This window comes from Salvia splendens, chromosome 1, assembly GCF_004379255.2.
Source record: "Salvia splendens isolate huo1 chromosome 1, SspV2, whole genome shotgun sequence".
Classification (NCBI taxonomy): domain Eukaryota; kingdom Viridiplantae; phylum Streptophyta; class Magnoliopsida; order Lamiales; family Lamiaceae; genus Salvia; species Salvia splendens.
The window spans coordinates 9,529,074-9,659,074 of record NC_056032.1 but is presented as its reverse complement, the minus strand read 5'-3'; the positions used below and the strand labels follow the sequence as shown (position 1 = coordinate 9,659,074).

At 36.3% G+C, this 130,001-nt stretch overlaps 14 protein-coding genes and 2 long non-coding RNA genes across 19 annotated transcripts; 13 read left to right on the top strand and 3 right to left on the bottom strand.

Moving 5' to 3' along the window:
* The first annotated feature begins 9,301 nt into the window (after positions 1 to 9,301).
* LOC121805370 lies at positions 9,302 to 10,048 on the top strand. The gene is made up of 3 exons (XR_006051462.1): positions 9,302 to 9,349; positions 9,426 to 9,569; positions 10,000 to 10,048. It is a non-coding gene; the product is annotated as an uncharacterized LOC121805370 (long non-coding RNA).
* A 1,277-nt stretch (positions 10,049 to 11,325) lies between these two features.
* On the bottom strand, positions 11,326 to 14,185 carry LOC121779738 (protein FAR1-RELATED SEQUENCE 5-like). Its single transcript, XM_042177500.1, has 4 exons — positions 14,161 to 14,185; positions 12,974 to 13,718; positions 11,833 to 12,854; positions 11,326 to 11,738 (listed from the first exon to the last, which is right to left on the bottom strand). The coding sequence occupies exons 1-4, from the start codon at positions 14,183 to 14,185 to the stop codon at positions 11,326 to 11,328; spliced, it is 2,205 nt and encodes a 734-aa protein (XP_042033434.1).
* A 12,212-nt stretch (positions 14,186 to 26,397) lies between these two features.
* On the bottom strand, positions 26,398 to 28,583 carry LOC121795548 (zinc finger protein WIP3-like). The gene is made up of 2 exons (XM_042194091.1): positions 27,939 to 28,583; positions 26,398 to 27,209 (listed from the first exon to the last, which is right to left on the bottom strand). The coding sequence occupies exons 1-2, from the start codon at positions 28,485 to 28,487 to the stop codon at positions 26,796 to 26,798; spliced, it is 963 nt and encodes a 320-aa protein (XP_042050025.1). The 5' UTR covers positions 28,488 to 28,583; the 3' UTR covers positions 26,398 to 26,795.
* A 10,743-nt stretch (positions 28,584 to 39,326) lies between these two features.
* Positions 39,327 to 42,339, top strand: LOC121795535. 2 transcript variants are annotated; one of them, XM_042194087.1, is made up of 5 exons: positions 39,327 to 39,606; positions 40,161 to 40,428; positions 41,048 to 41,259; positions 41,424 to 41,691; positions 41,870 to 42,339. In XM_042194087.1, exons 2-5 carry the CDS (start codon positions 40,177 to 40,179, stop codon positions 42,158 to 42,160), a joined length of 1,023 nt encoding a protein of 340 aa, XP_042050021.1. In that variant the 5' UTR covers positions 39,327 to 39,606; positions 40,161 to 40,176; the 3' UTR covers positions 42,161 to 42,339. The 2 variants fall into 2 exon arrangements, with proteins under 2 accessions (XP_042050021.1, XP_042050015.1); XM_042194081.1 differs by having other exon boundaries at positions 39,331 to 39,606; positions 40,175 to 40,428.
* A 5,996-nt stretch (positions 42,340 to 48,335) lies between these two features.
* On the top strand, positions 48,336 to 48,773 carry LOC121778988 (50S ribosomal protein L30-like). Its single transcript, XM_042176536.1, has 2 exons — positions 48,336 to 48,527; positions 48,639 to 48,773. Exons 1-2 carry the CDS (start codon positions 48,336 to 48,338, stop codon positions 48,771 to 48,773), a joined length of 327 nt encoding a protein of 108 aa, XP_042032470.1.
* Positions 48,774 to 48,806: 33 nt separating this feature from the next.
* LOC121795528 lies at positions 48,807 to 49,971 on the top strand. Its single transcript, XR_006049500.1, has 2 exons — positions 48,807 to 48,916; positions 49,629 to 49,971. It is a non-coding gene; the product is annotated as an uncharacterized LOC121795528 (long non-coding RNA).
* Positions 49,972 to 61,381: 11,410 nt separating this feature from the next.
* LOC121795513 (60S ribosomal protein L10a) lies at positions 61,382 to 63,525 on the top strand. Its single transcript, XM_042194056.1, has 6 exons — positions 61,382 to 61,490; positions 61,621 to 61,656; positions 62,101 to 62,320; positions 62,727 to 62,892; positions 62,999 to 63,204; positions 63,307 to 63,525. The coding sequence occupies exons 2-6, from the start codon at positions 61,652 to 61,654 to the stop codon at positions 63,358 to 63,360; spliced, it is 651 nt and encodes a 216-aa protein (XP_042049990.1). The 5' UTR covers positions 61,382 to 61,490; positions 61,621 to 61,651; the 3' UTR covers positions 63,361 to 63,525.
* A 9,614-nt stretch (positions 63,526 to 73,139) lies between these two features.
* LOC121741421 (glucan endo-1,3-beta-glucosidase 14-like) lies at positions 73,140 to 75,398 on the top strand. 2 transcript variants are annotated; one of them, XR_006037865.1, is made up of 4 exons: positions 73,140 to 73,298; positions 73,386 to 74,416; positions 74,496 to 74,620; positions 75,133 to 75,398. XR_006037865.1 is itself a non-coding variant. In XM_042134162.1 (3 exons), the coding sequence occupies exons 1-3, from the start codon at positions 73,259 to 73,261 to the stop codon at positions 74,553 to 74,555; spliced, it is 1,131 nt and encodes a 376-aa protein (XP_041990096.1). In that variant the 5' UTR covers positions 73,140 to 73,258; the 3' UTR covers positions 74,556 to 74,651. The 2 variants fall into 2 exon arrangements, 1 of the variants encoding a protein (XP_041990096.1); XM_042134162.1 differs by lacking the exon at positions 75,133 to 75,398 and having other exon boundaries at positions 74,496 to 74,651.
* A 2,936-nt stretch (positions 75,399 to 78,334) lies between these two features.
* LOC121741431 (uncharacterized protein At2g27730, mitochondrial-like) lies at positions 78,335 to 80,645 on the top strand. Its single transcript, XM_042134175.1, has 4 exons — positions 78,335 to 78,479; positions 79,581 to 79,699; positions 80,031 to 80,069; positions 80,266 to 80,645. Exons 2-4 carry the CDS (start codon positions 79,598 to 79,600, stop codon positions 80,470 to 80,472), a joined length of 348 nt encoding a protein of 115 aa, XP_041990109.1. The 5' UTR covers positions 78,335 to 78,479; positions 79,581 to 79,597; the 3' UTR covers positions 80,473 to 80,645.
* A 5,959-nt stretch (positions 80,646 to 86,604) lies between these two features.
* LOC121795486 (rho GTPase-activating protein 1-like) lies at positions 86,605 to 90,604 on the top strand. The gene is made up of 5 exons (XM_042194029.1): positions 86,605 to 87,167; positions 87,669 to 87,789; positions 87,884 to 87,949; positions 88,892 to 89,098; positions 89,654 to 90,604. Exons 1-5 carry the CDS (start codon positions 86,887 to 86,889, stop codon positions 89,813 to 89,815), a joined length of 837 nt encoding a protein of 278 aa, XP_042049963.1. The 5' UTR covers positions 86,605 to 86,886; the 3' UTR covers positions 89,816 to 90,604.
* A 447-nt stretch (positions 90,605 to 91,051) lies between these two features.
* Positions 91,052 to 91,797, bottom strand: LOC121795503. Its single transcript, XM_042194046.1, has one exon. It carries the CDS (start codon positions 91,707 to 91,709, stop codon positions 91,152 to 91,154), a length of 558 nt encoding a protein of 185 aa, XP_042049980.1. The 5' UTR covers positions 91,710 to 91,797; the 3' UTR covers positions 91,052 to 91,151.
* A 754-nt stretch (positions 91,798 to 92,551) lies between these two features.
* Positions 92,552 to 93,577, top strand: LOC121795492. The gene has a single exon (XM_042194038.1). The coding sequence runs from the start codon at positions 92,749 to 92,751 to the stop codon at positions 93,466 to 93,468; it is 720 nt and encodes a 239-aa protein (XP_042049972.1). The 5' UTR covers positions 92,552 to 92,748; the 3' UTR covers positions 93,469 to 93,577.
* A 13,199-nt stretch (positions 93,578 to 106,776) lies between these two features.
* LOC121741413 (mitochondrial fission protein ELM1-like) lies at positions 106,777 to 113,088 on the top strand. The gene is made up of 10 exons (XM_042134149.1): positions 106,777 to 107,194; positions 108,288 to 108,526; positions 109,680 to 109,776; positions 110,374 to 110,523; positions 110,613 to 110,739; positions 111,605 to 111,717; positions 111,831 to 111,894; positions 111,980 to 112,073; positions 112,154 to 112,262; positions 112,696 to 113,088. The coding sequence occupies exons 1-10, from the start codon at positions 107,003 to 107,005 to the stop codon at positions 112,795 to 112,797; spliced, it is 1,287 nt and encodes a 428-aa protein (XP_041990083.1). The 5' UTR covers positions 106,777 to 107,002; the 3' UTR covers positions 112,798 to 113,088.
* Positions 113,089 to 113,605: 517 nt separating this feature from the next.
* On the top strand, positions 113,606 to 115,035 carry LOC121804231 (casparian strip membrane protein 3-like). Its single transcript, XM_042203750.1, has 3 exons — positions 113,606 to 113,871; positions 114,524 to 114,647; positions 114,741 to 115,035. Exons 1-3 carry the CDS (start codon positions 113,618 to 113,620, stop codon positions 114,957 to 114,959), a joined length of 597 nt encoding a protein of 198 aa, XP_042059684.1. The 5' UTR covers positions 113,606 to 113,617; the 3' UTR covers positions 114,960 to 115,035.
* A 2,902-nt stretch (positions 115,036 to 117,937) lies between these two features.
* Positions 117,938 to 119,119, top strand: LOC121795477 (F-box protein At2g27310-like). Its single transcript, XM_042194017.1, has one exon. It carries the CDS (start codon positions 117,970 to 117,972, stop codon positions 118,954 to 118,956), a length of 987 nt encoding a protein of 328 aa, XP_042049951.1. The 5' UTR covers positions 117,938 to 117,969; the 3' UTR covers positions 118,957 to 119,119.
* A 3,400-nt stretch (positions 119,120 to 122,519) lies between these two features.
* Positions 122,520 to 129,393, top strand: LOC121741385 (methyl-CpG-binding domain-containing protein 5-like). 2 transcript variants are annotated; one of them, XM_042134116.1, is made up of 3 exons: positions 122,520 to 122,896; positions 128,643 to 128,746; positions 128,853 to 129,393. In XM_042134116.1, the coding sequence occupies exons 1-3, from the start codon at positions 122,597 to 122,599 to the stop codon at positions 129,010 to 129,012; spliced, it is 564 nt and encodes a 187-aa protein (XP_041990050.1). In that variant the 5' UTR covers positions 122,520 to 122,596; the 3' UTR covers positions 129,013 to 129,393. The 2 variants fall into 2 exon arrangements, with proteins under 2 accessions (XP_041990050.1, XP_041990057.1); XM_042134123.1 differs by having other exon boundaries at positions 122,524 to 122,896; positions 128,633 to 128,746.
* Positions 129,394 to 130,001: the final 608 nt, after the last annotated feature.

Sequence of the window (130,001 nt, the reverse complement as noted above, 5' to 3'; positions counted from 1 at the left end):
AAGAATTATTGAGAAATATGATTAGTATATAGAAAATATTTATTTGTATAATAATTATTGTTAGGTTTATACAATTTGTATAAGAATTATTCTTTCAATGTGTATAATATTATTTATTAGTTAACATATACATAAATTTATAAACATAAGCAAATCATTAATGATAAAGAACTAATGAATAATAGTTTAAGTAATAATATTTGTTCTTAAATTATAATAATAGAAGATAGAGTATTAATATAGACGAAGAATGATGGACGATCTATTATAAACTTACAAATAATGACTTATATCCCACATTGAAAGAAAGAGTAACACATCCAAGAATGTGTAACTATAAAAGAGAATAATCCAATATAAGTCATTATTTATAAGTATATGATAGATCGTCCATCATTCTTCGTCTATATTAATACTATATCTTCTATTATTATAAATTAATAACAAATATTATTACATAAACTATTATTCATTAGTTATTTATCATTAATGATTTGCTTATGTTTATAAATTTATGTATATGTTGACTAATAAATAATATTATACACATTAAAAGAATAATTCTTATACAAATTGTATAAACCTAACAATAATTATTATACAAATAAATATTTTATATATACAAATCATATTTCTCAATAATTCTTTATTTTTATCAATCAAGAATATATTTGAATAATAATTTTGTTTATATATATCATACAAAACATGAAGAAAAGTAGAAGACAAATGAAAGTTTTGTATCCCACATTGGAAAAAGATGAATGAATGCTCTAAACATATAGTTATAAAAGAAAATACTTCAACATATTTTGTCCCATATCGAAAGTGAAACATAAAATATTCAAGGATGTCTCTATAAAAGAGAAACAACCTAGAATGATTTTGTCCCACATCGAAAGTGAAACATAAAACATTCAAGGATGTCTCTATAAAAGAGAAACAACCAAGAATGATTTTGTCCCACATCGAAATTGAAACATAAAACATTCATCGCAATGAAAGCACCAATTTGATAGGATAAACCCCCTATAGGGTTGATCGGCGATCGATAAATGTCTATCGCGGGCAAGTGCCCGTCGAGCAAGACGGGTCTCTCACTTTGGAGAAGAGAATGAACGATAATATTGATATTCTTGATTGATTTCTCAAATGATTACAATAACTCCTATTTATAATGCTAATAACTAACTTACTTAACAAGAAAACAAAGATATGGAAAAGATACGCAAATAAACAAAGATGTGGAAAATATACGCAAATATCTAATTTAACTAACTAAATAATGCTCGTATCAACTAAGGATGTCTCTATAAAAGAGAAACAACCAAGAATGGTTTCATAAATTCGCAAGCCCATCAAATATATATGGGCTATTATGAATTTCTTGTATTCATTTTTTTATAAAAATTATTTTTAAATATAAAAATCAATTTGTATAAATAAATTTTTTTAAAAAAATCGGTTGAACCGCCGGTTCAAACCGGCGAACCGCCGGTTTTGAACCGTCGGTTCATGGTTCAAGAAATCCCCGACCCTGAACCGGCCCGCCTGAATCGCAAAACCGCCTGCCGGTTCTGATTCATGAACCGGCGGGCCCGAACCGGCTGTTAACCGCCGGGCCGGTTCGGTTTGTGCATGTCTACATATAATACAACAAAACTATAACCAAATTTTATATCAAAACTACGTTCAAACTTAGAGCCTTTAGATTAAGATTATCAACCGCGTGGATTATGCCATGTGCCTAATCTATCAAAATTTATTTTATGCGATAAGGGTAAATCAAGGAACCATCATTTTTTAGTTATGGAGTAATCAACAATGATGTAGATGCATTTGTATAATGATGTCGTTGCAATGTATATAATGAACTTGATGCATTAAAATAATGTTGTAGATTTATGAAATCTTAAATCTCTCATATCACTTTCAATTACAGTTGATAATCTTTAGATATTTTAAAATTAATTAAATTTTATATAACTTTCCCGAATTAAATTATTTTTTCACATATTTACTTATTATATAAGATTATGTTATGAGGATTCTATCAAAATCTCTATAATATTCTCTATATTACTTTATACATACTCTTTTCACTTTAACTATTTATTATTATTTTTTCAAAACTAATGTACAAAAGAAGCGTTTCGCTTATTGTGAGACGGAGGGAGTAATATTTAAGTGTGTTTTTGAATTTGCAATATTGAAAATAACAATTGTCATATTTCAACAATTTCATAAATGAATTACACTAGTATAATGACCTAAATGCAATATTATATGATAGCATAAGGGCTAAGGCTACTGTATACAATGCGGACGAATGAGGGGCTCTATCGACGATATAACGCAAAGAAAACGGTAATTTTTTTTATCGATAATACATTGATTTTTTAACTATGACCATAATCACTTTAACTCATTATAAACATTAATTTTACTTATAACAATTTATTATTATTAATTTTAATAAAATGGATCATGCATTTATTCGAATCGCGTTGGAAACTAACTTTGGTATTTTCTACTGAATTTTAAGAACTCAATTTAAGAGTCGGTGCATTATATTTAAGTTAGTGTAGAAAATTGTCAGAATTCAGTGTAGCATATGAAAAGCGTTATTTAAGTCAATTTTATACGAATTTTCTTGCCAAGCATCATTGAAACTCAATCATCTTCTATTGTGAGAGCATCCATAATAGCAATACTCCAGCCATAGTCTAGCCACAAACTCCTCCTGTCACATCATCAGCTCTAAAAATCCTCCTGCCACATCATCAAGACAAGTAAATAGCCTAGCCACATCACTCAAAATTATAAAACAAATAATTAACAATCACACAACATACGGAATTAAATTTACGACACATATACGGAAAAATTTAATAATACTATTAAAATTTTAAAAAGGACATTAATTAAAAAAAGTACAATAAAATCAAAAAAAGTACATTAATTAAAAAAAGTACATTAATTTAAAAAATTCACTCCTCGTCTTCGTCGTCGTCGTCGCCACCGTCGTCGCCGCCTCCGCCACCGTCGCCACCGTAGCCGCCGCCTCCACCCAAATCGTCACGCATGCTCACGAGCAATGCGTGAAGAAAACTCTTCTTCTCGGGGTCCGTCGCCGCCCGCCATTCGCCTAACATCTTGACCATCTGAGCGCGTGTTTGTTGACGCACGAAGAATTTGAGATCCTCTGTGGACTGGCCAAGGGGGGATGCCGACTGGACCTCCTGGGAACCCCCGGCGACCCCCCTCGCCTCCCGTTGCACCCGCTTTTGCCCAGCCGGGCGAGGTCAGCGAGCGAACGAACGAGGGGTGGGGATCACCTAGGCCGTCTCGGGGAGGTCGTGGGAACCACCGCTGCTGCCGCTGTAATCACCAGTGTAGTTCAGTCCGTGCTTCTTAGGCCAGCCAGCGTCGACACCTGCTCGAAACTTCTCGGATTAGTTCAGCACCACAAAGCAGTTCCAGTAGGTGAAATCCGTATACAACCCGGGCTGGGGGAAGGCTTTCTCCGCTATCCTCCTGCAGTCATCCTCCGTTTGGCCACTGCTCTGCATGCGGAGGGCGTTGGTGTACAAGCCCGAAAATCGGGAGACCGCAGCCCTGATTCGGTCCCACGCCTTCCGGCAATCCTCCCCGGTGTGTGGCCTCCCCCTCCGAGGAAAATGTCTCGTAGGCTGCTGCTATTTTAGCCCACAAGTTGACGATCCTCTGATTGTTAGAAGTGAGGGGATCATCAAACACTCACCCACGCCTTGGACAGCGCGACGTTCTCCGCATCCGTCCACCTCCTCGTACCGAGCAGTCGTCCTCACCCGGCTGTGACGACTCGCCGACCCTCTTCCCCTTGCCCTTCTTCTTTGGGGCGCGACGACCCCGCACTGCTTCCCCCGTTTGAACGGGAGTATCCGGAACTCCGAGAATATCAAACCCCAACTCCTCTAAGGAAAAAGTCTCAAATTGCGTGAACTCCGTTGGGGTCGATGTGTGCGAAGAAGCTGTCGAAAAATCAAAACTGGGGCGATAGACGTTTTCCTCCCCCGGCGTCCCCTGTGTCGCCGGTACCCCTCCTGTCGGGGGCTGCATTGCCGCCCCCCCCATCATCTGCATCCCGGGCACCCCCCCCCCCCCCGGCATCATCTGCATCCCGGGCACTCACCCCGGCATCATCTGCATACCGGGTTGCATCCCCGGTACCCCCTGCCACGCCGGCATACTCCCCCCAGCTGCCATCCCGGGCATATTCCCCCCGACTGCCATCCCGGGCATCATCCCCTGCCACGGATACATGTTGTAGTACCATGGCATCGAACCCCATCCACCTCCCACGGGTACCGGGGGAGTTTGAGACCCGCTCGTCACTGGAGTACCTTCGTTGTTGTTCTTCATTTTGCGTTGTTGCTCTTGTACAGAAATTAAGATAGAGAGAAAACTCGTTAAAACAAGTGGTGCGAATGAAAATGACGTGCAAAGCGTGTATATATAGTGTTTCAAAAATTAATTAAAAAAATCCGCTGGGCGATGCGCTCGGCGATCCGGACCCTGCAATGGCGCCGAGCGGATCACCCAGCGCATCGCCGCTTGTATATCGCCTAGCGCTAGGCGATTTTTTTTTTCGGAAAACCACTAGGCGGTTGCAATGGTTCGCCGAGCGCACCGCTTAGCGTCAGGGCTCGGCTAGGCGGTGCGCTAGGCGCTATTGTGGATGCTATGATGGACGGCTCAAATACGTAACACATTTCAATCACAGTAAATATGCTAGCTGCCCAACAACGTTAAAAGAGTTGTAAAACGTTTTACGAGAATCTTTATTCCATTTAAGGAATGCATATTCATTAGCTAATTAGGCAAAGCACTGTTTAGGTAGGTATAATTTTCAATATCCACTCCTAAACCCACCAAAATTTTATGCCGAACATAGATTTGTAGCAGATATATTATACCGGAAAATAGATTTGGTTTAGTAAATACCTAGTATCTCTGTCCAAAAAAAATTATACTAATTTTATTATTTTGGGTGTCCACTAAAATTAGAAAAAAAATTAGATATGAAAAGTTTTAAGCAAATATTGAACACATCATTCTAAATGTAGACCTCACAATCAACTAATACTATTTCCATCACATTTTTCCTCCCTCTCACTTATTTTACTAATTACATATTAAAACTCGTGTTATTTACAACTTTATCTAACTTTTTATGGACGGATGTACGGTATGTCAAAGTAGACTTCCATAAACAAATTAAATCCATTTTTGTTTAATACTCCCACAAAATATTGTTAAATTAATCTATCAGTATATAAAATGTGAGTTCCGAGGAAGCGATTTAGGCAATAAAGTGAGGAATGTGACAAAATAACTAAAATACCATAACAATATATATATATATATATATATATATAGGGGTGTGATAAACTACAAACTCCCTAAGATGCAAACTCAGCAAACTCTAATCCTACACAATTATAAGATATAATCTACGGTTACTATTGATTGTAAATCTAATGTCAACATTACCTATATAATTGTTCACCAAGGGTAATTTAGAGATCTAAATAAGCTGCCCAAATAATAAGGATTGTAGTTGTGATTATAATCCCGTAGGTCACGCCACATCACCATTCACTCCTAATTGCCGAACCCGTAGCTCTCGTCGGTTTTCTCGCCCCCTTTCCTCTACCCGTAGCTCTCGTCGGTTTTCAATTCTCGATTGCCGAACTTCAAGGATCCCAGCCCACCTGAATTCGTCGTCAGCGTTGACGCGGCAACAGCTCCGGTGACATGAGTTCTACAAGGCGAGCGGGTCAAGCGGCAGGAGAGTCTTCCGGGGGTAAGGTTTCCGGTTGAAAATTAGGGTTTTGAGCCGGTGACATTCTGAGCCTTTGGGCTTTTTGCGTAGATTGTGTCAGGCCCTAGATTTTCGCTTTATTTTTTTCCTGGATTGCGAGGTTCAACATGAGGCATGTAGTGAAGCGATTTAAATTCGAGTCCATGTTGTCTGATTTTTTGTTTGTCACTCTGGTATTGACATTTTGTGTAGTATAAGAGCATCTGTGTCGGCTGGCTAATCTTTTTTGGCTTGGTGGCTGAAGGTGGAGGCTAGATTTCCGGCTGGTGACATTGTCGACTGTTTTTTCGATTTGGGTATTTGCTGTTGACATTGTTCTCCGTCATTGTGTTTATCAAACTGGTGGATAGGTTTTAATGTTTGAGTGACATATTGTATATTTTGGTTGTCTTCATCAGCTGACCGTTGCTTTTATAGGGGTTTTTATGTAATGACCATGGTCATACTATGCAAGTCTGGGTATTGATGTGCGTTCTTGCTTTGTGTTTAAAGGGGTTCATTTTTCTATATGTTCATTTACGTCACTGACTGGCGGTTGTTATTCTATCAGCGAAACGTCTACGAAAAGGGAAATCTGTAGACGATGGGGAGTCGAATGGGAAGAGGACAAGGCTGACAGCAAAGCCTTCAACAACTGCCGTCGGCTTCCCTGTACCAGTCAAGAGACCTCAACTGAGGATCAAGAGGACCACTCGTTTTTTCCAGCGCATCCTGAAGTCGTTGAACGAAAGGCAGAAGACTGCTGTTAGGCAGCTAGGCTTCGGTGGACTACTCGACTATGATGTGGCATCTGTGCCTGGAACATTAGCGTATTGGCTATTAGAGCATTTTGACCACCGACGGTGCAGTCTTATGCTTCCTAATGGTGTTGAGGTAGCTGTTGACACGAAGGACGTTGAGCTAATCTTTGGTTTCCCAAATGGTGGGATTACAATTGATCGATGCGACAGAAATACCGGCATGAAATACCTGGAAACCGTTCCACTTGATGAGGAGGCTGATGCGAATGCTATGCAGACCAAGGTCCTAGAGACGAAGGTGTTACAAGAAACTGGGGGAGGCGCTCTTTTCAAGAAAATATTCCTGTTACTGCTGGAAACGGCTCTCATTGAGACCTCCCCTTGTGGCTATGTGAGACCCCGGATTGTTGACATTCTCGGAGATCTACAGAAGGTAAAGAAGCACAATTGGTGTAAATATTTGCTAGACAATCTGTTGAGGACGCACGAGCTATGGAAGAATAACAGATCGAAGGTTTTCAGCGGGCCAGTTGTTTTCCTAGTGGTATGACGTTCGTCTATTCAATCTATGACGTTGAATTGTTGAAATTATGTTGACATGTTTTTGTGTGTGAATAATTATCTGTTGTTGACATTTGGGGTTGAGGACTAGATTCCCTTTTTTTTAATCTGATTTTAGGGGTTAGTGATAACAGTTTTGATGAAATGGTTTTGTTATTTTCTGTAGTCCTTCTACGTCGATCGAGTAGTGCATCGCAGGAGGTGTGTGGCCCGTGCCATTCCTAGAATAAAGGGGTGGACAGCCGAACTATTGAAAGAGAGAGAGGAAGATGAAATGAAAGAAGCTGATTTTGGGCTTGGACGAGTGACGTTACGGCTGGATGAGAATGAAATGGGTTGTACAGAAATGACTACAGAAGTGCAAAGACCAGCTGATGAAGATGTTGCTGATGCGCAAGAAACTGAAGACTTTATTGAACCGCCACCCACTAACCATGGTGAACCGTGGTCCACTGAAGATGTTGTCGAAGAGATATATACGTCGGATGAAGTGGTGTATATGAGGGGTGTTTGGGGGGCAACCAAGCACATAGGCGATGGTTTGAAGATGCTTGCCAAGGAGTTGAATAAAGCTCCGCCGGAAATCAGGAAGAGGGACAGCTTTAGAATAACCTGTGACACTCTCCGGAGGGCTTTTAGGTTGGACGATAAGGACTTTGACCCTGTGGAGTCAATGACGCAGTCACAGACCGCGAATTATAGTGCAGCTGAAGACTGGTCAGAGTCCTTGAAATCTCTGTTGGACGCGGCTGATAAAATGGATATTCTAGAAAACAAGGACGATTACCCCAGCTTCAGCCTTGGATTCGATACCAGCCAGGTTATCTATATATCATACTTAGATGGTTGTTATACAAACACTTCCAAGATAACATGTATGTTGATATACTTAATCAAAGTGTGATGTTGTGAACATTGTAGGATGATGACGCTAGACAACCTGAAACAGACCCTCAACCTGAGGCAGACAGTGCAGCTCGTTATGAAGAGGTTTGATGCCCACCGTCCATATTTTTTTTTGTTGTTGTCTTTTAATTTGAATGCTTACTGAATCATCTTATCTTACGCTCCATGAAGGGAGATGCGTCGGAGTACGAGCTTAGGGAACCAGCTGACCTTTTTTTCAGTGGGGATGATATGGTATCCCAGGAAGGGGATAGAGATAACACTGCTGATTTTGGAGGTTGCGGACTGGATTTGGTTGATGCCGGTGACATTGGAAGAGAGTTTGCAGACAAAGAGCCTGTGGCTAGTGTGCAAGTTGGAACGTTTGTGAATGAGGAGAATGCAATCGAAGTGGCTAGTGCTAATGCGCGTGATGTTGCGTCGGAGGTAAGCAATTTAATATCATCAAACTTGTTGGCTCTAATGAGGGGTATTTACATTTGCCAGCAAATAGTGTCGTTGTATAATTCCATGTTTTCAATGATCCAGCACGACGCCGTAGACGTAGCTGTTTGCTCTGCCGTGGAAGCAGTCCTGGAGTTAGGTGATGCCGCTTTCGAAACACAAGTAGATACGGTGGGTGCTGAAGCATCTATATTACCTGTACGTCGAGATGCAGAGATGAATCGTGCACAGAGCACGTATGCTGAAATTCAACCTGCTCCAGCAAGGAGACTCAGACTCCCTACCAGGAGAAGAGAGGGTGCAGACTCAAAGCGTATCAGCCCAACATGGACTCAAGAAGAGAGGGATTGTTACCAGTTCCTTCTTGCGATGCCCTACATGTGGACGTAAGAAAAAATTGTTATGCACTTTTGTTGTTTTAATCAAAGTGACCGACGTGAATAACCTCTGGTAGAAATGTAGGGATCATGTGATTTACGCTGACGAGGTTGTGGAAGTTACTAAAAAGAAGTTTAGCTCGTTGAAGCCACATGAGGCTGTACACGCTGAAGTTATCGATGTTTGGGCTTCTTATCTGAATGGCGTGGGGGTGCATAAACCAACACAGAAGCCCAGAAGATTGTTTGTCACTACGGCTGCGACAGTGAGTGCACTGTTAATGTGATGTAATTTTTTGATTTTGTCTACTGACAATACGTAACGATTGCAGACATACAATGTGGTTGAACGGAGCTCTAGTTGGGAAAAATCAGATGCCGAATTAACATTCTGCGATGAAATAGAAGGGCAATTCAACGGTGCTGGAACTTTTGACATTACACGTTATGATTTGGTACTTGTTCTCTTGATTAGCCTGAAGCAAACACAGTGAAAAATGAAAAACTCACAAATTGTATTGTCGTATGCAGATTTTTTTCCCTATATATTCACAGAGACATTACTATTTGGTGTGCTTCTCATTGAAGACTGGGGTTGCGGATGTTCTAGACCATGTTGTGCCCGAGAACGGTACTCCAGATCGGGCCAAATATGGGATTGACCTGGACCTGCTTGTAAGTTTACTATGACATTTAATTACATAGCACTGTTGAAGTACCGACTCTTGGATCCATAGCATGACCTTTTTTGTTGAAATGTCATCACGCAATGTCAACCATCGAATTGGCAGATTGTCATCGCAAACTATATCAGATAAACACATTGCATCTTCTGTTTAGACATTTGTTTACATGTGTTGACATTGCATCTCCTAACATCTGCTTAACATCTGTTTACATGTGTTGACATTGATATGAATCCATCGCCTGCTGCAATGTGTTGACATATGTTTACACATTTGCTTACATCTGTTTCCGTTTGAATCTTTGTTTTGTCATTGGCTATTAACATTTGGATTGCATTGACATTTAAAAGTTTACACAATTCTTCAATGTGCCAAAGCTGACACAAATTATCTAACTTAACCCCTGCACTGTTTTACAGAGGGATTGTCTTGCTTTTTATCTCAAGTCAAAGGGATTCAACAAACTGGCTGAGCTCATAATCAAGGAGCGTAGCATCCACTTGCTGGAATTGCCATGGAAAACAACTCAAGCCACTAATGATTCGGGGGTTTTCCTGATGCGCCACATGGAGACGTACTTGGGAAACCCGGCCAATTTAATGACAATGGGTCTTCAAGGAGTTAGTGTGAGGCTTCTGCAAGTTTTGAGGGGGAGATATTGCAAGGACATGCTCCTTGCACCGTTCAACGATTGCAGACACAGTTTCTCGTCTTACATTAGTCATTACATCAACGTGACTCCCAACTTCCGGACAGATTATGCGAGGCAAGTTAATGGAATGTTGAACATGGCGCCACTCAACGAGCAATCCAACCAGCCAGCAAGGAAGAAAAGCAAGGCAACTTGAGTAGATTTGGAATTCCCTTGTTGCTGTTTTAATGATACTTGCTGTTTTGGCCTGTGGATGTTTTTTTTGTTTAGTTTAGCATTAAGAATAGCTTTCAGATAAGGAAACATGTACTCCAACGGTTTTGAGGTTTTGTTGGTATTGCATCTTTTTTGTGTCTTGTTGCTTCGTATCTTTTTCAGCAGGTTTCATGTCGCATCGTGTTACTGCCTATATGAAGCCAATTCATTGAGGGATGTTGTATTTGGAATGATTTTTGTCAGTGTAAAGATGTGCAAATTGAAGCCGAGTTAACTATGGGGTGTTGACATCTGGAATGAATTGTGTCATTAGGATATACGAACCTCGTACCACACTTGTCAAAATATTATAAATCGGAAAGTAAAGCATCCAGGTTGAAATAAATCATCAAAAAATGAAAAGACGTCGTGATAGATCATCCAACATCCAGGTTTTCAGAAAACAAAAGGAAACTGCTAAACTGAGCTAAGTCAACTAGAGCCCTCTCAATTGGAAAGCAATGAAATCTATTTAGTTTTGAATCTATTTGGCTTTTGAAAAATGAATTCATTAGGACACAAACACTCACACATTACTCAATGATGGTAATGACATTGACTGTTGAAATTGAATTCATCAGAAAACAAAAGAAAACTGATAAACTTAACTTAGTCAACTAACATTTGATACAACACCCACGATTAGAAGGAAGTGCGGTGACTATGTGATACTTAAACCTTGAGACCGAATAATTAGAACTAAAACCAAACAACGTACGCTCTCTTGAACTGACTTTCAATGCTGAAAACATGGCTTAAATTTAATTGCAATATTGTTATCAAAGATTAGGATTTAAAATAAAACCAGGTATCACATGAACAGCAAATCGACATTTTGCTACATATTTGACTTTCCTTTCTCCCTGCCACAATTCCTTGCATCGTGATGCCCCATTTCTCGACACTTTGCACATCGCCTCTTAGGTTTGTTCTGTAATATGATAGCCTTCTCTAAGGATGATTGAATTCTTTTTCCAGAAGTGCTGCCGGATCCCTTTGTACTCACTATATTAGGAGGGTGCACGGTAACAACATTCGGGCGAGCTAGCCCATACAGGTTCTCAATACTCTGTGCTTTACCCATTGAAGCCACGGAAGGTACTGTATCACCAAAGAGTCTATGACTTAATTCTTCCATTCCGTCGAATAATGCAAAAATGTCATCTGCATTGCTCTGCGCTCGTTGAAATAAATGAAAGTATAACGAATGTAGTTTCGTTGCTACAACACGTTTTGCATCGACTTGTGAATCTGCGTAAATCCAGCATCAGTATAGTGACACCATGTTGACATTACATATGAACGAAGCAATTGGGGAAAAATAAAAATGGCGTTGAAAACGAACCTGCAAATTTCGACAACTCCTCCCTCGGATCATTGTGCACTGATTCCAACAAAGGCGTCTTCAACCACCTTGTACCAATATATGCGGATGGTATTTCTTTCACGTCATGATTTTTGAACAACCAAAAAATGTGTGAACATAATATTCCACGACGCAAAAACAACTTGCAATCGCATTGGTACGATTCGGGGCTAACTTCATGACGGACGACACCTCTGTTTCTATGGCTGTCCATTATCGTGTATATCTCAGTGTTGTCCTCCAACTGAAAGTGAGACATTCTGCAACGATGATGAGCCTCGACGATCTCAGCTTGAACTTGAACAAAGATGCGATCTGTATACATAGCAGCTGTGTGTTTCTTGAATAAAAGCTCTGTTGACAGGATGGGGACTTTTGAAGCATCGGAGAAATCGAGCCTCTCAGTTATGTTACGCTGAGCATCCAACGCGCTATTGTAGTGCATCACAAAGTCAGCGAGATTAAAATGCGGGTTTGTGTACCTTTTGAAAAAACTGTTCTCGGACTCAGAGAATGAAGTTGTCTTCAACAACGACCCCATTGGGAAATCCCTAAAATAAGCCGGAATCCAATACTCTCGATGTGCGAACATGGTAGTGAACCAAGCTTCATTTTGTAAACCATATTGGTCCACAATAGTCAGCCAAGTTTCTTCAAATTCCTCTGGCTCCAACAATTCAGACCATATACAAGAGTCCAAATCCTTCTTCAACTCTTCGTTGGCAAGTATTCTTTTGGGAACCTTTTCAGGAAGCTTCATCATTATGTGCCACATGCACCAACGATGCCTGGTACTAGTTAGAACCCGTTCTATAGCAAGTTTCATGCCCCAATCCTGGTCGGTAATTATCAACTTAGGTGCGAACCCCATACAATCGACAAACTCACTTAGCAACCAACAAAATGAGTCAGCTCCCTCATTTGACACGAATCCGGCACCAAACGTAACAGGGCATCCGTGGTTGTCTTTTCCAGTGAATGGCCCAAACACCATGCAATACCTATTCAACAAGCATATCAATAAACGATCATTACCAAAGTGTGAAGAAGAACAATATATGTAGCCTTAATTGTGAGCCTAATAAAAAGATTAAATAAAATGCTAGACACGAGTTGTTACTTGTTTGTTGAGTAGGTAGTGTCAAATGACACGATGTCACCGAACATCTTGTAGTTCTTTCTCGACACAGCGTCACACCAAAAAAGGCTACTTAACTTTCCGTCAGTACCTTGTTGGAATTTGTAATGGAAACCATCACATGTGTTCTTCTTCGCCTCCATTTGATTTAAAATCATTTGGACGTCCGCGCCTTTCATCTCTTGCAATATGTCGCGCTTGCAATTCCGTATGTCAGTAACGGTGCAACCCACCGCATCGTACCCACCCAAGAACTCCTTCAATAAATTGAAAGTCCTTGTAGGTCCAATGTTGGCCTTTGCGCAGTCCTGCATGAATTTATAATGGATATCCCCAAGGTTGCGGTTGGATTTCATGTATCGGACGTGCTTTTTATCAACCATCTCGTGATTGTGTAGGTCTACGAAGTTGCTGACAACATAGCAAGGACTGCCAGGATTGGTCGAATACTTCAAAGTAAGTTTGGCATTGCAATTACACCTGCTAGAACGGCGTCTACGTTTGGTAGAACTCGCCTCTTCGTCGACATCCAACTTTGCACCTTGCCGGCTGCATACAATAGTCTGCCAGGTTTTTATGTCGTTCGAGTATTTGTGTCCGAATCTACGAGTATCAAAACGGCATTCGTTGGCGTATGCTTCATAAAATGAAATTCCTTCGTCCAAAGTTTCAAACACCTGTACAATGTAAGGCTGCATGTCGGACCTGCAACCTGGGATAAGTGCAGCTATAAACAAAAGAAATAAGTGTCAAAATGTCATCACGGCATGTCACTGCCCGAATTGGCAGATTGCTGGTTATTTATGTATCAGAGCATCATAATAAGCATAAAAAAGTAGACAAAATTGAACTATTTTCCACCAAAAAAACGTAACAGATTCAGTACAGCTTCAAATAAGGAGCGAGTATTGACCAAATTCTACATTTCAACAACATCTTGATCAACCATTTCGAAATATAACCTACTAGTTCAAGCACAAGAACTTCTACACTAGTTCATCAACCATTTCGAAATATAACCTACTACTCTACCTCGTCGATCAACGAACATAAAAACATCGAGCCTACTACTCAACCTAATTCATCAACGAACACAAAAACATCAACCATAACCGTAATTGGTTTCAACGTCATGAAACGCCTCTAGTTCAAATTATCATGAAAATTACCTTGAGCCTCGTCAAACAACTCCATTGCAAACCACACGTGGCCTTTGAGCTTACGCCGGACAAATATACTTCGTATAAGATCGCGGAAGAAGCTTTGTTAGATCAATTACAGTGGGATAAAGTTATGGCTGAATGAGAAAGAAACCTCGTATGCATTAAATCTTTGTTAAAAATGAAGCTAATGGAAGTTTTGGATGAATGGCGATAAATTAGGGGAACATTATTGACCACGTCGGTTATTAGGATCTACATAATTATGTTGACCAAGTTATGGAATAGTTGGAGAGAAATGTGGGTTTTTTGTAACAGCCGAATGATTCACATTCCATATACACCCTTAGTGACTTGATTTATGTTAATCGTTGACATTAACATAAGTATTTTATCATGAACCGTAGATTATATCTTATAATGGTGTAGGATTAGAGTTTGCATAGTTTGCATCTTAGGGAGTTTGCATTTGATCACACCTCTATATATATATATATATATATATATATATATATATATATATATATATATATATGTAGGGATGTGTTAAGGTCCTTCGCAGCTTTTCAGTCCAAGCTTTTTTTTAATCACAACCCTTGAATCCTTGAATTGGATGGTTGTGATGATCTGCATTATTACACCATAATGGTGTATTATTAGTCGGTGTGCATTATTCAACTGAAAATCTGCATTATTACACTATAATGGTGCATTATTAGTCGGTGTGCATTATTCAACTAAAAATCTGCATTATTAAATGGCACGTGGCATCAATCTAACCGTCAGATGACAAAATCGTGGGGCTGAGATTAAAAAGAACAATAGAACAAAAGATACAAAAAGGAAATGAATACATCCATATATATATATATATATATATATATATATATATATATATATATATATAGAGAGAGTTGTATTCAAATCCTTTTCCCATAATTTCTCATTTCTCTTTCTAAATCTCATGCGTTGATTTATGGTAATCCTATGGCCTAACTTATTTGTTGAAATCATTAAATTTAATCCATATTAAATACGTAAAGGGCAATAGAGAGAATCAACAATATGGTTGTTAAGGAAATATCCATGATTTACTCCCTCAAAAATCTTTGCGGTTTTTTTTCCAATCTCACGCTCCAGAATTCTCTCTCTCCCTACTCCTTCTCTTCACGCTTTACTCCCTCAAAAATCTTTACCGGCGTTGCTGTGGTCGACGCATGCTCAGTATTATAAACGTCTGCTGTCGGCGTTGTGGCAGTCATCGTTCTCTCGATAATGGAAGAAGGTAATTTTTCTCTTTCCATTCTTGTTTACGTATCGGAGATGTTAAATTCAATCAACATCAGTTACAGTATTCGTTCGTTGTAGAGCAGAAAATTCGTGTTTTGTGTCGTCGTGTCTCACTATGTTTATTTTGAAACATGATTTCCATGTTTTGATAAGGTGGGGTTTAGGTTTTCTTCGTTCCCCTAGGGTTGCCCCAATTATGGGGGCTAGGATTGTAGTATATTGTGTGAAACACAAACTCTACGAAGGAACGCGAGTATGATGAAGGTCTTAGTTTTCGTCGTGTCTAGGTTAGTAGTTTAAATCGCTTCGAATAATGCACCAAAATATGAATATGTAATGGATGTTATTGCCTATATCATGCATGATATGTAAACGGCAATGATTAGGTTTAATGAGCATGTCGCCGTAGCTCACTATGTTTATATGGAAACAAGATTTCCAGGTTTTGATATGGTGGGGTTTAGGTTTTCTTCATTCCCCTAGGGTTGCCCAATTCTGGGGCTAGGGTTGTAGTATATTGGGTGAAACATAGTCTGTACAAAGGACCGCGAGTATGCCACGCGTGATGTACGTATTATATTATGTAATGGTTGTTTTAGGATCTATAATGCATGATGTACCTAATGTACATATTATACTAAATAATGGTTGTTTTAGGTTCAGTAATGGTCGAGACATGAGTTGTAATGTATATGTTTGCTGAGCCGTTTTTATTTTCATTTTTCTACAGTGGTGGTTGTACCTGATTGTTCTCCTGAGTTGAAGCATGTCGTCGGTCAGAAATTCTAATCCCTAGAGATGGACGATGTTACAACCTCGTAATATTTTGTATGCAATAGGGAAGGCAAGAAGAAGTCGAACGAGGATGACCAATTGAATGCACGAGTTTCACTCATTCATCTAAGGTTCAGATATTATCTCGGCTAGGAAGTAGTTTTTACTGATACACATAATGTACATATATTATTCTGTAATGACTTTTTTTCAGTAATGGACGATTTATGATCTGTAATGTAAATGTTTGCTGAGCACGTTTCATGTATTCCCCAAGGGTTTAGCAATCCTTGGGGCTAAGTTGTAGTTTGTATTAAGTTACAAAACCGCCGCCAAAGTCCACGTGTTTCATTCATTCATCTAGGGTTTATATATCATCTCGGGTAGGGAAGTACTCCCTCCGTTCCATAGTAATGGAGGCGTTTCTTTTTGGCACGGAGATTAAGAAAAATTGTGTTAGGTAAGTTAAGTAAATGGAGAATAAAGTGAAAAACGAAAAAGGTAGAGAGATGAAGATAGATAAAAGTAAGAGAGAGGAAAGTAGGTGTGGAAAAATATGTTGACTTTACTATAAAGGGAAATGACTCTATTATTATGGAACGTACCAAAATTGCAAAATGACTCTATTACTATGGAACGGAGGGAGTAATTTTTAGTGATACCCATAATGTACATATATTACTCTATAATGGTTTTTTTAGTTTCTGTAATGGACCATTTATGATATATAATGTAAATGTTGGATGAGATGTTTTTTGGTGATTTATACAGTGGTGATTGTACCCATGTACACAAGCAGTCAATTAATGCATAATACTTGGTAAATAATGTATAATACTTGATAAATAGTGTACAAAAGCAATGAAATCATGCACAAGAAATATGACTTTCACCCATTCACCTATGTACACAGCGGTCAAATAATGCATAATGTGTGATACATAATGTATACTACTAGTTTAATAATGTACAGATTCGTCTTCATCCATCTGCTTTCTCAGTATTTATCTGCGATTTTTTTCACTTCATTGTTCCTGAATCTCAGCTGCTTCGCTGCTGTCCAACATACAACATCAGAACATTATTTAATTGGGAAGCTATCAATATTGTGTCACATTTTCATTAAATAATGCATCATTCACCCATTGACACAAGGAGTCAATTAATGCATAATACTTGGTAAATAATGTATAATACTTGATAAATAGTGTACAGAAGCAATGGAATAATGCACAAAGAAATATGACTTTCACCCATTCAACTATGTACACAGCAGTCAAATAATGCATAATATTCGACACATAATGTATACTACTAGTTTAATAATGTACAGATTCAATCAAATAATGCACTAAGGAATATTATACAAGCAGATTCGGGAGTTCTGGTTTTCACCCATTCACTCATGTACACAACAATCACATAATGCCTTATACTTGATAAATAATGTACAACACTTGATACCTAGTGTACAGAAGCAATCAAATAATGCACAAAGGAATATGACTTTCACCATTCACCTATGTACACAAGCAGTCCCATAATGCCTAATAAATGGTAAATAATGTAAACTACTAGCTAAATAATATATAGATTCAATCAAATAATGCACATAGGTATATTGCATTCAACATTTCACCCACATCACTCAGCAAGCATTCAAATAATGCCAAATACTTGACAAATAATGTAAACTACTACATAAATAATGAAAGAAACATGATATATAATGCATAGAAATAGTAACATAATGTTCAGATTCAATCAAGTAATGAACATACAAATTCTGTATTCATCTTTCACCAATGCACTATCAGCAGTCACATGATGCTATAAAACAGAATATATAATGCATAGATATAGCTACGTAATATACAGATTCAACCAAGTAATGAACATACAAATACTGCATTCACTCTTTGACCAATGTACAACTGCAGTCACATGATGCATAAAATAAATTATATAATGCATATATACAGCTACGTAATGTACAGATCCAATCAATTAATGAACATACAAATACTACATTCACCCATTGAATATACAGTTGCAATCACCCGGTAATTCGACATGCTACTCAAATAGAATGCTCACCTTCAAATTGCGATTGTTGTGAAGTCGAAGGACGTCCTGTTTTCGTCATTATTAATCTGGGAAACGAACAGAAAAATCAGACCCCTACTAGATTTCATCCATAAAATGGGTCAACAAACATTTGTAACCCACAAAATAATTACAAAACCAATTAGCGAGCCAACCCTAACCACAAAGAAGTAAGATTTTTAAAAGATCCTTTTTTTGGGAGAAACAGACGTGGATGAATGTTGGACAGGGAAACAGATGACGAACGACGTTCGGTGGAGATTGTCCGTGGCGGCTAGGGTTTTGAAAGTGGCTGGAAGTAGAGGAGACGAATTGCGTTGATGTATTGAGGGGAGAGAGATTTGGCGTGAGAAATGAGCAGAGAAGATGGAAGGTCGTGGCTAAATCACGCTTGAATTTCGGACCTGCCGTTTTTGGGCGGTTTTAACAATGTACATTTACCAATTTGCCCACATAATGCACGAAATGGCCCTAATAATGCACAGACGGAATCATAAGTAGGCTTCTAATCCAGATCGTCCAACCATCAAATCTAACGGTTCCAATTAAAAAGGAACTTAAATCTAAGGGGGGAAAAGGAGATTAACACTACCCTATATATATATATATATATATATATATATATATATATATATATATATATAGGGTCCCCTTATATGCATAACACCTCCTTAGTGTAGAACTAGAGACTAAATTTTGATCATTAGATTTAGATTTTGATGGCTAAGATTAAAGCTACTACATCTTAATTCTGTCATTCATCCAGTCAATAAATTAGTTCATCCAAGGGACAGTATAGTCATTTTGTATATGAGTCAAACCTTGTGAAAGTTATTATGCGTAATTCATGAGAGTATGAATTAGGGTAAAACAAAAAAAACCCCACTTTCTTCTCCCACAATGCGGCGATGTACTCTAATCATCTTCAAGAATCGATTCTTCCGACTTCCTTCTCAACCCTAGCTATCTGTCGATTCTCACCATGGTGGGCACAAGGCGGGCCAAGTTGAACGGTATTTATTGTGTTCTACGACTTTAACAATCTACGAATTTAACGATATTAATCTTTTAAATTTTAGTTGTAGATAAGCGGGATGTTGTTTTCTTGAACTGCATCTGTGCTGGTGAGTTCAGTGCATATGTTAATTTAGACCATCGAAATTTTTTTAGAAAGCACGTTTTTTCCAATTAGTCCACTGCATATGTTAATTTAGTTCAGCTTCTATGCATTTTCATTCACGTTTTTCTTCAACTTGGTTCCCCATTATTCAATTGGAAAAACTATACCGGGACGTCCTCCTAAAACTAGAACGAGGTCTGCCCCGAAGCGGATCGAACCAGACCTTTTGGCTGAGCTAACCACAATCCTGGACAAATTGAAATGTATTTTGATTGCTGAATAAATTGAAGTGATTTCGGGACAAGATGAATAAATTATTTCGTTGGCTGAAGTTATTATGTATATTGGATTTTTCATTGTAGATTCAGTTGAACCTAAATCATCATAGTATGAACTATGTGTATTATGTAATGAAGTAAGGTTTTATGATGTCATGAAGTGGGTGTTGGTTCAAATTTTTACAGCTACATTTATAAAATTTATATTTTTGTGTGTTTAGCAATTTTTTTTTGAAACTTTGAGTGTGTAAATTTGCTTCATCATAAATTTCTAATGTGATTACATTGATGTACAAGCTGTAGTGATTTCAGGACAAGATGAATGAATTATTACGTTGGATGAAGTTATGTATATTGGTTTTGACAAAGTAGATTCAATTTAACATAAAATCTTTTCTTATTGCAATGAACTTATTAATTGCTATGATGAACAAAGTTATATATAGATGATGCAATTTGGTATGCTTTATCTAGACATTTTGTATTTGTCGTCGGTACTGTTTTTATCTGGGTGTATAATTTTTTTCCATCTTAAGTTTGAAATGTATTTTAATTGCTGAATAAATTGAAGTGATTTCGGGGCAAGATGAATAAATTATTTCATTGGCTGAAGTTATTATGTATATTGGATTTTTCATCAAGAACACAGATTTACATCATTGGAGCACGAGTTTGTTTCATATATTATAGTAATTTTTAAAGGACTAAAAATTGTATAAAAATAAAAAAGGACATATTTTATCATTGAAGTACAACTGCAACAATAAACACATTCATAGCAATTTAAATTTATTTTTATGATAACTATATTATGGAGTGACACCTTTTAGCTCATTATTTAAAATATTAGGTTCACCAAGAACATGCAGAAACTTCATCACATATTGGAAAAAATTCATAATATAATGTCGATACAGTACACATCAAACAAATACGAAAAAATGAAGTACAACAATTTTTATAAAATTCCTCGTTCAATGTCAATCCAGAGAATGAAATTTTAATATAACAGACATACTGGATTGCATAAATACTTCATTGTGTATCTAAAATCGTTCATCACAATTACAATTAAGTTCAACTACGTAAAAAAATAAATCAATTCAACGAGGAAATCACATCGAGACGTAATGGCATAACTGATCTTGAATTACCTTTTTTTTATGCTTCTCCTTTATCTTGTCGCAATTCATAACAATCATTTTGGAAATCTCAAATTTCCGGACCACACGAATTTTTTTAGGGTTTAAGCTCTACCACTTCGTTCACATCATACACACAGAAATTTATAAAACAAACAAAATCATTGAATTAATTTAATACATTAATGAATTTACTAACCGGGATCGTCTGATTCTTCGGAGGAAAAATCAAATATTGGCAGAAGCATGTCCATTTGTAAGACTCTGATTAATCTAGGCAGAAGCATGTCCATTCGATGCTTCATATGGAAAATCAGTTGTCTAAGAAGGAGTGCTCGATGCGTCGATTGACGTACTTTGGGAGATCAAGGTATAAAGTTATGAAGATTAAAACACGATATTGGATCTGGTGTTGGAATGGAATTGGAGATTTAATTGAGAATAAGAGATTGCACTTTCATTGTATAAAAATATTTACCATATTTACGTGGCTTTCATTATGGAAGATCAAATAACTACCAAAGTAGGAATTACAAAATAATCCCCCAGCAATGATTTTTGAATTATTTAATAGAAATATGTAATATTTGATATTATTTGCTTGAATTAATTATGACCACAAGATTATAAACAAGGGTGGGCAAGGTTTAGTCTCTAGTTCGGTCATATATATATATGTATATATATAAAAGAGAATTGATGCGTCGTTTTCTAGCTTTCTTTTATAGCCCATATTAATTAACCTTTAAATCCGTTTATTCAATAGCCGTTTTAGTGGCATACATTATCAATTTTATATACATAATGTTTAGTAGATTTTTGGATTATATTTTATTTGAATAAATATTTATAGTCTTGGTGTAGAAATTGATATGCTTTTATGACTTTCTTTCTAACAAAATCTATGGCGAAATCGCTTTTGAAATTTATTTTACCATTTTAACCGTTATTGTTTTATTTAAATTTGGAGAAGTTAAAAGATTTTTAATCTTATCATAATTGGGGCAATTGAAAGGTTTAAGAATAAGATCCTAATTCTTTTTCTTGGACTATAAATATAAGGCATGTGGTAGTTTTAAATCTACTCACTCACCGTGTTATTTTTATTGCTTTTGTTACTGAATTTCAAATAAAATTTATTCTTTAGTTTCATCTTTCAATAAATCTTTATTCTACGGTTTTATAAGCGTGATTGAATAGATTTGATTAACTCACATTATTTATGTAATTGCAAAGTAGTACACTACATGAATTGTGGTGTAGGAGGCAATTATTTACACATAAAATTAAAACCATTTGTGTAAGTATGAGATTTGTAGTTTATTTCGATAATTTATATTAAGTTGTCAATATTTCCTTCGTTTCAATTATAATATAAAAATTAAAATAATACTATGTCTTATGACTCATGAGATAATGAAATTTGACGTTAAATCGTTGGTTGATCGAGAATAAGGAGGAAATCTGATTGAGGCGTAAACTGTGGCGGAAGTAGATTGCAAAAGAAAGGAATAGATGAGTGAAAGAAGAAAATGTGACATTGTGTTTATTTGTGATTAAGGTTTCTTTTTATTTATTTAGTTTGTAGTAACTACTTATAGGCCTGGGCGTAAATATTTAAAGTGTTGGGCTTGACCTTGGATTAGACTGAATTATATGAATGTGTCAGAAAATTTTTATCCAATATTTTTTTCTTTTCATTCTTTAAATTCTTCTATTTAAACTTTTTGTTGGATTTCTCTTTTATTTATTTATTACTCCCTTTGTCCCATGCTACTATTTGCTATTTATTCCATTTTTTTAGGCAAGAATTTTATTATCTTTCTTTTTTTATTCTTTCTTTCTCTTTCTTACTCTATTATTTTTATTTAATATTTAAACATTCATTTTATAAATCATGTGCTACAAAGAAATGTATGAAGTAGTTTAGATATGATAAAGTACTCTTTATCCCTGTTTATGTTAATTAAACAAATGGGTTCGGAAATATACTACTTTCGTGGACCCCAATTAAATGGTGCTATAAGAGTTATTAATGGTACAAAGTTAGTGATAGCATATTACACGACTGCAATAATAATTTTTTTGCCCATTAAAATATGAGGCCAAGGGATAAACGCATAAATTATAACCGATGGGGTCTATTTTATATAAAAAAAATTATTTAAACTACAATCATGTAGGAGTACAATTTAGCTCGTTAATAGGAGCTATTAAATAAAAAATTTACATAAAATCGATATAAATTACTCACAAAATTTACAAAAGGAAAAACTAAAAAAACATGTGTATTAGAGGCTTAAGAGCATTTTTTTAATTTTATGAATTTAATTATGTAATTTTTAATTTTTAGGATTTAAATTATGAAATTTTTTATTTTTAGGATTTTAATTATGTAATTTTTAATTTTTTTAGCAATTAGTAATGGTATTTTAGGTATTTTTAATGTATTTTAATATTGTGGAAATGTTTTTATTTAAATTGAATAATAGAATGGTGGAACCCTTGAGCATGTCCTTGCAGAAGAGCATGGATGTGGGTCTTGTGCTCTTGCCAAAGAGCAGGGAGTAAGAAATGAATAAAAGTTGGTCCGGGCCCACATCAATTCTCTTTGGTAAGAGCACGGATGTGAGGTGTCCGTGGCCTTCCGACGACGTCCGTCGTGACGTCAGCCATTGCGGTGCCACGACGGACGTTCCGATTTTTTGTTTTGTTTTTATTTTTTTAACTATGTATTTTTTTAAAAAAAAATTTATGTATGTTTTTTACTATTTAAATAAAATCGATGCATTTTCCCGTGTTCGTGTCGAAATTTTAATTCCGTAAATTGCATATTTGTGAATTTTTATTATTGTGGATGTCCACTGGGATGTCCGCTATTGTGCAGTGGGATGTCCTTATGACGTGACAGTGCAGTAGAATGTCCTTATGACATGGCACGAGGTGTTTTTTGGTGTCCGCCTGGACATCCGTCCCCATTGCGGATGCTCTAAGCCCCTCCACCTTCCTATGTATGTCCGCCGAGAAGAACCAAGGATAGAGAAATTGAGATTGTGGACTATTGTAATTACCTCAAATGTTACTATGATGGTAAAATATACTCCATCTATCTATAAAAAAGCCTACGAAAGATTGAACTAAAAAGAATGACAAAAGGTTGATAAGGTAACACAGGAGGAAAAGTGCATAACTGTCCATGAAAAATAGGCCTATAAATGAACGACATTAATTTTAATGATAAATTGATAAAGTAAGATAAAATGAGAAAAAAATAGATAAAGTATGAGAGAAGAGAAAAAAAGTGCATAAAACATAAGAGAAAATTTTTTCATTTTTGGAATGAGACTATTTTTCATGGACATCTAAAAATAGAAAAATGAGACTATCTTCGTAAACTGAAAGAGTATTTTAAATTTCTTATGCATATTATATTAAAATTTAAAATAAATAATACTACTGCACCACTCTATTGTTTTCATGCTATATATAGACGTATATTATCATATTTATACACAAAACAAAATACATTTCTCTTATTTAATTTCTTACACCGTATTTAGATTTGTGTAAAGTAAAGGCCAAAACTGGTTCTGAACATATGTCCATTTTACGATTTTGGTCCTACACATTATTTTTTGAATTTTTGGATCCCAAACAACTCGGATCACAATCGGTCGAAAGTTAACTATTCCGTCAAATTTTAACAGTCAACGTTTTTAATCCCGAGTTTGACCAAATTAAGCCCATATAACACAACAAAATTTAGCGACGAAACAAATCCGTCGGGAGAAACTGAGCAGAATCTTGAACAGAGCAATCGTGAACATATCCGACGACTGCTTCTCCTCCAATTTCGACACCAGGTCCGCGCTATCGCTGACGAACACGGTGCGGCCGTTGTGGTTGAGGGAATTCCACAATAGGGTTTCGTGGCTGAGCCCAAAGACGAGGAGGTTGCAGGGGCCGGTGCAGCGGCGGAGCACGGTGACAACGGTGTCCAGCTCGTCGCCAGACATGCAGCCGGTGGAGGAGGCGTTGAGGGCGGCGTAGTGGAGGAGCTCGTCGAAGACGGAGTTGGGGAGGCTGGATTTGGAATTCTCGGCTGCGGCGGAGGTCCTGGACGCGGCGTCCCTGGTGGTGAAGAAGGTGAAGGTGAAGGTGAAGAAGAAGAAGAGGACGAAGACGAAGAGTCACGCGCGGTGGGAAGGCCCCGTGGTGGAGAACGATGAACTTGGCGCCGGTTTTCATGTGGATGAAGGCAAGGTGTTTGATGAAATGCGCCGCAGCCGGAATCTTCCAATCTCCCAATTAGTGACGGATTTGTTCTGTCGCTAAATTTTGTTGTGTTACTTAACCTCTTAATTTGGTCAAAATCAGGATTAAAAACGTTGACCGTTAAAATTTGACGGAATAGTTAACTTTGGACCGATTGTGATCCGAGTTGAAATGTTTGGGGATCTAAAAATTCAAAAGAAAATGTCTAACCAAAATCGTAAAATGAGTATATGTTCAGGACCAGTTTTGGCCTTTAATCATTTGTGTATGTTCAATTCTGTATTTTGTATTGTTCTTGTAATTTTTGTTCTAAGTCATTGTATTTTGATTTTTTATAAGTTAGTTATTTTATAAACGTTGCTACTGAGAAGTAGGTTTTGCATTGTTTGTCTCATTAACAGCGCTTCACCAAAACTTTCACTTATTGTTTTTCAAAGTCGTGCAGATTTAGTTCACACTTAACTATCGTGTTGGAAATGAGTGTTTGTGGGAATAAACTGAAAGGTCGTTAATTCATTTCTCAAATAAAGCAGAAGCAGCTGATCGCCTGTGATTTAGGGAGTCATCCAATTTGGACTCTTTATCTTTTTCATAACTACTCCAACTTACCTTAATTTACTCACAAAATTGAAAAAGGGGATAAAACAGCCATGATAAGTTGGTCATGATTTCAACTGAACCATCATTAACTTTTCTAGGTGCTTAAATTCTTGACTAATTTCATCTAAATTATGGCTGTCACATTATAATTGAAAATGTCAAATTGCTGACTCATATATACACTGCACTATTGCGAGTTGCATTGAACTGAGAAATACGCAGATAAATAATAATTACTTCTACCACTACTTAAGACCACAACGGATGAAGGGATATTCCAGTTTTCGTTTATGTTTTTCTTTTTTTGGGTTGTATTTTAGCCTCAAAATTTTATACTACTATTTATTAAGCACTATAAACTAGAAAATAGAGAATACACTGTAGCTTTATCTAATTCAAGACCTCTATAATTATGAAGAAAATTCAATCTTAAATTTTGATTTGAAAATTTTCCACCAGAGGTTTAATTTTGAGGTATTTGATACTATACGCCAAAAGCTGTTTATTCTCTGTAATAGTTCAGACATGTAAAAATGATCATCGGACATGGTAATGTCTTATGACACACTTTGATTTGATATATTGAAAATTACACTCTGGTATTGTCGAATTATATTACTCATCAACCCTGTATTAACTCATTTAATTGATTACATATGTCTAGCAACGCAACAATAGATGCCATTGATTATCCAAACACACAAATTAGTACTACATGCAAATAAGTTTTGCACCTACAACAAGTGCAAAACATGAACTGAAAAAAAGGAAAGATAACAACATCAACAGAGTTTGAAGCTGGCAAATTTCCTCCCACAATTTCCAAGGAAAAAAATTCATCAGCTTCACAACTTGTAGAAGACCACCTTATTCTAAACACGACCCGAACATGGAACAACGCAGCGAGTGCTCAGCAGCAAACCGCTCCCTTCATTTCGCCTCCTGCAACTAAATGCGGGCGAGAGAAATTTTTGCTGCCGAGCACTCCAGCAAACACCATACCAAAAAAAAACACTAAAACACGATAACGACACGACACAACACACAAGGGGGCGAGGTCTAGGCCGTGTCGTCATCAGAGCAGGCGAAGCCGTCGAGTGAAGGGTGGGGCGCGTGGCCCTTGCCGAATGACCTGATGTGGTCTTTGAGTGACCTCTTGTGCTTGAAGTCGGAGCCGCAGGTGCAATACCAGAGCTTGCCGCAGTTCTTCTCGTGCGTACGCCAGTCGCCCTTCACAGCGAACGACTTGCCGCACGACTTCCGGCACGCGAAGGGCTTCGCGCCGTGCTTCCGCTTGTAGTGCGTCTGCAGCGTGCGGAAGTCTTTGAGCGGCTTCGCGCGCGGGTGGTTCACGTTGTTCTTGCATCCCGCCGCGCAGCAGTAGCAAGGCAGCCGCAGCATTGCCGCCGGCTGCGTGCCCCGCAGGGACTCCGGCCCCTTTCGGAACTCCGAACCGTGGCCCCACATGTGCATCTGTGCATTGGCAAAGTTAAACACTATGAGATGTGAGATTTCATGTAGATGTTGGAACTTGTTTACAAAGATTCAAAGAGTTTGTGTATTTGTTTTTGCTATTTGTTAAAGCATTCGATTGCACCTAGTGTTTTGTTTATCACAACAATATAATCCCCATAAATGAGTTTAGCTAAAATGATGTGTACACTAATATCAATGTACATAGACATCACTTTATAACTTAATTGCCTCGATTGAATGCATATGGTCCAGGTGGACAAAATAATGATTCGAATACCCAAATGGAGTAGTAACAAACTACATTATACCAATAATTCTTGTAATCTAGTAAAGAAATTATTACCCAAGTACTTCAAATGCAACCTATATATATACTACTCTTAAGAATGCAAACTAACAAAGTATAAATTCAGGTAAAGGATCAAATGCGTAGTAGAGTATACATCTTTGGAAATGAAAATGAAATACTACTTATAGTTTTGATGTTTCACAAGAATCTATGATACTTGTAACATCATGTTCTATGTGATTTTCTGCGTACACGAGTATAAATTAACTTGATTAGTCGTAGCTTAAAGAAACTTTGCATACTTACATTTGAACCCAACAAAATACTACTTATTAAAGATTCGATATAATTATTTTACCTAGCTATCATGAATCAAGATTCCTTTAGCAACATAGTATTATATTGTTAGTGAACTTGAGATTTAATGGGCTAATTACCTGCATGTTATTATATCTATTGAAGGTCTTGCTGCAGATGTTGCAAGAAAACTGCATGGGCCCAACAAGAATCTGTGCTGGAGTTGGGATCCAAAATCTCCTCTCACAATTCAAGCTTCCATTAGATGACTTGTTCATCTTCTTCTTCACCGAATATTCTTCGTCGTCTTCGCTGAAACCATAGCGCTTTCTTTTGTCTCCTTCAATTCCTCCTACTTCAGGCAACCCTATGTGAAGAGCCACCGTTACATTCTCATTCAATCTCCCTCTCTTTTCTCGGTCCAAGCCCTCATCTTCCTCTTCCTTCACCTCCTTCTCCGTCAATCTGCTAAGAAGAGGCAAACATTGGATCGTCTCGTACATGTAGTTTTCTCTCTCTTGATCGTGCTTGTGAGCTGTTTGCTGCTGCTGTTGGTAGAAGAGAGGGAATTGGAAGAAACTCATGGCGTTTTTGGAGTGATTTTGTGTTGAAGAAGATGGAGGGGGAAATGACTTGAGCCATTCAATGGAATTTCGAGTATCTAAGCACAACTTTATATTCTTCAACATTTTGTGCTCATCATAGTAGAAGAGAATTTTATTTCAATTCTTTTCCGAAGATGGGATTATTGTAGTTGGACTTTGTGTGGGAAAGCTTGAACCGAGTATTGAATTTTCTGAATCTTGCTTTCTATCGTCTTTTTGATAACCTGTTTTTTTCATTTTCTTTTTCTTCCTTTCGTGTGTTTTACATTCCTTGACTCTTTATCTCCACACACAAGTTTGAATTCTTCATTTTATGTAGGAGTATTAATTAATTTTATTCAACATATTTATATAATCCATAATTTAATATGATGTGCATCGCTAATACACATGTATGATCTAATTTAAACAATAGCAAAATTAGTAGTACTACATTATTTTAAGTCACTTGCATAAAAGTTCTTATCATGTACTAGCTCACATAAATAATTTTTCTCTCTTAATCACCCAGGGTTTGGAGTTGCAATTAATTAAAAAGAAATAATTAAGAAGATTGAAAAAAGTGCTGAAGATATGAACAAAGAATATTCTTTTTTTTTATAATTTACTTTTTTGGTAACAAAATTAAAAATTGTGATTGTACACGTTTATACAAATAATTAAAGAATTAGAACTGCAGTTTCAACTCCCATGCCCAAGAATTTACCGAGAGAGAGAGAGAGTAGTGGTGGGGTTAATTAGGAATAGGAACGTATGCCAACTTTAAACTTTTTACTTTTTCTTCACTATTTTATTAACTCCCGTTTTTCACGTCCGTTAACCATATTCACGGACTAAATACTAAATATTGTAATCAATAATCGAATAGCAAAATTTACAAATTCATTTCTCAAATAATCGATGGAACATTAAAATCAGTTAAATCGAGCTTCATAGAAGATGCGGATATTATTGACTAATATATGTACCTAAATTTTGGATATATGTATTATGTATATTTAAGAAAATAATTTACGAAAAAGACGAGTTGTTGGATTTGTTTGTTGGGGTAGCTATTGTGGAATTTTACCCACTATTGCAACACAAACTGCATTTGACATTTGGGTTCCTCTATAGTCAGTCAATCGCATTTAGAGGATAAATAAGCTACAATCATACATAAAGAAAATGGTTCGAGATAATTGAGACCAAATTGTTGAATTTTGAGAGATTAAATGTTGGAATCTAAGCCTGGTCAACATAGTTTGACCAAGTCGTATGAGTGAAAAATGTTTTTATTTGGTAAAATTAAATAATATAGAATCAATGAGCGTGTAAAGCCTACACGTGTGGTTGTTGGGCTAGGGTGCTTACATTTGGTTCGATCCTAAATTAATATTTTCGGAATGTGAAAATGGACCATTAAAAGGACCAATTCCGTGTTTTTGATTTCAGTCGTGCACATAGAGACGTTCAAGGGATGTCGAACAATGACGTGAGACATCATGTCCAAATACATCACGCTTTGTACAAGTTCAGCCCGCGTTTGAAAGATGGTTAGGGCACCCGCAACGCGTGCCGCCGGCGTTCCGCGTGCCGTTCCGCCGGAACGGTTTCGCCGCGGAACGCGTTGCGGCGCACCGTTCCGCTCCCATTCCGTTCCCATTCCGTTCCGCGTGCCGACGGCACGGAACGCGACACGGCTTGTGCCGCAACGCGCTCGGGCGACGTGGCGCTCCCCGCTTCGTGCGTGCTTCCCACTCGCCGGCCCTCGAGTGGAACACGTCAGCGATGACGCAATAATTAATTTTTTTTAAATATATTTTTATAAAATTTTTTTTTAAACGGTCATATTACCGTTTTTTTAACTTTTTTTTTAATTTTTTTAATTTTTATTTTTATTTTCTTATTCTATAAATACATCTAATTTTTTACATTTCACACACAACTACACATCTACTCTTCCTAAACCAACATCAATTCCTCTCCAATTTTCTATTTCAATCTTCTTCACAAAATGTCCGGCGACGGGAATTACGGTGGTGGCGGCTCCGGTGGGTGGGATCTCAACGCGTTCGGCGATTGGGAGACCATGTACAACACACTAGGTGGTTCCGGGTCGTCGACGCCGGGCACCCAGGGGTCGGCGACGCCGGGTGGGTACCAACCACCCACTTTCGATGTGGATGCCTACGCTCGACCACCCGGCTCGCGGCTTTCTCAGGGTTTGTCCCAGATTCGGGAGGATATCCCCGTTGAACCCACCCAGGGAGGAAGCCGAGGCGGTGGAAGCTCTAGGGCTGCGTCTGAGGCACCCGAGGAGGAGGAGGAGGAGGAGGAGGAACTGGAGGATCTGGGCCAGCATCCGTACAACAACGAAGAAACTAAGGCGGTGTACACCAGACTAAGCCGAAAGGGGCCCGGAAGCGCAAATATACAATGCTCCGTGCTCACTTTGGCCGAGTCGATGCACAGGTCAAAAAATTTTGCTGCATCTACTCGGCCGAAGCGGCGAACTACCAAAGCGGAGCTTCGGGCGCCGACATTCTGAGGGCGGCTTTGCGCGTCTTCTACCAGGACACCGGTCTACAATTCAAATATGTTGATATTTGGCAGCTCGTCAAGGACGAGGAAAGGTGGGCCGGCGGTGTCCGCTCGAGCTCGGGCTCAACCTCAAAGCGCACGAAGCACACGGCGAGCGGCCACTACTCGTCTGGTGACACCGGTGAGGCCAGCGAGGGTACACCGCAGGTGTTTGGTGGTACGGGGGATCCAACGCCCGACGAATACGGGGGATCCAGCCGTGGGCGCCGTCGGCCGCAAGGGACGAAGGCGGCGAAGACGGCTAGAGCGAGGAAGGGCCGAGGCGAATCAAGCCAGTCGGCCTCAGGATCGGGCTCGCGGGGAGGCTCGGACACACTTATGGTGGCGTACATGACCGCCACAATGGCGGACACTTCCCGCTTCTCGTACGCCCAATTCACGGCCTGGTGGAACGGAATTGTGTATATGGCAGCACAACTTGGCCTTCCGACTCCCCCTCAACCTCGACCGCCTCCGGAGGATGATTCGCCGGCGGAGTAGTTTTTTTATTTTCCCACGTTTAATTGTGTGTTTTTTATTTTGTGTTTTTTATGTTTTTAGGATTTTAATTGTGTGCTTTTTTTATTTTTTTTAAGTTTAAGTTGAATTTTTTTTAATGTTGTGTGTTTTTTAATAAAGTGTGTTTGTTTTTTATTAAAGTGTGTTTATTTAAATTGAATTGGGTTGGAAATAAAAAAAATGAAATTGAATGAATAGTAATTTAAGGAACGGTTAAGGAACGGTTAAGGAACGAAGGGTTGCAGGTTCCGTTCCTTAGTTAAGGAATGGAGTAAAAAAGTACAGTGGGGCCCTCAAATAGTGGTTTAAGGAACGGTATAGGAACGGTATAGGAACAGCGTTGTGGATGGCCTTATAGCGCTCTACCATCTCTCACCAATCGTGAAGGCAGACTTAACTCACTCTATTAGATTGAACTAAAACTCTAATCTATTGGACTGAAGACAAGCATTTTGTCAAAGTTAACTAAACTGCGATTCATAATCTTAAATTTTTTGTGACGCAATGCAAAAGAATAAGGTCCTATAACTATCAATGGTGGCTTGTACCTCTGGGACCCCGCGTCAAAATTATCAATAAATGTCCGCAATTTCTGACAACATAAATCATCATAATACATGTGACTATCTATAAAGTGAACAAAAATTGAGAGCTAACCAAAGACATAAATAGACAGTTGAAAATCTTGCGAGCTTTTTAAGGAATCTCCTTTTCGCTTCGGAATTCTAACACAGATTATTATTATTATTATTATTATTATTATTATTATTATTATTATTATTATTATTATTATTATTATTATTATTGGTTTCAGTATATATATTCCCGCTCTTCCACATAATAAGAATTGCAATGATCTGTATAAAAATAATCATAGCTACCTAGATTACGATATAGTGTAGAACTACTAATTAAGGTTTAATCTTCCACTAATCACCTATGTGAGGCCGTAACCAATATGATTGCCAAAGGCTAATTAATCGATGCAATTATAGTGAAGTCTATTACGGCTCTAATAAAACTAACCGACAAGATATGAAGATATGAATAACCGGATTTTCAGGATATTAAGAACAGTCACTCTTTTTCTTTTTCTTTTTCCTCTGAGCTTTTCAACCTTTTCTTGTTGGGTATTATTTGAAGTGTGCATGATTCTCTGCTTTGGCCTCCTTTCCCATTGTTTCCACGCCAATATATATAACTTTTTTTGGCCTTCTCTTTCTTCCTTTTTCAACGTTTCATACTTGAATTTTGGAGATACATGTATGTATCGTTAGCAATGGGAGCACAAATTAATTAACTTGATAATGTCGTATGATATGTAACAAGATGTTAACATGAGATGCAGTGGCAATGGCAGAAAAATAGTAGAGTACGTCATAAATTTTTTCATCTTTGTAGCATTTTTCTATGCCCCTCCCCTCCCTTCGAAGTTCGAACTATATTCTTGCTTCGTAGATAGTTTATACAGTAGCAATTTTTTACGTTAATAGTCATAATCAAATATAAAGTATATATAGATATGTATTTACGATTTATATAGAGAGTCATAGACCTAATAAGCAAAATAATAAAGCAATATGGAACCCTAATGATAGTTCAAAAACTAGCTTTTTGGAACTAATTATGACTCAAAACTACACTCCCACTAAATATATTTGTGGTTAACTTTTAATTGAAGTTGTCCCTAACTATTTCTATTTAATCTCCATAATTGTTGTTTGTGTACGTAATAAAGCATAAATAGAATTAAGTAGTAGTAATGAACTTTGCAATCATTATAGTAATAGGCTAATTAATATAAATCATTTTTTAGTTTAAGAACAGTGATAGCATATTGACAACAATAATTGATTATGCTTATTCAATTTTGATTTAATTAATAGTACGTAATTTTTGTTATCACCATATATTCGGCGCATGCTACAAATCGACACATTTTACATTTAATCATTACCATATATATCTGCTTAGATCCGTCGCATGATATTTAATCTGCAAGTATCTTTAATTTTCATTTTGCAAAATAAATATAAATAGATTGAATTAATTAACCACAACTGAATCTTCTGTTTGCATATATATGCCCCCTTAGCTCAGTTGGACTCACATAAAACCAAGTGTCTTAATTGAGAAAACCACAAATCATTTCCATGCTAGAATTGTAGCTAGCTTTGAAATTATATGATAAAATTTATAGTCTAGAAAGAGCTTAGCTCAACTGGCCTGAACCGTAAATATTCCAGAACCAAAAGATTATCCGACCGAAATCATTTGGAATTGATTTGACTCGACTAATAATATCCCTAAAACTTAAAAGTGCTCCCCTAAAATTTGATAAAATTAATGAAAATTTCTTATTAGAGAAGAAAAGGGAATAGACCTAATTTATACATTATCAATTTATCATCATCACTATCAAATAGTAATAATTATCATGAAAATCCTGGACCGTGAACCGCCGGTTCCGGTGCATGCCTAACCCCACACCTATATTGTCCTTAATTTTTTAACACACACACAATAGAAGACATTGATTTTGGCATTCCCTTGAGATTTTATACCAGGGATACTAGTTATTTAAGTCACGGAATTTAGTCAAATTCTAGTCTGTCCCATAAACTTTGAAATTAAAATATTAAATTATGAAGTTTCAATTTTTCTCAATTGTTTCATCCTTGCACAGATCGACATCTTTTTGTGATGTTAAAAATGACAATATTTCAATAAAATAAGAAGAGAAATGTGAAAATAAGGAATATAAAAGAAAAAAAAATATTTATTTTAATGAAACGCGTTGTGTTGAATATCATTAAAAGACGACATTTTGTGCATAAATGGTACAATTGAGAAAAACTGAAACTTCGTGATTTAATATTCCAATTTCAAGGTTCGTAGGACAGACTAGAATTTGACCAAACTTCATGATCGAAATGACTATTAACCCTTTATACTATATCTTATTGTATTATTTTTTTCTCATTTCATGTAAATGACATTAATTTTATTAAAATTTTTATGAGAATAAAATGAATTACATAATTAAATCTTAAAATCACATAATTAAAAACCTAAAATTTGTACTCGAAAAGAAAACTAAAATTATTAAAAATCAAAATAAAATTTATTAATATTTTGGTAGCCAGGTATATACTATTGATAAGAAAAATAAAACTATTCAAAATAAGATGATTGATGCGAAATTGTACCGAAATTCTCTGGGTAGGTATGTGTATAGCTATCATGGAGATTTACCAGAATAAGGGATTAATAACTTTTTAGATCAAAGTTTTATTTTTTTATTTACCTGGTCGCAGTTTTTATGTTGACAAATAGGTAGCAATGTATGGGTTGTGATTTGGTTTCCAAATATAAACATGGTGTATTCTAATCTAATTGATGTGGAAATTAAATATAATTCCAAGCAGATTTTTGTTTGCAACATGACTATACCCTGCCTAAATTTCGAACACAAGTTTATTAGTATAATAGTAGTATATTTTTTTAACGCCTACTTTAATTAGTTTATAAAGTGATATCTAACGCTCAAGTAATCCTAGTCAATACGAATATTCGATTCCCAATTCTGAACTCTAATTATTTAAAAATGAAAAATAAAAATCTAGTAGAACTAGTAGAAAGACGTTTATATATGTGGACAGTCTTAATCAGGTAACAATTACTAGAGTCTAAGTGAAATATATTGTAATCATAAGCGCTTTCAGAAGCCGTCGTCTTGCCGTAATTTTGGATACTAGAAGTAGCATTTTTTAAAGTCGTAGTGTTAGAATTACGTTAGTCGTTTTCCCTTCAATTTAAATAATTCTGATTAAGTCATTGTTACGCAAGTTATGACGTATTTATTCGGCTTAAACTTACACCGGGGAATCAATAATTAAATGCTGGGATGAATTTAATCTGGATTTATGGTAAAAAAAAATGCAATATTAAATTTCAATAATCAATCACAATAGTATTTGTATTAAATTAGTTACTAAATTATAGTTTGTTTTAAATGAATATTAAAATTTATAATCTATACTAGTATTATTTTGGATGTAATTTATTGTTTTACTAATATTTTTATCATAAATCTCCTTCTATTTTCTATTCCCAACCAACCAATTTTCGGGTTCTCTTTTTACATTTTGTTCCGCTTCATATGTTTGGGCCTTGGGGCAGGATGAATAACCCATTTTTTTTGTTTCCCACAATGATTTATTTTTGGGATCTTATAAAAGATTACCAATCTAATTTCTCATTCCATATAATCTCAAAATCAAACAATTGATAAAAAGAAAGTGAAAACAAAATAAGGGTTGAAGAGTGGCGCAGAATCTTTGACAAGGTTTTACCATTTCTTTTGGCATAGAATGAAACAAAAAAGAAAAGCTTTAATCATTTTTCTCACTGGTCAAATAATGAAATAAATTTAAACAAATTAAAAACAGTAAAGTGACAATTTAATTGTCATTTATAAATAATTCAAAATAAATTAAACTCGTAAATTATACTTGTTAAGTATAAAATTTTAATATTCATTTTATACTCCTATAAATTAATAATTAATAACCAATTAGATAAAATAATCATTTATAAAATTAATAGTGACTTCATATACTAACCGTTTTAGCGTTAGGCTCACACTGATGGATCCGTATGCATTGAAATTCGTGTGTATTCAAATGTTAAGCTCAAAACTAGATATTCAATTCGATATTTTCGATTTAATATTTTATGTTTTATCACACTATGGGGCGTTCGGATGCAGGGTACGTATATTCTTATGAAATTATAATTATTTTTAATTAATATAAAATTTGAAAATGATAAATCCGAATAAAACTCAACGAAAGCGTAGTTGTAAAACACTAAAGCGTAGTTGTAAAACACTAATTGATTACTAATTAACTATTCATTAATTAATAATTGCGCTCAGCTGCATCAGGGCATCATAGTTTTTTTTTTCCGAATGACGAGATTGATTAAAGAAAAACCAATTAATGTAAGTATTATGTTAGGATGGAATAAACAATTGATACTAATCTGGAATCATTGACCCACCAGACAGATCTGGGTTCTCTAAATATATTGGGCAATTAGATATTGGTTGGGCCTGACAATGATAGTCACTGGACTTAAAATCAGATCAAATTTAAATATTTGGTACTCTCTTCTTTTTTTTATTGGTCCCAAGATAATTGAATCATTTTTTAATAAAACTTTATTTCATTTGTTACTTTACTCTCTCTAACTTTATTTTCTCTCTTATTTTTACTCTTTCCATTTTAAATAATAACAAATCAATTTATTAATTCTCGTGCCCAAAAAAAATACCATAACTACCTTGGAACGGAGGGAGTATAAGATAACGAAATATCCTAAGAAAACAAATGTAAATGAACTAATAACACGATGAGAATTCTATGGCATAAATCACCAACGCATGAGAAATAATTGAATAAGTATGGGTTGATAAATGTTGTGTTTGATTTGCAAGATTATGTCTTATTAGTTATGTGATAATTAGTTATAGTCAACTCTTTCCTACTAAATAATCTCATAACTTAATCTTAAATTATATCTTGCTATCATTTTAATTTTATACAGTAAATCAAACCCCACCTAAAATGTTCAATATATTAAGGACATTGATCTAATTATTCGTTATTCAATTTTTATGTTAACATGCAACCAATATATTTATGATGACAAATTTTGTTACTAATTTCTTATCGAGCTCAATGTTAGTTGATAAATGTAAATCACCAACATACGAGAAATTTCCACAACAATAGTTACGCCTAAGAACATCCGCAATGGCGCCCGTCGGGGCAGAATTCCCACCGGCGTGCGGGAATTCCGTCGCTGACGTCCGCCATTATGCATGCCCGCAACGGATACGGAATTCCCCCGAGGACGTCGCATGTCCGCAGCGTTAAGCGAAATTCCGCTTTATTTCTTTTTTTTTGTAATGTATATATATACTGCTCGTTGAACTTCATTTCATTCGCACCACTTGTTTTAACAAGTTTCTCTCTCTCTAAATTTCTTTTATATAATAGTAATGGCTCGTAGTGGTAGTGGTAGTGGTAGTGGCCATCCTGAAGACATAATGGCTCCGATTTGGGCACGTGTGCGGGAGGCCGCGGCGAGGGAGGAACAAGCGGCCTCGGCGCCGGCGGTGCCTCGACCCATCCATCGTCACACTATAGTACCCCGCGACCACCTCGCTGCCCACTGTCGGTTGTACAAGGACTACTTTGCGCCGGAGCCACGGTTTGGGGAGACCCTATTCCGGCGACGGTTTAGGATGCAGGGGCCGCTGTTTATGAGTATCGTTGGCGCTTTGGAGCGTCGATACTGGTATTTCAGGGTGCGGGAGGATGCAGCTAGTAAACCCGGCCACGCGCCGATTCAGAAGTGCACTGCCGCAATCAGGCAGTTGGTGTACGGAGGTGCGGCGGACATGTTCGACGAGTTCCTCCACATCGGCGAGTCGACAACCCGCGATTGCCTGAAGTATTTTTGTCAGGGCGTTAGGGAGATATTCGGGGATAGGTATCTTCGGAAGCCTACCCCCGAAGATTGTCAGGCTCTGCTGGATATGCACGGGTCTCAGCACGGCTTCCCGGGGATGCTGGGCAGCATAGATTGTATGCACTGGGAATGGAAGAACTGCCCCGCTGCCTAGAAAGGGATGTACACTACCGGTTTCAAGGCCAAGAATCCCACGATGATCCTTGAAGCGGTAGCTGACTACCGGTTGTGGATTTGGCATGCCTATTTTGGAGTAGCCGGAGCGAACAACGACATCAACGTCCTCCAGTCGTCGCCCCTTTTCAACGACCAGTGCATGGGCGTCGGTTCGGTCGTCAACTTCGTCGCCTACGGCAACCAGCACAACGTGGGCTATTATTTGGCGGATGGGATCTACCCGATGTGGCCCGTCTTTGTGAAGACGATCAGATGCCCAACGGATGCAAAGAAGGTATACTTTGCGCAACGTCAGGAGGCAGCGCGCAAGGATGTGGAGCGAGCATTTAGTGTGCTACAGGCTCGATGGGTGGCAGTGAAGGGTCCATCACGGCTGTGGTATGTTGACAGCATCGCCGACATCATATACGCATGTATTATCATGTACAACATGATCGTCGAAGATGAAGGTCCAGCACTGACCGATTGGGCCAATGATGATGCTGATACTGCGGGTCCAAGCCACGGCGTGACCACTAGCAACGTACGCATGGGGATACCCCATGAAGACGTCGATCGAGTCCGTGCATTTGCCGACATGCGCCAAAAACAAGCCCACGTTCGACTCCAGAACGATATTATTGAAGAAGTGTGGCAGCGTAGGGGTCGTCGTACATGTAGTTTTTAATTATTGAAATGTATTTTTTTTAATTTGGTGAAATGTACTTTTCTTTTTTAATGAAATTTTTTCCCTATTTGTGTTGAAATTTTAATTACGTAAATTGTTTACTTCCGGAAATTGTTTAATTTGTGAATTTGTGAATTTTTTATTGTGGGAATTCCGTCGGGAATACCACGGGGAATTCCACCATTGTGCAGTGGGAATTCCGTATGACGTGGCAGTGCAGTGGGAAGTCCTTATGATGTGGCAGGAGGTGTTTTTAGGAATTTCGCGGGAAATTCCGCCGGGAGTTTACTAAAAATAGGTGTTGAATTTTAAAAAAAATTAAAAAGATCCAACAACAAATTCATTGAAGAAAGCTCGGTTTGCAGAAATTCTATCAACAAAGTTTTCATTGAAGACCATGTTTCCACCGACTCCAAACGCAGCTTTTATTGAATATATGTGACCAAACGTTTTAAATCTGTTTCATGAAGTTATGTTTAATTTTGGAGTAAAAACAGAGTGGACAAGTGAAAATTCAGTATGCTGGAAAAGGATAGCACTGTCATTTTCAAACATCCCCAATGCCCTCTCTCTCTTGAGTCTTGACTGTTTTGCTGAAAACCAAGCGCAAATCATTATAATAAAGGCTGCATAATTGAAGGCATGACAACCAGGAAAATATCTGCTGCATCGGCTAGGGCTCACACCAGAAAGTCTTGAGAATATTGGAAGAAACAATTCCAGATTCACTTCAACTTGGTATCGCCCTAATTTTCTACTTTGTTCATTAAATTTTAACTCGTAACTCATACTCCTACACATTGTTTCTTAATTGATGCTTTCATTTCCTGTTTCTTTTCAATTTGGGTTGCTTTCCATCAAGGTTATTGATATTGGTTGTCTGAGCTTTCGAATCGGTGTAGAGCGTCGTCTTGCTGTGATGGTATTCTAATAATTTTACAGAATATTATGTTTGCTTCCTTGATTTCCTAAATTAGGATTTAACATCAGATGAACATGGAAAGAGTGGTTTAGTAAAGTTACCTAGTCGTTAATTACTATGATCAAGGCATCATCTGAGTTATCACTTAGCTGGTAAATCAAGGTTCTTGTTTCACAGTCATTAATAAGTTGAGCAGTTAATAAATGATTTGATTGCTCAAAGATACATACACTTGAGAAGCAACAGATTATGATCTCAAAATGCCAAAGTTAACCATGGCATTGGCATAGTTACTCTCTTCTTGTTGGAGCTAGTGAGTCACCTTTTGATATGTAATTGAGTGGATTATGCCTGAATAACATGGTCCTAGATATGTTTTGACAGATATGATTGCTCAGATAGCAGTTGGAGTAGTGGTGGGTTGCATAGGATATGCTTATTTTGCAATACAGCCTCAGCCTCCTAAAATATGTGGCACCCCCGGTGGTCCTCCGGTGACTTCTCCAAGGGTGAAACTTGACGATGGGAGGTATTTGGCATACAAGGAGAGCGGCGTTGCCAAGGAAGAAGCCAAGCACAAGATAATAATTTCCCACGGCTTTGATGATTCTAAAGATTTCAATATAAATCTGTCTGATGTAAGCAAACTCTGTTGATTCTCAAGTTATTCAGGTTTTACTGGAATTGCAATATTGAAACTTTAGCTCCTTTTGTGCATATCATAATTATGAAACATGAGCTTGAGATGAAATGACTGTTCAGTATTGCAACTTTAAGCATACATAATATCCCTAGTATGACGATATTGTGAAATCCATTGGTTTTAATCTAACCAAGTCCAGTGTCATTAGAAGCGCTGACGGAAATTTAGATATAGAGCTTTGGTCACATGCTTTCGACTTCGAGGCAAGCAAGAATATTTTTGAACTTCTTACTGTTTCTAAAATTATGTTGACATATGCCATGTAATCTAATTTCACATAGTTCCTATGCTTTAGCAGGGGAAAATGATGAGACATAAGATTAGCTGAAGAACAATGAACTGGCTATTGATCCTAAGGAGTGTTTGTGTTTTTATAATTCTTTAGGAAGTTGAAAATAAACACTCAAGTCTCAAGATAAATAACCACTTTGATTGTTCATATTAAGAACACGACACAAGGAAATTTGAAGTGTCATTATTTATGCATTTCATATGTATTCATTTTTCAGTACAATTTATTAATTACCAACTTACTTCAATTTCCCAATTTCTAGGAATTATTGAAGGAGTTAGGTATTTACATCCTGTCATTCGACCGTGCTGGTTATGGTGACAGTACTCCTAACCCTGCAAGGTCAGTGAAAAGTGAAGCATTTGATATCCAAGAGTTGGCTGACAAGTTGGGTCTTGGGCCCAAGTTTTATGTTGTTGGCGTGTCGATGGGAGCTTATCCAACTTATGGCTGCCTTAAGTACATCCCACACAGGTAAACTAATACAGCAATATGATTATCCACAACCTATCTAGCTCATTGCATGTTCAAACATTGATCCTGTGGGCTGTGATGTAGCTAAGTCGCATTATACATCTTTATATTATTGAAGGTTGTGATGTAGCTAAGTCGCATTATACATCTTTATATTATTGAAGGTTATCAGGAGTTGCACTTGTAGTTCCCTTTGTTCATTACTGGTGGAAGGGTGTTCCTGCTAAACTATTAAAAGAAGCCTTGGGGATGCTGCCTGTTCCAGACCAGTGGACATTTCGAGTAGCACATTACGCCCCTTGGCTTTTCAACTGGTGGATGACCCAAAAATGGTTCACAAATTTAAGCATCATGCAAGGGATTCTTGATGTTTTCAGCCAATCCGACCTCGAAATCATCAAGCAGCTTTCTGCAACTCCTAAGGAGGGTCAGGTAAATTTTCCACTCTGAAGCTAAGCACACAAAACATTGCCGTACGTGTACTATGTTGATATCTCATACTTTGTTTCATGTGGACCATAATCATAACCTTTTATGAACAACACTTGCACATATGAAGATATCCAACAACTAGTGTGAGAACTTAATAAGGATTGGTATCAATTTTCAGGAGAAAGTGAGGCAGCAAGGTGTTCATGAATGTTTACACCGCGACTTAATGGTGGGTTTCAGAAACTGGGAATTCGGTCCAATGGATATCAGTGATCCTTTCCCTAACAAGGATGGGTCAGTTCATCTTTGGCAAGGATATGAAGATAAGTACATTCCATACAAGTTGAATCGGTATTTATCAGAACAACTTCCATGGATTAAATATCATGAGGTTCCTGATACTGGCCATCTTTTGCTATACAATGCCACACTCTGTGAAGCCGTTTTTAGGGCCCTTGTGTCATCATAATAATTGACATCCGAAAATGGAGCTCTCCTTTTCATTTTGTTTATCTAGTTTTCTGTGATTTTGAGCGGCTGGCAACATATACAGTATATTATGATGGCATGTATGTTTAAATATTATATACTTTTCCATCAACAAATAATACTCCATACCAGTGTACAAATCTTCTTGATTCTAGCCTCCTTGATATTGTTTTCTTTTTATTTACTAACATAATGTTTTATTGGGTAATCATGATAAACAATTTCATGTTAAAATTTGAAACTCAATCTCCTACCTTGGCGTCGAAAATTTTAGGGATTGTAAATACTATAAAATTGGCGCATTATACTGAACCCCGGTAAAATGTAAATTTTACAAGTATAAGTTGCATGGTTATATTTATTAAAAATCTATAATCGTAATTATAAAATAAGATATCTAATTATATAACAAATAGTTTTAGGGGTTATGTAACTAATTTAATTGTGAGATGAATATAATGCAGTTTTGTTTGTATAGTATACGAAAGTACCAAGTATAACATAAGTTATATGATACATACAAAAAGAATAACTGCGTTGATTGATTGTTAAAGAATATATCAATTTGGGATGCTAATTAAACTTTTTTGTGTGATATATATAAAATTTAAATTTTTTGTATTAATTTAAAATATTGGTAAAACATTTATGTATGGTGTAATCAGTGGCGGATCCAGGATTTTTCATTCGGGGGTACGATAAATAATTATAGTACTTCGAAGCCTCGAACTTTAACCGATCTTTTTATTTTCTTTAATTTTTTTCCTCGGGATTTTATTTTATTATTAAAAATATCACAAAGATGTGTATTAGAAGAGAATTAGAAAGATAGAAAATAATTATATGTTAAACCGTAATGAATGGAATTAAAATACATTAAAATATTTTCAAAAAGCTAATATGATGAAATTATAAAATCTTCCTTTAACGATTGAAAAACAGAAAGAATAAATATATGTGTGTGTTATGTAGGTTTCAAATGCATTAAAATATTTTTAAAAAAGCTAAAACGACGAAGGTATAAAAAATGCTTTAAAAAATTGAAATAATAGAATAATAAATATATATGTGAATTGTGTAGGTTTCAAATGCATTAGGATATTAAATAAAAGAAGAATGAAAAATATAAAAATGCATAAGATATAATAAAACAAAAAGAACAAAGATGTGTGCATTAGATGGCCTACTTTGAAATCCATATTAGAATATTTAAAAGGATAGATTTGAATAAAAACAGCACATAGGCAGTTTTGTTTGTATAGTATACGAAAGTACCAAGTATAACATAAGTTATATGATACATACAAAAAGAATAACTGCGTTGATTGATTGTTAAGGAATATATCAATTTGGGATCCTAATTAAACTTTTTTGTGTGATATATATAAAATTTAAATTTTTTGTATTAATTTAAAATATTGGTAAAACATTTATGTATGGTGTAATCAGTGGTGGATCCAGGATTTTTCATTCGGGGGTACGATAAATAATTATAGCACTTCGAAGCCTCGAACTTTAACCGATCTTTTTATTTTCTTTAATTTTTTTCCTCGGATTTTATTTTTATTATTAAAAATATCACAAAGATGTGTATTAGAAGAGAATTAGAAAGATAGAAACTAATTATATGTTAAACCGTAATGAATGGAATTAAAATACATTAAAATATTTTCAAAAAGCTAATATGATGAAATTATAAAATCTTCCTTTAACGATTGAAAAACAGAAAGAATAAATATATGTGTGTGTTATGTAGGTTTCAAATGCATTAAAATATTTTTAAAAAAGCTAAAACGACGAAGGTATAAAAATTGCTTTAAAAATTTGAAATAATAGAATAATAAATATATATGTGAATTGTGTAGGTTTCAAATGCATTAGGATATTAAATAAAAGAAGAATGAAAAATATAAAAATGCATAAGATATAATAAAACAAAAAGAACAAAGATGTGTGCATTAGATGGCCTACTTTGAAATCCATATTAGAATATTTAAAAGGATAGATTTGAATAAAAACAGCACATAGGCAGTTTTGTTTGTATAGTATACGAAAGTACCAAGTATAACATAAGTTATATGATACATACAAAAAGAATAACTGCGTTGATTGATTGTTAAGGAATATATCAATTTGGGATCCTAATTAAACTTTTTTGTGTGATATATATAAAATTTAAATTTTTTGTATTAATTTAAAATATTGGTAAAACATTTATGTATGGTGTAATCAGTGGTGGATCCAGGATTTTTCATTTGGGGGTACGATAAATAATTATAGCACTTCGATGCCTCGAACTTTAACCGATCTTTTTATTTTCTTTAATTTTTTTCCTCGGATTTTATTTTTATTATTAAAAATATCACAAAGACGTGTATTAGAAGAGAATTAGAAAGATAGAAACTAATTATATGTTAAACCGTAATGAATGGAATTAAAATACATTAAAATATTTTCAAAAAGCTAATATGATGAAATTATAAAATCTTCCTTTAACGATTGAAAAACAGAAAGAATAAATATATGTGTGTGTTATGTAGGTTTCAAATGCATTAAAATATTTTTAAAAAAGCTAAAACGACGAAGGTATAAAAAATGCTTTAAAAAATTGAAATAATAGAATAATAAATATATATGTGAATTGTGTAGGTTTCAAATGCATTAGGATATTAAATAAAAGAAGAATGAAAAATATAAAAATGCATAAGATATAATAAAACAAAAAGAACAAAGATGTGTGCATTAGATGGCCTATTTTGAAATCCATATTAGAATATTTAAAAGGATAGATTTGAATAAAAACAGCACATAGGCAGTTTTGTTTGTATAGTATACGAAAGTACCAAGTATAACATAAGTTATATGATACATACAAAAAGAATAACTGCGTTGATTGATTGTTAAGGAATATATCAATTTGGGATCCTAATTAAACTTTTTTGTGTGATATATATAAAATTTAAATTTTTTGTATTAATTTAAAATATTGGTAAAACATTTATGTATGGTGTAATCAGTGGTGGATCCAGGATTTTTCATTCGGGGGTACGATAAATAATTATAGCACTTCGAAGCCTCGAACTTTAACCGATCTTTTTATTTTCTTTAATTTTTTTCCTCGGATTTTATTTTTATTATTAAAAATATCACAAAGATGTGTATTAGAAGAGAATTAGAAAGATAGAAACTAATTATATGTTAAACCGTAATGAATGGAATTAAAATACATTAAAATATTTTCAAAAAGCTAATATGATGAAATTATAAAATCTTCCTTTAACGATTGAAAAACAGAAAGAATAAATATATGTGTGTGTTATGTAGGTTTCAAATGCATTAAAATATTTTTAAAAAAGCTAAAACGACGAAGGTATAAAAATTGCTTTAAAAATTTGAAATAATAGAATAATAAATATATATGTGAATTGTGTAGGTTTCAAATGCATTAGGATATTAAATAAAAGAAGAATGAAAAATATAAAAATGCATAAGATATAATAAAACAAAAAGAACAAAGATGTGTGCATTAGATGGCCTATTTTGAAATCCATATTAGAATATTTAAAAGGATAGATTTGAATAAAAACAGCACATAGGCAGTTTTGTTTGTATAGTATACGAAAGTACCAAGTATAACATAAGTTATATGATACATACAAAAAGAATAACTGCGTTGATTGATTGTTAAGGAATATATCAATTTGGGATCCTAATTAAACTTTTTTGTGTGATATATATAAAATTTAAATTTTTTGTATTAATTTAAAATATTGGTAAAACATTTATGTATGGTGTAATCAGTGGTGGATCCAGGATTTTTCATTTGGGGGTACGATAAATAATTATAGCACTTCGATGCCTCGAACTTTAACCGATCTTTTTATTTTCTTTAATTTTTTTCCTCGGATTTTATTTTTATTATTAAAAATATCACAAAGACGTGTATTAGAAGAGAATTAGAAAGATAGAAACTAATTATATGTTAAACCGTAATGAATGGAATTAAAATACATTAAAATATTTTCAAAAAGCTAATATGATGAAATTATAAAATCTTCCTTTAACGATTGAAAAACAGAAAGAATAAATATATGCGTGTGTTATGTAGGTTTCAAATGCATTAAAATATTTTTAAAAAAGCTAAAACGACGAAGGTATAAAAAATTCTTTAAAAAATTGAAATAATAGAATAATAAATATATATGTGAATTGTGTAGGTTTCAAATGCATTAGGATATTAAATAAAAGAAGAATGAAAAATATAAAAATGCATAAGATATAATAAAACAAAAAGAACAAAGATGTGTGCATTAGATGGCCTATTTTGAAATCCATATTAGAATATTTAAAAGGATAGATTTGAATAAAAACAGCACATAGGCAGTTTTGTTTGTATAGTATACGAAAGTACCAAGTATAACATAAGTTATATGATACATACAAAAAGAATAACTGCGTTGATTGATTGTTAAGGAATATATCAATTTGGGATCCTAATTAAACTTTTTTGTGTGATATATATAAAATTTAAATTTTTTGTATTAATTTAAAATATTGGTAAAACATTTATGTATGGTGTAATCAGTGGTGGATACAGGATTTTTCATTTGGGGGTACGATAAATAATTATAGCACTTCGATGCCTCGAACTTTAACCGATCTTTTTATTTTCTTTAATTTTTTTCCTCGGATTTTATTTTTATTATTAAAAATATCACAAAGACGTGTATTAGAAGAGAATTAGAAAGATAGAAACTAATTATATGTTAAACCGTAATGAATGGAATTAAAATACATTAAAATATTTTCAAAAAGCTAATATGATGAAATTATAAAATCTTCCTTTAACGATTGAAAAACAGAAAGAATAAATATATGTGTGTGTTATGTAGGTTTCAAATGCATTAAAATATTTTTAAAAAAGCTAAAACGACGAAGGTATAAAAAATTCTTTAAAAAATTGAAATAATAGAATAATAAATATATATGTGAATTGTGTAGGTTTCAAATGCATTAGGATATTAAATAAAAGAAGAATGAAAAATATAAAAATGCATAAGATATAATAAAACAAAAAGAATAAAGATGTCAAAAAGAATAAAGATGTGTGCATTAGATGGCCTATTTTGAAATCCATATTAGAATATTTAAAAGGATAGATTTGAAAAAAAACAGCCCATAGGCGACAGCGTTGACACGTCTCGAACTCGGGCCTCTTGGCGGGGAAGGGGTGTTAATTACCGCTGCACAAGGAAGGAGAATTGTTAAAATGTATATCTAAATGCATTATAAATATAAATTTGGGGTACCATGGTACCCCTTGTTCAGTTGTGGCTCCGCCACTGGGTGTAATTATCCACAATTATATAGTCAAAATTTTGTATATTACTATTGATCAAACTATTTTAAATATAAATAAATGAAAAATAAAATAAGTGAAAAGAAGAAATTAGCAAAACAACCCAATATCCCTTACCCCATTAGCAAAATTGAGTAAGAGAGGAATAGTTCACGGCTGCAATCGCCGACGCGCCGGTCGCCACCTCCGTCGCCTGAAGCCCTACCCACCCAGCCTTCATCACCGCCGTCGGCCTCCCCTTATTGTCTCCGCGTTAGTTTGTTTTTCTTCACTTGTTCGTCTCAAATAAATTAAGAAGACTTAAATTTCATTTTTTTTTGTTTTATTGGAAGAGGGGCTTGAATTAGAAATTGATATTAGGGCTCAAATTACTGAATAAGGGAGAACTCGATTTTTTTTGCCTCAGTTTACTTAATTGCTTTATTCAGTTGTTGATTAGTTTATCTGCTGATTATTTTTATGCGAATTGATGGGAGTATTTCCGGACTTGAAGAAAACTCTCTGCTTGTATTTGTTGTAGTTCTTTGCGTCGAAGCTAAGGATTCTTTACCTTCCAAACGCGAATCGAGCTCGGGCTCGAGCTAAATGAATTATTGTCAACTCGAGCTCGAGCTTGAGGGCAACTTTCACGAGCTGATCTCTAGCCTGCTTGTATTTGGCTCGGCCTGTTTTCGTGTAAAGTCCTGTGTTATGCGTAGCATTAGTGCAACCCTCGTCTAAGTTCTCTTCCCCCTTTTCTCTGCAGGTCTCCTGCTTCTCATTCATCGTCAGTATTGATCAATAAGATTGAAGAAAAATGAGCGCATACAATGCATTTAAAGCAAATGTTCCAGTTGCGTGGAGTCGTAATCTGTACATAACACTGGTGAGGGGAATTCCAGGCACGAGGAAGCTCCATCGCCGCACCTTAGAGGCCTTGCGCCTCACCAAATGCAACCGCACCGTTATGCGCTGGAATACCCCCACTGTCCGTGGAATGATCCAACAGGTACTCTCCCTCTCTATTTGTTTGGCCTATGCTAGTTGGTTGGATTAATTCTCTCTTTTTTTCAATGATGATGCTTGCATAATTTATTTATATACATAATTTTGTATACAGGTGAAAAGGTTGGTTGTGGTGGAGACTGAGGAAATGTACAACGCGCGGAAGCAGAAAAACGCTAATCACCAAGCTCTGCGCCCACCCTTGGTCGTAAATCATCAGCCTGCCTCATCTATTGATTCTTCTGCATAATTTCTGAGATTATTCTCTGGTTAGCTCCTTTTTCTGTGGCTTTATTCAATTAGACCACTTTGATAATGCATTTCTATGTTGCTGCAATCATCAGCCTGCCTCATCTATTGATTCTTCTGCATAATTTCTGAGATTATTCTCTGGTTAGCTCCTTTTTCTGTGGCTTTATTCAATTAGACCACTTTGATAATGCATTTCTATGTTGCTGCATAATTTTGTGGTGAATTTTGCAGCACTGTTGTATTGTCTCTTATTTTTAACAAACTTATCATTTTAGGATCAGTAATATGTCTGGAATCTGAATCATGGTAATAATATCTGTAGGATTTGGCTTGAGCTTCTAAGTTAGTCCACTTTTTGCTTGAGGTTCTGTTGTAAAAAAATGTTGGTAGATGCCCTGATAGTTTAGTAGTAGTTGGACCTTAAAGTTATAAATTTTATTAACTACAATCACATGAATTATAATTTTGAATAAGCATAAGGCATTCAGTCACTTTGAAGCAATTCATTATCCCAAAAAGTAGTCATTAGGGTTGAAATACATGCTTATTTTCTCAAGGCAAATAAAGAAAGTTGTCTCACTTTCACTTATGCTGGGTTTGATATGAAACTAATCTCTACTGTTGCTAGCTTTGGTGATGGTGCACCTCGTCTCACCCTCACCCTCACCCTAGAAAGATTATTGGTTTTGACTGTTTTGGAGGAGGAGAAGTTGAATAATTGATATTCCCTTTGTTAGGTTTAACAAGTGATGCCATCTATATGTCCGTGTTCCATAGTTATTGCATCATGTATTGTTGAGTGTTGAACCGGTGCCTTGTATTCTTATTTCATACTGTATTTCTTTTCCTATAGCGTATAGGTTGTCACAGAATAAGTTATCTCTATGAATGAGGACCAGTGGCGCCTCAAAATCAATGGTTAAGCACTGAACTGGGAGGACATGCAAAAAATTGTACTCTTTCTACTTCTGAAGCTTTTATGTTTGTGGATTGGGGGCCTGATGCAGATACATAGATTCTGATCAAGGCTCATCTACTGCTGGTTGCGAGCTTTTTACTTCTGAAGCTTTTATTGTTAAAAACATCATATACTCGCATATTGATTTAGATGATTTTTCCTTTAGATGAAGAAGATATTTTGACAGTTGCAGTTATGCACTTTTGATTACTTTCATGTTAGATTCCAGTTTCGTTCTTTTTTGCTTGCCGCTTCTGCTTTTGTTTGGTGATCGAGTGTTGGTTTTCATTATAATTATTTTAAAAGTGAATTTCATTGACTGTGTAGATGCTACTGGTAAGCTATCACACTTGTGATGGTTTGAGAATAGAATTGATTAGGTGTCATGATGTAGCACACTGTTAGTTTGGTGGATGTTCAGAGGTCTGTTGAGATACTATTAGTTTGATTACTCGGAACATAAACTACAAACTCCTGAAATCGAAGAACCAGTTCAAATTCTGAACGGGAATTTTCTATTGGATTTGAGGGCAAAATCTTTCGCGTATACGGTATTTATCTACACAGTTTTTTTTTCTTATTTTTCAAATTCTATACATATATACCTCCATACGACCTTAATGTATACTCCCTCCGTCCGCGAAAGGAGTCCAATTCCTACCCGACACGGGTTTTAAGAAATGTTAAGAAAAGTGGGTGGAAGAAAGTTAGTGGAATATGGGTTCCACTTGTACATATAAATTTTAAATGATATGTGAGTAGAGTAAGTTATTGGAATGTGTGGTCTCTTTACCATTTATAGTAATTATGAACCGGGACTCCTATTCGCGGGGACTCCTATTCGCGGACGAACTAAAATGGAAAAACGAGACTCCTATTCGCGGAAAGAGGGAGCACCCCATTTTTAAATTAGTGCACGAAATGAGAATTTAGTGAAATTTCAGTAAATTATTTGCATAGAAAATTGTTAAGAGCATCCACAACCGTGCTCTTGCCAGCGGCACGGTTGTGGGCCCGACCCCACTTTTTCTGCCTGCTCTCTGGCAAGAGCACAACACCCACAGCTGTGCTCTTCCGCAAGGACGAGCACAATTAATTTAAAATTCAATTACACAAAAACATTTCCATAATATTAAAATTCATTAAAAAACCACAATAAATATTACAAATTACAAATAAAATAAAAAAGACATAATTAAATCCTAAAATTTAAAAATTACATAATTAAACTCCTAAAAATAAAAAATTACATGATTATTGGCTAATATTACCCGAGGAAGACTACGCATCCGGCGGCACCAACCCCAATTGTTTTTTGAGACCCAATATCATGTCCTCGTGCGTTTGAAGTTGCGTGGGGGTCATAGTTGACCTATCGGCTATATTGAGTTGGGCCAAAAGGGCCCACAACGAGTTGTTCGGGGGTGGAGGTGGAACATAGGGTGCGGGTTCGGGGGTGGGGGCCGATGGAGTGGCGGAGCGCCGGCGGTCGGCCGCCGCCTTCTTCCTTCCTTGCGGTCGGCGTTGGGAACCGCTTGGTCCGGCGTCGGGGCTACCCAAGTTAGCTCCGGCTAGTTGGCTAGCCACTTCTTCGGAGCCGGAGTCGGATAGGGATACCGACCTTGACCGTTTGGAGGAGCCGCTAGAGGAGGATGTTACGCCTCCCATATACCTCGGGTGGAACCGCGTTTCCTGCCAAACGTTGAGGTACTTGAACGACTTACCGTTCAAGGATTGGTAGGTGCTCAGCGCGGCAGTGATGATGTCGACCTCGCTCCGGCCGCTCCCGGCATTCCGCGACGCTTGGAGGAAATAGCCATTGAACTTGCCAATTTCTTCGTTGGCTCGGCCGATGCAGTTGCGCACCATACTCTCGTTGCGCTCGATCGTTCCCGGCGGCCGGTTTGCATTGTACCGGCGAGAGACGCGCCCCCAAAAGTGATCGCCGGATTGGTTCGTGCCAACCGCCACATCTTCGGAGATTTCGAAGTACGCCTTGAACAATTTATCCATCTCCGCCGGAGTGTACGGTGTGCGGACACCGGCGCGAGTAGGAGGAGTCGGAGTTTGGGAAGGGGCGGTCGACCTAGGCTCCGGTGTCCACCCGTATCGCCCTTCGGAGGCACCTTGGTCGTCGATTGGGTATGGCCGGTAGCCACCCGGAACGGCCGAATCTTGGGTGAGAGGAGGGGCCGAATATTCCGTTTCCGGACTAGGAAACGGTTGTCCCCCGAACCATTGGGGGTTCCAACCGTGAGAGGGCGGGTTGTCATCGCCTTGGCCGGACATTGTTAGGGTATGAGAGAATGAAGATGAAAATGGATATGGGAGAATGAAGATGAGAATGGATATTGGAGAATGAAGATGAGAATTGTGTAGTTTGATGTGAATTTTTTGGTGTGAAAGTGAGGGTATTTATAGATGAAAGTGTGTATTTTTGGGGGGGAAAAAATATAAAAAAGTGTAAAAAACGGTTATAATTTTTTTGGGAAGTGATTTTTTTTTATTTTTTATCGGTTTTTTTAATTAAAAACCGATATTAAATAAAAAATAAATAAATTTGAAGGCAACGGCTATGCCGTTGCCCAATCCCGTGCCGCCACGTCAGCTGCTCGCTGGCGCGAGCGCAGCGGCGGCGGTGCTTCGCCTTGCCAGCGGCGCGGACGGCGGTGGCGACCGTCGCCACCGTTGCGGATGCTCTAATGTGGTCAACTGGTCATGTCTCTTGTGGGACGGATTCATAATGATTACTGTTCTACAACTGCAATTATGTCCAAATCTCCACTGCAATTATGTCGAACATGTTTCTAACATAAATAAGCAATAGTGTAACATCAACAAACGTACACACATATTGCATGTTACACGATGTTAAAATGTTAGAAATTTGGGCTTTCACGTGACTAATTTAATGTGTATGGCTATCTCTCAGTTGTCCAATTAAAGTGATCCAATAAAGATTAAGTTTGTGTTAAAAGTGTATTTATTTGTTATGAAAATAAGTGTAGATATCATATGTGATTTTCTATTTGATGAGGGACCGAATAGAAAATAAAGGGACTTATATTATGTATAAATATAAGTTAGGGTTATGGTCCCCAGACGTCAGAAGAACATTCGATATCTCTGTATTCTCTCGGCAGACTATTGCGAAAAATGTCTCTGGTCGTTTGGAAGATCCATAGCCGCTGCAAAGCAATTCCACCGTTCAACTCTAGATGGATCAAGGTACGCTTCCGCTCTACAGTTTATGCTCCTTCTTCGTTGTTTTTGGTTAATCATCATAGAGAGCTTTATATAATTGTTCACTCAATTATTTCAACAAGTGGTATTAGAGTCACTCTATAAATGATTCTCTAAGAATTGGGAAAAGGAGAATTAGAGTTTTAATTTTTACTAGTTTTGTAAATCCATAAAAATTAGGGTTTATATTTTATGGATTTTATTTGGGTATTTTAGTATGTTTACATACTGCCGCAGTATTTACGAATTTCACGCATAGTGAATATCAATTCAAAGTTTATTTCATGTGATCACGCATATCGAGAGTGTATTAACTCAATTCTTTCTTTTGGTGTATTGCCTGATTGTTTATGGTATTTTAAGAGAAATTTCGAAATAAGAGATTAAATTCGCTGACCTTTCGTAATTTGGGATCGAGGCATGCGTATTCTTCTGAATAAGGGATTTATGATATTTTATCTTATTTATATTCTTTTTAAATATTATTTCCCTCTAACCATTTATCAATTACCTAAATTATCCCCTTCAAATTTTTAATGGAGAACCTACAAAATTTGTCATCCTTGCTTGAGCTATCCGATCCATTGACCTTTGTGGACTAAAATGCATTAAGAAGCTCAGCCTTCAAAGCAATCGCTTAGAGTAACCACAATAGGGGAGTCGCGGCTCGTGGCTCGCGTGTGGCTAGGCTGCGGCTCCCTATAACGAGCGCCACCAAAGGCCGCGGCGGGGGGGGGGGGGGGTGCCCAGGGGATAGCCACGCCGGCGGCTGGGCCGCGGTGCTTGGGCACGAGCCGCGGCTCCCCTATTTTTAGATTTTATTTTCAATTTTTTTTAATAAATACCTCATTCCACCCTTTTTTACCTCACACACATTTTACACCATTCTCTACAATTTTTATAAAATTTTCGAAAAATGCATTTTTTTATAATTATTATAGTCCGATAATTTTTATTCTACTTAAATTAAAATATACTACAAAAATGAAAAAAAATAATTCATTTGGTGGCTTGAGCTTGTCCACTATAGTGTGAACAAGTATTTTTGGTGGCTCGGCCAAGTTTTGTGGCTTGGCTCAGTGCCAGGGGCTCTACTATTGTGGATAACATCCATGGCGGGACTTAGGTAGCTACATGGAGTTAATAATGCTACATTTTATAGAAACTCCTTAAATTCAACTTCTTTAAGGAAGGGTTTCCGCATTACTAGAGATTAATTCACATGTCCTGATTTGCAGGAATGTACTGCACTGGAAGAATTGTACCTGAGCCATAATGGTATTACAAAAATGGAAGGCTTATCAACTCTAATCAACCTCCGGATCTTGGACGTGGCATCAAATAAGCTCACAGAAATAACTGACATTGCCAATTTGACAAGGTGTGGAAATCAATCCATTATATTCCAACACTTTGTTACTTTCTGATGTTTGGTTACCACCAGGTTGGAAGAAGCGTAAAAATTTGAAGGGGGTAATTTAGGCAATTAATAAATGGTTAGAGGGAAATAATATTAAAAAAGAACATAAATAAAATAAAATATTAGAAATCCCTTATTTTGAAGAATACGCTTGCCTCGATACCAAATTACAAAAGGTCAGTGAATTGAATCTCTAATTACGAAAAGTCTGTGAATTTAATTATTTATTCCGAAATTTCTCGGTATTGTAATTATGCGCATATATGAGAATTGATTTTCGGTTGATGATTGATTTGCGAAAGTTTTAATTACTTTGGCTTTGGTAAGGTAATTTTATTCCAAAATTGTATGCACGCATTTATGGAATTCACGGTTGGCTCGATTTGAATTTGAGCCCAGTCATATATGCATGTTTTGTACATAGTTTCAATTCCTGGATGATAATTATCGTAAAGGAGTTGATCGAATTGATTATTCAATTCAAGGTTATGATTGTGCACGTATTTCAATACAGTTTTGGTAATTTAATTTGAAAAGTTTATTGTGAATTATCTGGATTTATGAATATAAATGTATTGATTGAGAATTGAGGTTTGGGAACTGTGCATAGCTAGACAAATTTGGATCTGAATTGGGAATACAGTTTCGCATGTGTTCGTTTATGCATTGATAATGTTTCGGATTAGAATGTCGCAAACTGTATTCTTTGGCGATTAAGGTTTTCTCTATTGCATGTTTTGGTGAATCTATAAATCTATGGTTTATGTTTTGTAGATTTAACTGGTTGTTATTTTGGTGTTGCTTTTGGCGGTATATGTTTCATTGATTTCGTTCTTGGGAAACATCAAAATTTAGATTTTGTCGATTTTAGTGAAAATCGGATTTGGTAAAATTATATAGAATCCCATTAGAAGTCAGCAATTTGCTGGGGAGTTATTGGACTGGCCGCCAGGATTTAGTAACTCGCTGAGTTCGCGAGGTACGCGAGCCCAGTGACTCATTGGCTAGCCACTGTATTCCAGAAAGTTATCAACGACTCGCTTGCGAGCGTTTGTATTCGGTTTTAAAATTACAAATTCAAATTTTTTGATGCATCTCATGTTCCTTTATTGATGTGTGTGTATTTTAATGCGAATATTAGTCGGCCCATAGGAAGATTAATATTTGGCACGAGATATACACATACCTTTGGTGATAAATACGTGACAATTATTCAGTTTTTGTGTAAGTAATGTATGATGCCCACGGGTGGACACTACTTAACATGATCTTATTGTCAGTGTTTTATCATTGTAAAGAGGCTACACTTACAAATTCATATTACTATCAAAGGACTTATTGTGAATGTTGTGCTCAGTACCTTGATATGTTTTACTAATGTTCATAATAGATTAGTCGAAATAACAGTAACCTCTCTTGTCTTAGACTTCTTTACTGTGAATATTACGAAGATTAATCGGCCCATAGGAAGATTAATATTTGGTAAGTGTGTGTGCTCGGTAAGTGTGTGTGCATTTTAATGCGGATATTAGTCGGCCCACAGGAAGATTAATATTTGGCACGAGATACACACATACCTGTGGTGATAAATACATGATGATTATCCAGTTTTCGTGTGAGTAAATGTGATGCCCACAGGTGGACATTGCTTGACATGATCTTATTGTCAGTGTTTGATTACTGCAAAAGGTTACCACTTACAAGTTCATATTACTGTCCACAGACTTGATTTGAATGTTGTACCGGTACCTCGAGATGTTACCATTTTGTTGAATTTTATGATGTGAGCATGGAAATTAATTTGGTTTTGTTCTCTATTCAATTATGATGTCTGCTTCTGCAGTTTCTTCCAACATGAACAAATGGGTCAAATTTTAAGGATTGCAAAGATTATATTTTGATTGCTCTGGGTTGCATGGATCTGGATTACGCGCTAAGGATTGAGCAACCTACTTCTCCTACGGACGATAGTACTTCTTATCAAAGGAGAAACTATAAGAAGTGAGAATACTCGAATCACGTAAGTCTACTGATCATTAGGTGTAGCATCCCAAAAGCCTTTCGAGGCACTGCATCTAAGTATATCACTAAGGCTAGTGAATATCTTGCCAAAAATTAAGGAACGTTTTGCGAAAAACATTAAGGCTGAGACAAACGTGCTTGATCTCTATAAAATATTAGAGCAAGGGCAACATAAGGGAGCACATTATGAAAATGTCTCACGTTGCTTCACTTAAGCTTGAATTCTAAAGACTTGCTTGTGCATTTGGTGTTGCACATCTGGTCAGTATCTCAAGAAATAAAGTAAAGGGCATTAAGAAAAAGTCTATTGAGAATGCTATTATGGATAAGAGTTCATTACAAAAGAAACAACATAATGATAATGATAGTTGTTTCTTTTGTGGTAAATGGATATAAAAAGAAGAATTGTAATAAATATCACACATGGCGTACAAAGGAAGTTACAATTCTTGTTTTGGTCTGTTATGGAGTTAATTTGGCTTTAATCTCTAATTATATTTTGGTGGGTAGATTCTGATACTACTACTCACATAAGGTTATAAGACCGTCTGAACTGCCGAAAGTCAATTGATGGTGAAAGATACGTCTAAGTGTGATATGACGAATCGGTGGAAGTATAGGTTATTGGTCATTATAGATTGTTATTAAAGACTAGAATTTTTCGGTTTTGAATGATACTTTATTGTAATGTCTTTTAGACAAAATTTGGTTTCTGTTTCTGCTTTGGACAAATTTGGTTTCTCTTGTTCATTCAGAAATAGTAAAGTTCTTCCTTCAAATAATTATAGTATTGTGGGCACTGTTTCCTTAAGTGCATATAACAATATTTGTATGCTCAATTATGTTACTTCATATTCAGAAGCTTTACATGTTAAATGAAAAGGGACTAAGCAAATTAAATAATGAAAATTTGGTTAATTTATGACACAAGTGTTTTGGTTATATCTCAAAATAAAGGATTGTGAGACTTGTGTCACATATTGTATTGAATACACTTATCTTTTCAGAACTTGATTTTTGTGTTTAATGTATCGAAGGAAAGCAGACTAAACTTAAGAAATTAGGTGCCAATAGAGCTATACATTTTAGAATTGATATATACGGACATTTGTAGTTCATTCACTTCGGTTTCTTGGAATGATCAACAATATTTTATATCATTCATACACGAATATTCTTGTTTTGGGCATCTACATTTAATCTATTAAAAGCCAGGGGCTTCAGACAAGTTCAAAATATTCAGGGCTGATGTTGAGCTCCAACTCAACAAAGGCATTAAAAGTCAAATCTGGTGGTGGTGACGAATTCTACGAGAGAAATGACTGCTCAGGTGAACAATGTCAAAGACCTTTTGCCCTCTATTCGGAAGAGTGATCGTTAGAACTCTAAAAGATATGTGAAGGAGTATGATTTATCATTCTTCCTTGTCACATTCGCTTTGGAGAGAGGAATTAAAGACTGTAGCATATATTCTCACTTTGGTTATCCAGAAAAATTTAGGGATTTTTAAATTTTATGATCTCACAAAAGGAACTGAGTTTTGGGGCGAGAAATATAGTATTCCTTGAGGATGTTGAGTTTGGGGAAAAAATTTAATAAGTGACATTATTTTTGAGGAGGTGTCTGTATTGGCACCTATCACTGCTTCTGACAATGTTTAGGTATCAATTACTATCATTGAAGAAGAAGCAGATTGAGAACCTCATTTAAAGTCAATCTCAACAACCTCAATTAAGACTCTCGTCAATGGTACCACAAATTTTATGAAGCAATTCTTTCACTTGGATTCAGAAAGAATGCTATTGATGGTTGGGTGTATCACAAGTTCAGTGGGAGCAAATGCATCTTCTTGGTATTATATGTCAATGACATATTGATTGTGATTAGGGGTGGGTCGATACGAGATATCGTATCGAAAACGTTGTATCGTATATCGTATCGAAATATCGATATGAAAGAATTTTATATCGTTATCGTATCGAAAGTTTCGATATATCGAAATTCGATATATCGAACTTTCGATATGGATAATATCAATATTGTTATCGTATCGAAAATTCCGATATATCGAAAATATCGATATATATCGTATATTCGATATATTCGATATAAGGAAATTCATATCGTTATCGTATCGAAAACTTACGATACAGTATCGTTTCGTATCGAAAATTACGATATATCGAAAATCAGATAATTTTTCGATATTTTTCAATACGATACGAGCAATATATCATTTTTCCGATTTTTTTCCCCAACCCTAATTGTGATTAATGATAAGGATATGTTTCACTAACACCAAGAATTTTCTCTCGAATAAATTTGAGATGAAAGGTCTTGGGGAACCCTCTTTTGTATTTGGAATCAAAAGAAATAATTTTCGATTGTCATAGAAGGGATATAGTGAAAAGGTTCCCAAAGTATTTGAGATGCATAATTGCAAGTAAAGAAATACCCTTATGACCAAGGGAGACAAGCATAGTCTCATTCAGTGCCCTAAGATAAATCTCGAGATTTAGAAGAAGGTTCCATATTCTTCGGCAAATGGGAGCCTAATGTGTGCTCAAGTATGTATTAGACCCAATTTGGTTTTAATTGTTTATATGTTTGGGAAGATATCTCAATAACTCGATATGGATCATTAGGAAGCAACAAAAACGAGTTATGAGATATTTATAGAGAACTAAGCATTACATGCTCGCATTCAGAAAATCAGATCATTTGGGGAAATCTTTAGGCATTTTGATTTTTGATTTTGTTAGATGCCAATACAGTAAATGATCCATTTTAAGTTACGTATGTCTGTTGGTTGTGGAGCCATTTCGTGGAGAAGTGCTGAGCAAACACTTGTAGCTACTTCTGGCATGACAACAGAATTCGTAACTTGTTTTAGGGCATCTAGTAATTGAATATGACTGCAAAAATTTTGTCACGAAGCTGCATATTGTTAAAGTATTGAAAGACCACATAAGTTATGTTGTGACAATAACTTTGCGGTATTATATTCTAAAACAACAGGAGTTTCCTGGTTGTTAAATAAAGAGTTCGGAATGGACAAATACATATAGAGCATAAGGGAACGGATTTGATGATGACAAATCCGCTCATTAAGGGACTATCACCCAAGGTCTTTCATGGGCATGTAGCCCAAATGGGTGTTATGTTGTTTAAGGGTACTTCTGTTCAGTGGGAGTAGTTTTGGTTATTGCTATGTATTGTGTTTTGAACATGAAGTTATAAACTCATGTTATTCTCTGCAGAAATAAAGTATTGTGTGTTGTCCATTACTTTTGTAATTTGGTTTTGGTTTTGGTTTGATCTCACTAAGGATTTGGGAGGACCAGTTGGAAATGGGTATGTATGATCACCTTGCATGAAATTTCCATGCTATACTCCATAATTGATATGTTGTTGATTATGTTTGCATATGTGATTACTGATGGGTTTAATCATGAAAAAATATGGTGACTGTCTCTTTAGTCATATGCCGATATGGTTGACAATAAGATTGTTCGGAAATACACTATGTGATAGCATATTTGAGTGCTCATTCGGTTTGTACACATTTATCTGGTGTCATGTGTTGCCCAAGTGGGAGATTGTTAGAAATTTGGGCTTCCACATGACTAATTTAATGTGTATGACTATCTTTCAGTTATCCAATTAAAGTGATCCAATAAAGATTAAGTTTGGGTTAAAAATGTATTTATTTGTTATGGAAATAAGTGTAGATACCACATGAGATTTTCTATTTTATGAGGGTCCAAATAGAAAATAAATGGACTTATATTATGTATAAATATAAGTTAGGGTTATGGTCCCCAGACGTTAGAAGAACATTCGATATCTCTGTATTCTCTCGGCAGACTATTGCGAAGAATGTCTCTGGTCGTTTGGAAGATCCATAGCCGCTGCAAAGCAATTCCACCGTTCAACTCTAGATGGATCAAGGTACGCTTCCGCTCTACAATTTATGCTCATTCTCCGTTGTTCTTGGTTAATCATCATAGAGAGCTTTATGTAATTGCACTCAATTATTCCAATATAAAAAACCAAAAGTAAAAACGTATGCATGATGATAAATGTTCAACATATAGAGAGTCTAGCCATTAGATATTCAAATCAAGGGCCTAGATCATCAGTACCGGAATGTCAATACGATTAACAAAAAACTTCAATAAGGGTATTACGGTCAATTTACAACAAATTAGGTGTAACTAACTTTTAAAAAATATCTCATAACTTTAAAATGCATATAACTTTCTCGATTTAAATTATTTTTTGCACAAAATATATCAAATTAAAGATAATTTCATAAGGATTCTAACGAGATCTCACTTGCATATGTTCCGATGTCAAAATTTGAAAAAAAATTCAAAATTTTTCAATTTTTTCGTATAACAACAAATGTCAACATAGTATATAAAATATGTCAATATAATACATGTACAATGTCGTTCTTAAAGCAATGTGTTGACATTCTCAAAACATTGTGTTGATATTTTCAAAACACTATATTGACATTTTTTCATCCAAAACCCTAATTTGATAATTTTTTTTATCTTTTTTTATTTAATTAATATAAATAAAAATTACACGTTGCAAATTTTAGACCACTAGATTTCTAAAATCATATGGTCTTAAATTAGTTATAATTAGCAATTAAATGATGAGTTAACAATTGATCACTCCTCATTATGTGCATTATTAAAGATACTAACTACATTATATATACACAAAATGTAACATTATTGGTATTTATAATGTACATTAATGACGTTTTACATGTAAGATTGGTTTTGACGGTAACACACCCGTATCCTTTCCCAAAAGTAAACACATTTGTTTTCCAAAGTAGATTTAATATTAGTAATTAATTTATTCCATTTTAACATCTGATTTTAAAAAGAGCTTAGATGCAGGCTGCCACGAAGAAAATAAATTTATCAATTAGGCCCAATGGGCTAAATTACGGATCCATTAGGGTTTATCTTCTGTTATATCTTAGTTTCCTAACACCCTCCCTCACCGTTCTCGCTCACAACACAAACCCCAGCAGTGTTTCTCATCAGGTTTCTCACTCCACTTCTTCTTCTTTCTCTCTCCTCTTGTGCTCTTGCCTGCTTGGTGTGTCTATTCTTTTGGTTAACCATTTAATTTGGTTGTTTTTTTCTAACAAATTTGTTTTCTCTTGACGTGCAGAAATAAGCTGCGATTCACGAAATTTTGAAGGATGAGGTTAGATTAAGCTTCAAATTTTATCAATATTACTCATCTTTTTCTGCACCTAATTGATTTAGATTATTTTTTCGAGTTTGTTCTGTTATCAATGTCGTTAGCTATCCCTGATTCTCGCCAATTTTTATCGCGCCTTTCACAATTTTCACTGATATGAACGGAAATATATAACTCGAAATGGTCTGAGGCGAAATTTCAGTGTAGACTTGTGAGTTGTGAGCCTATGATCTGTGTTTTGCGTACTATGTTAGTTTGGTGACGTTCTTCGTTGTATGTAGGCCGAGAATTTGATCCAATTCTTTTCAAGCGAAACTTGTAAGCTAGTTTCCAATTGTAGATAATTTTCAATGCATTTTTCTGTTATAAATTAGTTGAGAAGACTGTTTGTAGATAGTTTTGATATGTGTGTGTGCTTATTGTTTTTTGTCAATTATGGTTTTGCAGTAAGCTTCAGAGTGAAGTATTGAGAGAAACTATCACTCAGATAGTAACTGACGCCAAGGAGAAAAAGAGAAATTTCACTGAGACAGTTGAGCTACAGATTGGTCTGAAAAACTATGACCCTCAAAAGGATAAGCGTTTCAGCGGTTCTGTCAGGCTCCCCCATATTCCCCGCCCCAAAATGAAGATTTGCATGCTTGGTGATGCCCAGCATGTTGAAGAGGTGATTTCCTTTGCATTTATTGAGAAACGTATGAGACCAGAATCATCAGTGTTCTTTTTATTTTTGTTGTTCGACGTCCACTCCTTAATTCCAGTGTTCTGCATTGGTGGGGGAGGCAGGTTTTTTAGAGTTGAGGAAAAACATTACAATTTACATTTGACCTTTTTATCTGCTTCTTTTCATTCACATAGGAAAGCACTTGAATTCATAACGTGGTTGAGATTGTAATCTGTTTGATCATAGTTGATATTGTTTGCTTGACTCAGCTATGATCTCTCTTAATGATGCGCTCAACCCAACCGGTGAATTAATTTTGCAGTATTTACTTTGGGAATTTGATTTCTGAAGATTTAGATAAGTGTCCCATAGTTTTTTTCTTAAAACTGGTGAGCAAATATATTTGCAGGCTGAAAAAATTGGTTTGGAGTCCATGGATGTGGAGGCTCTGAAAAAGTTGAACAAAAACAAGAAGTTGGTTAAGAAGCTTGCCAAGAGGTATCATGCTTTCTTAGCCTCAGAGGCTGTTATAAAGCAGATTCCCCGTCTTCTGGGACCTGGTCTAAACAAAGCAGGTGATTTTTAGTGTGCTAGGATTGTTATGCACAGCAATCCAGTACTCACTTGCCTTGCATCTGTTTGTCTGAGGACATTGAATAACTCAAAGATTGTTGAATGCAGGCAAGTTCCCTACTCTTGTGACACACCAAGAGTCTCTCGAGTCCAAGGTGAATGAGACTAAGGCTACTATCAAGTTCCAATTGAAAAAGGTGCTCTGCATGGGAGTAGCTGTTGGGAACTTGGACATGGAAGAAAAGCAACTCTTTCAGAACATTCAAATGAGCGTTAACTTTCTGGTCTCACTTCTGAAGAAGAACTGGCAAAACGTGCGTGTCTTACAGTTCTAATAGACCTCTCATCCTTGGGATATGTTGATCTCTACAAACCCTTCTTCATAACTAATTTGGATTGTGTTTTGTTGCTAACAGGTGAGGTGTTTGTACTTGAAGAGTACCATGGGCAAGCCGCAACGCATCTTTTGAGTGAGTCGTTATCTGTTTGGAGTTATAGGAAGAATCTGCAGCTTGTATGTGCTTTTTTCAACTTGTATTGTACATGGGAGTTTGTCTTCGATGGAGGTAGTTTAATTTTGTTTATGTTGAGATGCTTTGGCCTATAATGGAATCGCAACATTTTATCGCTTGGTATTTATCATGAATTCTTTTCCCGAATGCTCTGTTACAGTATGTTTTATTCGTTGCGATGCGATTTCATTTACCATTTTTTAACTATCAGAATTGCCTAATTTCTGTACTACACAATATTTGACAAAATACTAGTAGTATATTATTTGAATATTCAGACAGATTGCAATAATATTTTTATTGAAAATAGTATATGAATGTAATATTGGTTAGAATATGTTACTTTTCTGTTGTTATTAATATTGTTTATGGGTGGTAGTAATAATCAACTTATGACTTCTTACTTACCTTTTTACTTATAAGGCTAAAAATAAAATAAAAGAATCCTACTTCCAAATGAGTAGTTTAATCCAAATGAATCTCACTCGCCCGCCCATCTCCCAGTTAACCCAAGTCTTTTCGTTCCTCCCCGACCTCTAATCTCACTCTGTTGAAAATCCTACTTTTTATTTTGATTTTCATCATTATCATTATCCATCCGCCTCCGACACCACCCTCACACTCTTCTAAGATAAAGTCCACATCTTCTCCTTTAACACTCATCTTCTCTATAGTTGCCCCAAAGAGCACAAGGAAAGCTATCGATTACTGACGGGAGTGGTAGGTTCAAGGTTTAGTGGCGGAACATAATCCGGTGTTAAATATTTAATAGCAAAAATATTGTACTGAATTGTGTAATCCATACTCACAAAGAAACTGAATTGTACTGAAAAGTCTCTTTGTTTTCTTGGTGTTTTGGCTTGTTAGATATGAACAAGTGAAGCAGCACACTAATCAGTTGTAATTTGCAATAAACATTATCCATTATCGTTGAATGAGGAATATCAGATGAGGATTCTCGATTTATTTTGTTTTCTTCTCCCTTGGCCAATGATTTCACGATTTAAGCTCCTTAATTAAAAGCCGGTGAATGCTTTGGAGGAATGACAATTTTTTTGTAGTTAAGAAAATTTGAAGTTAAGTCGTCAGAAATAAATATTTTTTTTACAGAATTGTATAGTAGTAGTTTTTCTAAAAACAGATGTCTAAGTTTAGAGCAATTAAACATTTTAAATATGAAAGTTACATTGTATAACTAACCCTAATTATTATCAGGAACAAATAATCAGACCCAATGCAACACTACTTCATAAATAAATTTCGTTGTAGCCCATCTAAGTAATTTCCCAAATTAGATGAAGGCGTAACCCAAATTACAAAGTTAGAAAGTCCCAAATTATTTCAATGTAATCATTAAAGTCAACTTTAATCCTTTAATTAAATAATGTACTACTCAAATACATCCATGGGCCGGGGCCACAACAAAATAGTAGGGGTAGAGTTGTCTTTTGGTGAAGATAACGTACCATAAAAGTGCGTGACGAGGCCACCGACCTTCGCCAGTCCCGATTAAGATCGGATCGGTTCCCGCTGTACACGTGTATACCTATTTATTACGTCCATATTCATTTCTATTTTTATAATTTCTTATTTTACATTTTCTTCTTGTTTTTTCCTTTTGTTGCTATATGTGGGATAAAACTTAAGGCTAATTAAATTGGCCGGTGATATTATACACCATTGTAAATTAGAAAAACTATTTTCCAGCTTCGACTTTTAGTTCTCCGATTAAACTAATTTGTAAATTATAGTAGTATAAAAGAAATATGTTATGAAGCAATAATTATATACAGTTTCGAGTTTGAGTTACCTAATGAAATTAATGTGTATGAGTTATTTAATCTCTGAAAATATTTTCAGTCTGTACAATAATTGTTTTATTTGAATATATTAGTTTTGGTTGTTTTATTCATATTTTCTATCAGTTGAAAATAATAGGAGTACTCCATAGTGCAACTTATTAAATTGTGTGGACATCACATCACAAACAATTCGTACACCACCCACATAAACATCTCCAACGTTTATTTTTATTGGTCGATAATGTGAATCTTGTTATACTAGTTGCCAAAGTCCAAAAATTCATGTATTTCTTGGCACAATTTAAATTTAATTGCAAAACTAAAAAGGATATCATGTTTATACATATATTTACCATGGCATAATCATAAACTAGGTTGAATATTAAATTTAAGTGTCATTATTGTTATGATGGAATAAAATATGCCTTTGATTTCTCCCTCATTTCATTCAATCATATTAAAAAGAGATATTAACGTCTAATATTACAAACCTTTCCAAAAATTTGTATTTTCCCATAAGCTTTAACTTAACATATAATATCACGAACTTAGATAGGTATTTAATTTTTCTCATCATCAACAAAATTTGGCTATATTTCACTTTTTATTACATCACATAAGATATAATTACTACTGAAAAATGATAATAATGTGATTACAAAGTCCATAAAAGTCAGATATGATTATCTATCTCATTTTAATGTAGTTGAATTTTGTTGATAATGAGAAAAATTAAACAACTATTTAAATTCATGATATTATATGTCAAATTCAAAGTTTATTAAAAAAATTAAATTTTTAAAAAGTTTTGTGATATTAGACATTAATATCTCTATTTAAAAATACCCATTCTGTCCGCGAATAGGAGTCCTAGTTCACTTTTACCATAAATGGTAATAGAGTCTTACCTTCCACTAACTCATTCCACTCACATTTCATTTAAAACTAATATATACAAGTGAGATCCTTATTCCACTATTTTTTTTCTACCCACTTTTTCTTAATATTTCTTAAAACCTGTATCGCCCATAAATGAGACTCCTAAAGACGGGCGGAGGAAGTACTCTTAATATTTCTTAAAACTTTTATCGCCCATAAATGAGACTCCTAAAGACGGGCGGAGGAAGTACTGACTAACAGTATCTAGTTTATGTTCAATGTTTTCGGAAAGTTAATAACAACCGCCACATAGAGGAATATACTTGAAGTTGAAGGGAACGTTTGCACTTCAAGTCAAATGAGAATCAATATCAGCACTCAGCAGTAGGGATGTCAGTGTAGCCCGAACCCGATGGGCTGGCCCGAAAAACCCGCTAAAATTACAGGGTTAGGGCTGAAAAATCTCAACCCGATAATGAATCGGGCTTAACGGGCTAGCCCTATAGGGCTATCGGGTTCTATCGGGCTGGCCCGACGGGCTACCGGGTCAGCCCATCGGGTTATATAAAAAAACTAATTAATAATATATATATATATATATATATTATATTAAATATCTGGTGGTATGACCATGACGTATGAGTCGTGTGACTTAAAAATTTTATTTCTTTGTTAAAGACTTTTCACTTCCATTTTTTTGGACCACACAATTTTCTCTTACTTTTACAGCTTCCACTGTACTCAACATCCTAATTGACTAATTCCTAAATTCACTTTCACTTCCACCATCACCAATCACCATCACAATTCACTTTCAAAGTTTCGCAAGGTGTTTTTACAGTTTCACTCCACCGTCTCACTGATCTTCCATGTTTCATCGGGTGCATGCTCTCTCTCTCCCTTCTTCTTCATTTTTATTTATTCGTGTATCATGTCAGTGTTCATATAAATATGTTTGATAATTTAATTTCTACAGTATTTGAAAAGTTCTATCCGTGTATATACATGTATATCTATATACCTGCAAAAGTGAATTTTTTTGTTAGGATTTGAAAATTGGATTTGTACTTTTTTGTTAAAACCCTAACTTACCGTATTTGTTTAATTAGTAATTTATTACTTTTGTTTTTTAGCTACTGTTTTATTATTTATTTGTGCTACTGTTTGATATAATAATTTGTTATGGTATATATAGAAGATTCTTAAAAGTTAAATAAGTGTTAATTTTAATTATTTGCTTAAAAACTTGATTAGCCCGCTGGGCTAGCCCGAAACCCGAAGGTTTAGGGTTAGGGTTGAAATTTTAGAACCCGATAAAATTTCAGCCCGATAAGCCCGCACCCGATAAGCCCGCAACCCGAGTAGGGCTGGCCCGAAACCCGCTGGGCTGGCCCGATTGACATCCCTACTCAGCAGTCATTTCTCTCCTCATTTTGTGGATGAGATTCTTTATTACACTAATGGAATTCAACTATTTTTATGTTATATACATCATCTATAGGGTAATAAGTACTCCATTTTTTATCGGTATAAATTTTAAAAATTTATTTAATTTTATAAAAAAAAGTTGAAATATGAGCTCTAATTTATATTGATCATTTAATTGTATAATACTAATATATGAGTAATATGAGTCAGTGGACTTTGAGGTCTACTTGCTAAAATAGTACAAGTGAAATAAGATATTTATTGACAAATAATGAAAAATGAAAAATGTGATATTTAAAGACGGACGGAGGGAGTACAAAATAGTGTTTCCTTCTTCCACCAAATGCAATAGTGTTCCCTTTTTTTTACAACAAAATTTTACTTATTTACTTTTCTATTTTACTTTTTCTTTCTCTCGCTTATTTAATTTTATTTCCTACTTTATTTCGTTTCTACTTCACCTTTAAACACGCATTTCTTAATCTCTATACCGAAAGAAATATCTCAACTAAGATAGAATGAAAAAAATATTTATTAAAACATATACTACATTCGTCCCAAGATAAGCGAGTCATATTCCTTTTTGGGATGTTCCACTATAAGTGAGTCATTTCTCTTTTTAGCAAAAAATCATCTCTCTTACTTTATTCTCCACCCACTTTATTCTTTCTTCACTCTTCTACTTCTCTTTCTCTCTCTCTCTCATACTTTCTCTTCTCCACCTTAACTATTTAAATATCAATTCTTTAAATCTCGTGCTCAAAAGAAGTGTTTTGCTTATCTTGTGACAGAGGGAGTAGATGTTTAGTGTGTTAAGCGAGGAGAATAAAATGAAAGAGAGCATAAAATAGATAAAGTGAAGAAAACATTAAATAAGAAAGAGAAAATAAGAAGTAACATAAATTCAGTGTATTACCAAAAATATAAATAATTCTATTATGATGAAAATACAACTCTATTAATGTGGAACAAATGGACTAGTATTTATTCAAAAACAATAGAATTTAAATTATATATCATATTTTTTTAACTTATGATCAATTATAATAATTTTACGTAATAAAAACTAAAAGTGACTATAATTTCTGAAAAAACTATTTATACACCCTAATTTGATACTCCCTCCGTCTGCCATTAGGAGTTCTATTTATGGGCGGCACGAGTTTTAAGAAATGTTAAGAAAAGTGAGTGAGAAAAAGTTAGTGGAATAGGGGATCCCACTTGTATATATTAATTTTAAATGAAATATGAATAGAATGAGTTAGTGTAAGGTGAGACCCGATACAATTTATGGTAAAAGTGAACCGGGACTCCTATTCGCGGACGGACTAAAATGGAAAAATCGGACTCCTATTCGCGGACAGAGGGGAGTACATAAATTCTTGATAATAAGACAAAAATGAAAGAGGTAAAAATGGGACAAAAAATGGATGGCAAGTCTAATTCACCTCTCTCGTGTTGGTATAGTAATTAACTTCTTAATTTATCTTTGAGTTGAAGATATACATTGTTTACCTAATTTGCTTGAAGAATTAACCATCGTATATTTTAACCGTAGAATGTACGTAGTAGTATTAATTAAAATTATTGTCTTATAATAGTTCGACATAGAGTAGAAAGTACAAATTAACTCTGATCTTTTAATTAAACAATTATTATTTGAAAAACAATGTATACATAGAAAATTACAATTATTATAAATACTAGTACAAACTAAAAAAACTGAGCTTCTCTCTCTCACACTCATTGATTAATTAAAAACATATTATGAAATGAATATATTATGCACACAGTGAAGAAAATTTAGTTCAAAATTTGTGCTAACATTTTATAAAGCAACTGGATGAATGCAGTTTTAAGCAAGTGGATAAAACTTAGATAGATAAAAGGAAGAATGAAAATGAAATAATGACTTGATTGTAATGTGGCATGCACCATGTCCAAGTTTCTTAGGTGAAAAGCACCCATCATTTATTTCTTATATTGATGATCTACTTCTTTTATTTGTCAAATTAATAATTGAGAGCTACCTCTCTAATTCAACAAGGACAAGAGGTCACCCATTAATATATTGATCTTGTCCTACTTGTTATTACTACCACCTACCTTCATAATCATACTCCAAACAATGATACTCTTTAAGAAATTTTAATTTTGAAATTAAGTACATATTCAGTATAAATTGGACCCACCGGATAAAAGTTTATTTGTTTTATTGTCAGAGCATTCACGGTGGTGGCCTATCTCCGGAGCCCATCTTAGAGCCTATCTCCATTTTTTCCTGCCACCTCAGTAGGCCCATCCTAGAGCCTATCTCTCTGCAATGAGAGCTCATCTTAGAGCTTATCTCAGAGCTCATCTCAATTCCACATCATCATTATTTTTAATATTTACTTTTAATTATTTGTGTAATTAAAAGACAACGTAAATATATACGGTAAAAAAAATCATTTAAAAACATAATAAAACATCCTACATTAAAGAAACAAAAAAAGAGATAAAGATAGAAAACATAATAAAAAAACAACGGAAGCACACCCTTAGAAGCACCCGGGTTCCGGCTCGTCCTCCCCGACACGACCCATTAACCCTATGAATTTTGGGCAATCCTTCAGTTGCATATATATTTCCCAGTTGAACCCTCTCGCATTGCCACCGTAGAACTCGTGAAATTTAGCACACTCATACACCAGGCGTTTCCAATGCTTGCGTAGATCATCGGGCTAGTGTGTCGGGGCCCCTGGGAGCTTTACTTGTTCGTATCTTTTCGCGATACGCCCCCAGAAACCGCCCTCGCACTTGTTGGCTAAAATCGGGTCCTCAGATATCTATGTCCAACAATGAGCAAGAGCAATCGACTCCTCTATGGAGTAGGTACTCATTGTCCGCCCAGCTTCAGACGTCTCCCCGACTATCTCCTTCTTCTTCCCCTTCATGTCAGGCACCTTGTTGCTGAAGTTCATATCACCGTGGAGAGAGTAATAAAACTGAAATCGGGATTGGAAATGGATGAATTTGAATTGATGGAGAATGTGGTATATATAATGGATTAAAAATTGAATTAAATTAAAAAAATGGGGGGGGGGGGGATATCGGCTCCATCATCAGTCCGAGCCCCCGCAATGGAGGCCCATCGCAGGCCGATGCGGAGCCGATATTGCCATCGGCTGAGGCTTGCAATCAACACAAGGGCGGAGGCGGTGGGGGGTGGAGATGACCTCCCTCCCCACAATGGGAGGCTTTGAGAGGCGATGGAGAGGCCGATCGCTAGGCTTTGGCGATCGACCTCCATTGTGAATGCTCTTATATTACAACTAAGGGTGTTTTATTGTTTTACACGGTGACTTGTGTTATATAATCTATGTGATCTTTGTTTGAGGAAAGGTTTATTGGGTGCAAAGTGTAAATCATATCACATGTCAATTGAAAGTACTCCCCCCGTCCCGCTTTAGGAGTCCCGGTTGATCAATTTCGGATGTCCCACTTTAGGAGTCTCGGTTGGGATAAACTAATAAAAAATGCCTACAAAGTAAGTAAAAAAGTATTAAAAGTGGGTCTCAACATCCACTACAACATTTATTTATTACACACTCAATTAAAAGTGAGTCCCAACATCCACTACAACATTTATTTATTACAAACTCAAACACTTTCTTAAAACATGTGCCCGACTCAACCGGGACTCCTATAGCGGGACGGATGGAGTAATAGATTATCCAAACTCTATTAACATGATGTCTTTTAAAAAGTAATTTAAAACAAAATAGTAATAGCTTAGTCTATAATAGACAATATCTTATTGATGTGAGTTCGAATGTACATCGACGAATCCTCACAAAAAGTCAATTGAATGTGAATTTTATGTATTAATTATAATAAAATGTAAATACATTGTAATGATAAGAAAAATTCAATTATAAAAATAAGAGGTAATTACGTTTTTATTCACTATATACTGCACTAATATCATGTGGTCCTTGTTCTTTAATAATATCACCAAACGTCCCTAAACATTGATTGATACTACTTCCTCCGTTCCCTAAAATTAGAAACTCTATCCTTTTTAGTTCATTCCGTAAAAATAGAAACTTTCTATTTTAGAAAATTTCTCTCTATTAATAAGGTGTGACTCATAAAAAAAGGTGTGACTCATTTTCTACTAACAGACTTTTCTTTCTATCTCTTTCTTCCTTTACCAATTTTGCATTAAAACATGTGTCGTTTCAAAAGTTTCTATTTTTAGGGGCGGAGTATAATTTACTGAAATGACTTTTGCTCTATCAGTGACTTTTTTTTCCTTTTGATATTTTTTTTACCTAAATGTCATTTTTATACTTTTTACTAGTATTAAAGAGAACTATATTTGTAGTGTTTGAAGTTTGGTACAATATCATTTATGGACTATATTCTTTAAAAAAAATTCAACACATCTCTGAACTTTGGTGTGATATTGTTGAAAGAAATTTGCACATTTTAAATATTTTTGGGACCAAAATGTCATTCAATCTTTTAAGGCTAATTTTTCAAATTATGCAAATTGTAGTATATATTAATTTGGATGGATATAATACATATTAATATGCTAAATAAATTAGACAGAGGTGAGAGGAGAAATGAAATAAAAAGTAGGAGTAAATAAATTTGACTAAAATAAACTATAAAGGCTGAAGGACATTCATTTGTCTAAAAAAATCTAAAAAGTTCAAAATCTTTTCAGCAATATCATATCAAAGTTCAGACATGTGTGATAATATTTTTGAAGAACAAGGATCATAAATGATAGTATTATAGCAAATTGAGGAACTAAATATATATATATTTCTAATGTAAAAAAATACAAAAATACCCTTTAGATAAAAATAATAGGCAATAAAGTTATGAAATAGTTACCAAAGTAATTTTAATATTATTTTAGACCTATGATGATATTTTTAAAAAATATATAGATTACAAATAATATTAGTGCAATATTATTTATAGACTAAAAATGTAATTCCCTCGTTGGCAACACCCATACCCATACCCATTCCCCCGCTTTCTTCGAGAATTTTCTGACCATCTCCATTTTAGAGCAATAACGTAAGGTTAAATATTATCTGGTTCCGAGTAAATTTGCAACAATTTAAATTAGAAATTCAGGATCCCAATCCAAAAATACTCCAAAATGAAACTAGGGAAGTAAAATTAATTGAAAGTAGAGAGAGAAATTAATTGGACTACAGTTAGTATTACTAAGCTGTCTCTCCTTTTTCAGTGGTCCGCAGTGTTTAACTTGGACGACCAGTTGCCACTCGTGACCGTAGGCGGCGGCTGAGGAGCTTCGGGACCGCGATCAAGACGCCCACCGCGAAGGCGACCATAGAAAAAAAAAGGGATTTTATTTTGTTTGGTGCTCTTTTCTCCGTTTATTTAAAAATAAATATATGTACAAAAGGTGGAGCGATGATAAGAGATATTTTTGGAAATCCAACAGTTTGTCGGTCAAAATTAACCTTCCCAAATGCAGTTTCATTTGGGGGTAAAAGATGAAAAGTGAAGAGCTGAAAAGCACTAATAATAAAATAATACTGCGCCTTCCAAATGCAGCTACACCTACACTACACACAGCCAACTCGTAAATATTTGATATATTTAAATGCAGAAAAACGTGTGCGCCTACATGTACATATATACTTATATATAGACAGAAATGAAGCGATAAAGCAGTAGTGCCGTGGCTGAGATTTATCAGAGTTTGTCAACTTGCAATGGCCATCCCTCTCCTCCTCCTCTTCCTTTTCTTTTCAGGTTTTAATTTCTTCTACCTTTATGATCCCCTTTTTTGTTTGAGCTACAATGTTAATTCATTTAAGTAATTTGTATATATATTCACAGATTCTTTGACGAAGAGCGAGAGCTTAGGAGTAGGGATCAACTACGGCCAGATTGCGAACAACCTTCCGTCGGCGTCGCGCGTGGCGTCTCTCCTCCGATCCGTCAACATCACCAAAGTAAAGCTCTACGACGCCGATCCAGTCGTCCTCTCCGCCTTCGCCAACTCCGGCGTCGAATTCGTGATCGGATTAGGCAACGAGTATCTCCAGAAGATGACCGATCCAATCCAAGCCCAATCCTGGATCCAGCAGCACGTCCAGCCCTACATCTCCCAGACCAAAATCACCTGCATCACCGTCGGCAACGAGGTCCTCATGGGCAACGACACTCAGCTCAAATCCTACCTCCTCCCGGCAATGCAGACCGTCGCCGCCGCCCTCCGCACTCTCGGCCTCACCAAGGACATCTACGTCACCACCGCCCACTCCTTCAACATCCTCGCCAACTCCTTCCCCCCCTCCGCCGGCGCCTTCCGCCCCGATCTCGCCGAGTATATGCAGGGGATCCTCGCCTTCCACAAGCAGACCAACTCCCCCTTCCTCATCAATGTCTACCCCTTCTTCGCTTACAAGGACAGCAACGGCCAGGTCTTGCTCGACTACGTCCTCTTCCAGCCCAATCCCGGCACCATCGATCCAAACACCAATTTGCACTACGACAACATGCTCTACGCGCAGATTGACGCTGTTTACGCGGCTATTAAGGCGCTAGGCCATACCGACATCCAAGTGAAGGTCTCCGAAACGGGATGGCCTTCCAAGGGCGATCCTAATGAGTTTGGGGCGACGCCGGAGAATGCGAGATTGTACAATGGGAATCTGCTTAGTAGGATAGAGCAGAGGCAGGGGACTCCGGCGAAGCCTCAAGTGCCCATTGATGTCTTCTTTTTCGCGCTTTTTAATGAGAATATGAAGCCCGGCCCGGTTTCTGAGAGGAACTACGGCTTGTATTACCCTGATGGCTCTCCTGTTTACAACATTGGGCTGCAGGGTATTCTTCCCCGTATGGATTACTCAGCTTCTGCCAAAAATGTAAGGACATTGTAGATTAGATTTTTAAAGCAGCTTTTGTTTCTTTAGGCTAATCTATTTTGTTGTTTGCCTTTTTCAGGTTGGGATGTTGTCCAGTGGTATTCTTTCGTTATTGTTAGTTACTATATGTTTGTTGTAGCGGAAGAGGGAGTTTACGGACAACACTTTTTCTTCACCATTTCCTTTACAGGGAAAACGTTCCAGGTAAGAACTGTTTCTTTATTACTCTGCCACTTGCAATAAAGTAGAGTTATCCAGTTTGGGTTCCAACTTCCATCAAAGTCCAAGTAGTTGAAAAACTAAAACTAATTTGATGAAACTATTATCTTCCTACAAAAAACGTTTTACACATCCATCGTCACATCTCCAATATCTTTCGTCAATATTCAAAGGCGGTATGCCGCCAACAAGTTGTTTGCTTCAAACCAAAAACAAATCCTGCCTTGGCGGCGGCTATTGAAATCATGATTAAGTCGTTTTCAGTTGTGTTTTGTTTGACATCAGGATAACATAAGATAAGAAATTCTGCCTAAACATGTATGTATGACTTTTTATTGACAATATAAAGGAAATAACGGCGCCTGTTTGAATGCGTCGCTGCCGTCATTGCTCCTTGATTGGCTTTGTCTACTGCTGCTTAAGATGTGTGAAAGCTGATTATTTGTCCACATTAATCCTTGAAACAGAACTAAGTTAATTACCCTCTTTTTGTGCAGGTGATGCTGCAAAAGAGGGCTTTTGCGATGGAATAGAAAAGATTGTGCAGAAGACAGCCTTGGAGAGTAGGAATTTTTAGACAGGGATACACATACTTCTTAGATTGGTTAGGAAATTCATCCATATAAACACAGAATAAATATCATACTCGTGATTTTAATCATAGATTTTTTTTTTGGCACAATAGAGATGTACTCTAGTTTAATGTATTCGATTTCGTGACAGATTCGTTTTAATCATAACTTTTCTACTTATTTATATATCAGATTCGTTTTACACGCAAATATGATAAGCCTGTGTATTTTAGAGCCAGGGTGGAGCACTAGCAGCCTCAAAGTTTCGAGCAGACTCTTGTCTTGTCTTCACTTGAAGAAAGAAAGTAATTAATTAACTATGATTAGTCAGAAATAGGGAAAATGAGATGAAGTCGACGTCTAAATGAGCTGGGCTACTATGTATATAGAGTGGAACGCCAATATCGACATAAAAAGTGGGCAGCCAAAAACGATTATGTTATTGTCACTCTATTAATAATGCATTGTATGATAGAGATGGCATTTAATAATGAGTAGGGCCTCATTGGTTAGAAAATATATTCGGAATTTTGTAGAAAACAATATAAATTAAAAGGAAGTAATCTTTAGAGAATGATTTTCTGTTTATATTGTTTCATTTTCTCAATCTCATAATAATACTGAAACCTCTGTTTTGTGTTCTTTTCAGTAATAGACAATCTTTGAAGAGCAGTAGTATTACTCGCACCTGTGTAATTACTGTATAACGCAACACCTATTTATTGGGTAAATTCAAAGGTTATGAACACCCACAATGCGTGTGGTTGCCATTCCATAAGAGCATCTACTATAGGCGGACACTTCCAATAGCTCCGCCCCCTTTTTTTTTGTCCACAGCCCCACTTTTTTGTCCATAGCCCCAATTTTTTCCTCCACTGCCTCACTATAGGCGGACACTTCCAATAGCCCCAAAATTTTATAACAATTTTTTATTTTAATTTTTTCGTTCCGTTTTTAAATCAGATGAATTGAAATATTTACAAAACGAGGTAATTGAGACCGAATATTCGTTGTATTGGCAAAGGTAAAATTATACAACGAACGTAAAAAAAATACAAATAAAAACGCTGCCACCGTCTAGTCGGTGGCGTCGTCCGATTCCTCTTCCTCATCTCCGTCGCCTTCAACGTCTCCCTCGTTGCCGCCGGCCGCCGCTGCCCCAGGACCCTCATCAGCCAAGTGCAGACGGCGCTGGATCCGACGTATGAGGTCGGAGTATATATTCTTGATGTACGGGTCGGTTGTCGTCTCGTATTTGCTGCAGGCATCATTCAATTCGTGCGCCAGCTGCACATATACGGTATCCCTCAAGACCGCGCTGGCAAAAGGGGCCCTTGAAGGAGGTATAGACGCGGTCTGCGGGGCGCGCGATCCAGAAGCCGCCGCCGATCGTCGGGAGGAACCGCCGGCTTCTCTAGCGCGTCGGATAGAGGCACGTTGTCCCGGAGGGCGGGCGCGCCTAGAGTGTGTAGCGGAGGGCTCTGCGGCTTGCTCTTCGTTCAGGTCGAACGATTGCGAGCCGCTGCCGCTGCTGTAGTCCCCGGCAATGTTGTGTCTTATCCGCTTCGTCGCCGGACTCTGCTCTTGGGCACAGATGGCCTTGAATATTGGGCAGTCCTGGAGAACTAGAAACTCCTCCCACATTGTGAACTTCGGATTGCCGAGCGTGTGGTATTGCTTCATCGAAAGTTCTTTCACGTCAGCCTCGCTGCGTCCACTCTCCGCATGGAGCAGGTTGTTCTGGAATATGCCCGCGAACCGTCGGGTCGCCCGCAGAATCCTAGACCACTTCTTGCGGAGCTGTTCCCCGTCACGCGGGAGGGAGTCGTGAGGTTTGAACTCGTTGTACGCCTGCACGACGCGCTTCCAAAAGCTAAACTCGGTCTGATCAGTGCCCAATATGGGGTCTGATGTGGCGGCATCCCACGCCCGCGCCACAGCAACGGACTCCGCTTTGGTGTAGTGGATGGGCTTTTTTTCCAACTTGAACTGAGCCGCTTTGCGAACCGCCACCGGAGCCGACGCCGCTGCCCGATCCGCCGGCTCCACTGACATTGCCCGATCCTCCACCGCTACCGCCACCGCCGCCGCGTTGGGACCCTCCGACTCTCATCGTAACGGGCGTATCCGGTACGCCGGAACTGATCAGATCCATCATCGTATCCAGTGCGTCTTGATCTGCATCGGTGAAAGGAGAATGACTGGATTGGAAAGTGGTCTTCGGACGGGGATGGTTAAGCGAGTCGAGGTTGGGTCTGTAATCTCCAAACGCCGAGCGGCTCAGATTCCTCGCCAAAGGTTGGGTGGGAGAAGACCTCCAAGGCTGAGATGGTGGCGGAATTGGACTCGATGCCCATGCCGGGGGAGGTTGATTCCAACTCCATGGCTGAGACGGAAAGCCGTCATATCCCGACGGTACACCGCCATATCCCGACGGCTGGAAAGGATTGCTGCCATATCCCGATTCATGCGAGCCGGGGGATTCGTCGTCTCCACCGTGCATTTTTTTAGAGTGAAAGTGTAGATAGTGATGTGTGAAAATGAAGTGTATGAAAGTGTGTAAAAATGGATGGTGGAGGAGGAGTATTTATAGATGCAATTTTCGAAAAAATTAAAAAAAATCAAAGGGGGCGGACGTCCATAGCCCGTCGCCCCACTATAGATTGCCCCCCCATCGCCCCGTAGGAGGCGAAGCCTATACCGCCCCACCCTCGCCCCATTTTTCTTGTCCGCCCCGAGGCGGAAGTCCGCTGCACTATAGACCGCCCCACCAGCGCCCTAAATTTTCGTCCGCCCCATTCTCGCCTATAGTGGATGCTCTAATCCATTCCCTCGAAACGGAATGCAAAGGCACCATTATCATTATAAATGCTCTTACTTATAAACTTTAGCTAAATAATGAATAGGAGTACAATTTTAATTTGGATTTCAATTTTTTTGGTTTTTAATAAGTTCGATCCAAACTAATTCGAAAATTTTAAAATTGCGGTGATTCTTTTGGACATTTCGCAAATGTGTACTATACATATTTTAATATGAATGGTAGTATGGTTTATTCATTTAGATGAGAAAAGTGTGATCTGTTGTTAATGGGCCCAATAAAATAGAGCAGATAAGGTGTTGAGCCCATCTTTACGAATTAAGCAAGCAAGCTCATCTTTTTATTTCCTCCTTTCTATTTTTAAAGGAGCATTCTGGTCTTCCACACACACCTGATTACAAATCGTCATACAGCATCTCTCACGCTGTTCTGCAATCTCTCTGCTCATTAGGTATTCACTTACACAATCACTATGCATTTAGCCGTATCTATACGTTACCAGATTTATGCCAGCTGCGAAGCTCTTGCTTATTCTAAGTACTACTACATTTTTTGCGTGATTTTCGATTTTTAGGCGGTGATTGTAAAATGTTTCGCGATTCCGATTTTTATGAAATTCATCGTCTGTTGATCGTCGTCAATTACTTTTCCATGCCATAGTTTCCTTAATTTTGAAATAATTTGGTTATTTCGCTCTGATTAGGTATTTAAGGAATTTTTCCAGTTTCATTGACGCCAAGTGCAGGATGTAATTTGTATTTTCATTTTGCAAAGTAACATGCGCACTGTTTCCACTTCATTTGTGTTGAACTAGACTTTTGGTGAAACTCAAGAGGATTCTCCGCGCGGTTTTTTCTTGTGTTATGGGATTGCATAATGAATGTCGGCATTTACAAAGAATGAGTTTATCTCCTTTCCATTGTTGTTGAATGCTTGTGGTGTATATCCTTAAAAATCTATATATTTGTACATCTTATTGAACATAGGTTCATCATGTTCCTCTCCAGATTCGAGAAACTGTTAACGCACTAAAAACTGTCTGTATTGTCACTGGGGGAATTTCTTAAAGAGCAAGCAGCTGTGGTTGCCTCGTTTTTAATTACTCATTTCTGAACTTAGGAGTAATATATAGCCTTGTTTTTCTGCGACTGTCATCCTAACTGAATAGTGTGCAAATACAAGGCTTTCAAATGCAAATACTATTATTCAACAGTATGTGAGCTACGCTACGGCAGTTTGGGCTAAATGTAGTTAGTGCTAAAAATTGACCAAGGAATTTGTTACTGCTATAATTCTTTAGTTAAAATGTATATACAACACTGGCTTATTTAGCTAGGACAGTTTGAGCCTCCTCTGTTGCTGACACAGGCCATGTATTTGACAGAAGAAAACAGGTTAAACTGATACCTTTTTTATGTGTTTGTTGATTACACAGTTAGACTTATTCTGTTAAACAGGATGGACTGAAAAGATCCAAGATACTGTAGTTCATGTATCAGCGAAAAAATCTGTCACATTGTGGGTTTTGATCAAAACTTAATTACATTGACAGGAAAATAATTTGTTCACATGGCGACTAGAATGGCTGCTAGATACATCTCACGCAGGCTATCAAGTGGCGGCAAAGTCCTCAGTGAGGAGGAGAAGGCTGCTGAAAATGTGTACATTAAGGTGAACTGCATTTTGGTTCAACATGTTAGATGCAGGCTTGCCAGCATACTCTTTTATGAAAGTTTTTTATGGCAAGTTGTGTTTTGCTCATCGTTAGAACTGAAATGACATGTAGATTAAATATGACATTAAATGATTGTGTTTGAATTGTTTGATGATACGGAAATATGTTTGTCGCCTTTTGTTGAGTGGGTTCTTATACACCATTTGGCTTATTACTTGGTTTGTTTTCCAGAAAGGGTTGCATATACTTGGTCACATGCTTATAATTATGATTCAATAAGTTTTTGAATGCTCTTTCTTACTAGAAAACTTTACCATTTTTTTTCAGAAAATGGAACAAGAGAAGCTGGAGAAGCTTGCTCGGAAGGTAGACATATATCTACATAGCACAAGTTTGTAGTTATTATTATAATACTAATAGATGTTTCCTCTCCATGATGAAGATAGTTCAGTGTGGGTTTCTTTTGATACTGTGAAACATCATAGACACACACAGACACGCTTATTAGGTTTTGTTGTGAATAATAATATCGCTACTCATCATGCATTGTGATTACTCCTAGGGCCCTGCATCAGGTGAAACTCCAGCAGCAGGAAGCTCAGGACCTGTAGCTGATGCTAAACCAATTGGTGGTGGCACCTCTGAAACTCCTAATGTTTCAACTGACAAGCACAGAAACTATGGCGTTGTTGCTGGTATTGTTACTGTGGCTGCTGCAGTTGGATGGTATATGGGTTCGAAGAAGAAACCCGAAGAAGTGCATGACTGAGAAGAGATCTCAAGAGTGAGAGCAGAATGTTGAGTGTTGACGCAATAATATCAAACAAACTCCATTTCATTTTGTTTCATAAGGAACTCCAAAATAGAGAATTTGGCTCGGCTGCTTGCTTGCAAGCCGTTATTTTTAGCTTAAATGAAATGGCTTTATTTTGCTCGTTTCAAGCAATGCTCTTGAATATTTATGTGCATGCATGGTGTTTTCAATTTTACCAAAATGCCATTTAGCTGTAACCGTGGGCAACGACTCGTTTAGAGCATCCACAATAGCGCCTAGCGCACCGCCTAGCGCCGGCCAATAGCGCCTAGCGCACCGCCTAGCCGAGCGCCGGCGCTAGGCGGTGCGCTAGGCGGTCTATTGCAGCCGCCCAGCGATTTTCGCGAAAAAAAACCGCCTAGCGCTCGGCGATTCCGTGGCGCTAGGAGGTGCGCTAGGCGATCCGCTAGGCGCTATTGCAGCGTCCGGATCGCCTAGCGCACCGCCTAGCGTGAATTTTTAATTTTTTTTTTGTTTCCGAAACACTATATATACGCGACTTGCCCGTCATTTTCATTCGCACCACTTGTATTAACGAGTACTCTCTCTATCTTAATTTCTGTACAAGATCAACACCTAGAAATGAGTAACGCCGGTGGTAGTGGTGGGAGTGGTGGGGATGCTGAGGAGTACGAGCGTATAATGAACGAAGCGCTAGAGGCCTATACGAACCGTGAGATTGATCAATGGATGCAGAGGGCCTTGCAGCCGGCGGTACCTCGACCTCGACCAGTGGTACACCGCCGAGCGGTGATTGATCGTGATCACGTAGCTGCACATCAGCGCCTATACGAAGACTATTTCGCACAGGAGCCGCGGTTCAACGCCAACCTTTTCAGGCGCCGTTTTAGGATGCGCAGGTCCCTGTTTATGCGTATTGTTAACGGATTGGAGCAACGATATCTGTATTTCCGCTTTAGGCACGATGCGTCTGGCAGACCCGGCCACACTCCTATTCAAAAGTGCACTGCGGCAATCCGGCAGTTGGCCTACGGAGGCGCTGCAGACATGTGGGACGAGTACCTCCACATCGGTGAGACGACTGCCCTGGAGTGTATGAAGTATTTCTGTCAGGGCGTGATTGAAATATTCGGTGATCAGTACCTTCGAAGCCCTACCCCCGATGCTGCGGATGCACGGGGAACAGCATGGGTTCCCAGGGATGTTAGGCAAGATAGATTGTATGCATTGGGAGTGGAAGAACTGCCCCGCCGCCTGGAAGGGGATGTACACTACCGGCTACAAGGGAAAGAATCCCACGATGATCCTCGAGGCCGTAGCTGATTACCGGCTGTGGATTTGGCATGCGTATTTTGGGATAGCCGGTTCGAACAACGACCTCAACGTCCTCAACTCGTTGCCACTTTTCAACGAGCATTGTCAGGGTGTCGGTCCGGCCATCAGTTTTGTCGCCAACGGCAACCGACATGATATGGGCTACTACTTGGCGGATGGGATATACCCTAGGTGGCCTGTCTTTGTGAAGACGATCCGATGCGCATCAGATGAGCGGAAGGCCTACTTTGCGGCACGGCAGGAGTCGGCGCGCAAGGACGTGGAGCGCGCATTTGGTGTGCTCCAGTCTCGATGGGCGGCAGTTAAGGGGCCAACGCGTTTGTGGCATGTCGACTACATTGCAGATATAATGTACGCCTGTATTATCATGCACAACTTGATTGTCGAAGATGAAGGTGGACAACTGACTGATTGGGCCAACGATTATAATGAAGCCGGTCCAAGCCACGGCGTGGCCGCCCCCAACGTACAGAGTGGGGTACCTCACGATGAAGACGGCCGCCTCCAAGCTCATGCCGACATGCGCCAAACGGAGGCTCATATTCGACTCCAAAAGGATTTAATTGAAGAGTTATAGGCGCGGATGACTGCACGGCAGTAGTTTTTTGTTAATTATGTAATTTTTTTAAATTAATGTACTTTTTAAATTTTAATAATATTATTGAATTTTCTCGTATATGTATCGTAAATTAAATTGCGTATTTTGTGTGATTGTTAATTATTTGTTTTATATAATTTTGAGTGATGTGGCTATTGATGTGGCTGGGCTATTTATGATGTGGCTAGGCTATGGCTGGGCTATTTATGATGTGGCAGGAGGATTTTTAGTGTTGATGATATGGCAGGAGGAGTTTGTGGTTAGGCTATGGATGGGCTATTGCTGGGCTATTCCTATTGTAGATGGCCTTATGGGATTGACAAGTGATGTGGCAAACCTTGATTGGTTTGCTTTCTTGATTTGAAGTAATTACACAATTTTATCAGGTGGGGTATACATAAAATTCCATAATCGCCATGAATGGGATTATTTATTTTTCTTCCCAATTCCTTTAAAATTGAATCTGGAGCAATTTTAATATTTCAATAGTACACATTCACAGTAGGAGTCGGGTATTCAGTTATCGTTTTAATACTTGGGTGTAATCAAGAACCGAGGTTAACCGGAACCAAGAATTACAGTGTCGGGTGGAGTTCAATTATGTATACTATTGATTGATCGGTTCTTGATAACAGATTTGAATTCTAATTTGGTCTAATTATTTATTATAATTTTATTATATTTTCTAACATAAAATTTTTAAAACCTAACTCTGTGCGAAGAGTTCTTGGAGACCTCTCAGCCACGCTGCCAACTTCCTCCCTTCCTCTCCGTTGTATAAGAGAAGAGAGAGAAGAAAACATTCATGCAAATGCAACTACCTCACCCCTTTCGTCATTTCGCCGTTTTGGTTCAGTTGACTTGATATGACAATGTTTTGAGTTTATGCGATTTTTTTTCTTGACAAAACTAGGAAACCAAATAGTCCGTATTTTCTTATGGAAAACTTAGGTCTTGTATTATTTTTTATTGATTTTATGTTCATTAATCACTAAATACACCATATCAAACTAAATCATATTCTGAAAATTTAACAATAAAATGATTTTCATCACAAAAATGAAAGATGAGATGGAGATAGCGCGACTCCCCTTTGCAAGTCCACGACTCAAACATTGCCAACGGTTTTTAGCATTTTGAACTGGTTAACCGGATAACATGCATGGTTCAGTTTCGGTTGCACTCTTGTTCGGTTTGGTCAACCACTTTTTGGTGTCCTTACTAACTAAACCCACCAATACACAATCCTAATTCACACTATAATCTAATCAAAATCAATGCAATAGCCATGTAATATTACTTATTTATTTTATAGTCTGTGTATCTTATACCCCCTCCATCAATAAAAATTTAATCATACTTTTTTTTTATTCTTCAAAATTAGTTTTCATTTGTTCATGGTAAATATTTTGGTTTAATTTTCCACTAATAATATTTTTTTTTTCTTACTTTATCAATTAACGGATATAAGAAACACATATGCTATCATGGATCAACCAACTATGTAACTAGGGGTGCACAAACCGAACCGGCCCGGCGGTTAACCGCCGGTTCGGGCCCGCCGGTTCATGAACCGGAACCGGCGGTTTGAACCGTCCGGCGGGTTGCCGGTTCCAACGGGCCGGTTCAGGGTCAGGGCCTTCTTGAACCGTGAACCGGTGGTTCAAAACCGGCGGTTCGCCGGTTTGAACCGCCGGTTCAACCGAATTTTAAAAAAATATTATTTATAAAAATTGTTTTAATATTTAAAAACAATTTTAACAAATAAATGAATACTAGAAATTCATAATTGCCCATATATATTTGATGGGCTTACGAATTTATGAAACCATTCTTGGTTGTTTCTCTTTTATAGAGACATCCTAGAATGTTTTACATCCTAGAATGTTTTATGTTTCACTTTCGATGTGGGACAAAATCATTCTTGGTTGTTTCTCTTTTATAGAGACATCCTTGAATGTTTTATGTTTCACTTTCGATGTGGGACAAAATCATTCTTGGTTGTTTCTCTTTTATAGAGACAACCTTGAATGTTTTATGTTTCACTTTCAATGTGGGACAAAATATGTTGAAGTATTTTCTTTTATAACTACATGTTTAGAGCATTCATTCATCTTTTTCCAATGTGGGATACACAACTTTCTTTTGTCTTCTACTTTCTTCATGTTTTGTGTGATGTATATAAACAAAATTATAATTCAAATATATTCTTGATTGATAAAAATAAAGAATTATTGAGAAATATGATTTGTACATATAAAATATTTATTTGTATAATAATTATTGTTAGGTTTATACAATTTGTATAAGAATTATTCTTTTAATGTGTATAATATTATTTATTAGTTAACATATACATAAATTTATAAACATAAGCAAATCATTAATGATAAATAACTAATGAATAATAGTTTATGTAATAATATTTGTTATTAATTTATAATAATAGATGATAGAGTATTAATATAGACGAAAAATGATGGACGATCTATCATATACTTATAAATAATGACTTTTATTCCACATTGAAAGAAAGAGTAACACATCCAAGAATGTGTAACTATAAAAAAGAATAATCCAATACACTCTCCTCCAATTTAAATGCTCAAGTCCAATATTAAGTATTGATATTTTAAAAATCAAAAGGTTTAACTTTAAGTAGTGTGTATTAATTTTTATAAATAAAATATATTCATTATAAGTTGTAATTTTTAGTCTTATTCAAATTTATTATCAATAAAATTGTAATTTTTCACCTTATTGTTTGAAATTTGTTTAAGCACATTTTATACATAATAAAGACTAAAAAGACAAAAAAAAATACTCCATACTTAAAGTTGGATTTGATTTTTAAATGTCAATACTTGGATGAGAGTATATTGGATTTGATTTAATTTGGAAGATAGTATATTGTATTATTCTCTTTTATAGTTACACATTCTTGGATGTGTTACTCTTTCTTTCAATGTGGAATAAAAGTCATTATTTGTAAGTTTATAATAGATCGTCCATCATTTTTCGTCTATATTAATACTCTATCTTCTATTATTATAACTTAACAACAAATATTATTTCATAAACTATTATTCATTAGTTCTTTATCATTAATGATTTACTTATGTTTATAAATTTATGTATATGTTAACTAATAAATAATATTATACATTGAAAGAATAATTCTTATACAAATTGTATAAACCTAACAATAATTATTATACAAATAAATATTTTCTATGTACAAATCATATTTCTCAATAATTCTTTATTTTTATCAATCAAGAATATATTTGAATTATAATTTTGTTTATATACATCACACAAAACATGAAGAAAGTAGAAGACAAAAGAAAGTTGTGTATCCCACATTGGAAAAAGATGAATGAATGCTCTAAACATGTAGTTATAAAAGAAAATACTTCAACATATTTTGTCCCACATTGAAAGTGAAACATAAAACATTCAAGGTTGTCTCTATAAAAGAGAAACAACCAAGAATGATTTTGTCCCACATCGAAAGTGAAACATAAAACATTCAAGGATGTCTCTATAAAAGAGAAACAACCAAGAATGATTTTGTCCCACATCAAAAGTGAAACATAAAACATTCTAGGATGTCTCTATAAAAGAGAAACAACCAAGAATGGTTTCATAAATTCGTAAGCCCATCAAAAATATATGGGCAATTATGAATTTCTAGTATTCATTTATTTGTAAAAATTGTTTTTAAATATAAAAATCAATTTTTATAAATAATTTTTTTTTTAAATTTCGGTTGAACCGGAACCGGCGGTTCAGGCAAAAAACCGGCGGTTTTGAACCGCCTCATGAACCGGCGGTTTTTTGAACCTGAACCGGAACCGCCGGGAGCTAGGCGGGCCGGTTCAGGTTCAAGCATTTCTTGAACCTTGAACCGCCGGTTCATGAACCGGAACCGGCGGTTCATGACCCTTGTGCATGCCTATATGTAACCCCAAAGGCGAAGTTTCTAAAACATGAACTCTCATGCACCTTTTGTACTAAGGAGCGACACTTAGTTGAGATCTCGAACCTGCCCATAATCATCGACACCCCCAACAAAGCTGTCACTCTATTTTTTTAATGCATGTATATACTATTTAATGATTCCTAAATAAAACCTCCACTTTACCATTACTTCAATCCGACTCCTTCAATTCGCCATACTTGTTCAAAACTCCCCTCCATTTTCCAAACTAACCCCCATTTTCTTGCATGGCTGCCACCTTTCTTCACCATCACTCCGAGCCTAATTTCCCCCATTCGCTTTTTCGTGCTCAACACAAATAACCCACTTCGTTTCTTGATCCAAAACCCGAATCCTGACGGATAAAACTACTGAATATTTCTCGTTATTTTTTGTTACTATCTGCACTCACCCTCTTCTTCATCCTCCCGTTCTATTTCCACGCCCACACACAATCACGCAGCCGGTTGGAGGTGATGAGATATGTTGTATAATGAAAGAGGAAGAACAAGTGGGGGAAAAGGGGGATAATGAGAGAAGGGATCAAGATCAACTATCCATTTTGGCATTGTTGGTTGCTCTGTTCAGGAAGAGATTTTGGGTGACTTGTAAGACCGGAAGCGACGGTTTCTCCACCGCCGGTGGCGGTATGGATATCGGATGGCCGACCAATGTAGAGCATGTTAATCATGTGACGTTTGATAGATTTGATGGTTTCTTGGGGTTGCCTGTTGAGTTCGAACCTGAGGGTCTTAGGAGGGCTCCAAGTGCTAGGTAGTATTTCTTCATCATACTTTACTTATTTCATGGAATTGGATTTAGACTCTGTTCATCATAGTTGTTGGAATGATTCTTGTGTGTCTGGTTTTGGCCGTTGATCTTCTCAAATATCTGTATAAGTTTGTTCATTTTTAGAATTAGTCAGGCAGCCTAAATAAGTAAGTGCTCAAGTTTATCGGATTGGGTGTTTATTAGGTAGAAAAGAGTCATCTCATGGCATCATTGACATTTCTGTTGTTGGATTACTTGGTTCTACCTTTTTGTTAGACTGAGCATTACATATGGATAGATCAGCTATGAATATGTGTGGTGTTTTGTTATAACTTATTATCATAATTTATCATAGTTATCAATCATATGCAGTCTTTTGGTTAAAATTCTAGATCCCAGAGATTATCACTTAACAAAATTCTATAGAATGCTACTCCATGACTTATCTTTTATTATGTTGCTGTACTTCCTCACTGGTCTTCTGCTATTGGTATCTGTGTGCAGTGCGGCTGTTTTTGGTGTTTCTACTGAGTCAATGCAGCTATCTTATGGTCATCGAGGCAATAGTATTCCTACTATCCTCTTGCTTATGCAAAGACATTTGTATTCTCAAGGTGGCCTTCAGGTGCATTATAGTTTTATGCCCAAAATTCTAGTGAGTGCTTTATTTGTATTATTGAAGTACCAGACTCTCACAGTGGTCACAATTTTGTTTTCAGGCTGAAGGTAACCGAGGTGTGGTTCCGGAAGGGACTGATGTACACTGTTTGGCAGGCCTAATCAAGGTACCTTACATACTATAGCAAGGTTCTTTTGCATAAATTTGTTTATGTGATTTCTTAGCATATAATCTTTTTCTACTGTTGAATCTTTCTGACTTTTTCCCTATTTATAATGTATACATTTACTTGTGCTGGCATAGCTGTGTGCCTGTGTTTTACATGTTTCTTATTATCTTATAGTACTATGATATAACAATTAAGGCTTCCTGTATCACAGTTTATTAAGTTTCCACGATTTGCAACTAACCTTGCCTTTGAGGTGGATGTGTTCTTGTTCATTTTGCAATTAAGGCTATGAAACTAACTAACTATGTACCTCTTGGATGATCTGAATTCGCAGTTTTAGGAGCCATCTTGAAGAACTACATGTTGGTTCACATGAAACCATTATCTTTTTATAACTGCAAAATCATGTTATGTTAGATACATTAGGAATTAATGAGGGGTACAGCTATTGGCAAGAGGAACTGGCGGTAGCATTCTAGCAATTTCATATAACAGACTGTTTCCTTTTTGGCCCTTTTTCTATATGTTGGAGTACATAGTTTCAGTGAGCAGCACCATGCCAAATCTCCTTTCTTCTTTTTCCACTTTAGCCAATGCCGCCTGGTAATAGCAGTTAAACCAATAAAAACATAATGCTAAACCATACAGGAACTTGTTGCAATTCTCTGTAAATTTTTACTGGTAACATTATCTTGCTATTCAAGTCTAGCTTCAGTCTTCAATGGTTTGCTTTCAATTGTTAATTCTTCTGGTCTTTATCTTCAAGTGCAATAGATAATTAATCTGATTTATCAATTTTCAAATGCATTAGTTAATTGTTCTAGTTTTAGCTTGAAATGCTGTGTATGTGAATTGCTCTGTCTATTGATCATTGAGCTAGACTAATACTGCTTTTTGTTGCATAACAACTAGCTAATTCTTCTCATTTGATTTTTGTAGGCTTGGTTCAGAGAACTTCCAAGTGGGATACTGGATTCTCTTTCACCCGAGCAGGTGATGCAATGCCAGCCAGAAGTTGGCTGTGATGCGCTCATAAGGCTTCTACCACAAACAGAAGTTGCTCTGTTTGACTGGACAATCAACCTAATGGCAGATGTAGTCCAGCATGAACTTTTTAATAAGATGAATGCTCACAACATCGCTATGGTATTCGCTCCTAACATGACACAGTAACTCTGCATTTGGTTTCTGAGACTGACAACATTATTTTTCAATTCAGAAATAAACTTCCTCTCTAACATTTTTCAGCATGATACCCCTCTTTCGAGTTTAGTTATTTTAGAAGCATGTAGGTCAAGTGGAAAAGAGCAGTTCAAAATAGAGAGGCATGCAGGTTTTTAGCCCTCCAAATTCCAATAGTCATATACTCATGGAGGACAAATGTATGTAAGATGCACATTTCAGTGCATCATTGTGATAATAACTGCAGTCTTATTAAAACTTAATTTGATATTGGTTAACCTTAGATGTACAGAAGGTTTTGCCTTTTGTAAACCCATTGAGTAGCTATGAGCTCTTTTGATAAAAGTTTCCTGGAATGGATTGGTGTTCGGATCTGTAACCGATACAAAAAGGATTGATCTCAAGGAGTGTCTGTTGTATATGGCATGATGATAAGAGAGCCTTAATTATATATTTGTCCAATTATTTCTGCACAATATACATCTTTCTGTTTCGTTTCTAATACGGTTTGGGTTACAGATGACTGATCCTTTGACGGCGTTGATTTATGCTGTACAAGTTATCAAATTCCTGAAGACTCTTATAGAAAAGACACTACGGGAAAGGGGAGATTCCATTGTGGAGCCATCTTGTGTTCCCCACACGGAGTATTCTGATGACAACGGGAACCAGATCTCTTGAACGCGGTATCATGACAGCCTGGCTGAATCAAATGAAGAGACCATAGAGGACTTTGTGGCAGAGGATCCTGGTTCGGACACTGATTGGGACACGAGCCAAGTGGAGAATGTTAGTGATGAGGATTATCGCAGCTATTCGACTTGCAGAGTAGAATCTGAAGAAAGTGTGACTTGTAGTCGTTAGCAAGCAGATGAGTCGAGAAGTGAAGCTGGAGGTTCGGGCATGAAAAGCAAAAACAAAGGCAAAGGAAGCAGCAACTAGAACCGTATTAACTCTATGAATGAATGGTTTGAAGGTTGGCGCATCTATCTCTAACTTGTCTAATGCTTTTAGCCTTTTAACCACTTACTACTACTACTCCTCCTTTTTAGTTTTTGTTAATTATATTGACCATTTAACGGGATATTGTGGTTCCTCCTTTTAGGTCTTGTTTATTTATACTCAATCTCAATCCTCATGCTGTAGAAATTCATCACAACTTCAGAGAGTCACAGGGAAATGTTAGAAGAGGCTTGTACAAATCCGGGCGTCCAGATCAAATTCTGCAACAAGAATTGCTTCATCTTTATCATCAGCATTACCAATCAATTCTCCAGTGGGACCTATTCAACAGACTAAACACATGTTCAAAATTCTGATGGTAAATACTGGTTAAAACTGAAAATTCAGATCAATTTGGTAAAAGACTAACCAAATTAGCTTCAGCATGGTCTTGCATCATCTCGAGAGCCAATGGTCGTGGTTTAAGTGCCTCCTAAAACGGGTTGCCCAAAATTCCCAATCATCATTATTTTTGGACACTTGCAAACTTTAAGTAAATTCTAGTAATAAAAATCGTGAAATTGGTTAAATATTGATTTGTTACCGTAATCTTAAAAATCATTTGAATAAAAATATAGATTATTGGTAATTATCTCACAACAATCAAATCTGGTCACCAAATTTTGGCTATGGATACAATTTCACCAAAACTTGTTCATTTCATGATTTTTCTAAGATTAACATTAGTTTTTGTCTTTTTTCACATCGAATCCTTTAATATAAATCATTAATCTTTTCTTCACCTCTTATTCTTTTGACACATGACAACGAATCAAGAAACTCTTCCGTTAATGGTCTTTGTCAAAGTAGTTGTTCCTATATGTTTTGTATTTCAAGCCCACCCACCCACCTCCTTAATTGTGATTCATTGATTCTTATACGAATGAGAAACAATTGTTCATCTTAAACCTCATATTTAAACAAATAGATACACAATATGTAATTTAGTTTTAATGGAGTATGAAATAACAGATTGGAAAACAACATTGCAGAAAGGAAACATTGAAATTAATCTTCAAGAATCGACAAACAATTCCAACTTAGCTTGATTTTCCTGATCAATTACATCAAGATAAACCGGATCGACGAAAACGCGGCTGTCGACGTGGACCTTGAATCCGTGGTTCCACCAGAGCACCTTGGCGGTGCCACTGATGTCGACAGTGGAGTCTAGCACCATCTCCCGCCGCCCCACGTCCGCCACGAACTTCTTCGCGTGCTGCGCCAGCTGGAGCCCGCTAAGCCGCGCCGGCAGCCGCAGCAGCTGGCAAGACCGCGGCGGCTGCGACCCGGCCTCCACGGGGGCCGACCCCAGCAGTGCGCCGGCGTAGTAGATCGACATCACGGTGTCGGAGTACTGGATGGGCGCCACGTTAGGGTTGGTGACGTGGACGGTCAGGATCGTTTCGGCGTCGAGCACAGGGAAGTTGAGCTTGAAGGATGTGATGTCGATTGAGATCAGGTGGAACGTCGGGTCGCGAGGCTTCGAGGACAGGAGCAGGCTGGCAGCGGAGGCGGCCGCCGCGCCGACCAGGGCCGAACCCCAGCTGAACTTCTTCTTGTGTTTGCCCATTTTATGGCGGTGGAGAGGTTGGGTTGTGTTGTGTGGGTGGACTGGATAGGGAAGAAGTAAAGTGGAGTGGATGTGCTCAAATGACGGATGCACCCCTAATTTTTGTAAATATATGATCCGAATTTTTAACGTGTATAATTAATTCTAAACATAATTAATAATTTATTCTACCGCTTTCCTATTACCGAGAAATTCGGTATGATGCAATGCACTAACAAGTACAACACTCAAATTTATTAATGATACTGACTCAATTGAAATTATGAAAACCTTCTACTTTTCACGTGATAAGCACTACTAGTTCATTCATTTCTTTTTTTTTTTAAATAAAAATTTCAAAAATATATAACACTTCCTCAATTTCTAAGTCGTTCAATTATTTTAAAGGAGAAAAATATAGGAGAAATAAGAGAAAGTAAAGTAAATGATGAAATAAAATAAGAATGAGTAGATATTTTATTTTTATTAAAAATTGAAATTAATCAATTTTATTGAGATATATCTTAGGAATATAACTTAATTAAGTTGGGACCAATAAAATATATTAGTTTTATAATAAAATATAACAAGTAAATATAACTATTAAGACAAAAATATGAGTGTAATATGACTCATAAGGGAGACCGATGAAAGTATATATAAAAAGTTAAAAACATCAGTATAGACATGTCATACATCGGCCGTAAAGGAAAATGTCAAACAAATAACAGCTTACCGTCATTGTCGCAAACCCCATCTCAATTCTTTGTTAACTCATTTTCTATTCTTTTCCCCTTCTAACAATTAACTAAACTTAGCCATAAATATATATATATTTTCCTAATATTCTTATACTACTCCGTTTTATGTATGGCTTTACTTATAAAATTATATGGCATTTATTTATAAAAAGAAAATTACCTGACATAAATATATTCGTACTGAGTATATTGTGTTGTGCGTCGCACGTGATTGTTCCCAAATAGGGAGTATTTACTTCTGTATACATTGCACACACATCAAACCTGACGTCTATCTTTTTCACAAACACAAACGCTCAATGGAAGAATTTGGCGGCGCCGCCGCCGCCCGCTCTCGTAACCACCGCAACGGTTCGCCTTCCGATCGACTTCTCGGAGTATTCATTCAGCATCCGGCGGCACCGGCGCTAGAGCTCTCGGAACAGGACATCTTCAACACTCCGTCGGGGAGCTCTCCACCCTCACCCACACACTCAGGCAGCCCTAACCGGACGCGGAGCCTCCACAACCACAACCACCCGAGGAATCAGTACGGAATCCTAGCGGCGCTAAACGATAACCTCAAAACCCGATCGGGATCCGATAACCGGCCCGTCTTCAACCACAAGGCGTCCGCCTTGGTCTCCCTCTCGTCATCGTCGTCCACCTCCCCCGCCGCGTCGTCCTCTTCTCGGATGGCGATTCCGAGGAAACCGCCCCCTCCGCCGCAGGTGGAGAGAATGCGAATGCGGCTGCGGCATCAGTCGGCGCCGGTGAACGTGCCGGTAATACCCGCGGCGTTGAGGAGGAGAACGCGGGATTTGGAGGAAGTGCTGTCGGAGGAGGAGGAGGAGGAGGAAGAGGGGGAGGATGCGGAGATGAGCAACGGAATGATGCTGCCGCCGCACGAGGTGGTGGCGGCGCGGGATTCGCCGATGCTGGCGAACTCGGTGCTGGAAGGGGCTGGGCGGACGCTTAAAGGCAGGGATCTCAGGCAGGTGCGCAACGCAATTTGGCGAAAGACTGGATTTCTTGATTGATTTTGTTTGTGGTTTGGATTTAGAATATGATAGCATGATTTTCTGCATATGTAGGGATGTTCTGTACATAAACGTGGGAAGTTACAGCTATAAATTTCATTATTTCTTTTTTGTTGCTTTAAAGATTTAGTTTTGTTATCTTTGTGTTTTTCTTGATGATGAATTATTGTTAATTTCTGGTAATTAAGCTATTTTGATTACTCCAAAAACGACCATTAGTTCCACAACATAATCTTTCATAGTACTATTTCATACCCTGTGATGAAATCATGAAGGAGAGACCATTGAAAAGCGAGATATTTCTGGACCAAGAGTTTTAAACTTCTGTAAAATAGAGCATCAATGTTTCTTAACTATAAATTACAAAAAATCAATAAAAATGTATGCATAGCATTATTGATTCAGAACAAAACAATGCGAACAAAAGCCCTTGAAACTCAAAAGTGATGTATGCTTGAAGGAAATGTGGTTGTACATGTTCTTGTGCTCAATCCATTTAAATTATTTTACTAGTAGAAAAGAAAGTTGAAGTGGCCTAGCAGAATTCATGATAGTTCTTGGACATGTTACAAACTGCTTCCTTTTACATGATTGATGCGGTTTATATGCGGAGATAGCATCTTGCTTGTATTAGCGATGTTGTAGACTTGTAGCTGTCAGTGGATGTTATGGAGCTATCAGGAAAGGAAGAAGAACTTGCCTGTTAGCTAATTGGCGCTGCCACAGCTGCTCTGCGGAGTTGATATCTTCAGGAGGCATTGATCCCTCATCCCTCAATGAAAATAGTTTCGGTAGCAGCTCCTCGATGTGGTTGAGTTTTGCTTATGAGCAATCAAGTTGTGCTAATAATGTTTCTTTTCGATTTTGACCCTTATCTGATAGTATTAGGTTACAGACTGGTGAATAAGTGGATACTATAGATCTGAGGAAAGGATGCCAATAAAATAATTGCTTAACCTTTATGCTAAGGTATAATGTTTCTAAGACATCTATGTGAAGCTAGAAAGTACTCAATCTGACCAGTGCATGAAAAGTAAAACTAATGAAATAGAACATGCGTACAACTTAAATCAGATATGGGATAATCTCAGGAGTGATTTGTGACGGGGCCTGGTTAACATTGAAGTCAGTAATTGGCGAAGGTTTAGGATGGTTTTCAGTTCTGCTATTGGAATGTTTCGAAGTTCAGCCATGTGCCATTTTCAGCTCTTAATAGCCCCTGATTAAAAAGCTTGGTTTTTTATCTCTTTATTGCACTTTTTGCTCTTTATTCTACTGTTTTGGTGCGCGTTGGGCGTTGAAGATCCAATAAACTAGTACAAGTTTAGGTACCAAAACAGCTTATGGACTATCAATTGAAGAAGAAGCCAAGTCTGTTTATTTGAAGATGTGGTCTCTCAACCGTAGATGCTTGAACAGAGATTGTGCAGTAGGTGAAGATGACTTCAGCGGGGGGGGCATCAAATGTGAATGACAGGGGGTATAATGTTCATCATATTTAAAGGAAAGTGTGGAACAGGAGATAAAAAAAAAAAAAATCTGCAAATAAAGAGCATGCTGTATGCCAGATTCTTATACGGCAGAAAGTGGGGCTGAAAGATCAAGTTGGTGCTAGTGAAATACAGTATGATGGTGAGATGAAGAAAATACAGAAAAAATGTGATAAGCGGATGAAGAAACTTATATGGGATTACCAACAGAAAAATTGATACAAATGTGGGAGGATAAAAAGTTAAAACTGGAGACAGATCACAAATTGGAGGGCACCTTTATTCGGGCTATGCATGGTGCAGCCTCTGCAGCTTTTGAATGACAAGTTTTAAGATAAAATCAAAGATAACAATATCCTAAAAGATGCACAGATGAAAAATCTTGAGGAAAAGCATTATCTGCTATCAATGGGGAGAGACAAAAGGTAGGTGTTGACTAGCCAAAGAAAAAGCTTGCTCTAGTGAACTGAGGGTTATTAATGGTGATCAGTCACTTGGTTCTCAATCAGATGATCTTGTGAGATCAGATTAAGCTTCTGCAACCTGCAAGCCAGCCAACAAAGCTCCGGTAGATGGGGTTTTTTGGCAGCTGCATTCTTTATCTGCAAGGCCTGAGGGAACTGGAGTGGTTCTGTCTCTATATATTTCTCGTTCTGAAGGAATTTTGGAATTGCATTCTGATTGCCTGAACTGAACAGGTCCTTGTGTAGTTGCTACTTGCTAGTGAACGAAATGCCGAATTTGCAGAAAGGCTAAATCACACTGTTTTGCAGAATGATGTGTCTGGGAGGTGACGAGTACATCACAACAGCCGAATCAGGTTGTAAGGGAAAATGATGTGGTTATTCCCCAAGAAGTGATGAGCACATGAAGATGGCCAAATCAGGTTATTCCACAAGTGGATATAGATGCAAGCAATCTTCATGGACCTGGCTTCCTTTTGAATCAAACTCACAATCCCTCATCTTGGAATAACTTTACCAATTAATGCAACTTATGCTAGTTACGGGACATAAACATAAAATTTGCTTTATGGTACATGAATCACACAATAGTTGCACCATGGTGGTCACAATTAAGAGAAGGTATAGAGGATCCTTCTTCTTGTTTTCTGGATCCTACTTGCAACTTGATCTTAATGATCTCCTGCTAATAGGGAGATTATCTGAAGTGTGCGGTAGTGAAATAGTATTATGATTCAAGGAAAAGTAATATAGAATATAAATGGTCCTGTTGCGAGCATATACAAAAGGCTCATGTTCTTAAATTGCAGTTACTTGGAGAAAAGATGTCATGCCTCTCTTATTTCCTTTGTGTTGTGGTGTGACTTCATTGAATCATGGATGCATTTGTGATGCTTAGATGCTACTTAAAGTTATGCTTCCATCACGTTGTACAAGTGTAAAACGAACCGTTCCCTAAAGCAACGGAATATCACCAGAAAATAGATCCTTGAGAATGAATAACCCAAAACGAGCTAAGAACAATCTTTCCTCTCATTCATGTTCTTTCTTTGTCTTTTGTTTACTTGTCGCTTTTAGTACGTTTCCATTTTCAAAACCAAAATCAACTAAAATTTGCTTTCTTTCTCGTTAGATTCACAAAGTTATGGAGTAGCAATTATCCATTCCTCGTGGAATCGATATCTCTTGTACTACTTCGTCGTTGGTTGAAGTGATTATAAGTGCTTTAAATTTGTTTCTTTCATCTATTAATACGATGATTGTGTATGAATAGGGTAAATGCGTAATTACAAATTAGCCTGGCTACGATCGGAGCGGATTCATTTATGTCAAACCCTAAAACATTTCCTACTCCACACTCACAACAAAATAAAATGGGCCCGCCATCACTTATTAAAATTGCTCATGTTTATAAGATTATTTTATTTTATTGTGAGTATGGAGTAGGAAATGTTTTAAGGTTTGACATAGGTGATCCGCTCCGGACTACGATACCATTATCAGGTAACATTTGAGACGAAATACCAATGCGGATCTCCTACTCCAACACTCATAACACACTAAGATCTATACATATATAAAAGGGGAGTTTTGGAGATATTTACAAAAATGTCATTTAAAAAAATATAAATTTATTGAATCTGATTTTATAATTAATATTGTACCCGTTCAATATATAACATAATCTTCAATTCCATTTAATCATGGTACACTGCATATTAGAGAGTCAAGGACGCTACATATTCCATAATGAGTAACACAGAGTATTTTAATTTCACACAATCCCTTAAATGTTATTCATTATTTGTAATCATAAAAAATGGGGATATTACAACTATTAGTAAAATACGTTCATTTAGTAGTATTTTGTTATTTATATCTATACATCTATCTATACATGAATTTGAATATTTTAAAATTTTAGTCCAAATTTGCTATAAATCTAAATATTTGGTCATCAAAATTCGTAAGTGCAACTATTTAGGCGTTTTACATTAGTAGGAGTAACGTATATAATATATTAAACAGTTACATAAGCTGAAGCATCAAAAGTTTTAATTGTTGGGCTATGTGAAACGGATGAAGGTTGTTCATATGCTAAAAATTGAAATAATTTTATATCAAAGTTTGTGGAATGCATTAAATTGTCATCTCTAGAGTTAAAACTTACAATATTCTATATATAAAAATGCAGAACCAAGCATACAAAGGTCATTTTTAAGTCATCATAAGCTTATTTTTACGTCATTATAGTAATGATGACATAAAATGATCTTAACATGACCTCAACCCCGAATTTTATAATATGACCTAAAACTACTTTATAATGACCCTCCGTGTTTTTATTTAATTATTGACCATTAGATTGCCAAATCTCAAGGTCAGGATTTGGTCTGGATTTTGTATTGAAATCAATTTTTGTATTGATCATTTTCATATTTTCATATATATATATATATCGCACTGATTTGTGAAAATGATGGAAAAGCAAAGCTCTACACACAAAAGAACTTAATCCAGGTATTGAGAAGCGAGAGAGTCAGACCGGGCGAAACAGCGGTCTAACTGGGTGACTCCACTCTGTCAAGATGCATCATTAGCGAAGATCCGACGAGTGATGGGTGGATGACCGATAGTGAAGATAAAAATGTGACAGTGAAAGTTAAGGGGAGTAAATTTGGTTTGTATAATATAATATTTATTGGGTTGTATAGTATTTATCTTTTACGATCATTTAACATGGTTGAGTTAAAAATCAATATTCAAACCCCAACCAATATGATTTTTTTAATCTCTATTTTTTTTATCGGTAAAAGCAGTGGTTTTTTAATCTATATTATATATGATTTTTTAAATCTCTATAATATATTCTTTTTTAGATGTTGCTTAGAGTATTAGCAATGGTTGGGCCCTCTAATAGAGCCACTTCTTTTTTTTATTATTTCCACTTTTATATTTAATAAGTTATTAACTTAATTAAATTAAAATGTAAAAATATTATAGTACATGAAATAAATTTTAATTTATCTCAAATATGTGACAGATTATTAATTAATTAAATGAAAACCTTAATTAGGTCATCTCAAATATAGTCCATTAATTTAATAAAATTATTGGCCCACTAATTTATAGTTTAAATATAAATTAGGGTTCCATTTTCTTAATCTTCTACAACAACCGCCTTTCTTCTTCTTCCTCCAGCGTTTCTTCCTCTCTCTTTCTGTTTCAACAAAAAAAAGAAAGAAAAGGAAGATCATAGGGCCGATCATCGGCTATCTCACCATAGTGGATGGCCAATCGACCCCTCATTTGGATCGGCCAAGGCCGATACATCGGCCTTTTGGGGGAGGGGGTCGATCGACGACCTTTCCGCCGTAGTGGTGGGGCGATGGAGGCCGATGGGGAAGGCCCCTCCATTGACCCTTCATTGTGAGTGCTCTTAATATTTTAAAATTTTAAAGCGAAGCCAAGTCCTGAAAAAGTTTTTTTCCCGCCCACTTTCATGAAATATTGATAAGTATGTTATAAAATTTGTTAGTATGTCTTGAATTCGTATAGTTTGCCGTTAGCCGAACGGGGGTCTCGCTGTGTGCCTAGCTCGTCGTCTGTGTGCCTATTTATATAGAAGTAGGGCGCATAACTCTATACTCTGAAAACAATCTGAATATAATATGTTCTCCGTTTCCGCCTGTGGACGTAGCCAACGCAACGTTGGTGAACCACGTAAATTCTGTGTCTCTTTACGTTTGTGTTTATCTCGATTACACTATTGCTCTATTCTATCACAACAAAATTGTATTAGCATATAATATACAATATCAATATATGATTGATTTGATATAGAGAATAAAGGGATGTCTCAAATCACACTATTTTTGACTATTGGATAAAATAAAAATTCACTTATCGTATTGCAATGATGCTCGATTGATTTGATCAGTGAGAGGAATGTGTGATTGAGATTTTTTGAGGCAATGTATACATTTGTTTGGTTCAATTTGTGTTGCTTTTTATTAACCTAACTTTGCGCTAACTATGGAAAAGTCATTTGTGCAAATTGCGTCTTATACGAATTTCGTAAAATAGGACATAAAGAAATAAAATGAGTAAAATATGAAATTCCAAGATTAAATGTGAATAAAGTAAAAGAGATCAAGAAAAAAAGTGAGTAATAAATTAGAAGTCAATTTTCATTTTAAATAATCCCTACGTTCCATAGTAGTGGAGTCATTTTACTATTTTGGTACGTCCCCTAGTAGTAGAGTCATTTCTATTTTTAGTAAAAGTCAACACATTTATTCTCACTTACTTTACTCTTTCTTACTTTATTCTTTCTTACTTTATTCTCTCTTCATCTCTTTACCTTTTTCATTTTCTATTTTATTCTTCTTTTACTTAACCCACTTAACACAATTTTTCTTAAATCCCGTGCCGAAAAGAAATGGCTCTACTACTATGGAACGAAGGGAGTATAAGACTATTTTTTATGGATGGCTGGAAATGGATATGTGACTAGAATTTTTGTTTTCCTCTTTTCATGATTTTTTTAATTGTATAATTTTAGTAGCATGCACTATTGGATATTAATACAAGATTTATAGTATGAGATATAGATATAAAAGTGTTGTTAGATTGTTAAATCATAGTTGTCGTGATTGAAAAGGTTAAAAGTTAAAACCAATGATATATTATACTACTACTACTATTATCTAATGGGTAAAATAAAAATTCACTTATCTTATTGCATTAATGCTCGATTGATTTGATCTGTGAGAGGAATGTGTTAATGAGATTTTTTGAGACAATTTATACATTTGTTTGGTTCAATTGTGTTGCTTTTTATTAACCTAACTTCGCGTTAACTATGGAAAAGTCATTTGTGCAAATTGCATTCGATGCGAATTTCGTAAAATATGACACAAAGAAATAAAATGAGTAAAATATGAAAGACCAAAATCAAATGTGAATAAATTAAAAGAGAACAAGATAAAAAAAATGAGTAATAAATTAAAAGTCATTTTTCATTTTAAATATACGACTATGTTTTATGGATGGTCGGAAATGGAGATGTGAGACTAGCATGCTCATAGAATTCACATACCATAGAAAACTCAGCAAAACAACTTCACCACGCTACACAATGGGTCAGTGGAGCCAGCAAGGCTCCATCCCAAGCCTTGGTATGCTTCTAAGATTTATATATGTAACGTCATGACCACCATTTTTGTCATAGTTATGAGAAAACAAAAGAAAATGAGGCAATATAACCATATACCTACCTTAGAAATATGTTCTTCACTCAAACCTTTCAAGCGTATATTAATTCCTTGTTGATGTCAAATCTTAGACCAATGCACAATGAAACGTGAGTTTTGTTAGCTTGTAGCTGTTTTTTTTTGGACTGTTGTAAGCAGTCATATACCATATATTTCATAAATTGAAAACCATATAGTTGCATTTGATTTCACTTTGTTAATTTCTTCGTGTTTTTCAGTATAAAAAGTATGGTTGATGTACTCAAGGATCCAAATTTGAATTATTCCACTTTTTTTACTGAGGTACGTATTATTGTGAGTTACTATATTATTTTTCATGAATGTCATCCTTATAAATTGATTGTTAATTATATGTAGGTTGATTGGTGTCTCTTTCTGCGAAAGCCTCAATGCATTCTGAATGTGCGAGATTAAGGTTACACATGTAAAAATTTGATTAAGATTGGTTTTCAGTCGCCCAATAGTTGAAATTTTTGGTTTTGGTTTGATTTTGAGATTGTTCATCTGTTACTGATCATTTTTACCAAAATAACCGACAAAAGCCAAATTTTAAAATTCTATTCAACTTTCAACCAATAAAATTAATACTAGCTCCGTCCCACATTAAGTGTCACATTTAGTGTGGGCACGAGTTTTAAGAAATATAAAGAAAAGTGAGTTGAATAAGTTAGTGGATTATGAGTCTCACTTATATATATATTAGTTTTATAATAAATATGAGTAGAATTGGTTGGTGGAATGTGGGGTCTACTTACCATTTATGGTAAAAGTGAAATGTGACTCTTATTGTGGGACGGACCTAAATGACAAAATGTTACACTTATTGTGGGACGAAGGTAGTAACTTAGTTTATGGCTGGCAAATCCTTCGGATTGGGTCGTTATCCGGTTAACCTAATATCGACCCAATCCAATAAGGTCAAACCCTAAAATCGTCGAGTTATTATCTTTGACATTGTTCACCGACTTAAATTATAAGTAATATAGAAAGGACACACAACTAGATGAAACTATTTAAACTGATTTAGAGGAAGTTCATAATAAATCAAATAAAAGTACATAACTTCATTTATTTAAAAAAAAATGCTATTCACGTGTCATTACCGCGACAATATTTGGTGCCGAAGTTGCTCGTGCAGGACACTCCTCCATTAGTTCTCCACATGAATTTATGTATTACTTCCACCATTACTATAGTCCTGAGGGTCTTGAGACGGGTCCATATGTAGCCCCGGACGATTGGTTTCCATGTAGTTAATAGATAAAATTTCAATATGTCATTTCAATAATTCATGCTCAAGGAAAATAAATCCTAAACATGAATACTACGGTTTAGAGTTACCGATTTGATTCTCTAAAGAATCGTCGATTGCTCGCGCCTTCTCCACGTGATGGTCTTCAATACTAGACCACAGATCTTCTAACTGGTTCCCGAACTGTATCTCGATATCAGGGTGGGCTGATTTTATCAAAATACTAGGACTCGAATAAAGAAGACAGAACTTTCTCACGGAGGAGAGCTGAAAAACTCACGGATGAGAAAATCATGAAAAATTCATCTCCTACTAAAGAGAGGAGAGGGACGAAAATTATCAATGAAAATAAGTATGTTTTCTGTCTCATTTATTCTTCTATTTATATTAAGTTCATATTGGGCTCAGTCAATGATCTATGAAAGGTTTTGGATATGGCCTCACCCAATTAGCTTTTTACTAATTAAATTGAACACACAATTTAATATAAGCTTATATTGGAATATTACAAGCAGCCACTACAGAAGTAATATTGCACTGCCCATCCAAATCCGAAATTACAAGTAATCCGAGTTTCCATTTTGTTTATTGTTTATTTCCCGCGCTTAAGATATAAATGTCCATTAATTAATTAATGTCTGCTATGGACTTAATTAATCAACATCTTATTTATTCCAAGAGTGGACTTAGCAAGAAACATTTATTTATTATTCATAGAGTAATAAAACTCCAACTGACCAGTTTTCGAATAATAAAACTTTGTTCAAGCTCCTCTTGAGGACATTATCAAACGAGACTCACCTCGCGCACGATTCAACATAATAGCAATTCTAGCACTGCTAGATATTAATCACCACTACCCAATATATCCGGATTATTGGGTTGCGAAAAACCCGCACCATTTGATAAGTCAAAATAGTGCATAACCAATACCGTATGCTCAATGCTAACGTATGTAGATTAAGAAATAGTATTTTATCAAGACCTAGTCTTTCGGTAGATATCATAAAGACACGTCTTGCTATTAGATCCATTCAGTGCTATACTACACCAACGTCATCTTATTTCAGAAAGGCTTAGAAATAATCGAACTGACATTGCAACCTTTCACGATAGGTAGTCTAAGCCTATCTGGGTTGAGAATTTCTTCTTTTTCTTTTGCAAAGCATTGCATAGAACCGACTGTGTTACCTTAAGTGGACGAGTCCACTCCTACAACCAGTCTACTAAGCAAAAGACTTAAACTTTGTTTGCTTCTTATACATTTAAATGTTTATAAAACATCTTATAAATTCACAAGCAAACACAATGTAATAATATATTGATTCTATTCGTGCGGAACTGCTCGAATAATACTGAATCGGGTTAAAAGTGGATTGTAGAGTTTTTCGTATGCAAGCAAGATTCTATTCGCGCGAACTTGCTCGAAACATGCTTTTCAGTATACCAGGCCTAACAATTTGGAGAGTTCAAGCCGACAATGATGACCCATATCATGGTCTAACCATTGTTGGTTATGGCCGTGAGGGCAATGACAGGTATTATATATGTCAAAACTCATATGGCGTCAAATGAGTTATAGAGGTTAATGCAATATTTTAAGGGATATCAAATCCGTGCTCTATTTTAAATTATAATTTTTTCAAAACAAGTATGTAGATTGTGGTTAGAGAAAAAAATTGGGTAATTGGTTAGAGAAATTATGAACTATTGTTGAAATTTGGTATTTTTCACCACCTTTAAAGTTGGTCGTATAAAACACAAACTTTCATAACTGTGCGAATTTCCCATAATAATTATTTTCGATCATGGCTAATATTGGCGTGAATTAATTAATCTCATGTGATGGCATATGCGTCAATTCTAAAATAGATGTGTATAAATAATCTCATGTGAGCTTATTAATATCCAAGTAATAATTCTATTATTTAGCCTCTAATTTCCAAATATTAGTCGCTATGGGAAATTTGCACAGTTGTTAAAGTTTGTGATTTGTTCGACCAACTTTAAAGGTTGTGGCAAATACCAAATTTCAGCAATAGTTTAATATTTTTCTAACCAATTACCCGAAAAAATAATTAGAGAAAGAAGAAGGAATAATATATAAGAGAAAAGTTTTCCAACTAATTGTCTAAACATATACACAATTTAGGGAATCAAATATCCCTAATTTTAGGGTTGGCGGTTTTTTATCCAACAGCATGATCCGACTCAAGCACGCACAAAGTGTACCAGACTCGAACACTTTTGGGTTTGGGTCATTATAGGGGTTGACCCAATAATATCGGATAGGGTTAGGACTGGGTTAGGGTTATCCATTAAGAAATAAAATTATTATTTTATTAATTAAAAAAATATTAAACTTTAATTATTATTTAGATTTAAATCCTGGTACAATTTTAATCATTTTATAACATGTTTTAATTGTGTAATACTATCATACTTTAATCGTGTATTATCATTTTCTGATTGTTATCGTGTCATGTCAAGCTAAATTTATAGAGTAGTACTCACTTACTATCATTAACAGTAGGACTGACATTTTATTGCATGACACGGTAATCCGCACGAACATGCATGAAATTATTAGGTTGGGACCCAATAAGAACTTGATAATTTAAGATTGGGTTAAATTCAACCTTATTGGGTTGAATCGATATCAGATTGACACGATACCTACTCAATCCATGAGATTTGTCAGCCTACCTAATTTATATACCATTACTCAATCCATGAGATTTGTCAGCCTACCTAATTTATATACCATTCTTTAGCAATAAATTGTATTTTAGTCTATAATATTATTAGTATTATCTGACAATTTTCATATTTTTGGTCTAATTTTTTTTTACATTTTGGAATTCAAAATTAACTGAAAGGACATTAGGGCGTATATAAAAGGTGAGTTTTAGAAAATTTAAAATAACGACATTTGAATTAAAAGTTTATCTATCAATTAAAATTACCAAATAATTATAACTCATTTACACAAACGTTTAAAACTAAAATACTCCATCCAACTTCTTTTCACACAATAAAAAATGAATCCCAAATTGAAAATTTGAAATATTGATTTTCGACTCATATTAGTAAATTTCGTGAGTAATGGAATGAGATCATGGTAGCCCTTTGGCTTTTCACCTCTTACCTTCATTATCTTAATTTTATTGTTTATGGTGTTTTAATTTCATGTCTTTCGATATTCTCATTTTGTGCTTTTGCTCCTATAAAAGGCTTGGAATTGTTAATTGTATATGTATTACACACCAATAAAAGCGTTCTTCCTCATTTCTCAAGCTTTTCTACATTTTATTGTGTATTTTAGAAGCACTATATTGCTTGATTCTTGGAGCTCCATCAATTTTGTCGATTCTTAGCGGATTTGAGGTGCTTCAACATGCTACGAGGAAGTTGTTTTATTTTTGGAGATAATACGTCAATTCGAGAGCACTAGCACAACATATAATTTGTCTTGTGGAAAAAGGGTTTTCCTCGACTCGACTTTTAGTTCATTTTTTATTTATTATTTTCATTGTAATTTTCATTCCACTTACGATTGCTTTCTTTAATTGGAATAGTTAGAGTATCGCTGGTATATAGTTAAAGAATTTTATCAAAATATTTCTAACAATTCTTAAGAGAATTAGGACATCCCTAAAACATGCTCATCTTACGCAATTTATTAGTACTATTTTTTTTATTAAAATTGAGAAAGTGAAAAAGTTTTAATATTTAAATTTTTGATAATTAGGAAAAGTAAAAGTAGAATAGTTTTTGAAGAATTTGTCTAGAACTATGTGTGTGACATCAATTTAATTCACTTGCAAAAAAATGTTTAATTGTGAATATGTGTTACTATTGGAAAAATACATTGTTTCCACTCAATGGTCCAAGAATAAAGTTATTTAAATAGAATATTAATCGAGTAATTCTCATAATTTTACTACAAACAGTATACTAGAATGATTCCATAATTTAAATGTAAACCCATCATAATTTTAATCTTCTTTTTTGATACAACAAATATTTTGTAGATCTACTATAAATATTTTATATGCCCAAACTTGCAAAGTATAGTTTTATATAACATACATATTTAATGCAATGTTATAAATTTACAATTTCTCATAGCAAGGTATACTTATTTATTTAAAAATCATATGTATATGAAAAGGAAATTATTAACTCAAAAAAGTTGTACATCTAAGACATTTTAAACCATAAAGTCAGTGAGAAATAATTTGATGACGTTAGAACTATTTATAAATTATTATCATAATTTTTGTTTTGATTTTTAATGCCATTGGAGTCATCTTATGGAAGACTTTTAAATTCTGTTACAATAATGAATAATAGACATTTTGCATAGTCAATATCAATAAAAGTAAAACATTAAATGATATAGGTCTTTTTTTTTGTAAATAGACTGATTTATATTTAATAAAATTATAGAAATAAATATTATTTCAAATAAAAATAAAATAAAATGACCCGACTAGAATTTAGAATAAGTAAACTAAATAATAATTTGTTATAAAATAGATTTTTTTAAGAATAAGTAATGTTTATACTCTAATAAAATTTACTACTACTTTTATCAAATGTATTATTATATATGTTTTTACTACTTTTAGATCCGTATAATAATGTTATTTTTTTATTTCAAACAAATATTTCATATTTTGAAGAAAATAAAATGGACCGGGTATAACACGGGTGTGATACTAGTACTATTATAAAATCCTACCATCAGTTATATGTTTATAATATTATTTTATTATATTGTGAACGTTGGAGTAGGAAATGAGTAGGAGTGCTGGAGTAGGAAATCCTCTTCGAAATAGTACTCCGTTGGAAATTTTAGTGATGCTTTGTGGATCGCCCTACTGAAGAAAAAAAAATACAACTAGAAGCCGCTTTGCCTCGATTTTTAACACATCATCTCTACTTTCTCCACTATTTCCTTCCAAATCCCTTCTGATTATTCCCACAAATCCCAAATCTTAAATCTCACCTAGGGCCTAGGTTTATCAATCAACTTTTAGTGCTGAGATGAAGCCAATTAGACTCCCGGAGCCGCCAGGAAGCCCGAAGCGGATGGGCGGAGTTCCAGATATATTTGAAAGCGGCGTTTACGACGTCGTTCGCCGCGCTGTTATAATCGGGAACGGTTTTCCGGCGTCGGAGAATCAGAGCATGGGATTGGTTCGAGCACTTGGCTTAAGTGATAAGCAAACGCTCTATGTAATTCTTCAACTCACCTCTACGGATTCTTTTGTTAGTTAGTCAGAACTGAGAAGATGAGGTCTGGTCTTGTAGTCATTAACACGTGATTTTTGCTCTGAATCGTGCATGCTCCGATCGCCTTTATTGTGGATTATTAGGGATTGAATTTCTGCATCTTGCAATTTAGTGGTTAAAGCAAAGGGTATTGTTGAACCCCGATTTCCGAATTTGGAATCACAAAGAGAAATGGATTCAACCGTTTGTGTAAATAAGACCTGCTGACTGAATGGATTCAATTAATTCTTTTCTGTACTGATTCAGATATAATTGCGCAGTACAAAGTTTGCTTCATTTTGAGATACTCCTATTACTTTTTTCCCTCTTCTTTCTGTCTTAGTGATCCTGGAGGTCCTGCAAGGCATCTGAAAAAAATGAATGGGTTTAATGGCATTCTCCACTGCAGTTTCTTTTTGATGGTTTTGTTGATTTTTTGGAGGTGAGGGGTTGAGTTGCCCTGGAGAATGACCCTTTATCTTTAGATTTTATATTGGAAAGACAATGGATGGATCAAATTTTAATTGGGAAATGTTTTTAAGGATAGTTGAATAAAAGTAATTTTTCTTGTCTATGATTTAATGAAGTGGTATGTATGAGTTCATCTTTTTTCATTGTTTGTTTTGAGGTAACATAAAGCATTCAAGCGGAATTTTCATGTCACGATGAAAAATGGGGTTCTCTCTTTTAGCATCCAAAGACTGTCAGTACCTTATTTCGCTAACAGCATATGCCTCTTTTGTTAACAGCCCTTCTATAAATGGTTTAGTAGGCTTCCCCAGTCAGCCTTATTCTAGGTTGAATTGTTTTGGATAGACTTGGTAAAAGGTTTGCTACCATAATTTTCTTGTGATGTCACTCTTTCTTGTATTGCTGCTAGTTTCAAGCCTGTCTTCCCTGTGTTATATGAAATCTGTGATCTCTGAGCCACTTTTTGGAAGTTTCTCCATAAGTGAACCAGACTGCCATTATGAGCATCCATTCTTAAATTTATGTTAGAAGAAGTTCACATATGAGAACTGATTTTGTTTTACCTGTTTGATGCATATGAGAGTAGAGGGTTACAAGACCAACAGGAGGAATCAATGAGTGGCTTCACTGGCTTCCAGTTTCTATCCATAAGAAATTGTACTTTATCATTAGCCGGATATATGGGTATTCAAATTATTTTATTTCCAGAAGAGGGAGGAAACTAGCACATTTGCCTGCAGGAAATGGTGCTGGTGTGGGCTTATCATCAGTGATGGAAGCTGATGTAAAGAGTATTGTCAAAATGGCTAAGGACACTTTTGAGAAGTAAGCTCCATGTACTCTCTCTTCCCTAGAACACAAAATGCTGCAGAGTAGCTCTTTGGCACAGACTATTATGGATAGGATATACGTGGTGTCTATTTTCATCCCTGGATTGCATTTTTTCCCTCACAAAGTAGAACAATAGTGACGGGTTACCTGATTGAACATTTGTATCTATTCATGTATTAGTGAGAGAAGTTGGAACATATGTGGTTGCCTTTGTGGTGGAGGTTGTGATGAATACTTAGAGAAGCTTGTAAAGGAGGAATAAAATGAACATACTGCCATAAGATAGAACAGGAGTAATTTGGTATTTGTTAAAGATAAAAAAGATAATTTTGCTTTATATGATGAACAATGTTATCAAATAGCGGATATGGCGGCGCCATGGCGCTATGGCATGGCGTTCAGTGGTGGAAACGCCATAGCACCATGTTGCTGCCATAGCACCGCCATATCCGACATTTGACAACATTGCGTGTGTATTGTATCTAGGAATGGGGCATTATGCAAGAAACATGGAGGTTAGAGTTGTATTTTATACTTTATTAATTGTTTAAAGTGTTTTAGATGTTATATTTTAATTATTTTCTAATTTCTGAATTATATATAAATATATAAGTATTATTTTATTTATTTAATTATTGACCGCCATATCTGCCATACTAATACGCCATATCCCTGTGGCGGTTTTTAGGCAAACCGCCATAAGCCGCCATACGAGATTGATAACATTGAATTGATGAAATAAATGACTGTATTTTCTATTACCTTCACTTCGGATCATTAGGTTGTTAATGGATCAACTTTGATGAAGTTAATTGCATACTTGAGTTTTCAATTACTTTCACTCCGATATTGGCATTAAATATACTTAGTACATGTGCTAATAAAAAGAATCTTGTTGTTTTCAATGAGATTATTTCTAGTTCCTTTGGTCTATAAGATCCATAAGACCATTTTTGCTATAAATATTGATCGAGGCACATTATTTAACCTTAGGGATTGATACTCTAAAGTAAATACATTTGATGTTATACTAGCCAGTGGGATGAATATGTTTCATTTTTATAGCCTGATATCCCCTGAGGATATCATTTCACATATCATTGTCTTAATTTTTTGATCCATGAAGTAACAATCTGTCTTCTTGTAGGGATGGCCCACTGCTTGTGGTTGCATCTGGCAGAGATACAATTTCAATTGCAAGCTCTATAAAAAGATTAGCATCTGACAACGTGTTTGTTGTCCAGGTTTGTTACCTTATATGATTGCACTGCAATATTTTTTAAATGTAATCTAGCTTCTCTATCTCAGTCCTAAAACAGAGTTCACAAAATTGTTCGGGTAGAAAGATTTCGGTCATGTACTAATTAACCCATCAAACAGAAGTATGTCTGTGTTTACTGACCAAGTTTTATAGAAGTGTAATATTTCAGTCACTATGTAGTTTCTAAATCTGCTTGCTGTTTTCTGAACATATAGGTTAGCTCTGTAGTTATTAACATTTTGTTGATCATATATGCCATAGTGAAATTTATTATCAAGACACTGTAAAATCTTACTACTTTGCCTTGACCACACGGCTGTATGTGTAAAATTTTGTACTTTTAAAGGATCCGTATGTACATACACACTAGCATATATGTACTAGTTCAAATGTGACACTTCATGTCTATTTGGAGAGAGAGAGAGCCATTAGTGCATATTTCATCGCAGGCTATGTTGCATGCTGCATTTTAGTTTTGGACAGAAATGTTTGCATCTATTGGTATTAAAATAGTATGGTTTCTATAATCCTCTGTCTCATGAGATAGGATCTCTGACTCTGTCATGCCTTAACTCTTCAGGTTCAGCATCCACGGTCTCATTTGGACAGATTTGATATGGTGATAGCACCAAAACATGATTATTACTCATTGACCCCTCAGGCACAAGAGCAGGTTCCTCGCTTTCTTCGGAAATGGATAACACCGCATGAGCCTCCTGGTGATCATGTGGTAAGTATCCTCACTGCATATGTATAACTCCATTTCTATTTCAATGATTACAGTTAGAGCTGACCTAGCAGCATGTTCTAATTTCCCAGGTCCTCACAATAGGAGCACTTCATCAAATAGATTCTGCTGTACTTCGTACTGAAGCTAATGCCTGGCATCATGAGTTTGCACCGCTGCCTAAGCCATTGCTTGTAGTCAATATTGGGGGACCCACAAGTAATTACTTCATCCTGATGATATGGCCCTGTCACACTAACAAAAAATATCAATTGAAATTGGTCAGATATATGCTAAATCAACAAGATTGAATTTAGATTTTGGGAGAAAAATGGATTTTCAAAGTATGAGAAGTTAGTGGAAAATACCTGTGGGACTGTTATGGTGTAATGTCTTGGCCAATAGTGAAAAGGTTGGGTCAGTAAGTTTGAAGTGTTAAAATGGAGTATCATTTTGCCTATTTCTTGAGATTTTGAAAATGGATATCATGTATCTTTTGTATATATATCCTTGGAAGTTGCTAGAACAATATCAACCTCCTACCTTCCCTATTCCCTTTTCACTCAACTCTTGGAGAGACATGCAGTACATCTCTTCTCTTGGTTGGAGATATTTGCCATCTATTATTTACTCCCTCCGTCCCAACTAAGTTGAGACACTTCTTTTGGACACGGAGATTAAGAAATTGGGTTGAATGAGTTAAATCATAATAAAATAAATAGGAGAGAGGAAAAAAGTAGGAGTGATAAGAGAGAGTAAAGTAGGTGTTGGAGTAAAGTAAGATTGATTAGATGTTTTGTTTTTAGTTAAAAGGGGAAATGACTCAACTTTGTTGGGACGTCCCAAAAAGGAATGTGACTCAACTTAGTTGGGACAGTGGGAGTATTTATTATTACTATTTGTTGGGAGGAGGGGTTAAATACTTAAATTAACATACTTTGACATGCTTTCATGGTGACTTTTTTTTGCTGTTAGATTCCTTCTTTTTGTGGCCATTCCACTGAATTTGTTTGCCTATTATTTTTCATTTAGCAAGTCAGAAATCATACTATATGGTTGTTCATATTTTTGGGGTACTTGATAGGGTACTGCAGATATAGCACAGACCTTGCAAAACAACTGATAGCATCCCTTCACAATGTTCTCACGAGCTGTGGAAGTGTCAGGATATCTTTCTCAAGGCGGACACCTGAAAAGGTAAAACAAACTCCAGTCTCAAGTGTTCACCTCTGTTCAAGGAATTGTGGTACATCGTCTTCCTTCTTTCCCCTGATACTCAGCTTATTGCGAGATGGGCTTTCTGTTAACAGGTTTCTAAATTAGTAATTAAAGAACTTGGAACTCATCCCAAAATCTACATATGGGATGGTGAAGGTACTTCTCATTCACTAAGCATTATGGGCGGTTTAAAATTTGAGACTTGATCAAAGATTACTAATGAGTAAATTTTCATGACCAGAACCTAATCCACATTTAGGACATCTGGCTTGGGCTGATTCCTTTATTATCACCGCTGATTCAGTTAGCATGTTGAGTGAGGCTTGCAGCACCGGGTAAAATGCTTTATAGCAGTTTTAAATGATGTTGGAGGCACTAATGAAAATTATTTGACTCGTTATATTGGTGATTGCAGGAAGCCTGTTTATGTTGTTGGAGCTGAACTCTGCACCTGGAAACTTGTGGAATTCCATAAGAAGCTAAGGGAAAGAGGCATGGTCAGACCATTTACAGGTCTTGAGGATGTGAGTAACCATTATCCTTTCTCCCATCAAAGACCAAAGAGAAACCTGTATAGTTACAGAGGAGAAATAATATTATGTTCCAAAACCTAAATTAAATCAGCATGATTGGGAAAAAAAGGTTATCTGCTGCACTAGGAGGGTTTGCCAACAAAACCTTTTTTATAATTGCATTTTCATGCAATGTCTCGTCTTGCTTTCACTTGTGCAACTTGTTTTGTCTACTGGCAAATGTGTGGAAGAAATTGAGTTCTGCCGTTCTCGTTCGCATGGGAAGGAGTATCTGTTAATCTTGAAATATTTGAATTACTCAATATATTCTTGGTGTCAATGTAGATGTTGGTGGATATTTCAATTCGTAATGTTTTAAGAAATGAGTGATGAGGCCATGATCCTGGTTTCTAACCTATCTTATTCTTTGATTTCCTTATTTCAGATGTCAGAAACCTGGGGCTACCCTCCTTTGAATGATAATGCTGAGGCAGCAAGTCGGGTGCATAAAGCACTTGGTGAGCGAGGATGGAGAATACGACCATAAAACCACTTATATACACTGCTGTTGCAACATAAATCATCACATAAAAAAATCTCCAATAGTGCATGCTTTTCCTTTTTCCCCCCAAACTTTAGCTTCTCTTTTACATAGAGAAAGAGCCATAGATATACAATATGTTTTATACTTGTTGAGTCGAATAGCAGTATCATCTATTGGGTTTTAGTACTTGTAAAATAATCATTACCTTCATTCATGCGGCCTGTAAATTTTGGTATCTTGAGTAAGCTGTAAAGTAAAACTTATCTTGAGTAATCATCTATAGAATTTTTATAACTTTCCCGGTTCACTTTTATCTATTATGAATAGTGTTGTTGTCTTCTTATTCAACTAGTATTCCCAGTTCACTTTTGGTACCTGGAGTAAAATTTTTGTTAAGGATGTATTTGTTAGGGTCAAAAGAGAGAAAACAAGTAGGATCACAAAAGTAACCGATGTCTATGTTATGCAGTAAATTAGTTAACTTATTGTATTGGGATACGTTGGAGTAACGTGTAATACGTTCACCTATTATCATGCATTCAGTATATGCTTATAGTATATCGGTTGTATAACAAATCTAGAAATTAAAGAGGCTCAAGCAAAACTAGATTCCATTACGAAAAAGGTGTGGTTGCTCCTATAGGCATAATACTATTAGAGATGAAAAAGTAGGAAATAAGTGGAGCAAGTGTTGACTTTGACAACAACTCCATCGTAATATATATGAACTGCTCCTCATCACAGACGTGTGTATATATTGAGCCATAAGCAGTCCCATTTTCTCATTCCAATCCCACATCACATCATCAAATCAAAAGAGAGCATGGATCGCAGCAAGAGCGAAACATCCATCGACATGGGCAAGGCCACTAAGGCGGTTCCAGTTCCAGTTCCAGTCCCAGTCCCGCAGCCTGCATGGAAGAGAGGAGTTTCCATCTTCGACTTCATATTGAGGGTGTGTGGGCTGGTAGCCGCCCTGGCAGCTACGGCCACCATGGGCACCACTGATCAGACTCTTCCTTTCTTCACTCAGTTCTTCCAGTTCCAAGCCAGCTACGATGACCTCCCCACTTTCACGTATGTCATAAATTGATAAACTACTCTACTCTACTTGGGTAGTGTTCGGTTTTAAAGATAAAATAATATTAAGATATAATCTAGAATTGAGTTGTGAGATTATTTTAGTCATATGGGGTTCAGGCCCGGTCCTGAGTTTTTATTGGCCCGGGGCGGAACTAAAAGAGGGGCCCCATAATAATACTATAACAATAAGGTATTAATAAAAACTCAGGACCGGGCCTGAGTTGGAGCGATGGCGGATGGCCGGTGGCCGGCGGCGCTACCTGTTACGTCAATTAGATGTACGTGAGGCTTATTAGCTTGTATTTAGGCTTTAGCGCTGCCTGCCTTTGCGGCTCTCTGCTGTGGGCTCTTGTTTCTTGCTTGGACCTGGCCCAGTAGCATGTATATACTCATGTATGTATTTGGATTTTGGAGGCCCCAACGTTTTGGGGGCCCGGGGCGGGGGCACTGCTCGACCCCCCCCCAGGGCCGGGCCTGATGGGGTTAGCTATGACTAATTATCCCATGATTATCCATCTAGGATTGAGTTGTGAAATTGAATCTCTTGAACAAAACATACTACAAATTTAATCCCGGGATACAATCTTGCAAACCGAACACCCCCTTGTAGTATTACTCATGCATGTTTTGTTTGGGAACATTCTAGATTCTTCGTGGTGGCGAATGCCATAGCAAGTGGCTACTTGCTCCTATCCATGCCTTTCTCCATTGTCGCAATCGTTCGGCCCCACGCATCGGGAGTCAAGCTTCTCCTCCTCATCCTTGATACCGTAATTAAAATTATACTGAATGTTATTCTGTAGCTTATACTACTACTATTATTATTATTAAGATAAGTATAAACCAAATTAGTGTGATTGCAGGTGGTGATGGGTTTGACAACGGCGGCAGCAGCAGCGGCAGCGGCGATTGTGTACTTGGCCCACAACGGCAACTCCAACACCAACTGGTTCGCCATCTGCCAGCAGTTCAACGACTTCTGCCAGCGCGTCAGCGGCGCTGTCGTGGCTTCCTTCATAGCTGCAGTGCTCTTCATCTGCTTGGTCGTGCTATCTGCAGTCGCTCTTCGCCGCGCCCACTGACATGTTGCTCTTTGCTGTTGCATAATTGTTTCTGTCTTCGTATCATTATTGTATGCTTCCATCACTGTTATTTCGTGTTCTTCATCTTCTCCTCGAACATTTCATACTATATAGTATCATTATTACGTTATTGTGCATGAATTCTAGGCCCATTTCTTTACAACACAATATATTTACAAATACTAGTACTTAATTTAAGAAAATTTAATCCCTCAAGAGTGAAGACGTTTCTGAACTCCATACAGAGATGGAAGTATATTAGAGATGATTGATTTTCGAAGTTTCCAAATGAACTAGAATTTGATTATATTTTATGGATTTTACGATAATTTTCCTTAATATTAATATCCGGTATATTCTAAATTTTACCCTTCAAATGCATTCCAAGTTTGATTAAGATAAATCCAAAATGAGTTAACCATGCAAAATTTTATCTAGAACCTTTGAATTGTTAGGATAACGATATAATCATATAAGGACCTTGAATTGCCAATTCATCAATATTTTAGTCAAATTATCAATAGTAAAAGCATGAGGTCAAGAATTGAAACTTATTATTTGATCGATCACATTGACATTTAATTGTGCTTGAATTATAACACTAATCTCACAAGCACTCCCATAACAATTACTCCAATAATATAGAGATTGATGTAAAGAGAAACATCTGTCTCCATCCTTTCTATTGAATAACACCCCAAATGTAGCAAATATGTATTCACTATTCAATATACCGAGTTAAATTCATCTAATTAAGCTTTTTGGTGATTCAAACTTTTAGATTCATATTGCTCAAATAATTGATTGGGGAAACCAGATGTTAGATTTGGATGGCTCGGGGAGAATAAATCTTTTGGACATATGATGACGGGTTTATTTGGTAACACACTTTTTCATTTATCACAGGCCATGAATTTTTTTGCCATATTGGTAGACTTTCAATGCTTATCGAGGCCATGAATTTTGCCAAAGCTATTTCCAGCAATTGTTGTTAAACTAGATGCCAAAATTTGTCGGCGTCCACAAGATTTAGACGTCAATCCCACATGTTTCAATGTTATCACATTGAGTACGTAGAGTAAATGCCAAAATCGTCAATCTTAAATCTATTTAAAGAAGAAAGCAATTATTATATGTGACATATAATTAAAAATTACATATTAGTACATACCATACACAATATGAATTACAAAATCCAAAATGCAGATACATTTATTAATAATGAACTGCAAGAACTTAATTTATGTTCTTGTTTTTCCTCTGTTGTCTCAAATAAGCCAGCTCATAGGCTTCAGATTTTGAAGCAGGCCGAATCCTCATAAAATTGACAACGGAGAATTTATGCTAGTATGTTTTTTATTACCTTAACAAATGTGTATGTGCTAATTGACAACAACTAACCCTCAGATTTTTGTTAATTTTGACCAATCTCCAGTTTTTGTCTTTTTAAAACGATACATAAAAGTGATTCTCTTGACTTCTTGTTTCTTTTCCAGTACGAAATAATACTAATTCATTTTAATAAATTAACTAAATATTGGTAAAGTTTAAAGCAGGAGCACGTTGTATTTGCCACTAATTACTAATTAGTAATTACCACCTTCAAAATGGTAGTTATGATGAAATGTAAGTGCAGTTGCATCTGATATATGTAACGCAATAGTTTTATATTATGTGACAAATTAATGTCAGGTTTCGTCATTTATGTGAACAACATATTTACGAGCATCGCTTTTACAATCCGTATCAGTATTAGCGTACTTAATTTAAAGTAGTTTAATAAAATCAAAGTTTGTCTATATTTAAAGTTATAAAGAAAATGGTCATAGTCACACTTCAATTTTTATGTAATTTCAATAATTCAATTTTTAAAAATACTAGAATTAAATCATGTTGGTTTCTGGATTACAAGAGATAAAAGTCGGGCGTAATACAACATAAAATAAAGAATACAAAGGAAATGACTGGAACTGAATTACAAGGAAAATTCGAAACAGTAAACCGTAAAGAGTATTTTAGCCAAGTCGAGGAGTCCTCTTTCCGCAAGACGAGATACGCCCCGGTAGTGCTCTCGGATTAGCGTTTCATCCCCAAAGATAAAACAGCTACACCTCTGGTAAAGCAGCACCGCTATCAGCAGAGCTCCGGCGAACTGGATAGATGAGAGGGCAGAGAGATTTAATCCATTATTTCTCACTCACGGGAATTGGATTTGAGAAAAGAATATACCATGGTCATCTATTCCGAACGTAGATCGACGCTATATAATTTAATTTCACAAAATTAAATGTCTCGTTGAAAATATTATTGGTCAAAGTCCTTTGACTGGCATACGATTTCAACAATCAAATATATGAATTTAAAAACCAATGCTAATATGGAGTAGAAGAAAGCGAAGTTATAAGGTACTACGGTGAACTTTAGTGCAATACACGAGCTCTTTCTTAAAATCAATAACCTTAATTAGACAAAAATCTGTTACCTAATTAGCATCATGAAAGGCTTGCCCCTATAATGAAGCACCATACTCATATTTGTATATCGAGTTATAAAATTCGTTGTCAAGATTCGTAAAAAGTTCAATTCAGGGTTAATTGTAAATCAATAATTTATTATATATATAGCCGTATGAATCATCATATTCGGATCAAATCTCACATTCTATAAAATTTTGTAATGTTGTCGTATATGATTCGATCGATTTTTATTATGATCCAAGTGACATTAATTTCTGATACAAGTAAAGGGGGAGTACATATAAAATGGTAGTGTACGAAAATCCAATGAAGCTACGCTTATCAATTTATTATTAATGGGAAGCCGTCGGGTGATATTATTGAAATCTTGGGTTTAGAAAGTCAAGAATAGAGAAACAGCATTTTCAAACGTGGAATAACGCGCCATCGTTGACTCTATCCATTACCAAATACTACTACTTTCATATAAATATCCCCCAAATTCCTTTCATTTCCATCTCTCAATTCAAACAAACACTTCAACATTTCCAGTTATGTGTTCCACCACCACTTCCGATCACGGCGGCGCCACCTCGATCGCCTCCATCCATCCCGACATCATCCAATCCCATATCCTAAACCGGCTTGACGGCCCCTCCCTGGCCTCCACGAGCTGCGCCTCCACGCAGCTCCTCTCCCTCTGCTCCGATGATCTCCTGTGGCGCCAAGTTTGCAACTCCACGTGGCCCTCCACCGCCCACCCCACCGTCCGCCACGCCATCTCCTCCTTCCCTTCCGCCCACCGCTCCTTCTACTCCGACTCCTTCCCCTCCCCCACCCTCCACGGGTGCCACAGCCGTGGACCCCGGCCGCAAACGCAGGGGCTGATCTCCGCCGTTGATGTATACCTCGACGACAGATTGATCTATTCTCGGGTGAAGGAAATGGAGACTCTCTCCGGATGGTTCCAGAGCTCTCCCTTCAGGATTGACCTGGTGGAGCCAAAGGAAGCCGTGGGGGCAGCGCCGCTGAAGTTCGAAGGCGCGTGCATGGAACTCGCGAAGGAGCGTCTGAGGGTGAGCTGGATCCTCATCGACCCTCGCAAAAAGCGGGCGCTGAACATAGCCAGCGCCGCGGCGGTGGAGGCGCGCCGGCACTGGCTGACCGACGACATACTGCTCCGGTACGCCACGGTGATGGACGGCGGGGAGGGGGAGCTGGTGCAGTGCGCGGCGGTGCTGACGTGCGGCTGGAAGGAAGGGGGAGAGCTGCAGGTGAGGGAGATGAGCATGCAGGTGGAGGACATGGAGGGCAAAATCATGACCGGATCAGACAGTTTGAGGATTCTGGACGCCGCCATGGATGGCCGGAGAGTGAAGAGCCAGCTGAAGATGCAGAGGGAGGCGTTCGAGATGTTCTTGAGGATGAAGATGCTGTCTAGAGAGAGAAAGCAGAGGAGAGAGAGGAGCTTGGACATGGTCTGCATAGCCGCCGGAATCGCTATTTTTGTGGCCATTTGGGCATTTTTTTTATCCAGATAATAGTAGTAAAAGTAAATACACTTAATTCTGTAAAAATTGAAATACAGTTAAAATACGTGTGTGAAGCCCATAAATTAATACTCCCTCCGTTTTTTAAAAATAGCTATTATTTCCATTTTGGATCGTACCTTAAAAATAAAAACTTTAAAATCTTTCTATTTTAGGATATAGACCCCACAATCTACTAACTCTATTTTCCCTACTTTTTCTCTTCTTCTCTCTTATACTTTATCAATATTTCTCACTTACTTTATTAATTATGCATTAAAATCTGTGTCATTTCAAATGTTTCTATTTTTTTAATACGGAGGGAGTACTGATATTCAGAAAAGTCGAAGATATTATTTTATTTAATTTTGGACTGTGTAGATAAGCTTGATGAAAGAAACACATCAACGAAGATCAATGATTCAATGGTGTGGTCAGAATGCATTAATTCATTGTTTAATGCTTGAATAATGTAATTCTTTAGTCAAAATCAAATTAATGTTTATATGTGAGAGGGATTTATGCCAAACCCTATGGTTAGAAAATCATAATCACCAGTATTAATTTTCTGTGTGCTAATTGTAGACATGGTGCTAATTAATAAAGATTAATGGAGTGTTTATTTAACCTTGTAGTATAAATAAAGTTGGATATTCAAGATTTTAGGTTCGGGTATTTATTCGACTCTTCCCGATTCAAGAAAATAAATGCATTTAAGCATTTTTCTTTTGCGAGACTTTGAATCCAAATTAATTTTGCTAGACTTTTATAATATATAATAATAGTTTAATTATAGTCATAGCCCATAGGGCGTTACAAGTTGTGGCATTGTTTTATAAAATTTTGACTCGTACGCATGGTTTGGCTAGATTCAATTAATGATGTGATGACCAAACATTTTATTTTATAAATGACCACAGTGAGATTAGTTTAATTCTGAATTACAAAACCTACATGAATCATTTGAAAAGGCAACAAAAAATCAGCCAAATTAATCACATCGTATGTGATCAATATCTCGTGTTTTTTATATGATACTAATAATTTTATTCTTGCATATGAAAACAAAAAACCAAAAATTAATAGTAGTAGTATATTAGAATTAGTTACAACCGAATAGGAGATAAGAATTTAAACGCCACAGAACGTAATTGTCAAGCTTTGATTGAAAGTGTCTCATAGAGCTGACTTGAGACTAGCGGACATGTGATGTCAAAGTTTCACCGCATTATTTCCTAATTAATTTAGATTATTAACAGCGTGATATGGATTTAATTTGAGCAATAATGATATTCTTATTTGGGGTGTACTCTCAGTTATATTCAGTTTTCTTTTAATAAAAAGTAAAGAAAAACTGTTTGATTTTCCTATTACTAACCATCTATAGTATATTGTTTTAGTTTTCTGACCTCTCCCAGCCATCGCCTATTGTTAGTTTACGGTAAATATATGTGTTAAGTTTATTATGCACCATTTTTCTACTTATGTAATTGATTAACTAGATAGTTGAATGAAAGGGTGCTTCCGAAAACAGTGTGATTTGTTAGCTAATTGAATTTATAGTATGTACGTATTAATTAAGTGTGATTGTAGATTGTAGTTTTATATTTGCATCTTCTTTTTTACTTGTATTTGTAATCTTTAAAGAAAGCAAAGTTAGGAATAACAGCTCGCATATGGACTATGGTTGGACATTTATCAATTACTCCACATATTATCCAAGGATAAGTTGATTTGGAATCTCGATGATATACCATATATATTGGATACATTTGTCCAAGAAAATTCTTGTTTTTTATATTCTGGCTCGTTCATTAAAATTAATCTCTATATATATATATATGGTAAAATTAGCTCTTTAATGAATTGAACTATTTTCTAGTACTAATAATTATTTAATTTACTTCAACTACATTTTCTCTTTATTTCTTTCATACTATATTTATTTTTATATTAAAATTCATCACTTTTTTTGGATTAAATAATGTATGCTGAAACAACAGTATGAATGTGGCTGTTTGATGTTTCTCACATTTGAGTAGCTCTGCTACTGGAGATGCAGACTCCTTATAACCTAATTAATACGCTTAAATATACACTTACTGTGATGGTATTTTACGATGAAAAATCAGTTTGCTATAAATGGAAAAGGTTTAGCAGACCACTTCATTTCACGCTATCAGAAATTCTTAGCCTCTTCCATCCCATTCCCATATCTATCTGCTTACATATGCAATAGTTATACTCATACCACCATTTTTAAATCTCTCTGCCTCTCTCTCTCATACTGGTAATCAGTCTATTTTATTCGCACTGTTTCATCAGAGTGCGAATAAATGATGTGTGGTGTTATTATGGGAGTTGATGTATATGTATATCTACTACTTTATGACCTAGAATAATTTAATACTACTACTACTACACCTAAATAATGGTAATTGCTTCCTGATACGACCCCAGAGCTAGACCCATCCCCAACATATACAACACTTCCGCTTGTGACCTGCTCGTATCTGAGAAACAAGGACCGCAACCCCAGCTCGACAAGACCCATGCCCCAACCCATACGCACGCCCAAACCATATCATATCGACACCCGTTCGATATAATGATTATAGCACTAGATTATTTATCATTGTAATATTTTTTTTATCATCTTTCCCGTCTCTCTCTTTTCTTTTTCCTTTTTTAATATCTTGCTTTATTTGCAAGATATTATTTGTGTCATAAATTAGATTTATGTTTATTTTTTCAAATTTTCGAAAAAATAAAATAGTACTCCACTGTTAGTACAAAAAAAAAATACTCCGACAACATAAATTGAAATAAAGAATATAAATCGAAAAATTCGTGAAATATTATGTGGTCATAAACCGAAAACACAACTTAATACTTTAGTGATAATTTAGTATAATTAAAAAAAATAAGGTACATGGATAAAAAGAAATTAAGTGCAAAACACCCGACAAAGCATGTGAATTTTATGAGAATTCCTACAATTAGTTTACTCTAGTACATTGAAACATTCTTAAGTTTTAAGCTTAACTAACTTTACGACTAATTAGTAAAACAATATCGATTAAACTGTAAATTTTGGCATCTGGTGAATGTCAGCTCCATATCAGAAATCTCTAGATCAACATTTTAATTTATTTAAATTATACTATTTTCATTGATTATAGGAGTAGTATTTATTTTTCACTTTCTCCTCTTTCGGCCTCATGGCAAACTTATGAGTAGTAATTAGCAAAATAATATAGACATTAGACAGAAATAAGAAGAAAATAAAGCAATGACAGAATAGATAGAAACAAGAATAAAAAAGCAAAATAAAAAGGAATATTTCAGAAAAAATGGAAAAGTACATTAAATAAAATTTGCTATTCACTCAATAATAAATCAAGCAAAATAAAAAGAATTAATTTGAAAACAAAAATGGAAAAGTATATTAAATGAAATCAGCCATTCAATCAATAATAAAAAAAAGCAAGATAAAAAGAAATAATTTGAAAAAATAAAATGGAAAAAGTACATTAAATGAAATTTACATTTACCGTTCACTCAAAAATACATAAGCTATCAGTCAAATAGTCAATGTTGATACTCCATTTTCGCCGCCAAATTCCCTCAAAAAACATTTTCCGATCCCGAAATGTCTGAACCCCAGCTCCCGCCCAAATCGGAACCCACCTCCGCCGACCCGCTTCTCGACACCGGTGCCTACATCGACCCGGCTCCGAACCACTCTCCCGCCGCCGACATACCCCAACCGGGCGTCGTCATAGCGGCGGAACCCATCTCGTATTACATCCCCGGTGAGGCCCCGGCGGAGCCCGCGCCTCGTGCTGCGCGGCGGAGGGATCCCGAGGAGAGGCCCAGCTGGCTGCCGGAGAACTGGATGATTGAGTTGAGAAGGCGCAATTCTGGAGCCACAGCTGGACAGACTGATCGAGTAGGTTTTCTTTTTTTATATCTCGTTCGCCGTTTTAACCTATCTTTGGATTGTTTTATAGCGGTTTACAATTGACTCTGTTTCATTCCTTGTTTTATTTCCAGTATTTAGTAGCAGTCATTTTACAGTGGACCAGATTTTAGGGGTTTTAGGAGTCAGGTTGTGGACACATAAGTCTAGTGAATATTAGGTTGGAACTTCAGATTACAAAATAGATCAATGCCAATAGATTAGGACCAAATTCATTGTAGTTGCTGGTTGTTTATGTGTGGGTGTTAGGTTTAAACTTGAGATTACTAGTTACTAGATTAACACCAATAGATTAAGACCAAACTCGTTGGAGTTGCTGGCTGTGTAATCTGATGTCACACCAAGACAACTCTTCTCCAAATTTTAATGGGCCAATAAACATAAGTTTTAAAGGTCATGCAACGGTGGACTCGAACCCATGACCTTTGGTCTGGGCATCAGCCACTCTACCGTTTGGCCAACACACGCACACAACTCTTCTCCAATTTAGAAAGGGAAAATGTGTCTTTCTTGATGCCAATTTCAATTATGAGTAGTTTCCTATTTGGGATGATTTATCGTAATTGTTATAACATAAACTTGCCATCAAGCTTGATCAGTTTTTTTTTAAATGCTGTAGTCATTAGACGCTTCGAATAATTTTTGTTCTCTTTCCTTTCATGAGAACATACATGCCACTGTAGTATTTCTAGCTCAAACAATGTTCTTCTTGTCTATGTGCATATCCTCACTTTGGCTGCTGCCATTTTCTTAACCTGGATCCTGAAGTTTGTCACGTAATGTGTTCTTCACCTGGAATTCACAGTTTGTCCTGTGATTTGTATTAATAGAAGTATTTTTTCTTGCATCGAACACTATCATGCCCGTGTTCTGACTGCCATGTTGATGATTGGTTTGCATAATCATTCTCTACATTCGCTTTTTAACTTTTAAAGAAGTTAACCAAATGTTCTAGTTACTGGTTAGGAGTGTTTTCCTCAGTTGACCTTATTTTGGCAACTACCTTGGAAAGCTTATTTGCTTGCTCAGTTGCTCTTGATCAGAGTGCTGAGCCCAAAGTTAAAAGTTATTAAAGCTAATATAAGAAGAAGGAAGCTTTAGGGTAATCAGATGAGTATGTAGTGGCTGGAGAAATATCATGACGTGACACCTCTCCGAACAAATTGCCCCTTGTTTACATGGCTTGCAATAGTGGTTGTAAAGAGGATCTGCCATGGCACCCCACAACTTGCAGCATGCATAACATGGACACACTTCGAAAGACGGATGGAATTTGGTTGGATTTTGTCGTAAACATGTGATGGAGAATGCCGCCAAGTATAGATGCGAAATTCGTTACGATTCAATAACTAAATCGAGGACTTCGCTACAAGATTTTGAATTAGGAACATTCAAGAGTAACAACTCATGGAACAAATCGATTTTTTCATTAATTATTAGCTTCCCCATTCAAGTCGAAAGCTACGTGCCTTTTTATAGGCAAAACAATGGCATGCAAAACCTAACAAATCCTCCTAATGAGGTAAATACTAAATACTACTCCCTCCGTCCCACTTTAGGTGTCCCGGTTGAGTTCGGCACGGGTTTTAAGAAATGTAAAGGAAAGTTAGTGTAAAAAGATAGTGGAATGTGGGTCCTACTTTTTTATATTAGTTTTATAATAAAATGTGAGTGGAAAAAGGTTAGTGGAATGTGAGGCCTAATACCATTTATGGAATATTCCAACTGGGACTCCTAAAGTGGGACACCCAAAAATGGTAAACCGAGACTCCTAAAGTGGGACGGAGGGAGTACTAATAAATAAATAGTTGTAAAATAATTCCTAATCCTAATCTGCAACACCTATTTGAACAAATTGCCCCTCGTTGTTTACATGGCTTGCAATAGTTGTTATAAAGGGGATCCACCATGGCACCCCACAACTTGAAGCATGCATAACACGAACACACTTCGAAAGACAGATGGAATTCGGGTGGATTCATCATGAGCATGAGATGGAGAACCGATTGAGTGACGCTAGGTATATATGCGAAATTCTATATGGTAAGTCAATAAACTAAATCGAAAACGAGCACTTTGCTACAAGAGTTCAAATTAGGAACATTGAAGAGTAACTACTCATGGAACAAATCGATCATTTCATTAATCAAAAGCTTCCCCATACAAGTCGAAAGCTACATGCTTTTTATAGGCAAAACAATGGAATACAAAACCTAACAAATCCTCCTAATGACCTAAATACTAATAAATAAATAATTGTAAGATAATTCATATCCTAATCTGTAGCCCCTCTCCGAACAAATTGCCCCTTGTTGTTTACATGGCTTGCGATAGTTGTTGTAAAGTGGATCCGTGATGGCGCCCCACGACTTGCAACATGCATAACACGCAGTGTTGTTAGGGTCGAGGGTCGCACCGGGTCGATAAGGTGAAAATTCGGGTCGCGGGTCGACGAGTCGACTGGGTCGAGAGACCCACTAATCTGCACACAAAATTCAAAAAGAAGATGAAAGTTAGAACAATACCTTGATTAAACAAAGGAAGGAATAGATGAAGGGTGGCTCTGTATATTTGTTTAGGAATGAAGAGGATGAATTTAGGGTTTGAAAAGTTTGATGGTGTTCATGCATATATATAGATAAAAACGTGTGCAGTCAGAATATAAGTGTGAGAGATTTTTGAAAATCAGAATATAAGTGTGAGAGATTTGAGGAAAAAACGTGTGCAGTCAGAATATAAGTGTGAGAGATTTGAGGAAAAAAGACTGAGATTAGAGAGGAGCACACTGCTGAGATTAGAGAGGAGAAAAACGTGTGCTCCTGATGAGATTAGTGAAAGTCAGAGCAAAAGTGTGAAAGATTTGAGAAAATCAGCAGACTTTTAGGTAAGTTTTTACTTTTATACTTATGTTTATTTTAGTAAAAACAAATCAGCATTAAAAAGGAAAAGATTCAGAGAATAAAGGTCTAGGAATTACCTGTATCTCGACCCGGCGGCGACCCTCTCGACCCAGGCGACCCTCTCGACCCGGGCGACCCGGCGGCGACCCCGTACCTCGATCAACCCACCCATGTTGGGGCGGTGACGGTCTCGACCCGAGCGACCCGGGCGCCATTTTGACAACACTGATAACACGAACACACTTCGAACGGCGGATGTAATTTGGGTCGATTTATCGTGAACATGAGATGGACAATTGAATGAGTGACGTCAGGTATAAATGCTAAATCCTATACTTGATAAATTAAATCGAAAACGGGCACTTTGCTACAAGAATTCGAATTGGGAACAATCAAGTGTAACAACTCAATGAACAAATCGTTCTTCACTAATTAAAAGCTTCCCCATTCAATTCGAAAGCTCCACGCCTTTTATAGGCAAAACAATGTAATATGAAAGCTAACAAATCCTCCTAATGAAGTAAATACTAATAAATACTTAAATAATTGTAAGATAATTCCTAATCTGCAACACCTCTCCAAACAAATTGTCCCTAGTAATTTACGATAGTTGTTGTAAAGGGGATCCTTCATGGCACCCCACGACTTGCAACATGCATAACACGATCGCACTTCGAATGACAAATAGAGTTTGGGTGGATTCGTTGTGAACATGAGATGGAGAATGGAATGAGTGATACCAAGTATAGGTGCGAAATTCTGTACGATAAGTCAATAAACTAAATAAAAAAGGAGCACTTTGCTACAAGAATACAAATTAGGAACATTCAAGAGTAACAACTCATGGAACAAATCGTTCTTTTCATTAATCAGAAGCTTCCCCATTTGAATTTGAAAACTACACGCCTTTTATAGGCAAAATAATGGATCTAACCTACAGAATCCTCCTAAATACTACTCCCCTTGTCCCACCTAAGATGACACACTTTCCTTTATAGTTTGTCCCAAATAAGATTTCACATTTCTATTTTTGGAAACTTTCTCTCTCCAATTAATACACTCAACCACTTTTTCTCTGCTCAATTAAATATTCAACTCTCTTTCTCTCTCCATTTAATACTTACACCCACCTTTTCTCCATCCAATTAAACACATTAACCAACAACTCCTAAAATCTCGTGTCGACTAAGAAATGTGTCATCTTTGCCGGGATGGAAGGAGTAATAAATAAATAATTGTAAGATAATTCCTCATCCTAATATTGCAAAGAATTGTACTTAACAAGTGAATAAAATAATAAATACTAAATCTTTCAACAACAACCTCATCTTTTCGACACTCATCCCCATAACTTTAGACATTATCTCCAATTTATATGGCAAGACTCCTAGCATGAACGATTCCAACTTCGTTAATTCGTTTTAGCACTAAACCATCGATAGCCTTGAAGAATTTTCCATCCACTTCTTTACTTCTTCATGTTAAAGCCAACTTAAGGCCTCGGCCCGGCCCATTCCACTTGGACTCCATGACTTGGGCCGATACGAGGCTTGATCAAGCGTGTGTTATATGAAGTAGATTCGTCTTTTGTGATTGTGGGTTGTTTAAAGATTAAGCACATAACTTGGATCAGTTATAAGATTTATTATGTAGGTGTTCTGATACCATAACTATCCATATTCATTTCTAAGTCTTTTTGACATTGAAAATAGAACATGAAACCTTCTAGCCACTTAGCCCTCTTTAATTATGCCCACATGTGTTGGTCATCGCTCGTGTCTTATTTGGGACTTTTGCTTTTAAGGCACTTTTTTAGTGTCCGCTAGCTGTGTCATCTCCTTCATTGTTGCGTCCTTTTCTTCCATTTCCAACTTTTTTGCTACTTGTTTAGTAAGATGGCTCCTTAATACCACACAACCATTTTTAAGGTCTTTGTGGATTGAAAATTTCACCGAAAACCTTCTAAGCACTTTTCCCTATTTAATTATGCCTACACATGTCAGTTATAGCTTGTCTTGTTTGAGAATTTTGCTTTTTAAGACACTTTCAAGAGTGGTTTTCAAATATACCAGACTTTATTTCGATGTTAGCTTGTAGGAATACTTTGCATATAAGTTGTGTAAAATGGATTATTTTGGGGTTAACAAACTTTTCCGGATGATGATTATACACTGCCTGATACTGTTTCACATGAATATTGGAGTTTGAGTTATGAATTGGCTGCAAATAGCTGTAAAACTTTTCATGCACCTGAATAAATATGGAAGAAAATTATAAATTGTCCTTCTCTTGGAAAGAATTATGTCAAGTTCGTCATTTTCAGAAAAATAGAGGCACAAATTTACTTCTAGAAAAACTCCCAAAAACAGTCCCTGATCATCTTTAGTTTTCTTTTTCTCGAATAATGGCTCAGATTTAGAAATGTTTAACTATTTATAATCTTCTAGCACTCCTCCGTTGGGAATTGTTTTTCCCATTCTGCATTTATAAATCATCCATGTGCAAAACTTTGTTGTTTTGTTCATTCAGAAACAGTCCCTGATCAGTCACAAACATATGTTGTTTGTGTTCTCTAAAAGGCATTTTTGTGCCAAGCTGGGTATATATTTTGCATTTTTGTGCAAAGCTATGTTATTTTGTTCATTTGGTGGATCTGATCAGTCGCAATGTAGTTATATTTGACTTGTGAGAAATCGGCATGATGCAATGATTAGTCTATAGTTGTATTCTGTACTTCACTTTGTTTGTGTTCAATTCACCTATCTATACATGGAAATTACTCTTACATTGATCCTGAATTTTGAAGTATTACATAGAACCAGCGGGGCAACGCAGATTCCGTTCGAAGGTTGAGGTGCTTCAATTTCTGGAAACAGGAAGTAAACCAAAGAGAAAGGCACCTTCTGAAACTGAGACTACGGTAAGTAGAAATTATTCATGGGTTTTAGTATCACCAATGGCGCCGTTGAATTCTTTTTCTGGGTTTTTCTTCTTCCTGATTATTTTTTGTGCTTATTGTTCTGCAGCCTTCCAGGACTCCTGCAAGCCAAACACAAAGGAATTCCAGCACGAAACGGAAGAAATCCGAGGCCTCTGTTTCTGACAATACACAACCACCACCACCACATGTTCAAAACGGCGTCCAGGCAGATAATGGCCAACCGTTATGAAGTGTGCAGATGGTAAGGCCAAGCGCGGGCATGATAGTGTACATGCACCTCTCTAAGTGAAAGCGCTTGTTTTGTAGTTACCATAATTCATTATAGACATTTTACTTGTTGCTTATGTAGGATTCAAACATTATTGTGCGTGAGTGCTCTTGTGGAATGTTAAGAGAATTCTTTTGTATTTGAAATTATTTTTGGAAACCCTCTTAGAAGATAGAGAGGGTGTGAAGTAGTTTCCTTGTAGAAGTAGGAACCTTTGTAGAATACATTGCTCCTATTGGTTTAGTGCATGAGGTTTCTCCAGATCTGTATATGGATTAGTAATAGTAACTTCTCCATGTGTTTGTGCTGCTACTAATATTTGACTAGTCAAGGTTAACTTGACTCTGAATTCCACCAATCTCTTCAAGTCCAACTTTGATTTTATCATATTCTTACGTTATTTGTAGACTAATGCACATAATCGAATTTTTCCAATGATTATTTTGGTGGCATTGCAGGTTTCCCTACTCATAAAGTAAAAGTAACACACGCTTTTCTTAATTCAGTATTTGTTTGTGTGCGCACATGCAGTGTGTTTGTGTAGCATGTGTGTGCATTATGTGCATTGTGGGTACGCATGCATTGTACACAGTATTGTGTGTGCGCATGCAGTGTGTTTGTGCACAATATGTGCGTTGTGTGTGTGCATGCAGTGTGTTTGTGCACAGTATGTGCATTGTGTGTGTGTGCAATGTGTGTTTGTGTATATATTGTGTGCTATGTTTATATAGTTCGTGAAAGTGTCCAATTTTTAATTGTTTAGATTTCAAAGTATGTACTTTGGGTACGCATAGTATTTTAATTTTAAATTTAAATATTTTGTGGCACCAAATATTTTGAATTTGTTAGCTTGTGGCAAACATTTATTGTTAGGTAGTTCCAGTGGCGTATCTACATAGGAACAAGGGGTACAACAGTGGCGTATCTACATAGGAACAAGGGGTACAGTTGTACCCCAAAATCTGT

Coding starts and splice junctions, on each gene's coding strand:
- LOC121795503 (XM_042194046.1), bottom strand. CDS start 91,709: ATGGGCAAACACAAGAAGAAGTTCAGCTGGGGTTCGGCCCTGGTCGGC.
- LOC121778988 (XM_042176536.1), top strand. CDS start 48,336: ATGAGCGCATACAATGCATTTAAAGCAAATGTTCCAGTTGCGTGGAGT. Junction 48,528..48,638: donor TCCGTGGAATGATCCAACAG/GTACTCTCCCTC, acceptor TTTTGTATACAG/GTGAAAAGGTTGGTTGTGGT.
- LOC121741431 (XM_042134175.1), top strand. CDS start 79,598: ATGGCGACTAGAATGGCTGCTAGATACATCTCACGCAGGCTATCAAGT. Junction 79,700..80,030: donor CTGAAAATGTGTACATTAAG/GTGAACTGCATT, acceptor ATTTTTTTTCAG/AAAATGGAACAAGAGAAGCT. Junction 80,070..80,265: donor TGGAGAAGCTTGCTCGGAAG/GTAGACATATAT, acceptor GATTACTCCTAG/GGCCCTGCATCAGGTGAAAC.
- LOC121795477 (XM_042194017.1), top strand. CDS start 117,970: ATGTGTTCCACCACCACTTCCGATCACGGCGGCGCCACCTCGATCGCC.
- LOC121741413 (XM_042134149.1), top strand. CDS start 107,003: ATGAAGCCAATTAGACTCCCGGAGCCGCCAGGAAGCCCGAAGCGGATG. Junction 107,195..108,287: donor GTGATAAGCAAACGCTCTAT/GTAATTCTTCAA, acceptor ATATGAGAGTAG/AGGGTTACAAGACCAACAGG. Junction 108,527..109,679: donor GCTAAGGACACTTTTGAGAA/GTAAGCTCCATG, acceptor GTCTTCTTGTAG/GGATGGCCCACTGCTTGTGG.
- LOC121741385 (XM_042134116.1), top strand. CDS start 122,597: ATGTCTGAACCCCAGCTCCCGCCCAAATCGGAACCCACCTCCGCCGAC. Junction 122,897..128,642: donor CAGCTGGACAGACTGATCGA/GTAGGTTTTCTT, acceptor AGTATTACATAG/AACCAGCGGGGCAACGCAGA. Junction 128,747..128,852: donor CTTCTGAAACTGAGACTACG/GTAAGTAGAAAT, acceptor ATTGTTCTGCAG/CCTTCCAGGACTCCTGCAAG.
- LOC121741421 (XM_042134162.1), top strand. CDS start 73,259: ATGGCCATCCCTCTCCTCCTCCTCTTCCTTTTCTTTTCAG. Junction 73,299..73,385: donor CCTCTTCCTTTTCTTTTCAG/GTTTTAATTTCT, acceptor ATATATTCACAG/ATTCTTTGACGAAGAGCGAG. Junction 74,417..74,495: donor ACTCAGCTTCTGCCAAAAAT/GTAAGGACATTG, acceptor TGCCTTTTTCAG/GTTGGGATGTTGTCCAGTGG.
- LOC121795492 (XM_042194038.1), top strand. CDS start 92,749: ATGGAAGAATTTGGCGGCGCCGCCGCCGCCCGCTCTCGTAACCACCGC.
- LOC121795486 (XM_042194029.1), top strand. CDS start 86,887: ATGAAAGAGGAAGAACAAGTGGGGGAAAAGGGGGATAATGAGAGAAGG. Junction 87,168..87,668: donor AGGAGGGCTCCAAGTGCTAG/GTAGTATTTCTT, acceptor ATCTGTGTGCAG/TGCGGCTGTTTTTGGTGTTT. Junction 87,950..88,891: donor GTTTGGCAGGCCTAATCAAG/GTACCTTACATA, acceptor TGATTTTTGTAG/GCTTGGTTCAGAGAACTTCC.
- LOC121804231 (XM_042203750.1), top strand. CDS start 113,618: ATGGATCGCAGCAAGAGCGAAACATCCATCGACATGGGCAAGGCCACT. Junction 113,872..114,523: donor GATGACCTCCCCACTTTCAC/GTATGTCATAAA, acceptor GGAACATTCTAG/ATTCTTCGTGGTGGCGAATG. Junction 114,648..114,740: donor TCCTCCTCATCCTTGATACC/GTAATTAAAATT, acceptor GTGTGATTGCAG/GTGGTGATGGGTTTGACAAC.
- LOC121795548 (XM_042194091.1), bottom strand. CDS start 28,487: ATGTTGAAGAATATAAAGTTGTGCTTAGATACTCGAAATTCCATTGAA. Junction 27,210..27,938: donor ATAGATATAATAACATGCAG/GTAATTAGCCCA, acceptor GCCAATGCACAG/ATGCACATGTGGGGCCACGG.
- LOC121795535 (XM_042194087.1), top strand. CDS start 40,177: ATGATTGCTCAGATAGCAGTTGGAGTAGTGGTGGGTTGCATAGGATAT. Junction 40,429..41,047: donor TCAATATAAATCTGTCTGAT/GTAAGCAAACTC, acceptor CCCAATTTCTAG/GAATTATTGAAGGAGTTAGG. Junction 41,692..41,869: donor CAACTCCTAAGGAGGGTCAG/GTAAATTTTCCA, acceptor ATCAATTTTCAG/GAGAAAGTGAGGCAGCAAGG.
- LOC121795513 (XM_042194056.1), top strand. Junction 62,321..62,726: donor ATGCCCAGCATGTTGAAGAG/GTGATTTCCTTT, acceptor ATATATTTGCAG/GCTGAAAAAATTGGTTTGGA. Junction 62,893..62,998: donor ACCTGGTCTAAACAAAGCAG/GTGATTTTTAGT, acceptor TGTTGAATGCAG/GCAAGTTCCCTACTCTTGTG.
- LOC121779738 (XM_042177500.1), bottom strand. CDS start 14,185: ATGGAGTTGTTTGACGAGGCTCAAG. Junction 13,719..14,160: donor GTTGTTTGACGAGGCTCAAG/GTAATTTTCATG, acceptor TTTTGTTTATAG/CTGCACTTATCCCAGGTTGC. Junction 11,739..11,832: donor GGAGTTGTCGAAATTTGCAG/GTTCGTTTTCAA, acceptor GGATTTACGCAG/ATTCACAAGTCGATGCAAAA.